General features: G+C 46.3%; 2 long non-coding RNA genes and 2 pseudogenes across 2 annotated transcripts in view; all 4 read left to right on the top strand.

Annotated features, from left to right (window-relative positions):
- Nucleotides 1-16,768: 16,768 nt before the first annotated feature.
- On the top strand, nt 16,769-44,479 carry LOC101443003 (factor in the germline alpha-like; annotated as a pseudogene).
- A 15,904-nt stretch (nt 44,480-60,383) lies between these two features.
- Nucleotides 60,384-133,250, top strand: LOC131273763 (factor in the germline alpha-like; annotated as a pseudogene).
- Nucleotides 88,117-101,675, top strand: LOC131274008 (uncharacterized). Its single transcript, XR_011646173.1, has 5 exons — nt 88,117-88,934; nt 93,141-98,060; nt 98,184-98,312; nt 100,163-100,280; nt 100,788-101,675. It is a non-coding gene; the product is annotated as an uncharacterized lncRNA (long non-coding RNA).
- An 8,941-nt stretch (nt 133,251-142,191) lies between the features above and the next one.
- Nucleotides 142,192-144,179, top strand: part of LOC131274007 (uncharacterized) — a 16,694-nt gene continuing 14,706 nt past the window's right edge. Inside the window, exon 1 of the long non-coding RNA XR_009181205.2 lies at nt 142,192-142,482. This is a non-coding gene — a long non-coding RNA (uncharacterized lncRNA). The remainder of the gene's footprint in view (nt 142,483-144,179) is intronic.

The raw sequence follows: 144,179 nt of genomic DNA, 5'->3' as shown, positions 1-144,179 counted from the left end.
TGGAACTCCACCACAAAGGGCCCCTTTACTGCCCCAAATGGTTTGTACTGGATTTGTGGGATGGTTGCTGGGTAGAACTTCTGCGAAACTGGTGTGGTAATTGTATGCTCAGTACAATAAAACCCTCCTTCACCCTTATTCCCTTAACAGAAGGGAAAGAGCTAAGCCAGCCAGTATATCAAAACATAAGAGAAAAAAGGGCTGTCATTACCTAGGGAAGTGAAGAACAGCCCCCTGAGCATATAATCCTATATTTGGGCAGAGAATGGCATGTGGGGTTATCGAAACCCTATCTATATGCTAAACCGAATCATCCACCTACAAACTGTGGCAGAGATAATAACTAATGAAACTGCCCATGCACTAAACTTACTAGCCCAACAGCAAACTAAATTCAGAAATGTTCTCTATCAAAACTGTCTTGCCCTAGACTATCTCTTGGCAGCTGAAGGGGGAGTTTGTGAAAAGTTCAATCTCCCTAATCGCTGCCTTGAATTAGATAGCACTGAAAAGGTTATTGATGAAATTACAAGCAAAATAGGAAAAATTGCTCATGTCCCAGTGCAAACCTGGAATGGTTGGAATTTAAATAATTCCTTTGGAAGCTGGCAGTCAATAGTAAACAATTTCAAGCTTCTACTGGGAATAATTGCCTTCCTCATAGGAGCATGCACCATCCTTCCTTGCCTCCTCCCTTTCATCGTAAACAGAATGTGCACCCTAAGAAATGGTATAGTAACAAGGCAAACAGCTGCCCATCTCATGGCTCTATATACATACCAGTCAGTCCGGAGGGACTCAGACAATAGTGATGCTGAAACTTAATAACTTAAGCTTGGCCTCAAAGGGGGGAATATAATATAGCCTGTGCATCAATTCAAAATTGTTTCCAAGTGTACCTAGTCTCTAGAAATCCAAATAAGTAATAAAGGCCCTACAGTTTTTGAATGCTCAGAAAGGATGTAAGACTGAAAATGGATTCAAGGTTGCATCCAGATGAAATGTGGAGGATATGCTCAATCCAAGCTGGCTTGGAATGTGGGGAATATGTGTTAAATCAAGCTTATCTGGAAGAAATAATCTAATACTCAGATAAAACACTTGAAGAAACTAACAAAAAGTCTTTTATACAGGCACCATTTGTCTCCCTACTCTTATTTCCTCTGTATAAAAGGGACCGAAAACTTTGATTTGGGGCTCAGTTTTTATTAGGACAGGAGTCTGCTGAGTCTGGGCAATCGAAATAGATCAACCTCCTTCTCAGAGTCCTTGTGTCCTGGCCTTCGATATTGCATACACCCAACTTCTCAACCACATAAACCCTACTTCTCTAAACATTTCAACCCCATTTTACAGATGGGAAGCTGAGGCCAAGAATTTGGATGACTTGCTCAAAGTGCATATGAACCCCGGTGCTGTAAACACTCTTTCCCCTCTGACCACGAAGGCGTCCACTCTCTGCCTGTAGCCCCCAGACCCTGCTTAAACGTCTGCTCTTCTGCTAGGCCATGCAGGTGCCAGGAATTGGCCAGGTAGCTTTCTGCATCCTGGCAGGGCTCGAGGCCTACTGGCTGCTCCAGCACAGGAAGGTCTTGACCTGAGGGTCTCTGTGGTGAACAGAGCTTTTCTCGGTTTCCTGGGATGATGGCCTATGGGAGCGCCTGCTTGTCTGCTGTTCTTCTCTGGTCTTTGCCTAGAGGCATGTTTGACCTCTGTTGACTCTACTAGTGTCACCAAGAGAATAACCCTGGCTCCTCCCATGGGGGCAGGGCAGGAGGGGCCCCAAGCAAAGTGAAATATGGAGCCTGGTAAGCAGGACCACCTGCAGGGCTGGGTGGACCAGGAATGTGTGACTGGGGGGCAGCTTTGGGGGGAGTCCCCTCATACCTCATGGGAAAAGAACTGCAGTGGAGTTGGCAGACCTGAGTTCTAGACATAGGTATTCTGGACAAAGTTTTTTTAAAAATTTATATAAATCTTGTTCCCTCATCATCTTTTGGTGTGTCACTTTGCTGCACAGGGGCCTGTGCCTCTTGGAAGGTCTGGGAAGCCTTTCTTTTTTTAACCAGGAGGTCCTGGGATCAAAGCCCAGTCCTCCCCATGGTAAACAGGAGCTCTACTGCTTGAGCCACAGCTGCTCCCCTTGATCCTTTCTTTACATCACTCTTTGCCTTCTCTTACTAAGTCTGCTTTGTGGAAACTCTTTCATGCCTTCCCTGATACGAGGAGAGAATCAGACCTGTGTCTGAGCCAAACCTGATCAGTGGGAGGGGTGGTGCCTGAGGGGGTTGGTCATCTCAGCTGGGTCCCAGGGCAACAGATGGAGGAAAGACACCTGAGGTGGATCCGCTGAAGCATGCGCAGGAGAGAGGGCAATTCTGCTGAGTCTCCAAGAGGAGAATGATGTGGCTTGGGCCACTTAGCCCCATCCAGCGTGTCTTTCTCCACTGCAGAGGCAGGAAGGCCCAGCTTCATTTCCCAGAATCCCTTGTGTCCAGGATTCCAGACACCAGTCAAGATGATGTAAGTAGAAGCAGTTGTGTGAGACTGAGGAGGCGGTGGAATGCAGGCAGGACTCATCTTTCTGCCTTTTTGTCTATTTTCTGTGGACCAGCAAGGTGGTGGAGATGTGAAGTTCGCCGTATCCACTCACTAGCTTTGTGGGTGTCAGGTGGCAGCTGTAGTGGCAGAAGCTTCCTGAACACGGAGCACAGCGTTGGTGGTATGTCCTTGAGCTCAGAGCTCCAGTAACAACATCACAGACAGGTGCTCCAGGGCAGGTCATTTGGCTGGTGTTGTGGGGCTGATCAGAGAGCCGGGTCTTGCAGGAGCCGGCGCCTCCACCCTCCCCATGACTGAGCACAGAAAGCCCTTGGAAAGCTCTTGGATTCTGCTTGGAACAGCCAGACTAGGTTCTGATCCTGCATCGACTCTCAGCTGGGATGAGTGGCTGAAGACTTTGCTGTTGGGTGGCAGGAGACCCTCTAGCGGGACAGCACCAGTTTTGGAAATGGTCCCCAATCACCGCATGGTCGTCTCAACCCCTTCCCAAAATGCTGGTGAGGTGGGGACACCCGGGGTAGGGGCTCCAGTTTGATGAAGGAGGTGGAGCCTGTTAAGGAGGCTCTGCCTGAAAGAAAACAAAACCCTGGGATAATCTCCCTCTGCTCGACATGGTCACCCATTCCTGGGATTCGGGATAGAGTCCATTGTCCCTTATGTACAAATAAAATAGCCTATAACTTTAAAAATTTATTTTTATGTAACTGTGAAAAATTACTCAGTTTACACAAGATAGCTGCAATAACAGTACATCCGGTTTAGTTAGTGGTTCCCCCATCAGGCCTTTTTGTTCATTACTCAGTCATTTTTTTTACTTAATTTTTAAAAAAGATTTATTTTTATTTCTCCCCTCAGCCCCCACCTGTTCCCCCCCCCATTGTCTACTCTGTGTGTCCATTTGCTGTGAGTTTTCTGCATCTGCTTGTTTTCTCATTAGGTGGCTTTGTGACCTTCCAGAGTGGGAGAGAGCTGCTTACTCTCTTGTGCCACCTCATGTCACTATTCTGCTTCATCTTCTTATTTTCTGTCCTCTTTGTCTCTTGTTGCATCATCTTGCTGCATCAGCTCTGCATGTTAGTTGGCACTCCTGTGTGGGGCCACAATCCCACGTGGGCCGGCACTCCACAGGGCCAGCTTTCCTTCACCAGGAGGCCCTGGGCATTGAACCCAGGACCTCCTATATGGTAGATGGGAGCCCAATTGGTTGAGGCACATATGTTTCTCCATTTCTCAGTCTTGAGGGATTTGGGATGATGTCCACTCTGACTGATTAGAGGCCACAGTTATTGAAAGCCTAAGGGAAACAGAAATACAAAACTAAATCACCAAAATCCAATTTCTCCAAATCCAGGTGTTCAGTTCCCCAATTGTTCAAAGCTTCTGCTACTCTGACCTGAGGGAAACCTCTACCCAGAGCACGAGTCCTCCTTCTGGGTAGAGAGTGGGGAGGTGTGAGGAGTGCCAGTTATTTGTTCCTGAGTAAGGGGAGCAGGCCTGACCTTCCTTTAGATGTCCACAGGCCCATCTGGCAGGAGAAATAATGGCAATGACAACATTTTTTAGTGCCTACGATGTGCCAAGTCCCAGTGCATCTCATCCCTGGAGAGGCTGGGTGTTACTTCTTGTTGCCTGCATAACTCTCCCTTTTTTAGCTTTAAGTGGAACAAAAAATGTCTCATGGAAAGTGCCTACTAGGGGCATTCTGTTTAAAATGGCACATGCTTTGAGGTCTTCTCATTTACCTCTCAGGTAGCTAGGAAGAGAGAGGAAAAGTCGAAGCTTGCAGCAGCAGTGGAAACTCACGCAGGAGTGACTCCATTGCTGGAGAAGTTCTACCCCTACCTACCATACCCCAGGAGCAGGCCTGAGAAGCATGATGTGGAACAAGTGGACACCCTGCTTTTTGAAACAGAGCAACTCTGTCCAATAAGGAAGAGATGAGAGGTGGAGGCCTCTTTGGGACATGGAGCTGCCCTGGATGGTGCTTCAGGGGCAATCACTGGACATTGTAAATCCTCACAGGGCCCACTGGATGGAATGGGGGAGAGTGTGGGCCATCGTGGGGACCGTTGACCATGGGTTGCGGGGGTGCCCAGAGATGTACTTGCCAAATGCAATGGATGTGTCATGATGATGGGAGGGAGTGTTGCTGGGGGGGGGTGGAGAGGTGGGGTGGGGGTGGTAGGGTTCAATGGGACCTCATATATATATATTTTTTTAATGTAATATTATTACAAAGTCAATAAAAATTAAAAAAAATAAAAAAAAAGAAATAGGTAAAAGTTTAGGCCACAGCTTCCCACCCTTGTCCCCTTCGCTCAGAGACCTGGCACCTGTGCCATCAGCCAACTAGGCAGCCCTTCCTTCTCTGCAACAGCACCATACACTGACTTAGCTGTGTGGTCCCGTCCTTATCCCAAGGACTGACTCTAGCAAGCTGGCATTTAACTGGACAGCAAGGAAGTTAGGACTCAGAGAATAAAATGGCAGTACTTGAGGATGGCATAAATGTGGATCCAAAAGGAAGGGCTGGAGGCAGGAGCAAACCTAGTGAAAGCAATGTATTCTGAGGTGCAGAGGTGCTCAGGTACGTCAGGCAGTCTGGAAAGGAGAAAAGCCTTGGTAGGCCAGTAGATCAGTGAGAGATGAGTGCAACTGGCATAGGAGCTGTGTACCTCAACCAAGTGATATCGTCAGTCTCAAAGAGGATACTTATCCACCAGTATTCTATAGGTATGTCTAATTCACTCATCTACATAATCACTCTTTCATTCATTTACTCAACAAATACATATTATGGGGGCAGGTATTTATGGCAAAAAAAAGTGAAAGATTTTGCCTGAGTAAGCAGGTTCTTGTTTCCACATATTTCACTGCAAGCACCATATATTCATGCTTTCTCGTTCATTGTCCCAGAAATTTCTGTGGAGTAGGTTATATTTTTCAGAAGAGGAAGTTGAGGCTCAGTGAGAGGATGTGACTTGCCCAAGGTCACATGGCTAGTGTCAGACTCCTGTGTCTGAGTTCTTACCCACCGTCGATTTTGAATGATACCTCTTTTTAATCACAAAGAATATCAGTCCCTTCTTTCCTTGTTCATGTCACTAGAAGCTTGCATCATATCAGAGGGTTATTATCAGTTAGAGAGTGGGCTCTCTCAGATGTCAAATCTTCAGGACTAAGTTAATAGTCCTTTATGTTCCAGGTGCTAACACAATGTCTGTCATATGAGTCATCAAGGAATATATTTGAGTGAATGAATATATTAGGAGTAACTATACTTCTTCTGCCTTAAACACAGGGCTATGAGGAACCAATGAGATTGACACAGATGAAAATTTATGTCAGCTAAATGCTATGTGGTGTCAAGGTATCAACACCAATCACTCTCAGGTTTAACATGTTAGCTCACATGGGTTTATGATTGCTTTCCTTCAGAACAGATGGCTAACACACAAGAGGCCAGACAGTTAGAGCTGAGGTTGCTTCAGGGGGAAGAAGGAATGAAGGGAAGGATGTGGCTCACGCAATTGGGCACCTGTCTACCATATAGGAGGTCCAGGGATTCATTCCTCGGGTCTCGTGCTGACGGCAAGCTGGTTCATGTGGTGAGCTGGCACGAGCAGAGTGCTGGCCCATGTAGGAGAGCAGGCCCACAAGGAGAGTTGATGCAAGCAAGATGATGCAAGAAAAAGAGACACAGAAGAGAGATAATAAAAGATGCAGCAGGACAGGGAGCTGAGGTGGTACAAGAGATTGCGCAACCCTCTCCCATTCTGGACAGTCCCAGCATTGGTTCCCGGTGTCGACTAAAGAGAAGACAAGCAGACACAGAAGAACACACACCCAATGGACACAGAAAGCATACAGTGAGTGCAAACACAATGGAGGATGGGAGAAATAAATACATAAATCTTAAAAACAGAAAAGAAGAAGGAATAAAGTCTGGGGTTCTCACACTGGACTCCTGATGTACACTTCTTGCCCACTCAAGAGTTTGGCAATAAAATAGAAAAATGATATTTATGCTGTTCTTAAGGAAACCTAAGTGAATAGGTGAACTATCTCCATTTTAAGCTTCATTCCTACACAAATGGTTCTTGCGGCCTTCTATCTGCCTACCAGAAGATAACATCAAATTTACTGAGGTTTAAAAACTAGTTTTTCTTAAAAAAATCCTTTTTTTCAAGAAAAGTGGCTGATGTTTACTGTGAAAAATGCAAACAATCTAAAAGATGGGATGCACAGATCATATCTCACTCCCAGACTCACTGCTCGGGAACCATGGTTTATAATTTGGTGTGTCCTCTTCTTTTTCCTTTGCCCTTTCCTTAGAGAGTGGCATGGCTGGGAGCTGGGGAGGAGGAGGGGCCAAGCAGATGGCAGGGAGCCAAATGAGTGGCTGGTGTGCTTAGGAAATTGGCTATGCACAGCGAGTGGGCAAATAAATCAATATATTGAGGATAATGGGGGTCAGGATTCCCTCTGTTGGAGAAGGGAATTAAAATTGAGGAAACGGGAAAGACTAGAGAGAAATCTGAGGTCTTGGATTGGAACTGGAAATATTAATGTGCATTCATGGCTTTCAAAATAAACACATGTATAAGATATGCACACACATCGATGTAGATAAGGTGTATATGTGTAAGCACACAAGCCTTCTGTAGGCTGAATCTGCCCAATGTTTCCTCATGTTGAGACTTAGTCAGGCCTTCTTGGCAGGGATCCCATAGAAACGGAGCTCAGCTCTTCTCCGTGTATCTCATCAGGAGCTGCATGATGTTACCTGTGCCCCCACTGCTGATGCTAACCTTGATCACCTGGTCAAAGGGGTGCCTGCCAGGTGGTTTCACCCTAAACTGACTAGTTTTCCTTTTGTCATTGAGAACTATTTCGTGAGGAGCAACTCCTTGGTGTCCATGGTTGACTCCCTGAAGGTGGCCAAATTGGTGGCATCTATAGTGAGAGAGCACTTTCCCTTCTCCAATTCGTATCAGTATGGGCCCATGAATTTCTGGAATCAGCATAGTTTCACAAAATGGGAATTTCTTCTTCTTCTTCCTTCCTCCCTCCCGGTTGGAACATCATTTCTGCAACTTAAATAGTCCCAAAAAGAATAATGAAAATGGGACAATTCATAGAAAAGGGTGATGGAGCAAATGTGATTAAATAGTAGAGAGAAGTGGAGGCAGGAGCTCTTTGTTATTATTCTTTCACCTTTTCTACAGCATTTATTTGAAAATGGATTTTTTAAAAGTTGCATGTGCAGTCAATTTGTGTCTATGCATATCTGCACGTGTATGTGAATTTATGCATATGTACAGGTGTCTTTTTGAATACACATGTAGAAATAGGGCTGGAATCGTCTACTATTGACTTGGTTCCCCGCGTCCCCCGCCCCCCTCCAGGTGCAGTCAAGTTCGGGAACCAGTGCCCTTAGTCAAGGCTCCTGGTAATCACTGGTGGAGCTAGTTAAAAGCCGATCCCTGCCTTTAACCCTGGAGGCCCAATTCTCCCTGAGCGCGGCCTCTCCTCTGCCCAGCAGGGCAGGGGCTGTGGGGGGCGGGCCCGGCCTCGCGCTCAGCCATGGACGCTGCGCCTGAGCCGTCAGGGCCCAGCCCGGCGCCGCCGCCTTCCTGGACGCCCCGGAGGCCGAGGTGCTGCAGGACGTGCTGCGGGAGCAGTTCGGGCCGCTGCCCAGCTGGCTGCCACCTGCCGGCTCAGGCGTCTGCCCTCGGCGACTACGCGGCGACCCAGGACGTGCAGTTGGCGCTGGAGCGGCGGCGCGGGGCCAAGGCCAAGGAGCGCGGGCGTCCAGGGCCGTCGCTGCTCGGCCGCCTCCGACCCCTTCCCGCGGGCGGGCTGGCCCTGCCCTCTCAGCCTCCCCGGGCGGCCTCGCTCCCCGCGGCTTCAGACCTCCTGAGGTCCCCCTCCTGCGCCTGGTTGGCGGGGCAGTGACGGTGGCTTTGGTGCCCTTACCATAGCCGGCTGCTTTTTGTGCGCCCCGCGTGTGGGCTCCTCACCGCCTGGGCTTTCGCGGGAACGGGGTCCCCGAGGAGGACAGCTGAGGCTCCCAACAGCTGCAAAAATGTCTCCACCGACAGGTGCTTTTAAAGAGCTCATTAGTGCATGTGCGTTGAGCCTCAGTTTCCCGGCCCTGTGGGCTGCTCCAGTACTCAGGTCGCAAAGGCCGCCCCCTTCCACCTTTTCCTCCACAATTCGGTCTCAAAGCAAATCCTAGGTGGTGTCCACAGGGAGCCAGTTCCTCTAGGGCCTGTGTCCTCCAGGGACAAGGTCATCAGAGTTCCAGGACTTTAGAGCTGGGAAAGAGGGTGGTGAGGTGTCACACTCCAGAGAAATGAGGTGCTGGTAGCCCAGGGCCTCTGGCCTCTCTGACAAAGAAAATGAGGCACCTCATGATACATTTCAAGTGTCATCAACTACAGATTCTTTGGCCAGTAAAACATTAGCTCAGCTAGAAAAGTTTGAAGGGTTGGTGGCACAGTGCCTGAGTAGACAAGGGTGTGTCCATTTTAGTCATCAGTACCATTTACTGATGACTTTTAAGTGTTGGATGCTTGGGGAGGTATTTTTACCTGTACATTACATTGTTCACCAGAAAAAGCTACAAGGTTGGTGTCCTCCACTTTGCAGATAAACAACCTGAGGCTGAGTGATTAAACACCCTACAGGCTTTATAAGGTAGTGAATGGGGGAGGGGGTTTTCCATCTGGGTGTAGCTGACTTCGAGTTTTTAACAAAGACTCCCTAGTGCTTCTCTACCACAGTGCAGTGGGTGCCCTCTCCAGTGGGTGGGGGACGGTCAAGGGACGATGTAGACGTACCCCCTGGTTCACCCACAGTGCTGAGTTTTGTGCTCCTTTTGCCCTGAAAGTCTCTGCCAGTGGTACTACTGCCCTTCAGAATATGCCTGCTTAGATTCGCCAGCCAGATAAAAGGGCTGTAGAAATGAGCTTCAAAGCCCGTTCCATGGTTTGGGGTGTCCCCAGCCTGCTGCCATTTCTCTGAGCCCCTCCCTGGCAGGCCAGAGCTTGGCTTGTTGCTCTTCTGGCCTGAAGAATAAACAGGGTGAGGCCGAGGACCCTGGAGCACACACCCAATCACCAGACCCATTCCCTTGGGGATGACTCCCTGGTTAGAGGAAGGGGGTGAACTGTATACTTGATGGACCTGGATTTATTGATTTATTTATTTATTTTAAAAATCAATATTTTTTTTATTAGATTCCACTCTGTGTTGTATCATTCTATGCATTTTTATTTTTATTTTTTTATTGACTTTGTAATAATATTACTTTAAGAATATATATATGAGGTCCCATTCAACCCCCCACCCCCACCCCACCTCTCCCCCCCCCCAGCAACACTCGTTCCCATCATCATGACACATCCATTGGATTTGGTAAGTACATCTTTGGGCACCTCTGCACCTCATGGTCAATGGTCCACATCATGGCCCATACTCTCCCCCATTCCATCCAGTGGGCCCTGTGAGGATTTACAATGTCCGGTGATTGCCCCTGAAGCACCATCCAGGGCAGCTCCATGTCCCAAAGACACCTCCATCTCTCATCTCTTCCTGCCTTTCCCCATACCCATCAGCCACCATGTCCACTTTTCCCAATCCAATGCCACCTCTTCTATGTGGACATTGGATTGGTTGTGTCCATTGCACCTCTACGTCAAGAGGAGGCTCAGATACCACATGGATGCTGGATGCGATCCTCCCACATTCAGTTGTAATCACTCTAGGCTCAGATTCCACATGGATGCTGGATGCCATCCTCCCACTTTCAGTTGTAATCACTCTAGGCTGCATGGTGTGGTGGTTGTCCTTCTTCAACTCCATCTTAGCTGAGTATGGTAAGTCCAATAAATCAGATTGTAGGTGCTGGAGTCTGTTGAGGCTCAGGACCTGACTATCACATTGTCAGTCCAGAGATTCAAATCCCTTAAATATATCTTAAACCCCAACATTAACTGCACCTCCAGCACATTAGCATGAAAGTCTTATGAAGAGAGATTCCATCTGAGTCCAGATTCATCACACATAAACACCATTTCCAAAGAGGGGCCATCTGACCTGGTAATTAACCCCATCAGCCATGACCATAACTCCCATGGGTCTCTTTAGCCCTCAAAGGAACCAGTATCTGGGGGTTGTATCTGCTTTATCTGTCTCTCTGACTCTGCTCAGTTGTGCATAAGCCTGTCCTCGTTTTTCAAGCCCACCGTACAGCTGGCAGGCAGGGTGATCCTTCTGGATGATTCTCTAACAACGGATATATGGGGTGCAGAAGTATTTTTGCTACAGTTCAGATCATCTGGGTCTTGTTTCTAGAAACCATATTTGGTATCAAACAGTATAATATGGCAGAGTTCGGCAATTTTTTTTATTGACTTTGTAATAATATTACATTAAAAAAAAGTATATATATATGAGGTCCCATTCAACCCCACCACCCCCACCCCATCTCTCCCCCCCCCAGCAACACTCATTCCCATCATCATGACACATCCATTGCATTTGGTAAGTACATCTTTGGGCACCTCTGCAACTCATGGTCAATGGTCCACATCATGGCCCATACTCTCCCCCATTCCATCCAGTGGGCCCTGTGAGGATTTACAATGTCCAGTGATTGCCCCTGAAGCACCATCCAGGGCAGCTCTATGTCCCAAAGACGCCTCCACCTCTCATCTCTTCCTGCCTTTCCCCATACCCATCAGCCACCATGTCCACTTTTCCCAATCCAATGCCACCTTTTCTATGTGGACATTGGATTGGTTGTGTCCATTGCACCTCTATGTCAAGAGGAGGCTCAGATACCACATGGATGCTGGATGCGATCCTCCCACATTCAGTTGTAATCACTCTAGGCTCCATGGTGTGGTGGTTGTCCTTCTTCAACCCCAACACTAACTGCACCTCCAGCACATTAGCATGAAAGTCTTATGAAGAGATATCCCATCTGAGTCCAGATTCATCACACATAAACACCATTTCCAATGAGGGGCCATCTGACCTGGTAGTTAACCCCATCGGCCATTACCATAACTCCCATGGGTCTCTTTAGCCCTCAAAGGAACCAATACCTGGGGGTTGTATCTGCTTTATCTGTCTCTCAGACTCTGCTCAGTTGTGCATAAGGGCAATCCCTCTGACAGCCACCAGGCTCTTTTTTAGAGACTCATAGCCATATAAACTCATTTCTCCTTTCCATTTCCCCCTTACATTAGGTCAAACAGCATTTTAAAGTCATGTTATTTTATGTAGACAGGGATATTCTGCTGATCCGCATTGAACCTTCCGTATAAGGTCATTTTCCAGTTGCATCATCAGTTGGTAGTTGATAGTGGTCCCTCGGTGCCAGGGAGGCTCATCCCCAGGTGTCATGTCCCACGCTGGGGGGAAGGCATTGCATTTACATGCTGAGTTTGGCTTTGAGACTGGCCACATTTGAGTAACATGAAGGCTGACAGGAGGAAATTCCCAGGCGCAATGTTGCTCTAGGCCTTGTTCTTATTTTAGGCTTATCAGCTCACAAGCATAGTCATTAGCGTCAGGGGCTCACTGTTGAACCCTCACTCCCTCCCGGTCCCTGCCGCTTCACCTGGGAGACTGTCGCTGCTCCCCTAGGGACCACGACAGAGCACCACTGGCCAGGAACCCAGTACCCCCTCTGCTGTGGTTTTTAATTGTTGCCACTATGAGTATATCCAAACATTACCATGCAGCTGCACACCTCAGGGTCCTGGGACTCACTCACTCTCCACCCTTAGCAGGTTCCCCTGAATACACTTCATTCTGAAGGTAGAGCTGCAGGCCCGGCCCATCTCACAACCCAGGGGGCATTGTGACCTCCAGCAGGGAGGCTCTAGGACTGACACTTTGAGGCAAAGGCTCTTTCTCAGGATCCAGGGGCCATATTCTGGTGTGTGGGGTTGGTGGCAGCCCCACAGGGTGTGAGCTTGCTGTGGGTAGGACCCGTGAAGCGACTTTGTTCCTGTTTGTTCGTTTGCTTCATCCTTCCTTCCGACATGCTTGCAGAACTCCTCTTCTGTGGGTTCCCCTTGCCCCCGCCATCCTCCTCCATTTCTGGGTGCTGTGGTCCCAGCTGGACTACCTGGCTGTGTGATGCCACAATGCCCCAGGTGCCCCTCTCATCTCAGGTGCTCCTCCTTCTTCTCCAGAATCCCTGTGTGATAAGCATGGCTGTTGCTCTCACCCACAGGACAGACAGGGAGACTGAGGGGGCAGGAGCACGGAGCACACGCTCGTCCTGGACACTGGCTTCTCCCACAGGGACGGGCCCCGCGGCGGTGGTTTCTGTGGCCCCAAGATGAGGAGGCGAGTTGAGGCCACGCTGGCGTTGGTGGTGGTGGCCGTGCTCTCCCCCCTCGTGGCTCTCCTTGTTGTGGGCAAGCTCCTCACGCATCTGAACCCCAATGGCTCTTCCTTCTCGTCCTGCACAAAGCCCTCTAGGGACCCCGAATGCACCCAGAGGGTCACTCCACCTCCAGCCCCAGGTCTGGGCCAGATGCTTCCTGGGACCAAACAGAGGCCACCATCCAAGGGGGGAGGCTCCTCTCGAGAATCAAAGCTCATGAGGGAAGACCCTGAGAGGGGCTTGCAGCCAACTTCCCCCTTCTGGAATCCAACCGCTAGGGTGTGTGTGCAAGCTGTCCCCAGGCCCCAGGTGAGAGGTGGTGTTGACCCAGGAGTGGGGTCTTTCAGTTCAACAACCTCGGGCAGATTCCTTATTCCAGGAGTTTCAGTTCCACCTGGGAGACAACACCTGGCCACCACCCGTGGAAACAGACAGTGAGTAGCCACAGTGGAGGGAGGGAGGACCGGAAGGGAGCCAGTGTCGGGAGGCCCAGAACCCAGGACAAGCCTCTCCCCTGCCATCCCCAGGCCCCTCAGTGGGTCTGGCCTCTTTAGAGGAGGGCATAATCCATTTTTTCTCAATGTAGGTATATTGAGTGTAATGAGCATCACAAAGTGCACATAAAGTGCACAACCTGTTTTGATATGTGTACACCCATGAAACCATCACCACAGTCAAGACGCTGAACACATTCACCACCTGCCCTACCCCCGCCAAAGTTTGTAACCCTTTGTAATCCCTCTACTCCATTTTCCATTCTCCCCAGGCAACTGCGGCTCTACTTTCTGTCTCTGTGGATTAGTTTGCATTTTCTCCTTATAGACATATAAGGGATCGACTGGACATACTCTTTTTTTTCTCCTCTGGCTTTTTCCACTCAGCATAATTATCCTGAGTTTCACCCATGCCGTGGCGTGCACAGTAGTTCATTCCTTTTTATTGCTGAGCAGTGTTCCATTTTATGGCTACGCCACGACTTACCCACTTAGCTGTTGACGGGATTTGGGTTGTTTCCAGTTTTTTATTTCAAATCTGCTCTGTCTAGTTAAAAAATGGGTTTGTCATCTTGTTGAATACTGAGAATTCTTTATGTATTCTAGATACAAGTCCTATATCAAATGTGTGCTTTGCAAATATCTTCTCTCAGTCTGCTTGCCTTACCCAAGTTCATGAAGATATTCTCCCATTTTCTTCCAGAAATTTTAAAGTTTAGGTCAATGATTCATTTTGAGTTATTGTTTGTGTAAAGGTGTGAGGTGTAAAGTTCACTTTTTTAAAAAAAGATTTATTTATTTTATTTATTTATTCCTTCCTTCCCCCCCCCCCCGTTGTCTGTTCTGTTTCCATTCACTGCATGTTCTTCTGAGACCACTTCTATCCTTATCAGCGGTACCGAGAATCTGTGTTTCTTTTTCTTGTGTCATCTTCTTGTGTCAGTTCTCCTTGTTGCAGTGCCACTCCAGGGCAGCCTGCACTTTCTTTCATGCTGGTTTGCTCTCCTTACAGGGCACACTCCTTGAGCTTGGTGCTCCTCTGCATGGCACGGCACTCCTTGCGCGCATGAGCACTGCGCATGTGCCAGCTCCACATGGGTCAAGGGGGCCCAGGGTTTGAACCACGGACCTCCTGTGTGGTAGGTTGCGGTCACCAGTCGGGCTGAAGTGTGGTTTGCTGGCCTGGCGGGGGAGCAGCCGCGGTAGGCCAAGCCGCTGCCCCCATAATAGGGTGGCTGGTCGGACTCACCGCCACCCCTGAAGGGAGCTCGGCATGGGCGCAGAGTGCCCTCGGGTCTCCCCTTCTCGGCAGCCATGCTTCCGCGGCCGCCCCTCCTCCCAGATGGCGCCACCCGATGCCTGTGGGGCAGCACCCTTCTTCTTCTTTCTCCCTGCACAGGCGCAGGGTGGAAAATTCCAGTCTGCCCTTTTCCCCTCCCCCGACAGCAGCAACAGCCAGGTGTGGGCGGAAAAATCCAGCCCGCCCTTTTCCCTTCCCCCGACAGCAGCAACAGCCAGGCGTGGGCGGGAAACTCAAGTCTGCCCTCCACCACAGCAACAGCAGTCACCAATCCCTAAACCCTGCCCCTTCCCCCAGCAACAGCGACAGCCAATCCCTAACCACCACCCCTCCCCCGTCCAGTACCGCCCACTGACCTTTTGCCGGCAACCAATCAGAACAGGGCGTGGCTTTGACCAATCAGCCTTCCCCAGCCCCTATAAAACTGTTGCCTCTCCCTCAATAAAGTGGACTTGCGTGTTTACCTTGTCTCCGCGGTAGTTCTTCTGCCGTGCGCCCTCCAGTCCTGAGAGCCCCCGACAAGGGCCTGGCCTCCCTTGTCCCCAGTTCGTCGCCTGCTTCTCCGGGCGACCCCTTCGTCGCCGGCTTCGCCGGGCGACCCCATCAGCCGAACCGCGCAACCCCTTGTGAGACCGATCCCTCGTCTGCTGCCGGACCGACCCCTCGTCCCAAGCGGGACCGACCCCTCGTCCCAAGCGGGACTGACCCCTCGTCCAGAGCTGGACCGACCCCTCATCTGCAGCCAGACCCCACCTCTACCGACCGAGCAAACCGTCGCAGTAGGTGGTCACCCTATCTGTTGGGCCAAGGGCACTTCCCTGAAGCTCATTTTTATTTGTTGGCTATTACTATTCAATTGTTCCAGGGCCATCTGTTGAAAGGATTATGCTTTCTCCACTGAATTGCCTTTGCTTCTTTGTTGAAGATCAACCTGGACTTCCTTTCTGTTCTTCTCATACCTGCAAAGGCCAGGTGGTCTCCCACTTCCCCTAGCCAGGGCTTGAGGAATAGGGCAAGGCTCCTGAGGGGAGGATGGAACCAGGTGGTGACCATGGATGTGTGAAATTGAGTCCTTGCTCATGAGGAGAGCCAAGGGTGATGGCAAGACTGGGGCAGTGGCAGGTTGGCTTGCTGGGAAAGACTCTGCAGAGGAAAGGGCTGCAGTTTCCTTGAATGGCCCTGGTGGCCAAGATCTCTCACTCAGGGCTCTCATATCCCCAAATTGCTCTGAAGGGACTCTTGTCCTCTGTTTTCTGTAGGGGTGCCCAGCCCTTTCAGAGGCAATTTCAGCTCAGAGGCCCTGTGTGACCTGAAGGTGTGGCACACCTGCATCATAGCACTGCGGATTGAACAGGGGCCTTCAGCCAGGAGCACCTATTTTGTTGCTATTGTGTTTCCCCCCCTGAATTTGTAATCAGAAAATTTGTTTGTGGTCTAATGGTTTTCAGGAGTAACAATGATAGGTCAAGAGGCTCAATGGTTGTTGTACAAATATAGCTCAGGACTAAACATGGGCTTTATTCACATCTTCTTTTTCTCTATGACTCTTCTAATGGTGAAATTTCTGTGGAATTAAACTTCAACAGCTCTAACTTATATAATGAGTTATTTTCAAGTTCAGTTACAACAGCAAAAGCATCCAAGTCTCACCAGCATGACTTTTGGTGTGTGTGGGGGTAACTAGTTTACAGTAAGCAACAATTTCAATGCTTTGGATCCATTAGTTCATGTGTGATGGCTAATTAGGTCTTTGGCTATTGCTTGGTCCAGAGTCAGGGAGATGACAGGCCACTGGGGGTGCTCTCAGGGCCGTGGTGTAGGCATCTCCCCATGGAAATCTTTAGAACACGCTGATTGATCCCTATGCTTCCCCATGAAATGGGCCTCTTTGCCCGACCTCTGCATTTCCTCCCCTGAAGATTCCCAACATTTTGGCCCAGTGGCCGAGATAAAGAAGCTCTCCAGCTGTTTAAAGAGCATTCTAGCACCTGGGCTGTAGCGATGCAGATGCCGAAGTACAAGGTGGACAATGTCTGTGCTCAGATCCAGATGCTTAGCAGCCACATGGAAAACACCAGTGCTGACATCCGGATGGTCAAAGGAGTTCTAGAGGATGCTGGCACCTGTCATATCCAGACCCAGATGTTAAGGAATTCCTTGGAGGGGGCTGATGCTGAGATACAGAGCCTAAAGAGAGCTCTGGAGAATGCAAACCCATTGAATTCCCAGACCCAAGATTTCTTACAAAGCAGTTCAGAAAACACCAGGGTTGTACGCCACATTTGAAGCCGAGGCCTAGAAAATGCCAACGCTGAAATTCAGGTGTTAAAGGCAGGTTTACACTTTGCAAATATGAGTTTACAGAATGCCAGTGTTCAGACCCACCTTTTGAAAGACAACCTGCACAAGGTCAGTGTTTTAAGGACCCAGCACCAGGTTTTAAGCAGCAGTTTGGAAGGGCCTAATGCTGAGATCTAGAGGCCCTGGGGAGGTCTGGGAAATGCAAGTGCTTTCAATTCCCAGACCCAGAACTTTATAAAAGGCAGTGTAGACAACAGCACTTTTGAGATCCAGTTATTAAGAGGTCGGTTGGACGGGGTTGGTGAAGTGATTCAGTTGTTAAAAAAGATTTGGAAACTGCCATTGCCCAGACCCAAATGACAAAGGGCAGGATGGAGCAGACAAAAGTTGATCTCCCAGGAATAAGAGCAGTATTGGAAAATGCCAGGGGAGTTAGAGACCCTAACACAAGGAATGAAGGGTGCTGCCTTAAATTCCCAGACCCACATGTGAGAAAACAGACTGCAGGAGGCACAGGCTGAGATCCAGAGGCTACAAGTTAATGTGAGTAATACCAACTCACTAAACATGAAAATACAGGAGCAGGTGAACAGCCTGGAGACCCTCCGCGCAGCCTGTGCTTCACAGGAGCAGCTACAAAGGACCCAAAGTAAGTGGTAGGGAGAGTCCACCATGCAGAGGGCGGAGTTGCTGGGATGTTTCTGCCCATTTAGCCTCAAGCATGTGTCCCCTCTGGGAAAGAGCAAGGGTGGTGGAGAGAGGACAAATCCAATAAACGCCGCAGCTCCTCTGTGCCCAAGCAGTAGCACAGAAGACATGAGAAACTATGTCCCTGCTCTCAGGTGGCTTATAATCTCTCCACAAAATTTCACCTTTTGCAAACCAGATCTTTGTGATGAAGGTGTGTGGTAATGGCAGAGTGTACTTGTAGGGCCAGACAACCTGTTTGTGACCTCCAGCTATCACAAACGGTGTGAACCTGAACAAGTTCCTTACCTTTGCTGAGCTTCACCTGCACAACGGGGGCAATAGGATTTGCTTCACAGGGAGGATTAAATGAATCAACATACGTAACGCACTTAACCTTGTAGCCAGCATTCGCGCATGTGTCTGACAAAACTTTCATGAACATCTACCATGTGTCAGGGGGTTAAAGATGAATAAGACATGATGCCTGCTCTTGAGAAGGTTACAAGATGCAAGATGGAGACAGACCTGTAAGCAAAGTCATATAGATTGGTAGAAGAGGTGTTAAGTTAGAAGCAAGTACTGGGAACTGAGAGGGGGGGGAGGCAAAAAGAAGGGGAGAAGGGACCTTTTGTGGAAGGGCGGAAAGAAATCTATTATCTTTCTATCTAATCATCTATGTAATCTATCTATGCAAGTTTCAAAAAGCAAAACCTTTCCTGCATGAACTCACTCTGACATTTTATATTCTATTCTTCAAAAAAAGAGCAAAGCTTGTCAAAACTGATAAACCAAATTTATGACCCACTAATGAGTTGGTGATTGCAATTTGAAAAACCCTGGGCTAGAGGGGTGGCCAGGGCTGGAGAGACACGGGCTAGATTGGAAGGCCTCTGAGTAAGCTTGGCTTTCATCCTCCAGAAAATGAGGAGCCACTGAAGGGTTTTAAGGAGAACCCTGAGGTTCTGACTTGGGTGACTGAACGGAGGGGTCCCCAACTGAGGAATAAAGGAGGAAGAGGAGCAGCAAGGTTTGGACATGCTGGCTGCGGTGCTTTGGGGGACATCCAAGTGGACATCGCCTGCAGGCTGTCTGGAGTTGAGGAGAGAGGCCAGGTCTGCAGGCATAGGCTTGGGTGCCCGGGTATGTTGGGTCTGGTTGCAGCAGTCGAAGTGGCGGTTTGCATGAGACAAAACACAGAAGAGGGCTTAGGGTGGGGTCAGGAATCAAGGTTCAGGGGTCAAGAAGGGAAAGACGTGTGTGTGAACCAACTGAGGACAAGGGATTTGGGAGATGTGCATGTGGGAAAGCCAAAAGAGGAGAGAATTTCCAGATGGGAGTGGTCAGTTCTGGCACATGCCAGAGAGGCCATGTAAAATAAGAACCGAAAAGCGTCCACCGAGGCTAGGCAATTAATAAGTCATTGGAATGAAATTTCGGTGGAAGCAGATCATGGTTGTTGGGCGTGAATCGATCAGGTGTATAAGTCTGTCAAGGAACATAGCTGAGAGGGAAGGTGAGAAGGGGGGAGGAGTAAAATTCAAATCATCTCTTCCTCCATTACAACATCTATCTGTTAATTATAGACAGTGTGGCAAATATTAAAAAATTGCAAGATGAGAAAACAAGCATCAGTATTGCCATGAAAATTTGCCTGCTTTCCATCAGAACCACTTGCTAATATTTTGGTGAACTTGAGAGTGAGTTTCTAGATTCAGATAGGCTTCACCTGAGTTCAAGGAAGGGGAACAGGAAAGAGGTGGAGGCTGAAGATAGGGAGGAGAGTCAAATGCATGTTGCATGACTGGCCTTGAAGGAGGTTGGGATGGTACTTGAATCTCTGAGGCTGGGAGGGGAGCAGGTGTGGAAGTTGGTGTCCATGTGCAGCTGTGGAACACAAGACTGCGAGAGCTAGTGTTAACCACATCTCTTTTGGGGTGGCATAGGAGGTCACTTGCTAAGGAGGAGGATGCCTGTAGGGAGCTGGGGGAGAGAAGGGATGGTTGGGAGAAACTGCTGGAGAGATGGGGGCTGACAAATGAGGACTTGGCAGGCAATGATGAGCCCCTGCTCTTTCCCCTGTTTCCAGTCGAGTCTAAGGAATCACTGGCCATGCGGACCAGTGCCTGGAAGTCTTTCCTCCTTCCTGCCTCTCCTCGAGCCCCACTGCTGCCCTCCTGCTTTAGTATGGACTGAGAGGTTCTCCTTCCTGGCTGTGCATTGGAGTCACCCAAGCACATGCCTGGGACTCATGTACAGAAATCTTATGGCTTTTGGTCTGGGATTTAGCCTGAGCACCACGAAGTTTTAAAACATGGGCAGTCAGGGTGCAGTATCATTACTTTAACTTTTCCTTAAAGGGCCAAATAGTAAAATTGAGACATGTGGGCCACAGTCTCTGTAATGGCTCCTCAGTGCTGTCCTCTTGCACTGCTGAAGCATCCAAAGAGAACATGTAAATGAATGGGTGTGGCTGCTCCAGTGACACTGTTTATAAAAAGAGGCTGCTGGTGGGCCCTAATTGGGTTGGGTTTGGATGGCTGGTTCTGAGGCCTCAGAGAGAATAAGAATCACATGCGGCCTTGTTAAAAACAGATGATTCAGAAACAATTTCAGAAAAAGCAGTTCTGCGCTGGGCCTGAGAAGGGGCATTTCTGCCACGTTCCCAGGAGGCGCGATGCTGCTCGTCCAGGGAACACACTTTGAGAATGCCTGGTCCACGCTGTCTGTCTCTTCCTGAGATCTTTGCATTTGGGTTCTGATGGATGTTTCTGGCCCAGATGGGATGGTCTTTTTTTCCTGTTGTGCCTTCACATTATACCACTTTGAAATATTTACAGTGCAAACCTGAGCCATTGGGTAAAACCCTTCAGGGCCTCCCATTGCTCACAGGGAAAAATCCAAATTCCTTGTTATGTGCATAAGATGTAGTGCTGGAAGCCTCTCCAGGCTCCTCTCCCACCCCTTGCATGGGGGCCATAGCCCAGGTTTGCACATGTCACCTCCAGCCATGTGGTTTCATGCCTGCCTGCCTTTGTACCTGCCACTTCCCCTGTCTGGAAGGCTTTTCTTGGACCTGATCACCTGGAAAATCTTCCTCAGTTTTTTTTTTATTTTTAAAAAGTGATTTTCTGATTAAAAATTTTAAATTTTAGAGTAGTTGTAGGTTTACAGGAAAATCCTGCAGAAAGTTCAGAGCTTTGCCCATGATTAACATTCTCCCTTAGTGGGTACATTTGTTACAATTGATGAACCAATATTATTGTAATCATATGATTAACTATAGTCCATAGTTTAGAGTAGGGTTCACTCTTTGTATTGTACAGTTCTTTGTTTTCTTAAAATTTTTTATTGTGGTAACATGTATATAACATAAAATCTCCCATTTTATCACTTTCTGTATATACATTCACCAATATTGTGCTACCATCGTCATCTTTTCTGCCTGGAAGCTTTCCTTGGCCCCAAATGGAAACTCTCTACCAATTAAGTATTAATTCCCCATTCCCCACCCCTTCAGTTTTTTTTTTTTTTTTATGACTCATCTCAAGGAACATCTCATCCTGGATTCCCTTCCTAAGCACCCCCCACAGCCCAGGTGACAGAGACGACACCCTCTTTCCTGCCTCTATTCTAACCTGCACGTGGTGTTTAATTAGTACATTTTCCATCTCCTTCTTACATCTTTCTCACTTCACAAGACTGTAAATTCCTCGAGGGCATGAATCTTGTCTTATTGGTCTTTTTATAACAGTCCCCGGCTCATAGAAGCTAAGGAATGTAGAACAATGAATGTATGAATGTTGAAGATATGAATGAAGAAATGAGTGTTGTGGCTCCATTTCAATACCTGCGGTAGAGATGATACTAAAGAGCAGGATGTGGTGAGAGGGATGGAGGAAAGAGCTGAGACTTGGGGCTCCTGGTGACAGGATGAGCTCTTAGTGTGTGACACCTGTGAGGGCAGGTAGAGCAGGTGATGAGGAAGTCCTGGGATAGTCCTGGGTGTGGGCAGCCAGAGTGGATGGAGATCAAGTCAAGGAAATAAAGGAGTCTCTGGATGGATGAACAAATTCCTAGACAGATGGTGGGAATTGAGATGGAGAGGACTGTACAGTGGCAGCAGTGAGATGGGAAATAAAGTGACATGATCACAAAACACATGTCTCAGCAGAGAGTTTTTCTGGGTAGCAGAGCTGAGTGTCCCATGAGTACTGAGCCAGGCGTCTTGAGCTGCAGCTCCCTGGGGAATTGGGTAGTTGGACGGAGGTGTCGTCTCAGCAGCACTTGCCCTTGGGGAATGGAGCCTCAAGGACACGGGCCTCAGTAGCCAGCCGCTGGCGGGTTCAGGAAGGCCAGCTCTGGGACATCCACCATCAGCCCCTGGTTACCTTTCCTCCCACCTCTGCTGCAGCTCAGCATCTCTGGTTACTCCTGCAAGGCTGGAAGTTCTTCAGGGGGAGCTTGCATTACTTTTTGGATGTCAAGAAGTCTTGGAGGAGGCTGAGCAGTTCTGTGCATCCCAAGGAGCTCACCTGGCATCGGTGTTCTCTGAGGAAGAGCAGGTCAGAGCTGGGGGCTTGGGGTGGTTCTGACAAGGTTGGTGTGTGACAAGGGCCTTTGGTGCTTTGACCTTCCTCCTCTAGGGGAGGGCACAGCCCATAACTTTCATGTCTCCTGTCAGGCAGGGAACAATATTGAATTCCTCTGAGCATCTTGCACTGGAGGCAGAAACCTGGACAACAAACCCCACTGTCCTCAATGAGTGGGGAGATTCCCAGAGGTGGACAGATGCCAGCAGCAGGGCAGGGCAGAGGCGGGTGGCAGGGCGGCACCCTGAGAGCGTGAGGGGGCATGCTTTTCCCTCAGCCCCTCAGGTCCCTTTGGGCTTCCTCTCCAGTCATCAGGCTTGATTTTTTTTATCCCCCCTCCCCCCTTGAGGCTTGCTTGCCATCTGCTCTCTGTGTCCATTTGCTGTGCATTCTTCTGTGTCTCTGTAATCATTCATTTTAAAATTTATCCCACTCCCCCCTTGAGGCTTCCTTGCCGTCTGCTCTCTGTGTCCATTTGCTGTGTGTACTTCTGGGTCTCTGTATTCATTTATTTTAAAGTTTATCCTGCCCAACCCCCTTGAGGCTTGCTTATGGTCTGCTCTCTGTGTCTATTTGCTGTGTGCTTTTCTGTGTTTCTACTTGCCTCCATTTTGCTGTGTCACCTTGCTGAGTCGGCTCTCCTTGGGCTTGCAGGCCAGCAGCTCTCTGTGAGGTACGGGCGAGCCTGCCTTCACAAACAGGCACCAGGACACGAACCCAGGGCCTCTCATATGGTAGATGGAAGCTCAACTGATTGAGCCACAGCCACTTCCACAATCTTGACTTTTTTAAATGAAAAAGTTGAATGTTTTATTAGTAGGATAATAAGCAATAGTTACAATATCATATAAGGCTTATGATAACAATGTTACCCTTGAATTACATAATTTTTAGAAGTAGTTTTTATTTTCAGGTCATTTTGTGAATTCTGACTATAATAACTATATTGTAGCCTAAGTCACAGGGCGCTGTGAAAAAAATACTGTATTATGTTTATGTGCAATTATTTCAAAGTTTATTTCAATAGTATAGCTGCAACATGTAGCTTTTCCATTGATCTTGAAAAAGTTGCCATTTTAAATCTCTATCTACCACAATTGAAAATAACTATTCTGGATTAAGTTGCTTCAGATTAGTTTATTTTCATTCCTAAATAGATTTTACATATTTCTCAAATGCTGCTTCAGTCCATCGTTGAACAAGTTCTGAAGGTTTACTCAGTGTCTTCTTGATCACCAACCACCTGGGTACCAAGATTTCTTGACAATTCCTGGATTTTCTGCAACAACTTCATAAAGTTCTGTTGATTCTCCTAATAGAGGAGAATAGAGTTTGCTAGTAGCTTTTGCACTTTCCGAAGCACCCAGCTCATGTCGTTTGTTCACTTTTGTCCCAACTTTGAGAAGACTAGAGAAAACAACGTGTCCCAGAGCTTCCTGTGCAAAACTGCTGAGTCCCGCATTCCAGCACTGTTTTCTGCTGTTATCTGCTCATGCTTGCCTGGGAATTTCTGCACTGAGAGCAGAGGGGGCCACTGCACAGCATCCGAGTGGCACCGGAGCCCCCCCTCCCCCACATGCCCCTGGTCCACAGGGTGCAGATCAATCTCAATTTTATTGTCCATCAATCCCATGGCTGTGGAGGGCACGTGAGCAGGAGACCCAGGCTTCCTGGGAAGGCCAAGCACTCACATTCGATTTGAGGAGCACCAAGACCGTCGAGGCCCAGGGTGGCCATCTGGTGGGGGTTGGCCTCAGGACGTGTCAAGGTTATTAACAAAAGACCTCACTAGCTCTGGTCATTTCAGTTGACATGACCGCCCAGCCCACAGGGCTCTCCTGTGACTGTTCTGTGGGTGTGAAAAACGCCGTGCTGCTTTGTGAAGCGTCCTGAAGCTCTGGCCAGCTGTTGTCCCAGGACAGCACACCTCGTATCCAGGGCTGGGACTAGGTAGGGACAGTCACGTGATGGGAAGCTGGGCCTCCCCAAGGGGCCCTGGCTGCTGCTTAGACCCTGGACACACCAGGGAAGGAGCAGCGAGGGTCCAGCTCTGCAGGGACATGGGCCTCATGACCCTGCGACTAGCTGGGGATGGCCTGGATCCTCTCCATACGTCTTGGAGAAGCTTCTCCTCACACCTAGAGTCAGACAACCAACTGCCTCCTCTCTACAGATGTTTCTGACCAAGTTCACGAGTGCCCCTCACCACGGGATTGGCCTCACTGACAGGGGCAGGAGGGCTCCTGGCGCTGGGTGGACAGGATGCCTTTCAATGCTGCCTGGAGCATAAGGTGAGTCCATCTGCTGGACACACACCTCAGGCCTGGCTGGAGTTGCATGTCTGTCCTTGCCCAGTAAGTGTTAGTGCTGTGTGTGTCACAGAGGCACGGATCCTTGCCTGGGCCCCTCCAGAGGACATCAGGATAGGACAGGGCCTGGGGCTGCAGAGGGTCCTCCTGTTCTCTCCTTTAATGCCCCCCCTTCCTACACCTGCTCAGGCCTTGTTGCAAGGGGCCCTATCTGAAAGGGATCTGAGTGCGAGTTCTGGGGTGGAAGGTGAAAGGTCCCTACCCTCTTCTTTCCCCAACTTGCCGCTTCACAGACACCCTCCCCATCCTTGGATCATCAGTGACTCAGGATGTCCTCAGCAGACCCAGGCCCACAGGGCATCACAGTTCTGTCCCTTTTCTGGGGCTGCAAGCGGATTGGGGAGCTGTGTCACTTTAGCTCCATGTGCCCCAGCAGGGACAAGGGCCACTGCCTGTGTCTAGCTGAATAACGTCCTTCTGTTTCCAGGTTTTTGAGCAGGGACCAGCTGGATAACTGGACAATGGGAATGGGCACACAGAGGACTGTATCCATACTCAGCAGATGTGCAATGACATATACTGTGATGCCACCTACAGTGGGTCTGCAAGAAATCCGTGGGCCACGATGTGGCCTGAGGGCAGAGCAGAGCCGAGGGGTCCCTCCCGGCGGCCAGCTCTGGGCGTCCTCCGTGCTGCCTGCGAGCCTCTGGCCTCTGCTTGCTCTCTGGGGCTTCCACTTGGCCTCCTGGGTGTCCTGCCTTGAACTGTTGTTTAACCCTTTGGAGGCAGGATAGAATAGGGACCTAAGGAGGAAGGGTAGAAAAACCTAATAAGCCTGGCAAGAGAAACTGAGGCATTGGCCTGCTGGCTAGCATGAATATGCTGAGCACATGGGCAAATTAGGAAGGGGCAGCTGACAAGCACACACTCTGCAGCAGCTTACAGCACACAGCGCACACCCAGCGGCTCTGTGATCAGGAGGCAACCTCATTACATGGCGGAAAGAGGGACAGGGCCAGAGGGGCAGCACCCCACCCCACCCACTTTCAGGTTACCTCACGCCTCGTGGACAGTGACCAGAGGCCGATCACCAGTGGTCAGCACAGCCTGCAGAGCTCGTGGACAGCAGCCAGAAACCAATCACCCCCCACCAGCACCACCTAACTCAGCCCCTAACCCGCTAAGGGAATCGGAACACCCAGTAGAGTTCCCCTGCTGTGTCTCAAGTATGCCAATCAGGGCACACCTGCAGTCCTGAGCCCCCATATATCAGGGAACCCCCGGGCAGAACTTTGCATTTCCCCCCTTGCTGCATCCCTGCAGGTGTACTTTCCTTCTCTTCCTTCACCCCAATAAACTGTTTGCTTGCCTGATTACTTTGTGGCTGAATTCTTTCTCAAGAAGAAGCTGAGAACCCCAGTACTGGCTCTGATCACACTTCAAGACGTTGGCCCCACGTAAGCAGGGGGACCAATGGTGTGCCCTAGTGTGCTCCTCAGTGTCCACCTCCACAACCAGCACAGACTGTCACACAGCAGGCCCTCAGTAAACACTTTATGAGTGAATGAAAGACCTTTGCATGTTTCTCTCTTCTAGCTCACCCCTTCCCCCACTCACCTGTCCTCAGGGTGCGTCTGTCCTGCAATAAGCACACTTTTATTTTTTATTTCAGGGATTTGCAGCTAGTTAGTGCATTGAAAAACAGTAGAGGTTTTTCAATAGGGACTTTGTAGGGGTTCCAAATCCCCAGGAAGTCCTAGGCATCGCTCTGGTTCCCTGGATTTCCTTTGTGTGCAAAGGGGGCTGGGGCTGGATTTAACTAGCTATTTTGCCAACTCCAAAAACCTTTTTTTTCTGTTCTTTGGACTTGCCTCATCTCTATCAGAGATTTATATTTGGCTTCAGCCTCTTCCCATGATCCCCATTCCCCCTTCTAGGGACTCTGCTGTCTGCCAGCTGGGCAAGACATACTACAAAGTCTGTGCATAAATTCATACTTATTTTATACCCAAATGTGTCTAGAAAGCCAGTTGAGAAGTGTAAACTCCGTAGGCTTTGGATACTCAGGGCGGATGCCAGCCTAATGTGTCAAGCCCACCTGGAACGTGGGGGATATTAGTTAACTCAAGCTGACCTGGAGGAAATAATCTAATACTCAGGTAAAACACTTAAAGAAAACTAAGAAACACTTAAAGAAACTAAGAAAGAGTCCTGTTGCATAGAAGCACCATTTGACTCCCCACTCTTAGAGTCTTCATAGAAGGGACCCAAAAATTCTATTCAGGGCTCCGTTTTTATCAGGACAAGAGTCCGCCGAGTCTGGCCAGTCGAAACAAATCATCTTCCTTCTCCGAATTATCACGTCCTGGCCTTCGATACTGCCTACACCCGACTTCTCTCTGCTACCACAATATAGTGAGGATTTCTAGAACATTCTGTGCATGCACAGGGAACCCTATGCAGATTTCTGGAGCTCTGCCTCTGCAAACTTCCTCCTCTGTATTCTCTGGCCCCAACTTCCACTGCTCTCAGTCTCCTGAAGCTCCCATCCCACTTGGCCCTTGCCTCTGCTGAGCGAGACTGTCATGCCCCATTTGGAAACCCCCTTCTCACAGGACCTCATCCAGAAAGAGCCTCCAGGAAGAAACACAGGGCATTGTACGGCTTCCTGGTCAGTTTTGCTTTCCATGCTTGATGTGGGCTGTGGGTGGGAGGCTGTTCATCTCTTCATAGATCACCTAAGCTGTGTGTCCTGACTTGTGGGTGTGGGACAGTGAGAAGCTGCAGCTTTGCCCTTGGTAACCATGGCAACAAATCCAGTCCGGGAGGTAATTTACCAATGCAAACTCTATATGCATACCAGTCAGTCCAGGGAGACTCTGATGGTGGTGATGCCAAAGCTTAAGGGGACTTGGACTTGGCCTCAAGTGGGAAATATAACATAGCCTCTGCATAAATTCAAAATTATCTAATTCTGTATCCAAGTGTGCCTAGTCTCTAGAAATCCATTTAAGTGATATCAACCCTATAGGCTGTGAATGTTCAGAAAGGATGTAAGGCTAAATGTGTTTTCAAAGTTGCATCCAGAGGGAATGTAGGAGAGATGCTAATTCAAGCTCACCTGAAATGTGGGAGATATGATAATTGAAAACTACCTGGTACTCAGGCAAACACTTAACTAACAAAGACGGTCATTTTCTTTCATAAAAGCACCATTTGACTCCCACCCTGTATAAATGGAACTTGAAAATCTTGTTCAGGGCTCTGGTTTGAAACAGAAATTTCCTGAGTCTGGCCAGCCTTCAATAAACCATTTTTCCTTCTCAAAATCATTCCTGAGTCCTGGCCTTTCTATACCCAAATAATTGAACCTCTCTTTACTCCTACAACAGGGGAAGAAGGGAAGTCAGAGAATGAGGAGGGTGGTGGTGGGGGTGATGTCCCAGGAATACATGGAGGAAGTGTAGGAGAGTCTGATCAGCTGGATCAAAGTCAAGGTTTTTGGGGGATTTGGGGGGCAGAAAGGAGGAAGAAGAAAGCTTTAGAAGACTTTTTTGGTGTAAAAGAAGAACAGGATACAAAGATGAGAGAAGGCCTGAGCATAAGGAATCTTGCATGTCTGCCACTGGTCTGGATAAAGTTCTTTACGTGTGGGAGAACTTGGGAATTAAAATGCATTGATTTTTATTGTCCAATTGGTATTGCTGTAGAAGTCAAGAGGGTCAAGTATTTGCATACAGAAAGATCAGGACTCAGGAATAATTTTTGGGAAGGAAAAATGACTTATTTACAACCACCCAGGCTCTGAGCTTCTCATTCCAAAATCCCAACAGGAACAAGATTTTTGAGTTCCTTTCATACAGAGGAAGGGCCAATGGTTCTTTGTCTCAGTGCTCAATAGGCTTGAATTAGCATATATATTTCACATCCTACATAAGCTTTTAGCATGGATGTTATACATTCTAGATAAGCTTTTAGCACATTTAGTTTGCATTTCCCCTGAATATTTAAAGTTTATAGAGTTAGCATTGCTAAACAGTTTCTCTGGGACTGGAGTTGTTGTCATAGTTATCAAGGGCAGGGCTGCAGTTCTTACTTTTCCAAAGGCACCGCTCAGAAAACATACCGCTCAGGTGATCTACGAAAATATGAACAGCCCCCACCCAGAGCCTACATCAGTATTGCGGCCACACAGAGGTCGAATAGAAAATGAGTTTTTTAGGTCTGATGTCTCCTTTCAGGTACAGAATTTTAAGTTTATGAAAGAGACAGCCCAGAGGTGTGGTTTGGGGGGGGATCGAACTTGAATTCCCCATTTTAGGTGGCCTGGGTGAGACTAGGGATCTCTAGAATGGGGGAGATTCTGAGAGAGACAGGCATCCCTGAGAATCAGTCAGATATCTACAAGGAAATGGGAAATGGATCTTGCAGCCAGACATCCCTGGAGCCAAGGGGTTTCTTCCCACAAGGATGCAGGCATACCACCTGGCGTGGCCCTTGGGGAATGGTGAGGATCCTGACCTCGTGCTAGGTTTTCCCAGTGGGTTGTCCTGGACAACCAGAAAGGAGAAAGAGAGAGACAGCAGGATCCTCCGGTGGAGAAATCCATAACTCACCCAGCCGAGATTCAGTGTCCAGTGTTGGATGGGCATTCAGCCGTGGAGGAGGGGAGACTGCTCACCAGTCAATCAGTTTCAACAGGACCCCAGTCCCGGGCTTTCGGCACCATATGCTGGAGAAAAATGGTGTTCACTGGGACACGGAGTGCGGTCACCCCTCGGGCTGAAGTGTGGTTTGCTGGCCTGGCGAGGGTAGCGGCCGTGGTAGGCCAAGCTGCTGCCCCCATAATAGGGTGGCTGGTCGGACTCACCGCCACCCCTGAAGGAAGCTCGGCATGGGCGCAGAGTGCCCTCGGGTCTCCCCTTCTCGGCAGCCATGCTTCCGCGGCCGCCCCTCCTCCCGGATGGCACCACACGATGCCTTGTGGGGTGGCACCCTTCTTCTTCTTTCTCCCTGGGCAGGCGCAGGGTGGAAAATTCCAGTCTGCCCTTTTCCCCTCCCCCGACAGCAGCAACAGCCAGGCGTGGGCGGAAAAGTCCAGTCTGCCCTCCACCCCAGCAACAGCAGCCACCAATCCCTAAACCCTGCCCCTTCCCCCAGCAACAGCGACAGCCAATCCCTAACCACCACCCCTCCCCCATCCAGTACCGCCCACTGACCTTTCGCCAGCAACCAATCAGAACAGGGCGTGGCTTTGACCAATCAGCCTTCCCCAGCCCCTATAAAACTGTTGCCTCTCCCTCAATAAAGTGGACTTGCGTGTTTACCTTGTCTCCGCGGTAGTTCTTCTGCCGTGCGCCCTCCAGTCCTGAGAGCCCCCGACAAGGGCCTGGCCTCCCTTGTCCCCAGTTCGTCGCCTGCCTCTCCGGGCGACCCCTTCGTCGCCGGCTTCACCGGGCGACCCCGTCAGCCGAACCGCGCAACCCCTTGTGAGACCGATCCCTCGTCTGCTGCCGGACCAACCCCTCGTCCCAAGTGGGACTGACCCCTCGTCCCAAGCGGGACCGACCCCTCATCCAGAGCTGGACTGACCCCTTGTCCGCAGCCAGACCCCATCTCTACTGACCGAGCAAGCCATCGCAATGGAGACTGACTGAGCATAAGCAAAGAATTTATTGAGATGCTCTCCCAACAGAGGGGGTCTGAAGAACAGACTTCAGTCCCCCCACCAGCATGGTGGGGTCTGAAGAGAGACCTCAGCCCCCTCGTGGAAGGTGCAGATGTGAATTTATACAGAACATCAGTAGGCAGGGAAATGTTGGTTCAGTGGGAGGGGGTTAGGGTCCGAGTACAGCCTTGGGTCAATAAAGGGCTGTAAGAGTGAGTTCTTGTGTATGGCTTGGCGTGGTGGGCTAGGAAGTAGGGTTTTCTTGGAATGTAGGAGAGTTTGGTGGCCTGGAAGGGAGGAAGGTCCTTCTCTGCTCCATTCTCACAGTGATATGGCTCATTCTTGGGGGGGAAACTGTCTTCCACACGTAGGCAGCTTGCTCAGTCAGTCGGAATGGAGCCACAGCCTGATGACCTGGTAATCATGGCAAATGTCTAACACCATGATTGTTCTTTTCTGGAATGTACACCTTTTACTTTGTTGTTGTTGTTGTATTGGTAAAGCTTCCAGAACAATGTTGCCTGGAAGCAGTGATAGCAGACATCCTTGCCTTGTTCCTTACTTTAATGTGACTATTTCTAGTTTTGCACTATTGCTTATTGCTTGTTGATTTGGGATAATTACCCTTTATAAAGTGAAGGAAATTCCCTTCAGTTCCAAGTCAACAAGAGGTATTTTTAAAATTACAATTGAATGTTGAATTTTACCAAATGGTTTTTCAATGTCTATCAAAATAATAATAACAATCTTTATCCTTTACTCTGTTAACATAGGGAATCACATTAAAAATTTCCTCATGATGAATTATCTTTTCATTTCTTGAATAGCAACCTATTTGTTTATGGTATATTATTTTCTTAGCATGTTGCTGGATTTGACTTCCTAATAGTTTATTCATTGTTTTCTTATTTTTTTTTTCATTTATACCTGTGAGATGTGTTTATTGATTTCTTGGCCCGTATTTCTTTTCTCTGTTTTAGGGTTTTCTTGCTTTGTGTCATTAGAAGCCAGTATTCAATAACATGTGCTACATTTTTGGAATTTACTGACATTTTCTTTGTGGTTAGTGCATGTTCATTTTCTAAAATTCCTACATAGGCTAAATATTTATTAGATTATGATTGTAATTTTTATTTTTCAAATAGTCTACAATAAAACTTACATTTTGTCTACTCAACCTGTTGATTTCTCTGATTTTTTTTAACTCTCCTAGTATGATGATCATTTTGCCACTTTTTCCTTCTATTTCTAATAGCTTTTGCTGTATATATTTCAGTGTTACTATTTAATATGTAGAGATTTATAACCACTAAATCTAAAGACTTCTTCATTTTTGTTAGGAGGTACCAGGGATTGAACCCAGGTCGTCGTACCTGGGAAGCATAGGCTCAACCACTGAGCTACATCTGCACTCAGGAATTCTACTTTTTAAGCAATATGCATTCATCAAAGGAATATTTATTGTACCCCTACTATGTAGCAAACACTCTTCTAGGTTTCAGGGATTCATCAGTGAACCAAACAGATAAAAAGCCCCACCCCAATGAAGCCCGTGTTTCATAAGGAGGCAAGGTAGTGAGCAGCTCAAGTCCCTCCTCAGAGCCGCAGGAAGGAGTCCTGTGGAGCTGGAAATCTGGGGGTGTGACAGTCTGGAGGAGCCGGCAGCTGTGCATCATTAATCCAGCCCCCCTTAGCCAGGGACTCTCCAAAGACACCAGGAGAGGTGGCCGGACAGAGGCAGGCCAGTGTGAGGGGACACCAGCCCCACCCCCAACCTGCTAACACCCAGGGCCACTTCTCAGGCCTGGACTGGCCCCTTCCCTCCTTCTGAAGAACGCTGAAAATTCCCCAAAAGAATGTCAGAAAGGCATAATTAAGTTCTCTGTAGCCTGACTGGAGCCTTCTGAGGAGGCAGTGACTGCTCAGCTGACCTGGAGGGAAGTCATCAGTTTGTGCTGTGGAATGCCTGCTCTGCCCTGCCTCCTCTGTGGGAAGCCTGCACAGCTGTCACCATTCATGACTATGGACTGCTGGATGGACACCCTCGTGTCCACAGCCTTTTCTCCCAGACCTATGTTTTTCAGTCTTTCTGGGAGTGATGACCCAGCCTGCAGGTTGGGGTCCTACACATTGTGATTTAGGGGAGAGCCCGACACTCACGTGGGGGAAGGAAGGCATAGACTTTATAGCTGGCAAGAAATGGCCTCTTGGGCCTGGTTTTCTAGGCCTGGGAAGCACTATGTAAGGAAAGAAAGTAAACACACTCTAGAGAAATATATAACAGCATTTTGAGGATGAGGAAAATCATTATCTTAGAGGAAAATCTGCACATGCTTATCGTCAGCCACTTTGAGTATCTTCTACCAACTAATGCCCCAGCTCTCCAGTGCTCTAAAATTCTTACAACACTTATACCCACCCCTGGACCTGAGTGAATTCCAGGCAGCCAAGGAAAAGTGGCACACCTATCCTTTTTGTAGGTCTTCGTATTGCTCTCACTTACAACAGCCAAGTGGCTCTGTCTCTACTGCCAGCAATTCTTGCTGCAGTTCAAAGCCAAGCAACCCCAGAGAACCTACTCCATGGCAAGTCCCAGTCCCCAGTGAGAATCACAGAAGCCTGAGAAGGCCTGGGATACTCTTGAGGCATGAGGGCCCATGTGATTTAGGACAGAGGAGGGTCCTGCCAGCTGGGTCTCACATGAGGCCATGCCAGCCTCCTTCTGCAGGACAAGGCCCCAAGCAGCAGCGTGTCCACAGCAAGGTTCTGTCTCTCAGTCCCCCCATCTTCCCCAAAGCAACCTGTATCCCACTAACTCGAATCTGCCCTCATAGCCCTGTTTTTGTTGCAATCTTGCCCTTTTTAGATCTGACAAGCATTTCCCAGTCCCAAGAGTGTAGGTTCCGGGGCTGGGATGCCAGGCCCTTTTCAAGGTGGCTCTATTTCTTCTATGCGGGTTATTGGAACTGAGCCCTGCACCTCAGTGTCCCCTTAACCAGCTCTGATGTCCTCTAGGATTTCTCAGTACAATAATTGAGTTTCTGGACTTTCTGTGTGGCTGATTAGCCATCATTACCATTGTGCCGTCACTTACAATATGGTGGGAATTCTGTGAGCAGGGAAGGTGGACGGTCATGGACCCAGGCTCCGTGGTTGGTCTGTTTGTGCCCAGTCCCAGCTTTGTCTCTTACTGGCTGGGAAAGCCAGTTATTCGACCTGCTTACCTCAGTTTTCTCTTCTGGGAAATGGGGATAATCATAGTTCCTCCCTCATGGGGCTGTTGCAAAGATTAAGAAAGTTAATTTATATGATGAGTTTGTAACAGAGCCTGGCACATGCATCTCCTTATTAAGTGTTAGCTGTTTTCATTCCAAGGCTTAATTGACTCTGCTATGGCTCTCTGAGGAAAGTTCTATTAGAACCCCATTTTACAGATGGGAAGCGGAATTGCCCTCTCTCCTGCGGATGCCTCAGCGGATCCACCTCCTGGGTCTTTCCTCCATCCTTTGCCCTGTGGCCCAGCTGGGAGGACCAATCCCCTCAGGGTTCTGCCACCCCCTCCCACTGATCAGGTTTGGCTCAGACACAGGTCTGTTTCTCTCCTCTTATCAGGGAAGGCTTGAAAGAGTTTCCACAAAGCAGACCTAGTAAGAGAAGGCAAAGAGTGATGTAAAGAAAGGATCGAGGGGAGCAGCTGTGGCTCAAGCAGTAGAGCTCCCGTTTACCATGGGGAGGACTGGGCTTTGATCCCAGGACTTCCCGGTTAAAAAAAGAAAGGCTTCCTAGACCTCTGCAGAGAGGCACAGGCACCTGTTCAGCAAAGTGACATACCAAAAAATGATGGGGCAACAATATTTTTATAAATTAAAAAAAAAAAAACACATTGTCCAGAATACTGATCTAGGTCTAGAACTCAGGTCTGTGCCTCCCTGTGGTTCTTTTCCCAGGAGGTGTAAGAGGCCTCCCCCCAAGACCACTTCCCCCAGCCACACATTCCTGGTCCACCCAGCCCTGCAGGCCGTCCTGCTTGCCAGGCTCCATATTTCACCTCCCTCTGGGCCCCTCCCACCCCACCCCCATGGGATGAGCCAGGGTTATTATCTTGGTGGCACCAGCAGAGTCAACCTGAGGTCAAACGTGCCTCTCAGCAAAGACCAGAGAAGAACAGCAGACTTGCAGGTGCTCCCATAGGCCATCATCCCAGGAAACCAAGGAAAGCTCAGTCCCCACAGAGACCCTCAGGTCAAGACCTTCCTATTGCTGCAGCAGCCAGTAGGCCTTGAGCCCTGCCAGGATGCAGAAAGCTACCTAACCACCCAAGAGTCTCCAAGAGGAGGAGGATGTGGCTCGGGCTCCTTAGCCCCCTCCAGGGTGTCTTTCTCCACTGCAGAGGCAGGAAGGCCCAGCTTCATTTCCCAGAATCCTTTGGATTCTGGACACCAGTCAAGATGATTTAAGTAGAAGCAGTTGTGTGAGACTGAGGAGGTGGTGGAATCCAGGCAGGACTCATCTTCCTGCCTTTTTGTCTATTTTCTGTGGACCAGCATGGTGGTGGAGATGTGAAGTGCCCCGTATCCACTCACCAGCTTTGTGGGTGTCAGGTGGAAGCTGCAGTGGCAGAAGCTTCCTGAACCCGGAGCCCAGCATTGGTGGTATGTCCTCGAGCTCAGAGCTCCAGTGACAACATCACAGACAGGTGCTCCATGGCAGGTCAGTTGGCTGGTGTTGTGGGGATCAGAGAGCCGGAACTTGCAGGAGCCAGCACCTCCACCCTCCCCATGAGTGAGCACCAAAAGCCCTTGGAAAGCTCTTGGAATCTGCTTGGAATAGCCAGACTAGGATCTGATCCTGCATCGACCCTCAGCTGGGATGAGTGGCTGAAGCCTTTGCTGTTGCGTGGCAGGAGGCCCTCTAGGGGGACAGCTCCAGGTTTAGAAATGGCCCCCAATCACCGCATGGTCATCTCAACCCCTTCTCCAAGTGCTGGGGAGGTGGGGACACCTGGGGTAGGGGCTCCAGGTGGGAAGAAGGTGGGGCCTGTTAAGGAGGCTCTGCCTGAAAGAAAACAAAACCCTGGGATAATCTCCCTCTGCTCGACATGGCCACCCCATTCCTGGGATTCGGGATAGAGTCCATTGTCCCTTATGTACAAATAAAATAGCCTATAATTTCTAAAAATTTATTTTTATGTAACTGTGACAAATTATTCAGTTTACACACGATAGCTGCAATAAGAGTACATCTGGTTTAATCAACATTTCCCCCTTTACCCCTTTTTTTGTCATTACTCAGTCATTTTTTTAAATTGATTTTTTGAAAAAGATTTTTATTTCTCCCCTCAGCCCCCACCTGTCCCCTCCCCCCCCAGTTGTCTACTCTGTGTGTCCATTTGCTGTGTGTTTTCTGTGTCTGCTGTATTCCCATTAGGTGGCCTTGGGACCTTCCGGAGTGGGAGAGAGGTGATTACTCTCTTGTGCCACCTCATCTCACTATTCTGCTTCATGTTATTTTCTCTCCTCTCTGTCTCTTGTTGCATCATCTTGCTGCATCAGCTCTCCATGTTAGCTGGCAGTCCTGCGTGGGGCTGCAGTCCCTCATGGGGTCACATTCCCATGTGGGCCGCACTCCACAGGGCCAGTTTTCCTTCACCAGGAGGTCCTGGGCATTGAAACCAGGACCTCCTATATGGTAGATGGGAGCCCAATTGGTTGAGTCACACCCATTCTCCATTACTCAGTCTTGACGGATTTGGCATGATGTCCACTCTGACTGATTATAGGCCACAGTTATTGAAAGCTGAAGAGAAACAGAAATACAAAACCAAATCACCAAAATCCAATTTCTCCAAATCCAGGTGTTCAGTTCCCCAATTGTTCAAAGCTTCTGCTTCTCTCACCTGATGGAAACCTCTACCCAGAGCACGAGTCCTCCTTCCAGGGTAGTGCCTGGGGAGGCATGAGAAATGCTGGTTATTTGTTCCTGAGTAAGGAGAGCAGCCCTGACCTTCCTCTAGATGTCCACAGGCCCATCTGGGAAGGGAAATACTGGCCATGACAACAACATTTTTTATTGCTTACCATGTGCCGAGTCCCAGCGCATCTCACCCCCAGAGAGGCAGGTGTTACTTCTTGCTGCCTGCCTAACTCTCCCTTTCTTAGCTTTAAATGAAAAAAAAATGTATCATGAAAAGGGCCTACTAGGGGCACTCTGTTTAAAATGGCACCTGTTTTGAGGTCTTCTCATTTCCCTCTCAAGTAGCTAGGAAGACAGAGGAAAAGACAAAGTTGACAGCCACAGTTGAAACTCAGACAGGAGAGACTCCATTGCTCGAGAAGTTCTACCCCTACCTACCATACCCCAGGAGCAGGCCTGAGAAGCATGATATGGAAAAAGTGGACACCCTGCTTTTTAAAACAGAGCAACTCTGTCCGATCAGAAACAGGCAAAATTTTGGCCTCAGCTTCCCACCCCTCTTCCCTTTGCTCAGAGACCCGGCACCTGTACCATCAGGCAACTAGGCAGCCCTTCCTTCTCTGCAGTGGCTGTACACTGTGTGCTCCCATCCTTATCCCAAGGACTGACTCTAGCAAGCTGGCATTTAAAAGGACAGCAAGGAATTTAGGTCTCAGGGACCAAAATGGCAGTACTTGAGGATGGCATTAGTTTGGACCCAAAAGAAAGGGCTGGAGGCAGGAGCAAACCCAGTGAAAGCAATGTATTCTGAGGTGCAGAGGTGCTCAGATACGTCAGGCAGTCTGGAAAGGAGAAAATCCTTGCTAGGCCATTAGATCAGTGCGAGATGAGTGCAACTGGCGTAGGAGCTGTGTACCTCAACCAATGATATCATCAGCCTGGAAGACGATACTTATCCCCCAGTATTCCATAGGTATGTCTAATTCACTCATCTACCTAGTCATTCATTCATTAATTCATTCACTCAACAAATACCTATTATGGGGACAGGGTAGTTGTGGCAAAAAAGTGAAAGTTTTTACCTGAACAAGCAGGTTCTTGTTTCCACATGTTTCACTGCAAGCATCATATGTGCATTTGCTTTCTCATTCATTGTCCCACAAATGCCTGTGGAGTAGGTTTTATTTTTTAGAAGAGACCAAGTTGAGGTTCAGTGAGAGTATGTGACTTGCCCAAGGTCACATGGCTAGTGTCAGACTCCTGTGTCTGATTTCTTATCCACCACAGATTTTGAATGATACCTTTTGTTATTCAGAAAGGATATCAGGCCCTTCTTTCCTTGTTCATGTCACTAGAAGCCTGCATCATATCAGAGGGTTATTATCAGTTAGAGAGTGGGCTCTCTCACATCTCAAACTCTTCACGAGTAAGTTAAGAGTCCTTTCTGTCCCAGGTGTTAACACAATGTCTGTCATATGAGTCATCAGTTTGAGTGAATGAATATATTAGTAGTAACTATACTTTTTCTGCCTTTAACACAGGGTTTTGAAGAACCAATGAGATTTACACAGATGAATATTTGTGTCAACTAAATGCTGTGTGGTGTCAAGGTATCAACACCAATCTCTCTCAGGTTTAACATGTTAGCTCACATGGGTTTATGATTGCTTTCCTTCAGAACAGATGGCTAACACACAAGAGGCCAAAAGTTAGAGCTGAGGTTGGTGCAGGAAGAAGAAGGAATAACAGGAAGGATGTGGCTCATGCGACTGGGCTTCCATCTACCATATAGGAGGTCCAGGGATCCATTCCTGGGGTCTCTTGCTGAAGGCAAGCTGGTTTGTGAGGTGAGCTGGCGTGAGCGGAATGCCGGCCCAAGTAGGAGAGCAGGCCCACATGGAGAGCTGATGCCAGAAAAAGAGACACAGAGGAGAGACAGTAAAAGATGCAGCAGAACAGGGAGCTGAGGTGGTACAAGAGATTGAGCAACCCTCTCCCATTCTGGATGGTCCCAGGATTGGTTCCAGGTGCTGCCTAAAGAGAAGACAAGCAGACACAGAAGAACACACACTCAATGGACATGAAAACAGATAGTGAATGCAAACACAATGGGGGAGGGGAGAAATAAATACATAAATCTTACAAAAAGAAAAGAAGAAGGAGTAAAGTCTGGGGTTCTCACACTGGACTCCTGATGTACACCAGCTTGCCCACTCAAGGGTTTGGCAATAAAATAGAATAATGATATTTTTGCTGTTCTCAAGGAAAACTAAGTGAATAGGTGAACTATCTCGATTCTAAGCTTCATTCCTACATAAATGGTTCTTGCTGCCTACCAGAAGATAACATCAAATGTACCTAGGCCAAACAAACTTGTTTTTCTTAAAAAAAAAAAAATTTTTTTTTTTTTTTTTTTTTTACAAAAGTGGCTGATGTTTACTGTGAAAAATGCAAACAATGTAAAAGATGTGACCCACAGATCATACCTCACTCCCAGACTCACTGCTCAGGAACCATGGTTTACAATTTGGTGTGTCCTCTTCTTTTTCCTTTGCCCTTCCCTTAGAGAGGGGCACGACTGGGAGCTGGGGAGGAGGGAGCCAAGGGAGTGGCTGGTGTGCTTAGAAAATTGGCTCTGCACAGGGCAAATAAATCAATATATTGAGGATAATGGGGGTCAGGATTCTCACTGTTGGAGAAGGAAATTAAAAATAAGGAAGGGGGAAGCTAGAGAGAAATCTGAGGTGTTGAGTTGGAACTGGAAATATTAATGTGCAGTCATGGCTTTAAAAATAAACACATGCATAAGATGTGCACACACATAGATGTAGATATATGTGTATACGTGTAAGCACACAAGCCTTCTGTAGGCTGAATCTGCCTAGTGTTTCCTCATGTTGAGACTTAGTCAGGCCTTCTTGGCAGGGATCCCATAGAAACCGAGCTCGGCTGTTCTCCGTGCATCTCATCAGGAGCTGCATGATGTCACCTGTGCCCCCACTGCTGATGCTAACCTTGATCACCTGGTAAAATGGGCGCCTGCCAGGTGGTTTCACCCTAAACTGACTAGTTTTTCTTTTGTCATTGAGAACTATTTCATGAGGAGCAACTCCTTGGTGTCCATGGTTGACTCCCTGATGGTGGCCAAATTGGTGGCATCTATTGTGAGAGAGCAGTTTCCCTTCTCCAATTCGTATCAGCATGGGCCCATGTATTTCTGGAATCAGCATAGCCCAGACACAGTGAGAATTTCTTCTTCCTCTTCCTTCCTCCCTCCCTGTTGGAACATCATTTCTGCAACTTAAATAGTCCAGAAAAAGAATAATGAAAATGGGACTATTCATAGACAAGGGTGATGGAGCAAATGTGATTAAATAGTAGAGAGAAGTGGAGGCAAGAGCTCTTTGTTATTATTCTTTCACCTTTTCTACAACATTTATGTGAAAATGGATTTCTAAAAACTTGCATTGCAGTCAATTTGTGTCTATGCTTACGTGCACACGTATGTGAATTTATGCATATGTACAGCTGTCTTTTTGAATACACATGTAGGAATAGAGCTGGAATCGTCTATTATGGACTTGCTTCCCTCCGGTCCCTGCCCCCCGCCGGGGGATGGCAGGTGCAGTCAAGTTCGGGAACCAGTGCCCTTAGTCAAGGCTCATGGTAATCACCGGTGTAGCTAGTTAAAAACCGATCCCTGCCCTTAACCCTGGCGGCCCAATTCTCCCTGAGCGCGGCCTCTCCTCTGCCCCAGCAGGGCAGGGGCTGTGGGGGGCGGGCCCGGCCTCGCGCTCAGCCATGGACGCTGCGCCTGAGCCGTCAGGGCCCAGCCCGGCGCCGCCGCCTTCCTGGACGCCCCGGAGGCCGAGGTGCTGCAGGACGTGCTGCGGGAGCAGTTCGGGCCGCTGCCCAGCTGGCTGCCACCTGCCGGCTCAGGCGTCTGCCCTCGGCGACTACTCGGCGACCCGGGACGTGCAGTTGGCGCTGGAGCAGCGGCGCGGGGCCAAGGCCAAGGAGGGGGGGCGTCCAGGGCCGTCGCTGCTAGGCCGCCTCCGACCCCTTCCCGCGGGCGGGCGGGCCCTGCCCTCTCAGCCTCCCTGGGCGGCCTCCCTCCCCGCGGCTTTGGACCTCCTGAGGTCCCCCTCGTGCGCCTGGTTGGCAGGGGAGTGACGGTGGCTTTGGTGCCCCTACCATAGCCGGCTGCTTTTTGCCCACCGCGCGGGTGGCCTCCTCACCGCCTGGCCTTGGGCGGGAACCGGGTCCCGGAGGGGGACAGCGGAGGCTCGCGACAGCTGCAAAAATGTCTCCAGGGACAGGTGCTTTTAAAGAGCTCATTAGTGCACGTACTTTGAGCCTCATTTTCCGACCGTCTGGGCAGGTCCAGTGCTCAGGTCCTAAAGGACGCCCCCTTTCACCTTTTCCTCCACATTTCTGTCTCAAAGCAAATCCTGGCTGGTGTCCAGGGGGAGCCAGTTCCTCTAGGGCTGTGCCCTCCAGGGGCAAGGTCATCAGAGTTCCAGGACTTTAGAGCTGGACAGAGGGGGACGAGGTGTCACACTCCAGAGAAATGAGGTTCTGGTAGCCCAGGGCCTCCGGCCTGTCTGACAAAAAAAATGAGGCACCTCACGCTCCATTTCAAGTGTCATCAACTACAGATTCTTTGGCCTCTATAACATTAGCTGAGCTAGAATATTGGAAGGGTTGGTGGCACAGTGCCTGAGTAGACAAGTGTGTGTCCATTTTAGTCATCATACCATTTACTGATGACTTTTAAGTGTGTGATGCTTGGTGAGGTGTTTTTACGTGTCCATTACATTGTACACCACAAAAAGCTACAGGGTTGGTATTCTCCACTTTTCAGATAAACAACCTGAGGCTGAGTGATTAAATACCCTACAGGCTTTATAAGGTAGTGAGTGGGGGAGGGGGTTTTCTGTCTGGGTATAGTTGACTTGGAGTTTTTAACAAAGACTTCCTAGTGCTTCTCTACTACAGTGCAGTGGGTACCCTCTCCAGTGGGTGGGGGACGGTCAAGGGACGATGTAGATGTACCCCCTGGCTCAGTCACAGTGCGGAGTTTTGCTGCTCCTTTTGCCCTGAAAGTCTCTGCCAGTGGAACTACTGCTCTTCAGAATATGCCTGCTTAGATTCCCCAGCCAGATAAAAGGGCTGTAGACATGAGCTTCACAAGCCCTTTCCATGGGTTGGGGAGGTATATGTACAAATTAGCTTCTCTGTGTCGCTGTACCTTTTTGTTTTCTAGATAAAAATCTCAATCGTGGTTTTGCCAAACTGAAGACACTTGTGCCATTCCTTCCGCAAAGCAGGAAGCCTAGCAAAGTTGATGTCCTTAAAGGGGCAACTGAATACATCCAAATTCTCAGTGATGTGTTGGAAGGAGCCAAAGATGCTGAGGTAAAGCCTTAAGAATTCAAAATGTCACTAGCTATCATCTAATGAGCCTTTTCTGTGTGCCTGGTACTTGATGTATACTTCCAGTTGGTGTCTGACAATTCTGTTGGCTAGTTCCAATCCCTGTTTTATAGAAGGAGCAACTAAAATTAAGCCCACAGAGCTAAGAAATATCAAGGCTGTGATTTGAATCCAGGTTTACATGAGCCTTGGTCACATTCCTAACCATCTATATACTTAGTTCTTGTCACTGTCTAGGGCACCTGGATCCTAACTGCTAAATATTTAACTGAATCTTGGCATGTAGAGAGCCTGCTTTGCAAAATGAAACCCCGGGTATCACCGCCGTTATCAGGGTGGCATCCTCAGAAGTGTCCAATAAGGCATTGGAAGGCTGGGTCTCGTTTTATGGGCTTATTCCACAGAAGGTGTGAAAATGGATCAATAAAAGGAAGAAGAGAGACCTTAGAAGTGAGCCCCAGGGAACACCTGTTGGCTAGAGGAAGGAGGAGCCATCAGAAAGAAGGTAGAGGAGCCAATGTGGGGTCAAAAGATCAAGGGGGAGAGAGTTTTGGCCACCATGGGAAGCTGTGAGAAGCTACAGGGGTGCTGAGGAAGCAACTAGATTCAGCATTTGTTAGTAGAGGAGTGGGCTGGGAGTCAACCGGTAGGGAGAGGGTTGAGGGAATATAATTGGTAAAGATTTGGAATCAAACAGAGAGCAGTGGCAGAGTTCAAGTTCCAGTCAACCTGCAAGTCTGTTAGAAGAGGGATCAAAAGAATGGAAGCAAGAGAAAAGCCATTAGATCAAGTGAAGGTCATATGTTTGTATTTAAAGACAGATGAGGAGAGAGAGAAAAGAGAAGAGAAATATTTTGTCAAGTTAGGGCAGAAACAGCCAGGTGTACAATGTATTGCTGAATTGGTTCTTTCCTTCTGCTTGTCCCCCAGTACTGGTCAGGTGGTGCTGGGAAGACACATCCTGCAATGGGGATGGATTGTCTATTGGCCAAAGCGAATGGTTGGGTTGTGGTGTGGTCACAGTGTTTAGACTTGTGCAGGTGGCTGCCTTAGGTTTTCCTTGTGTTTTGTGCAACAGAAATGATTTTTTTTCTGCTTAAAGGCAGAGCAGTTAAGACTTTCCTATGCCGTAATATTTAGTTGCCCAGTACAGATCTTAAGGTTATAGAATAACACAATTAGTTGACTGGGTAATACTTTTTTCTCCATACCTTCAACATTGCCCTTACTGCTTAAATGAAACTTGGTCAGTTAAACCTCTGGAATATATTGATTTAAATAGCCAAACTCTGCCATATTATACTGTTTGATACCAAATATAGTTTCTAGAAACAAGACCCAGATGATCTGAACTATAGCAAAAATAGTTCTGCACCCCATAAATCCGTGATTAGAGAATCATCCAGAAGCATCACCCTGCCTGCCAGCTGTACAGGGGCTCTGGGCAGAGGGTGGCAGTGGTGACTCAGCATACACTTGTCACCAGAGCATGCTGTCTACAACTGGAGTTATCTCCCCTATCAGGAGACTGGTAAAGTCTTCCTTCTTAAAGTCATCTAGGTGTCAATGTCTATAACTTGAATTTGAAGTGTGGCTATTTCCATGCTAAAACATTACAACAATTTTGTGAAAACTTACCATGCTATTCACACCTCGTACTCGTGTGATCCATTTAAAATAGATGAAAGCATACTTAAATAATTGTTCTACTTGCTGTAGTCCATGATTTAACTTGGGGTTCACTGTGTTCCTTGGATTTTAAAAAATTCTTATTCTAGTAACATGCATACAACCTAAAATGTCTTCTTTTAAAAAATTTTTATTCTTTAATTTTTAAGTTTCCTATTAATTACATTCAAGTATGTAGTTATGTCCACAATGTTGTGCTCTAATCACTACAATCACCACCATCCATTACCAAAACTTTTCGTGATCCCAAGGAGAAAATGAGTACATCTTGAGCAGTAACTCCTAGTATTACCTACCCCCACCCCTTCCCCTGGTATACGATAGTCTAGATTGACTGAGTTTTATTTTAATTATTTCATATCCATGAGATCATACATATTCTTTTGTGTCTGGCTTATTCACTCAACATGATGTCTTCAGAGGCCATCTGTGTTGTGGCATGTATCACTGCGGTCACCCCTCGGGCTGAAGTGTGCTTTGCTGGCCTGGCAGGGGAGCAGCCGCGGTAGGCCTAATTCCACTGCCCCCATAATAGGGTGGTTGGTCGGGCCCACCGCCACCCCTGAAGGAAGCTCGGCATGGGTGCAGAGTGCCCTCGGGTCTCCCCTTCTCGGCAGCCATGCTTCCGCGGCCGCCCCTCCTCCCAGATGGCGCCACCCGATGCCTTGTGGGGCGGCACCCTTCTTCTTCCTTCTCCCTGCGCAGGCGCAGGGCGGAAAAGTCCGGTCTGCCCTTTTCCCTCCCCACGACAGCAGCAACTGCCAGGCGTGGGCGGGAAACTCCAGTCTGCCCTCCACCCCAGCAACAGCAGCCACCAATCCCTAAACCCTGCCCCTTCCCTCAGCAACAGCGACAGCCAATCCCTAACCACCACCCCTCCCCCGTCCAGTACCGCCCACTGACCTTTCACCGGCAACCAATCAGAACAGGGCGTGGCTTCAACCAATCAGCCTTCCCCAGCCCCTATAAAACTGTTGCCTCTCCCTCAATAAAGTGGACTTGCGGGTTTACCTTGTCTCCGCAGTAGTTCTTCTGCCGTGCGCCCTCCAGTCCTGAGAGCCCCCGACAAGGGCCTGGCCTCCCTTGTCCCCAGTTCATCGCCTGCTTCTCCGGGTGACCACCTCGTCGCCCGCTTCGCCGGGCGACACCGTCAGCCGAACCGCGCAACCCCTGTGAGACCAACCCCTCGTCTGCTGCCGGACCGACCCCTCGTCCCAAGTGGGACCGACCCCTCGTCCCAAGCTGGACCGACCCCTCGTCCGCAGCCAGACCCCACCTCTACCGACCGAGCAAGCCGTCGCACTCCTAGGCTCTTCTTTGGGAGATGCTTACTGATCTGATTTCTTTACTAGTTATTGGTTCACTGCTATCTATTTCTTCTTGAGTCAGTGTAGGTAGTTTGTGTTTCTAGGACTTTGCTCATTTCATCTAGGTTTTCCTATTCATTCCCGTGGGCTAGTGGTATTCTTTTTTCATTTCAGATTTTCTTCCTCTCTCTCCCTCTTTCCACCCCTTTCTGCCCCCTTACCCTCCCCCTTCTAGATAAATGATTTTTTTTGTTTTTTTTTTTTCAGAGAACCAACTTCTGGATGATTTCTATTTAATTCTCATTTAGTCCACTCTAATGTCTATTTCCTTCCTTCTGCTTGTTTTGAGATTAGTTGTTTTTCTAGATCTCGAGTTTTGAGGTAAGGTCTCTGATTTAAGATCTTTCTTCATATTTAAGCATTTAGAGCTACACATTTCCCTCAGCCCTGACTTTGCATCCCTTAAATTTTTTTTTTAAGATTTATTTTTTATTTATTTCTCTCCCCTTGCCCCCTCCCCGCCATTGTCTGTTCTCTGTGTCTATCGCCTGTGTGTTCTTCTTTGTCCACCTCTGTTGTTGCCAGCAGCACAGGAATCTGTGTTTCTTTTTGTTGAGTCATCTTGTTGTGTCAGCTCTCCATGTGTGTGACACCATTCCTGGGCAGGCTGTACTTTCTTCCACGCTGGGCGGCTCTTCTTTCGGGGTGCACTCCTTGCGCATGGGGCTCCCCTATGTGGGGGACACACCTGCGTGGCGCGGCACTCCTTGCGCGCATCAGCACTGCACATGGGCCAGCTCCACACGGGTCAAGGAGGCCCAGGGTTTGAACCGCGGACCTCCCATGTGGTAGACGGACGCCCTAACCACTGGGCCAAGTCCGTTTCCCGACTTTAAGTTTTGATTGTGTTTTTGTTTTAAGAGGTAGTGGGTATTGAACCTGGGGCCTCCCATGTGGGAAGCAAGTGGTCAACCACTTGAACCACGTACATTTCCCTCCCTCCCCCCTTTTTTATATTATTGCTTGCATGGCATATTTTTTTCCTCTGTCACTTTACTTTCAACCTACTTATGCCTTTTGAATTTAAGATGAGTCTTTTGTAGACAGCATATAATTAGGTAATACTTTATCCACTTCTGCCAATCTCTGCCTTTTGACTGGGGAGTTTAATCTACTTACATTTAAAGTAACTGCTGATAATGCAGTACTTTCTTTTGCCATTTTCCTATTTTGAATTTGCAAGTTATATGTGTATATATATATATTTGACCCTCAATTCTTTTAATGCCTACTCTCATATTTGGCTTTTGGTACTACGCCATTTTGAAAAACATTTCTTTGAAGATATTTTTATGTGTTTACTTGGTGATTACCTGTGGAGCTGAAATTTAACATCTTAACCCTAACAGTCATTTAATTTGGTACCTACTTCAATACCATCCACATATACCGTTTCTGTATCTATCTTCTAGATCTCTGTCCTTTTTTTTTCTTTATAAATGTATTTATTTATTTATTTCTGTCCCCTTCCCCCTCACCCCCCCAACCTAGCTGTCTGTTCTCTGTGTCTATTTGCAGCATCATCTTCTTTGTCCGCTTCTGTTGTCAGTGGCACAGGAATCTGTGTTTTTGTTGACTCATCTTGTTGTATCAGCTCTCCGTGTGGGTTTTGCCATTCTGAGGCAGGCTGCATTTTCTGTCCTAATGGGCATCTCTTCTTATTGGGCGCATGCCTTGCACCTCCGGCTCCCCTATGCAGGGGACACCCCTGCGTGGCACAGCACTCCCTGCGTGCATTAGCACTGCTCATGGGCTAGCTCCACATGGGTCAAGTAGGCCCGGGGTTTGAACCGTGGTCCTCGCATATGGTAGGCGGGTGCCCTAACTACTGTGCCAAATCTGTTTCTCACTTTGTCTTTATTAATTTGCATTTTAGCTGCCGCAGTAAGAATTAGAATTGCATACCATAAAACACGACAGCACTGGAGTAACTACTCCTATGGTTACCTCTACCAGGAGTCTCTGTTTCTCTGTGTGTTTGAACCACTGTCTACTGTCCTTCCCTTTTACTCTAAATAGCTCCCTTTAGCATTGCCTGTAGGACAGGTCTAGTGGGGGTGAATTCCCTCAGCTTTTGTTTATCTGGAAATGTCTTATTTTCTCCCTCATTTTTGAAAGGAAGTCACACTGGATTTAAAATTCTTGGTTGGCATTTGTCATCTTGCAGCAAGCTAAGTATTTCAACATACTGCCTCCTTGCCTCCACAGTTTCTTGTGAGCTGTGCACTTAATCTAATTGGGACTCCATTGCACATAACATTGCTTTCCTCAGGCAGCTTCAGAATATTTTCCTTGTCCTTTGCTTTCCCCAGTTTGATCAGGATGTGACAGGGTGTATTTCTTCAACTTTATCCTGCTTGGTGTTCTCTGAGCTTGTTGGATGTTCATAGTAACGTCTCTTGCTGAGTCTAGGAAGTTGTTGTTTCCTTGAACATTCCTTGTCCCCTCTTCTTCTGGGACACCCAGAATGCAAATATTGGTATGCCTGATGGTATCCCAAAGGTCTCTTGGACTATTTTTGCTTTTTTGAATTCTTCTCCACCTGACTCTCTTGTCTTGTGTTTAGGTTCAGTGGTTCATTCTTCAGCCAGCTCTGATCTGCTGTTGAAAGCCTCCTGGGAATCTTTCATATTCATTATTGTGGTCGTCAGCAGTTCTGTTTGGTTCCTTTTGAAAACGTCTGGCTCTTTGAGATTCCCACATTCATTTTTTTTTTAAATCCCCAAAAGCCTTTTATTCCTCCCCCTAACCCCCAACTTCATCTCCTTGAGCAATTTGAAGATCACTTTAAGTCTGTCTAGTACATCCACAGTCAGGTCATCTTCACTGTTCTCTGGATTTGTATCTCTTTTCTTTGAATGGACCATTGTTTCCAGTTTCTTTGATTTCTCATAGCGTACTATTCATAATCATATATCACTGTTAGCGCACACTTATTCCTTGACCTGTTTCTTGAGTTTGTATCCAGCTCATGATAGAACAGGTTTTCTTGTGTGTCAGGAGCTAAGAAAACCAAATAAACCTTAGCAGAAACCCTTTCAGCAGTTTGCAAACTGGATATGCATTGTCTGGACTCTCTGCAGGGGTGAGCCTTCTTATCAGGGAGATCAGCCCGTGGTGAATGCAAAGTGCAGGGGCCTCCCTGTCTCTTCTGGCCTGTGTCTTGTGCTGGGCTTGTGCTTGCTAGTGGTGTTAGGAGTTCCCTGTTTATGGAGTTTGAAAGCTCCCTGTCCTCTACCTCTCAGGCCACAGACATACTCCCTCTCCCTGGTGTTCCCCTGCAGGGGGTAAAGCAGGCCAGCCTTGGCAGCCTTTGCCCCAGCCACTGGCCTCCATTGTTTCTCTCACTGCCTTTGCAGTCTCCAGTTGCTTTTCCCTGGGGGGCAGATTCTGGGAAGAGGCAGGGGGTACACCAGAGAGGAATTTCCTAAGTTGGTCTTTCCCAGTTGGAGCAAGGCATGGGCCACACAAAGGGAGCACTGGCTTACTCCAAACTGCCCTGAGACGGCTGCCAGGCTGGGTGCCTAGAGCTGCTTCTATGGCTCCCCAAAGCTGTGCTTTCTTGACTTGGCATTTGCCTACCAAATGCATCCCATCCATTGTCCTCCCGCAGCTCTGAAGAAGTATGTCATCTTTTAAGTCTCTTCTACTGCTTCTGTCCAGCGTGGGTTAGAACAATTGGCAGCTCTCAGCGCTAGGTGCCTAGCGGATTGAAGTAGCTTATCCAAAGGAGCAATCAGACCATTCTCTTCTTCCCACCCCCTGGATCTTGGAACTAGCTTTTGTCCCCTTCTAGCATCAGCAAATTATGCCAAGGGCTGGACCCCACTGCTGCCTGCCACGAGATTGGGGGTTGGGTGGTTGTAACAGCTATGCGGCATGTGTGATTCACTGGCATTTATTGCCATGTACCAGAATTTTCTCCCCATTGTTCCCTGAATGCTGTACGGTATTCTACTGGACTCCAGAGTTGTGAAATAGTTGATTCAGACAGTTACTGTCTAATAGTTCCCGGAGCTTCCTGCTTTGCCGTCTTCCCACAATTCTCTGGCTGGCCTTTATTTGACTACAGGTTCCTGGCTGTAGTGAGAGTTCTGTCCAGCTTATCCAAAGTGGGTGACTATGTAAGGTTTTCACGATCCTGGTCAGTTACCCTAACTGGAGACCCGGTGCCAGCTGATATGACACATTGGACTGAATGCTGGTGTGCAGAAGGGCCTAAGATTTGGGAGACAGTTTGCAGAGTAGATTATCTGGGAAGTAGAATCCTGGTGCTGGCAAGGACAGGCATTTATTGTGGGAGGCTGGGGGTAAAAACAGGTAGTACAAAATCAACGTTCCTGGAAGGCAAAGTCCTTAAAGTATATAAGAATTTGCTGATGGCAGGGATGGAGATTGACTTGTGTGGCCAGAGCAGGTTCACTTGGGGACTGAATTAGCAAGGATGTATGCTGGCAGAGGGACTAGAGCTGTGTGTAGTCACAGCATGTGGTTTTGCTAGAGACGGGGATTAAAAAAGTCCAGGAGAGGCTCATGTAGAACTGGTGGAGTTTCAGGATGGAGGCTTTTGCCATGTAGGGGTTGGGTATTGCTGTGTGTTAAAGGTGTTTGTTGCCTCACTTCATTTATTCTTTGTCACCCATGGCTATGACATGGGTATTTCTTGTCATTCAAGAGTGTGAATTTTGTTCAGAATTGTCTGTGATGTTGTTGAGGCTGTGTTTATGGAAAAGGGCCACTCGGGACGTGGATGTGGCCCAGGCGACTGAGCTCCCGCCTACCACATGGGAGGTCTGTAGTTCACTGTAGAAGACCAGGAATTGGTGTGATGGATAGGCGGGGCAGGCTGACACAACAAGATGATGCAAAAAAGAGATACAAGAAGAAAAAAACATACTAAGAGACAAAACAAAATCTTAGAGCAGAGGTTCCCAGGGCCTCCTAAAGAAAATGAGCAAGATAACAAGATGACGTGACTGGCAGGCACAGCAAGCTGATGCAATGAGATGATGCAACAAGATACACAAGAAGAAAAAACATTAAGAGAGACAAAGCAGGGAACGGAGTTGGCTCAAGCGAGTAGGCACTGCCTTCCCATACCGGAGGTCCCAGGTCCAGTTCCTGTGTGCCTCCTAAAGACACAGCACACAGCAAGTGCAAACAGTGTGGGGGTGGGGAGAAATAAATCTTAAAAAAAATAAATAAAGCCATTCAGTTTTGGAGTGAGATGCCATGAGAGCTGGGGGGCACATATGGATGAAGACCATGTGTGGGGCCTGGATATGGCAGAGTCAAAGATTCAAGTGTTGGCATGTCACAGGAGCTTCCTTGGAAAGCTGCTGAGAGAAGGCTGCTCTGGGGGTGCTGGAGTCCCACTAACCCCCTCCTCAGGTTGTGATCATCGATGCATAAAACTGATCACTGGGGAAACTTCCTTGAACAGTTTAAGCTCTGAAATGAGATGGCCTAGATAGTTGGGATAAACTTATTAGCACCCTGGAAACACCCCAAAGCCTCCTTGTCTCTCATTTTCCCCAGGTAGGAGCTACTTGTGACAGGAAAATTTCCCCACTGAAGCTGCCCTAGGCTTCTGCTTGGGGAGCGGCTCATCTGCTCCAGCATTCCCTGAAGGCAGGGCTTCTTAACATGGGGCCCGAAGGCCCTGAGCCCCAACAGACTTCAGCTCCTACAATCTGATTTATTGGACTCACCACACTCAGCTAAGATGGAGTTGAAGAAGGACAACCACCACACCATGGAGTCTAGAGGGCCTACAACTGAAAGCAATAGGATTGCATCCAGTATCCATGTGGAATCTGAGCCTCCTCTTGACATAGAGGTGCAATGAACACAACCAATCCAAGGTCCACAGAGAAAAGGTGGCATTGGAGTGGGAAAAGCGGACATGGTGGCTGATGGGTATGTGGAATGGCAGGAAGAGATGAGAGGTAGAGGCACCTTTGGGACTTAGAGTTGCCCTGGATGGTGCTTCAGGGGCAATCACCAGACATTGTAAATCCTCCCACGACCCACTGGATGGAATGTGGGAGAGTATGGGCCATGATGTAGACCATTGACCATGGGGTGCAGAGATGCCCAGAGATGTACTTGCCAGGTGCAATGGATGAGTCATAATGATGGGAGTGAAGGTTGCTGTGCGGGGAGTGGTGGGGTGGGGGTGGTAGGGTTGAATGGGACCTCATATTTTTAAAGTAATAATTTTTACAAAATCAATTTAAAAAAAACACACACAAGGGGCCCAAGAACTTGAAACTCAGACATTCATGTGGGGATATGATAGTGTGGGTGTGATATATTTATTAAATAGTATACAGAATAGTGTGGACTTCGTTTGGCGTCTGTGGTTTTCACCTGACTAGCAAAGGGGTCCATGGAACAGGAAAAGGTAAGAATCTCTGACCATGGGAGGCTCACAGGGCATATTCTGAGGAGTTTGGCTAGAAGAGTATTCCAAACTGAACTTTGTTTAGATGGAGATGTTCTCTGGCTTGTCAGAGTCCCCACCCACCCCTTATTGTATCTCACTAGCCCATTCTACTTGTTCAGATGTCTAACTTGGTAGCCCTGGACTAAGGACGTTAGGGCTCAGAGGGAAGGCTATTCCAGTGGTTCACTGGGCTCTGAGACTTGACTGTTTCTCAATCCTTGGGGGTGGTTTAAGGGCAGGTGCTGGGGTGGTATGTGCTCTGGAAGTTGTCTGGCAGTTTGAAAAGGTGAGGGATCCAGAGCAGGTAAATGGAATGGAAGTAACCTTGGAGTGATGCCCCTTCCAGTGGTGGATTCTCCAGGCTGGGGCCACTGAGCAAGTGATGAAACCAGACACCCAAGGAAGACTCTTAAGGCTGAATCTGACTGAGATAAGAAAATGTCAGAGGCTTCTATCTCTTGAACCTAAGAGGGAGATTCCCTTTGTTGGAACTCATTTTTCTATGGGGAAAAATTGAAATAATTGTGGAATCTCTTTATGGTATGAATTCTGGCACAACATCTGGACAAGAACTCTCACTGGTGTGTGCTGCCCAAGCTTGTCAGTGAGCTGAGCACAATTTGATAGAGCCAAAAATTCTATTTCTGACGTCCTGGGCCTGGTGGTTAAGTTGACTGAAGTTAGTCCTCATCCGTCCTAGTGGCTTCTAGAGGAAATGTTTCTAGGAGACGCTAGGAGAGGCTTTATAAAAGGCATGTCTCATTTGGTATAGCTGTGGTGTCCAGAACAGATCAGGGACAAAAGGGCTCCAAGGACCATGTTAATGGCAGATCTTTTAATGGGAGGAGAAGGGGTTTATAAAAAGTAGATTCTTTTAGGGACTCTTTTGGTCCTCTTTGTATCACTTCCTTTCTCTTTGGAAAGATTTTTCCCTTTTTTTATTTAATAAAAGGTTTATTTATTTTATTTTATTTCTCTCCCCCTACCCTGTTGTCTGCTCTCTGTATCCATTCACTATGTGTTCTTCTGTGTCCACTTGTGTTCTTGTCAGCGGCACCGGGAACCTCTGTCCTTCTTTGTTGTGTCATCTTGCTGCGTCAGATCTCCATGTGTGCAGCACCACACCTGGGCAAGCTGTGCTTTCTTTGCATAGGGCAGCTCTCTTTATGGGGCACACTCCTTGTGGGCATCAGCACTGCACATGGGGCAGCTCACCACAAGGTCAGGAGGCCCTGGGTTTGAACCTTGGACTGCCTATGTGGAAGGTGGACACTCTATCCTTTGAGCCAAATATTCTTCCCACTCTTCCCTTTTGGAATGTGTCCTTCAGGCAAATCAGGTGTGGAAGACAGGCCTGGGGCACCTGCTTTGTTGGGGAGACTTGGGGGGAGAGGAACAAAGTGGCAGAGTCCCCCAGCATTGTGAGATCTGGACCGGGACCTCAGGAAGAGACTAAGGCTCTATCAGGCTTGGTGGCCAAACCTCTACTTGTTATGAGGGGTTTGGGTTAGTATCATTTGCGTGAATTTCCCTCTGGATGTGTGAAGGCCTGGCTGTGGCCACAATGCCTGGTTCTGGTCTCTGGTACCTGCTGGACTTTCATGCACCCAAAGCAGGATTGTCAGTTATGAACATGACTTAGATGGGAAGAAATGTAACTTTACTTTCTGTAGCATCCTCAGCTTGTCAATGAGTTCCCTAATAAACCCTCATAATTCAGATGATAGGAACCTCTATCTTGCCCCTTTAAGGCCCATCATCTTTGAGTAAATAAAGTCAATTAGCTTTTGACTGTAATCAGTGAGTTTCTTCATGGTTTCAATACCTGAACTGCCTGATTATGATTTGAGTGACTATCTTTTTAACTGTGGATTCAGTTTTCAAGTTGAAATTTCAGAAAATTGAGAAGACTCAGTGATCTTACCACCCTGGTAGAACCAATGACGGAAATACTCTAAATGTTGGTTTTTCCCCTATAGAACAGATTTAAATTTTCTTAGGGTACATAACATTGTGTCCTGTTTTCTTTTACCATTGGCATGTCCAGAGGCTACTTATGTAATCTCGCTAACAAATTTTAGTAGTCCACCAAATAGACAGTTCACTGCTATTTAAATTGTCTTGTTTTCTTCTCAAACATGGCAAATAACTTGACATGGTTAGCCCTTTCCCCATGTGTACTTTGTTTTTCAGGACAGATCCTGAGAAGTGGAGCTCCTGAGTCGTGGGTGTAGGTACTCCCTATGACTTGATGTACGATACCACCTTCTAATACCAAAACGCTCCTGACCTCCTCACATCCTAGCCAGCAGTGGGATATATTAAAGTGATGGGACTTTAATGGGTACAGAATGTTATCTTTAAATGGAAGCATCTATTAGTGAAGCTAAATGTTCTACATTTTGTTTAGTTACATTTCTTCTGTCTGCTTTTATCCTTTAGCCATTTACAATAGGTTTTCTTCTGTTTCAGCCTTCCCCAAGTATGAAAGTAAAAAGGTGCAGGGCTACTGTCTAGAGAAAAATAAGTGCAGTCTTGAAAGTTTTGGAGACTCTGAAATGTTTCGTGATAACTCATTTAACAACTACCCTTTAAATGACCTTGCCGGTCACAAACTTACTGAACTCTATTTTTATCTTAACTTTCTAACTTGGAGAAATAAGCTTCAGGGCCTATAGCCCTTGCAGTGTCCCCCAGCTCCCCTCCCACTCTTTGGGGCTCTCTATCTTCTCTAGGACTTACACCTAATATCTTACTCTATTTTCATCATTTAGGAATAAGGGACTGTTACCTGTCTGGGGAAACTAGCCTTTAACAAGAATAAAAACATAAGCTATAGTGTGTGGAGTTGTACACTTTGACCAATGGGAGTGAGAATTTAGGGCTCTCTAAATAAATATGCAGCAGGGCTATGTGGCACAATTGTGCAAGTTAGACACCCAAGGGCCTTGACCATGAAGACAGTCTTCACTTTATACAATAACTAACAACGATGCAGGACTTAATGTCCACTCGGTTTTGTTCACCATGCTTTGTACATGCTAATTTGTTCTCACTACAATCCTATGAAGTAGGTACCACTATCCCTGTCTTACACATGAAGAAACTGGAACAGAAATGCTGAAAGACTTGCACAAGGCCACATATAAAGTGGCAATTCCTTTGATAATAGCTACCCCATTTAAAATTCCAAATGCATCATCTGTGGCAATACCTACAGTTGCCTTAAATTTAACATCCCTCCAGCCTTACCTGTAATGCGGGATTTTTGGTTTTCTATCTATTGGATTTGGGACCTTTGTCTTCATTGGGGTCAGTGAATAGAAACAGAAAAGAATGGAAGAAGGATTGGGGAGAGCCAACTTTCTTCATTAGAGAAGAAATGGTGCTGCCCACGGAAGAAAGGAAGGCAGAAGGAAGGCTAGGGGTTCCTGATGGTATAAGACTAAGTTGGATGAAGACTTGCAAAACTTCTCAATGTGTTGGAAGTGGGAGTTCTTTTGACCATGGGACTGTGTGTCACTGAGTCTCAGGGCAAGGACAAAGAGGCCCCTACTGACGTCATATGCCCTAAGCGGGATCTGTGGAATGAGACCAGTCTGCTGGTTCTAGGCTACTGAGAGGCACTGGGGAACTAAGAGAACCAGAGTCCTGGGAACAAAATGCTCTGGCCTTTTGTTCGGAGGCATTAGCCCTAAGGCTCAACCCTGACTCCAAGAGTAACAACTCTGGAATATAGTAAGTCCTGCCAGGCAAGTCATCACTGGAAAAGGTTCTGAAATCTTCCTGTACCTTCCACGGGACTGGGATGGAGGAACTAATATTGACTTAGCCTGGATCCCACTCCCATGCCATGAGAGACTTTTGTATCATAAAGGCTGAATACAGTTCTAGCTGTAGCCCTTGACATTTAGAGCTTCCATGAGGGTGACAATTGGAATCTGGGGGTCCTCTCTCCCGCTCCTCTGTCCCTGAGCCTCTTGGTTTTTCTCTGATATGCTGGAGTTATAGTTGCTCATTGCCTTACTTTAATCAGTAATTGGACCATAAGAACTTGGTGTACCACTTTATTTGCATGAGAATGCTGGGGAGCAGGATAGGAGGAGGGCATGCACTGTTACCCCTTTCTCCTTATGCCATAAAGTCTCTGGGACTGAGTCTGGAGCTTCAAGCTCTGGACTTTCTGTTCTTTCCACAGGCCTCACCACAGAGTTGGTTGAATGTTCATTTATCTGGAGGGTGGCGTCTCTAGGACATCTAGACTTAGAATTAGCCACTGTCTGGTTTGAAAGCACTGTCTTGCCTCTTATTAGAGAAGTTGTAGGCTTACATCCTGCTGAAGAGTTCCCATATACTACCCCCCATTAATATTTCTATCCTTCTTAACCTTCAGTTGAGTTCCCTCAAATGCAGATTCTGAGACAGAGCTTTAAGCAGTAGTTATTACGTGAAGCACCACCAGGGCAGAGGGAGGAAAAGCCCGTCAAAGATGTATACCTGAGCAGGCTACTGCTGTGGGCAACTCTGGGAGGCACTGTGGAACGTGCCCCAGCGTTGTCCCCTCAGCACTCAGGGATGAGGAAGCCAGGTGTATACTAAGCCCGACCATCATTGAAGCAGGCGATGAACTGGGGACAAGGGAGGCCAGGCCCTTGTCGGGGGCTCTCAGGACTGGAGGGCGCATGGCAGAAGAACTACCGCGGAGACAAGGTAAACACGCAAGTCCACTTTATTGAGGGAGACGCAACAGTTTTATAGGGGCTGGGGAAGGCTGATTGGTCGAAGCCACGCCCTGTTCTGATTGGTTGCCGGCGAAAGGTCAGTGGGCGGTACTGGACGGGGGAGGGGTGGTGGTTAGGGATTGGCTGTCGCTGTTGCTGGGGGAAGGGGCAGGGTTTAGGGATTGGTGGCTGCTGTTGCTGGGGTGGAGGGCAGACTTGAGTTTCCCGCCCACGCCTAGCTGTTGCTGCTGTCGGGGGAAGGGAAAAGGGCAGACTGGATTTTTCCGCCCACGCCTGGCTGTTGCTGCTGTCGGGGGAGGGGAAAAGGGCAGACTGGAATTTTCCGCCCTGCACCTGCGCAGGGAGAAAGAAGAAGAAGGGTGCCGCCCCACAGGCATCGTGTGGCGCCATCCAGGAGGAGGGGTGGCCACGGAAGCATGGCTGCCGAGAAGGGGAGACCTGAGGGCACTCTGTGCCCATGCCGAGCTCCCTTCAGGGGTGGCGGTGAGTCCGACCAGCCACCCTATTATGGGGGCAGCAGCTTGGCCTGCCGCAGCTGCTCCCCCGCCAGGTCAGCAAACCACACTTCAGCCCGAGGGGTGACCGCATTTCCCCTTCTTTTCAAATAAGGGCCAGGATGGCAGCAGCAACAAGTAGCCAAGGCCCAAGAGGCAGTAAGCAATGAGGGAAGCGGGGCTGAAGAGGGAGGTGAGTATGACGGGGATATAAATGTACAATTTAGGGGGCGATATCTTGCCGTTGCAAGCAAGGGTGGCCAATGTCCAATTCTTGTTGATCTCGGCGGCTATAAGGTCTATCTGCTGTTAAAAGTCCAGGGTGACAGCGCGTTACAGGTAGTTGATCTCTTCTTGGCGGCAAAGAGCAGCAGAGGCAGACTGTGTGATGGTCTGGAGGATCGCAGCTGTGAGGACAAGTCACGCCAGGGCACCAGCGGCGGTGGTGGCGGCAGCATCGGGAGTGGTGGAGACGTAGGCGAGGACAGCAAGAAGGCCAAAGTCTCCACAGGCGCGAGAGAGGCCGATGTTAACGGTGCGGGCTGACATGGGGCGGCCCAATCTGCAACGCAATGGGGGTTCAAACAAAAAAGGAGGGGGGCGGGACGAGAAAGGATGCTTTGGATGGCTGAGAAGAGGAGTGAGGTCGAGACAGGAGGAAGCTCCGCAGAAGTATGGGGAGGCAAAAGCAGAAACGTTATTAGATGCTAGAAAGCAGGCCGCGGGCCGGGGAAAGCGGGTTGCGGGCCGTTTAGCGGGGCTGGAGCTGCTTGAGAGTGATGGCGGCATGGGGGGCCGCAGTTACAGAAGACTTGGGGCTGTTTCAAAGAGATCTTACACCGGTGAGTGTCTAGGAGACCGGCGAGGACCCGAACTTGTGGGGCTTGCTTAGCAGATAGGATGTTACCCATTGCTAATGGCCTTTTGGAGCCGATAAGAAAAGGGGCCCTTACCTTGAGAGCGCGGCGGTGGGAGCCGAGGTGCGCGGTGAGACGAGGGGTCAGAGCCAGTGGGGCTCCGACGGTGGTCGCGGGCCAAGAGAAGGCCCCGACGAGGGGAGGGTGGGACGACGAGCAGTGGAGCAAGGCAAAGGGGAGCAAGTGCGGAGGGGAGGAGGCAGAGGTGAAGGCAGGAGAGAAGATGCTCAGGCACGCGCTCCTGAGAGTTTTATTGGCACCTCTTAATCATAGCGGGTCGGTATAAGCCCCCGACATGGAAGGAGAAAGCCATCCAGCGATTCTCCCAGACCGCCGTGGATCGTATGAGGTCGCCAAGGTTCAGGAGCAGCAATGCAGAGCGAAAAGATAGGGGTGAGAAGAGAGGAGGGTGTAGGGCTGTGGTAGGGTTACTTCAGATGTGCAAGCGCGTGCTCCCGAGAAATCCAAGGCTCCTCTTAATCATAGCGGGTCGGTATAAGCCCCCGACATGGAAGGAGAAAGCCATCCAGCGATTCTCCCAGACCGCCATGGATCATATGAGGTAGCCAAGGCTCAGGTAGCAGCAATGTTGCATGAGAGAAGTCCCACGGTGAGAAGAATGGAGGGGGGAGCCGCCAGGTTATGGAGTGAGGCTGTAGTGGGGTTGCCTTGCCCCACGTTGGGCGCCAGCTGCGGCGGCTTGCTCGGTTGGTAGAGGTGGGGTCTGGCTGCGGACGAGGGGTCGGTCCAGCTCTGGATGAGGGGTCGGTCCCGCTTGGGACGAGGGTTCGGTCCCACTTGGGACGAGGGGTCGGTCCGGCAGCAGACGAGAGATCGGTCTCACAAGGGGTTGCGCGGTTCGGCTGACGGGGTCGCCCGGCGAAGCCAGCGACGAACTGGGGACAAGGGAGGCCAGGCCCTTGTCGGGGGCTCTCAGGACTGGAGGGCGCATGGCAGAAGAACTACCGCGGAGACAAGGTAAACACGCAAGTCCACTTTACTGAGGGAGAGGCAACAGTTTTATAGGGGCTGGGGAAGGATGATTGGTCGAAGCCATGCCCTGTTCTGATTGGTTGCCAGCGAAAGGTCAGTGGGCGGTACTGGACGGGGGAGGGGTGGTGGTTAGGGATTGGCTGTCGCTGTTGCTGGGGGAAGGGGCAGGGTTTAGGGATTGGTGGCTGCTGTTGCTGGGGTGGAGGGCAGACTTGAGTTTCCCGCCCACGCCTGACTGTTGCTGCTGTTGGGGGAAGGGAAAAGGGCAGACTGGATTTTTCCGCCCACGCCTGGCTGTTGCTGCTGTCGGGGGAGGGGAAAAGGGCAGACTGGAATTTTCCGCCCTGCGCCTGCGCAGGGAGAAAGAAGAAGGGTGCCGCCCTACAGGCATCGTGTGGCGCCATCCGGGAGGAGGGGCGGCCGCGGAAGCATGGCTGCCGAGAAGGGGAGACCTGAGGGCAGTCTGCGCCCATGTCGAGCTCCCTTCAGGGGTGGTGGTGAGTCCGACCAGCCACCCTATTATGGGGGCAGCGGCTTGGCCTGCCGCGGCTGCTCCCCCGCCAGGCCAGCAAACCACACTTCAGCCCGAGGGGTGACCGCAGAGCCACATTGGCCTCACCGGATGCACTTTTTTTAAGACCCAGTTCTGTTAGAGGACAGTCACTCCCTCCCCCACCCACCCCCTTTTTTTTTTCTTATTTTCCTTTTCAGAAAAGTACAGTGTGGCCAGTGTGTTATATTAGTTGCTTTTAAAAAAAAATCACATTTAATAAAATCGTAGGGTAGCAACCTTAAATCTGAAACACAATAGCATGTAGCATTGGGATAACCTAGAGCAGCTTTGCTCTTGTCTCTGGGAGGCCATGCCATGGAATGCTCTGGAACCAGGGCCCCTGAGTGGAATCCTGGCTGGGCCACCCACTAGTATGACCTTGGGCGAGTTACCAAACCTCTGTCCACAGATTCTTCACCTGAAAAATGGGAATAATAGTACCCTCCTCAGAGCTGTTGTGTGGGTTAAATGAGTAGAAATGCAAGGAAAGCCTCAGAATAACACCAGGAGCCACCAGCGGCTTGTGACTTGAGACCTGCATGCACCAGGGAGGGCATCTGAAGATGTGTGGCCATGCAGTCTCAGACCTGGTATTTCTGGACTAAATGAACTGCTCATTTAGGGGCTCATTTATTTTTTTTGCTTTTCACTTACCAGTGATGCCAGGGCCCTGCCTTCCCCCTGCTGTTGCTCGCTGGCACTAACAGTGCCACAGCCCCCCAAAGTGTCTCAGACACATCACCTCGTAGCTTTGCACAGATGGGCTCTTCGCGGGGGGAAGCTGAGTTTGTCCTGACTCTTCTAGCAGGTTTTGACAGCAGAATAGGCAACGGCTAGTGGACTTGGTGCTTCTGGAGAAGGAATGGGAATGAGTGGGAAGCCCTGGGTGGGGGGAGAAGGTGCAGGAGTGGACGTGAGGACGTTAGAGCAGGAAGGAGCTTTCCCCTGGCACTGGCCAGGGACCGCCTGCTGGTGGTTCTGGGGCCCTTGTGGTGGGTTCACTTGGTCAGTGTGCAAAGGGGTCACGTGGGCTGCTTGTTTCCAAACTTCAGTTCCTGGGCTCACCTCCAGAGACTGAGCACAGGCAGGCCCCATGGTGGGGTCTGAGGGCTGTGGTGGTTCAGATCCTTGGGGGGCGACGATCTGGGGGCCGTGACGGGGGCTTGCCCTGCAGACACAGCCTTCCAGCCACTTAGAGAAATGCTGACTGAGGGGAATATGAGGAGCTGGTAGATAGCCTGGGGGTCTAACATCCAAGGTACCCACTGATGTCCCGCTCCTCGAGGGCACTCTTGAGAAACACTGCCAGCAAGTATTAGACCCCGAAGCTGCCTTTTTAGGTACACTGTCATTTTCCGGGTGAAGATGAGACCCAGAGAGGTCCTGGCTTTATCAAGGTCACACAGCGAATTAATGGCAGGACTCAGACTGCAACCAGGCGTCCTGGCTCCGCATTCAGTTTCCTCCTCACTCACACCTTTTCCTGAGGAGTGGGAGGTCAGCGAGGATGAAGAGGTGAGGCGAGTTAGTAACTAGAATTTAGGGAGCTGGACAAGTCCCATAACCCCAGCGGGCTCAGCAAGACAAAGATTTTTGTCCTAGTTGGAAATGGAATCAGAATTAGTTTAGGGGTAATCTTGGCTTTGAACTTAAACGGTCCAACAGTTCCTGTTAAAATCACTAACAGCGTTACTTCTCAGGGCACGATGTACCTACTTCCTGGACAAAAACATTCTAAGTGAGGCTTCATTTTTCACCCAGGGAGGATTCAGATTTCCCCCTGGTAAGTTAATGCTATTAGCTCTCGGCTGCTGTGAGGGGCTCCCCAGTGGGTGAAGGTGGGCGTGAGAGCAGGGGAGCTGCCCGCGGGGGCCCGGGACTGAGGCAGCGCGGGGCGGGCACTGCAGCCCCCGCCCTCCCGGCGCCCGCCCCGCGGCCGCTAGAGGGGGCTGTGCGGGCGCCGGGGCGCGGGCTTTTGTCAGCGCGCACGGGGAGGAGTGCGTATCCTCGCAGCCCCCGGCGGGAGATGGATTTAGTTCTGATGGCAGCGCTGTAAGGGAGGCGCTGGAAGGAAAACTTTGTCAAGGAGCAGCAGCCTCTGTTGTCTGTGATCCCCACTGACCCGAAGAAGCAGCGAATGGCTGGGGGATTTCAGGCAGATGTGGGTAGAGAAACCCTTTCGGCCGCTCTGACCAGCGCGGGACTGCAGGAGGGGTAGGAAATATTGTCCTGCAGGTTAGCTGGGTGGATTTATTCAGCTGACTTAGAGGAGAATCCTACAGGGAAGACCAGAGATGGATGCGATGCCGCGCAGGAGGTAAGACCCTTAGGCTTGCCTTGGTTTTGTTAATTTTCATGGAATTCCCGAGCGTTCCGGCATCCCTCCCCTTCCCAGAGCTGCTGGGTGCAGATGGAGGAGTGCCTTGTCTGATTTTGTTGGCATCTGCGCTGCAGCCCTTCCTAGTGGCAGGGTATGTATTTCACACCTACCGATTTCTGTTGGTGTAACATTGGAGGCTTTTTCGGAAATCAGGGCTGCCAGGCGCTGGTCTGCGCATGGGGGGCTGTGGGCCGGTTTGTCAGGAGAACGACGTCTGCCTGGTGGGGCTTTCCTCTGGGTTCCCTGCCTTCCCGCTTGGCCGCCGCCCTGGGCGCGCTCCCTTGGGGCCGGGTGGGCGTCCGCAGCGTGGTTGCAGCTGTTGGTGAGCAGGTGTGAGGTCTGCAGCCGCCAGCATTTTGTTAAAGGGAGCTGGCAGGTGACCTGGCCCGGGTGGGTTTGAATTTTTGTGCAACTCAACCACTTTGGAGGGAAGCAAAAAACCCCACGGTCCGTGAGGAGGTCTTGACAGTCTGTTCATCTCAGCTTCCATCTCCTTTCCTCGGTTTCCCTGCCTCCCTCCCCTCCTCCATCCAGGGAGGCAGCGGGGAGTCCAGGTCCACGTCTGCTGGTTTTGATATCCAGAAGGCAGAGTACCTGGTGTTGGGGGTGGGGGCAGGAGGGGGATGGGAAGGGCAGGCAGCTTTAGGGTGCTCAGCAGGCGCTCTGGTCTGGCCTACTGTCTTGCCTTTTTTCTTCTCGCCCCTAATCTCCATCCCCTAAAAATGGAAAAAGCTCCAGCCCACATCCTATCCAATTCTTCCAAAAACTCTCATTTATCTACGACATGACTATTACCCATCTGTTTCTTTACACCTACTCCTCCCTCTTCTTGCAGTTTGTCGTCTAAGATTTAACTGATTCAAATGAGTCTAATAAATAAGAGAAACCAAATTTCAGTTTCATAAATGGACATTCTGTGTCTTCTGACTAACCCCTAAGGAGGGCTGGTCTGGCCTCCCGACAGAAGCAAATGCACTGGGGGTGCACTCAGCTCTTCTCAGGTTGGAGGATATGAAATGTTTAACTTGTGCAGCGTGAGGTGTTCCCATTATGGGATTTTGAAATTGTTTTAAGGGAAAGTATTTGGTCGACATTTGAATTGATATAGATAAAGAAACTAATTGTGGAATTTCAGACTTGGAAGTATCTCTTCCCACTAGCATATAAATAATGAATACTAGAGATTTTTTAAAGGGGTGTAAGTTATTCGTTAATAGTTTTACTTTATGATGCCTTGCCTTCGTTTTTGTAATGTGAGCAGACTCTTCTCAATGCCTGACCAGGATCTTGCCCAGCCCTCCTCACTGCCCCCAGTCTCCATTCCCCCTCCAAATAGGGCACAAGTAAAAGCAAAGTGTCTATTAGGATGTCTACATCTCTGGTCCAAAATCCATAAATCTACATTGGTTCTTAGATACTAGGTTGCCTAGCTCTCTCAGAAAGGGCTTGTCACATACACAATACACACAAATGACTGAAATGACATACCACATGTAGTTTCTAGGCTTGGAGCAAATTTGCTGTAAGAGGGTGGCGGACTTGGCCCAGTGGTTAGGGCGTCCATCTACCACATGGGAGGTCCGCTGTTCAAACCCCAGGGCCTCCTTGACCCGTGTGGAGCTGGCCCATGCGCAGTGCTGAAGCGGGCAAAGAGTGCCCTGCCACGCAGGGGTGTCCCCCACGTAGGAGAGTCCCACGTGCAAGGAGTGCACCCCGGAAGGAGAGCCACCCAGCACGGAAGAAAGTACAGCCTGCCCAGGAATGGCGCCCCACACATGGAGAGCTGACACAACAAAAAGAAACACAGAAGCGAACAAAGAAGACGCAGCAAATAGACACAGAGAACACACAATGGGGGGAGGGGGAAATAAATATATCTTTTAAGAAAAATTTGCTGTAAGAATTACTGTAGTACTGGAACTAGCAAACCTCAAGTATTCTTTTTTTTTTTGTAAAGATTTTATTTTTTATTTCTTTCTCTCCCCTTCCCCCCACCTCCCCCGAGTTGTCTGCTTTCTGTGTACATTCCCTGTGTGTTCTTCTGTGACCACTTCTATCGTTACCATCGCCACCGCGAGTTTGTGTTCCTTTTTGTAGTGTCATCCTGCTGTGTCAGCTCTCCATGTGTGCGGCGCCATTCTTGGGCAGGCTGTGCTTTGTTTTGCACTGGGCGGCTCTCCTTACGGGGTGCACTCCGTGTGCATGGGGGTCCCCTACGCGAAGGGCATCCCTGTGTGGCACGGCACTCCTGTGGGCATCAGCACTGCGTGTGTGCCAGCTCACCACACGGGTCAGGAGGCCTGGGTTTGAACCTTGGACCTCCTGTGTGGTAGTTGGATGCCCTATCCATTGGGCCAAATCCACTTCCCCTTCTCGACTCCTAGACCCAGGTTTTTTGTTTTTGTTTTTTTTTAAGCAGTATATGCTTTTGCTTTCCAGAATTATTTTTGATATATTTATGTTTCATAACCATATTATCAGCTACTATTTAGACTGAGTTTTATATGGGCTACAGCATTCAATTCATATCCGATGCTTAATCTTATTATTATTTTTTTTTTTACCAATTCCTTGATTAATTGCATTTTTTTTTTCAGGAGAAGCCGGACATTTTCTTAGTTCTTGCATGTGTAAAAACTTTATATTATTCTCACACAGTAATACCATTATCTTGAGACATATAATTCTTCATCTAAACCTTTGCATCTGCAATTTTTTTTTTCCTCTTCTGGCATTTTGTATTACAGAGAAGAAGTTTGTTGGCAATATCTGTAAAATCAGTATACAAAAGTCCACAAAAGATTTTTCCCTTCTAATGCCTATTTTCTTTTAAAAATTTAAAAATGTATAGCATAATATACATAGAAAAATGCACAAAACATGTATAGCTCAGAGTATTACAAGGTGAAACACTAGACTACATTTTTGTCTTTTTTTGTGGTAACATGTAATATAAATTTTGCCATTTTAAGGCCATTTTTACTGCATTAAGTACATCATACATTTTTAGGTGTATAATTCAGTGGCATTAATTATATTTACAGTATCATACCCCCATATCTACCAACATTTCCAAAACCTTTTCATCAGCCCAAACAAATTCTTTACCCATTAAGTAGTAATTCCCATTGCCCCTTCCCCTCAGCTCCTGGTAACCTTTAATTAACTTTGTCTCTATGCATTCGCTTATTCCAGATATTTCATTTAAATGGAACCATGCAATATCTGTCCTTTTGTGCCTGGCCTATTTCAGTGAGCGTAATGATTTCAAGGTTCATTCACGTTGTGGCATGTGGCAGCGCCACTACTTCTTATGGTTGAATAATAGCTTGTAGGGCTGGAGCTCGGGTCTCTGTTCATCTTTGGACACTGGCTCCCCCTGTTGGCTGTGGTGAATAATGCCGCTGTGAACATGGGCGTGCATGTAACTGAGTTCCTGTTTTCAAGCCTCCACCTGCCTGCCTTTTATGGTCATCATTTTCTCGCTTTTATAGTTTTGTGCTCTGTAGATCAGACTTGTTTCTTTGAAACTTCATGAAATTGGAATTGTAGTTTGTCTTGCTCAGGGTTATGACTTTAACTGCTCCATGATGACTACTTTTATGAAATTCATCATAAGCATCCCGAGCCCTTTGCTATTTCCCTCAGCTCAGCTGGTCTGACTGTGGCTGATGCAACAGCACAGCTGAGGGAAAGAGGTTGTGCAAGACAGTGGCCAGTTTTAGACAAGCTTGAGGCGGGGATGGCTGATAGAGAGCAGCTCCAGAGCAGACCAGTTCTCCTGCCTGCTTCTAGCCTGACCTCCCTCCCTCCAGAGTGGTCTTCCTGAAAAAAAATCTAATCTGTCCCTCCACTCCCCTACGGATAAAACTCCAGCTCCTCACCCACCTCTCCTGCGTTACTTCTTCCTTCATGCTCTGTCCTGGGCACAGACTGAGGATCATTGTCCTTCCTGACGGTGTACAGCCAGCCTCCGGCCTACCTTGGGTTCCTTCCGCTGTCTCACGTGCTTTCTCCCCACTTTTTGTCCTCCAAATTGCTTCTTTTGGAAAACCAATAAAATAGAGAAACTTCTGGCAAACGTGTTTAAGACAAAAAAGAAAAAATCAATATTGGAAATGGCATGCAGAGTGAAGGGGAGCAGAGACTTGAAACTGTAACACCATGCATTATCATATCCTAGCATGTGTGAAAAGCTTGACAAAATGGCCAGTGTTCACTGAAAATATAAAGTGCCAATATTTACTCAAGAAATAGAATACTTTCCTGGGTGGGAAAATCCAATGTTGCAGTTGTCAATTCTCACAGTTTCTCTCACGTGGATGCTGCCCTCCTGATAACAAGAAGTGAGGCAAGTTTATTCCTACCTCTATATTCCTTTGGCAATTTTCTGTGGAATTTTGGAAGGGGTAGTTAAATGCTTGTGCTCAAATGCGAATCATCTTAAGGAAAAGTCAATAGAATTACATTTGTCACCGAAGTATTTTTCTTGAACAAGTGAGCTTATTAAACATTTTAAAAAACATTAATTTATTTAATGGGTATTTTTTTGTCTTTATTTATTTTTTTAATACTACATTAAAAAAATATGAGGTCCCCATATACCCCCACTGCCCTCACCCCACTCCTTCCCCCATAACAACAACCTCCTCCATCATCATGAGACATTCATTGCACTTGGTGAGTACATCTCTGAGCACCGCTGCACCTCATGGTCAATGGTCCACACCATAGCCCATTAAACTTTGAAATGCATGGCGACTTTATGAAGATAGAACTTCATTGAACAGCAGGCACAGTTTTCTGCCCATGTTACTTTATCGAGTATGAGTTCTGTCATGTTTGCTTTCTCTACACGGCAAGGAGCTCACATAACAATCTCTTGACCTTTACTCTTCAAAATCCATGGTGAAAAGACACAGGAAAAGTGAAGGCGGGTTCAGTTCTTTCTTCCTTTCCTTGTGTTAGATGGCAGAGCATCTGTACTGATTGTCCCAGTATTCCTTTATTTAGAATTTATTTTCCTTCCCTCTTACCACCACCTTTCTCTTAGATCCTTCCAACACCCTCATTTGTGTCCTAAATTAGCTCCATTTGTTACCACAAAAATGCAGTGTCCAGCTTAACCTGTTTCATGCTGTCCCTACTGTACTGTGAGTTTTCCTTTCTCTTATTGCTTAAAAGATGGCATTTTCTTCTCCTGTCCCCCAATTTTTATTTTTAAGTTGATGCATGTGCACAGTTCATCAATAGGACTGAACAATTCTAATGACAAATAACAATCACTGCCCCACCGCAATCCCTTATTTTTTTTTAAAGATTTATTTTTATTTATTTAATTCCCCTCCCCTCCCCCGCTTGTCTGTTTTCTGTGTCTTTTTGCTGCGACTTGTTTCTTTGTCCACTTCTGTTGTCGTCAGCGGCACGGGAAGTGTGGGCGGCGCCATTCCTGGGCAGGCTGCACTTTCTTTCTCGCTGGGCGGCTCTCCTTACGGGGCGCACTCCTTGCACGTGGGGCTCCCCCACGCAGGGGACACCCCTGTGTGGGGCGGCACTCCTTGCGCACATCAGCACTGCGCATGGGCCAGCTCCACACGGGTCAAGGAGGCCCGGGGTTTGAACCATGGACCTCCCATATGGTAGACGGATGCCCTAACCACTGGGCCAAGTCCGTTTCCCCCAATCCCTTATTTACAGGCATCCTATTTTTGCTATGTTTTTCATTCTGCTATAGTTACCTCCATATCTCAAAATAATATGCAAATACTGCAGTTTCTGAGTTTAACTTTGATCCATCTCCTTGCCTGCTTGCTCCTTCCTGCTAGCTGTACATTTATTTCTTTTCCATCATCAGAGTTGAGAAGGTGTTCACTCTGTTTCATAAGCAAGGCTGAGTTTCTGTGCTTTGTCTGTGGGTGATTCTAAAAGCTGAAAACAGTTCATTATCTGACTGGGTTGATACTGTTCACTGCCTGATAAATAACGCGCTTGCTAGGATTTCATATCCTTCTCGGGGACTCCAGTCTCTCATTCCTTCAGTCACTAAGTGGAAAGCTTTACGGGGTGAAGTTCAAATGGGTTTTAGACGCGGGTGCCCTGAGTGACTGGCTAGAAGGGCTGTAGGCTGGGGCACCATCGTCAACCGAGCTGCTCTGGTTCTCCCCCTGCAGTGTGTGCTGCTTCTCTAGAGAAGACCACTCAGCCAGTGCCTAACTGTAGGCCCCTGGAGTGGGAGGGGGTGTGACGGGGGACTGGTCTGTTTCCTAGGAGACCTGAAGTTCCAGACATCTTCAGGGCTCTGCCAGACAGATCAACTGCCTCCTTGGCTCAGCATCCTTTGTCTGAAATCTAGACTGACGCTGCTCAAACATTGGTCACCAGCCTACCATCTGCTTTTCACCCTCCAGAAACATCTCCGTTAGTGATGATCCAATTCTTCATTGTTATCGCAGGATTATATATTTCTATTTCCTTATGACCAGTTTTGTGGGGTCTAGGGTCAGAAGACGTAAGGGATTGGTGGAATAGGCCTGCCATCTTGAATTGGAAGCCTGGGGCATTAATTTTTAATCGAGCCATGCGTAGCAATAAAACAGACCTTTGGCATGGCCATGATTTAAATTCAAGGCCTAGCAGAAGTTGACTTTTCTTTGTTATGAATGTCTTCCAACCACAGCAGTACCTGTCAAGTCAGCTCCAGCACGTTCTCTGATCTGGAATAGTCTAGACACTTGACATACCTTCTTCAACCTTCCACTCAAAGGTTAATGACATTTGATTACATAAAACTCTTAAGAAGTTCAATTATTTCTCTTCAGAGACTCCAGCAAAGTAGAAGGGGGCAAAGTAAAAATAAGTTTGGCTAGTCCTCTAAGAGGGAATAGGGTAAAAATGAGCAATGAGAAACTGAGAACTTTTCCTGGGAGCCTGGAAGGTAGCTGTTGCCCGAGTGCTATGGAAGATATTGGTCAGGGTTGCCAACACTTGATTTAGACCAGGAGACTAAGGAATTGTCTCAGTGAACTCACAAATGATGGGGAGCGGAAGCTGCCTGTTTTCACCTGGACTAGAAGGGATGTGTGTTCAGAAAGTAAGTCTGGAGTTTCTATGCATGAGAAACTTCGGTTGTCTCTGTTTCCATCTAAGTTGCCAAATTTTTCAACTTTAGCAATGATCACTAAGACCAGAGATGGACTTTGGGATCCTGATATATTTATATATATATTTAAAACTCTGTTTAAGTTATAGACTGTCAAACTGTTGTTTTGAAGCTTGAATTTATACTTGGTTCTGAATTGAAGACATCAAGATGAAGGATGTCAAAGAATTAAAATCCTTTTAAAAAGTATTTATAGATGAAAATGAAATGTCTAGGATTTGTTTCAAAAAAATATTTTTTGGGGGAGTAATGAATTAGAGATGAATTATCATCTAAACTGGCACACTCCAACCAATCTGAAACTGGATGATTGGTACTTGGGGATTCATTATAGTATTCTCTCTAATTTTTCATAGGTTCAAAATTTTCCATAATTAAAAATTTTCCATAATTAAAGAAAATCCATGGAGCTGAAAAAAGTCAGTTTTGCATTGTCTGTGTCTTATTGAAATGGGAGACTTTCATCCTGAACCATGATGTTAAAAATTAACTTAAAACACAAAATGAAAATACCTAGAGAATATTGCTGAAGGACAAATCTATTTAGTCAGTTTATAATGGGACAAAAATCTATGGATCCTGCAAGTTCGACATGCAGGAAGTAGTAATTAACTTGACAATGTTATGAACCAGATCTTTAGCTCCAGTTTATGCAAAAGAGCTTTTTCTTTAGTGTTGCAAATTGGGTTCATATTTTGTTTATTTGAAAGATTTATTTCTTTCTCCCCGCTCCCTCCATTGTCTGCTCTCTGGGTCCATTCACTGTGGTTCTTCTGTGTCTGTTTGTATTCTCATTAGGTGGCTCCAGGAACCGATCGTGGAGCCTTCTGGAGTGGGAGAGAGGCGATTATTCTCTTGCACCACCTCAGCTCCCTGGTCTACTAAGTCTCTTAGTGTCTTTCCTCTGTGTCTCTCTTTGTTGCGTCATGTTGCTGCGTCAGCTTTCCACCTTGGCTGGCACTCCTGCACAGGCCAGCTCTCCACATGGGCCAGCTCACCACAAGGGCCAGCTTGCCTTCACTAGGAGGCCCTGGGTATCAAACCCTGGACCTCCTATATGGTAGATGGGAGCCCAATTGCGTGAGCCACTTCTGCGTCACATAGAGATTTATGCACAGGTGGATGTAAGCCCAGAAAAAGCATGTTATCGTTTTGTTCGTTCCTGGGGCAAAAAAATCCAGACTGCTTTTCTATTTGCTTACTTATGTAAGGCAAGCTTATTGAGATATATATACAGCACAATCCACTTTTTTTTAGATGTACAGTCTTATTGATTTTGACAAACACAGTCATATGACCTCCACCAGTGTTAAGACATAGAACAGTTCCCCTGTGCCCCTTTGTTGTGGATCCTCTCCCTCCACCCCCAGCCCCTGGCAACCACCAGTCCCTATAGTTTCCTCTTCTCCAGAAAGGCATATAATGGAATCATACAGTGTTTGCTTTTGTGTCTGTCTGCTTTCACTGAGGACAATGCTTGAGATTCATCCAGATTACTATGGATGTTCTAAAATAACTATTGGATATACTACATATATACAATGGATCCATATGTATGGATTACGTATGGATACACTACAGTTTATTTAACCACTCATCACTGAAGGACATTTGGAGTTGTTTCCAGTGGTTGACAATTATCAATAGAGCCGCAGTATAAATTGGCATAAAGACTTGTGTGTGAGATTCCAGTTCCCTTGGATAAATACCTAGGAATGGGATTGCAGTGTGGTGTCTTTTGTGTATGTGTAACTTCACAAGGCACTGCCAAACTCTTTCCAGAATGTACCATTTTGTGTCACCATCAGCAATGTATGAGAATTCTAGTTGTTATTGTCTTTTAAAAATTAAATCACATTGGTGTGGAGCAGTATGTCATTTTTAATTTGCATTTCCCTATGCCAAATGATGCTGAGCATCTTTTCATGGGCTTCATTCCACAATATCTCTTCTTTAGTTGTCTGTTAGTGTTTTAAGTGGCAGCAGACAGGGGAAGGGTGTTTGTTTCCTTAGTCTGAGAATAGGAACAGGTGCAGCCCTGGAGGCCATCATGGGGGCGTGGAGGAGAGAGGCCAAAGGAAAGGCGATGTTCAGGGGATGAAGGTGGGAGCTGGGGGATCTGAGTCCTGCTCAGGCTGCTTCTGGGGTTCTTCTCTGGAGGATTCTGTAGTTTGAATAATGAGGGGGCTATTTCCTCAGGGAGAGAGGGAAGAGGGAGAGATGGAGGAAGGAAGGGAAATGAGCTATAATATTGATTCCTTTTTTTTTGCTTATTCTGATTTGTGAACTTTATACCTTTAGTTCAGTAAATTTTGTGCTGTTTTTTTTTTTTTTTCCTGTAAATTTTGGGCCAGGGATTGGACCTCAGACCACACATGTGGGAAGCTGGTGGTCATCCACTGAGCCACATTGTCTCCCCCGAGTTGTTTTTTTTTTCATTTGTGATGCTTGTTGTTTGTTTTTGTATCTTACAGGAGGCACTGGGAGCCCTAGGACCTCCCATGTGAGAGGCAGGGGCTCAAGGGCCTGAGCCACATCTGCTCCCACTGTAAATTTTTTTTCTTTTGAGGGATGGTTTTATTTATATATTTTTAAAAAATATTTTTATTGTCTTTTTTTAAATGGAGAAATAGATCACACAAAATGTTACATTAAAAAGCATGAGGTTCCCATATATCCCACTCCCCACCCCACACTCCTGCTCCCCCCACGTCAACATCCCCCTTCATCAGTGAGGCACATTCATTGCATTTGGTGAACACACCCTGGAGTGCTGCCACAGCTCATGGACCATAGTTTACATTGTAGTTCACACTCTCCCCCAGTTCATCCAGTGGGTCATGGCAGGATAAACAGTGTCCTGCATCTTTCCCTGCAATATCATTCAGAACAACTTCAAGTCCCAAAAATGCCCCATATCACACTTCTTCCTGCCTCTCCCTGCCCTCAGCAACTCCCGTGGCCACCGTCTCCACATCAATGATACAATTTCTTCCATTGCTAGCATCACTACAGTTCTATAGTAGAATACCTGCAAGTCCACTCTAATCCGATTCTTCCATCTTGTGGACACTGGGATGGTGATGTCCATTCCACCTCCAAATCGAGAGGAGACTTAGATCCCACATGGCTGATGGATGTGATTCTCCTCCTTGCAGTTGTAGACACTCTCAGTTTCCTGGTGTTGTGGTTGACCATTCTCACCTCCCCATCAGCTGACCTAGGTGCATCCAATGAACTGGAGAGTAGCTGTTGCAACTCTGCTGAGGCTCAGGGCCCAGCTGGCACATGGACATTTCAGAGATTCAAGTCTCCTGCATATACATAAACCCCAGCACCAGTCACAGGTTCAGTAAAAGTGACAAATGAGGCGTGTGTAGAGAGGACACATCTGAGTCGAACTCCATCACAATCAGGAGCACAAATTGCAGAGTAGGACCCACTGGCAAGGCAGTGAACTCTATAGAGTCATTTGTTATAACATAGAACCTGTGTGTTTCATAGCTCTCAGGAGCACCACTACCTGGGGTTGTATCTTCATTGACTGTCTCTGGGATCCTGCTCAGATGTGCATAAGCGTGACCCCTCTGATGACCTCCTGACTAATTTTGAAGTCTCTTAGCCATATAAACTCATTTCTCTTTACAATTTCCCCCTTTTAGTCAAGGTCTTTCTCTAGTTGGATCACCAGCTGGTGATGGTAGTAATCCCTTGGTGCCAGGGAGGCTCATCCCCAGGAGTCCTGTCCCAACTTGGGGGAGGGTCATGCCTTTACATACTGAGTTTGGCTTAGAGAGTGGCCACATCTGAGCAACATGGAGGCTCTCAGGAGGTAACTCTTAGGCACCCTGCAGCTCTAGGCCTAGTTGAAATTTCAAGCACACAGGCTCATAAGCATAGTTATCAGTATCAAGGGCCCATCACTGGACCATTCTTCTTCATTGTCTTTGTCCTTGCACTTGGGGGATTGTTGCTCTTCCACAGGGGAATACAACAGAGCTCCCCAGGATGGAAACTCAGCAGTCCCTTGTTGTCATGTGTAACTCTATCCACTATGAGAAGACCCAGTGAACATCTGAACATATCTAAACCCTATATACATGCCCTGAAGAACTCCCTCCCACCCATGCATCCCCCATCAATGACAACCCACTTCAGCGCTCCTCCTGTGCCACAGTTGAACCCCTCTGTAATCAAAAACTTCCTAAAAATGAAGCCTAATATTTCCAGATTCAATTACCAGGAAAATGAAATAGTATTGACAGGTTTAATTTAGAAATAGAATACATAATAATTTAGAAAAACAAAGTAAAAAATAAGTTGGGGTATTTAAAAATGAAAAATATCATAAAATCATTGCTGGGGAAGTGGGAAAAAGGTTTGATGTTTGGTATACGGGTGTTCCTATATTGTATATGTGACTTTACTGTGATCTAAAACTTATTAGAAATCAAATTTAGAAAAAAAGGATGTAGACACTGAGGAAGGAATGGACGAGATTGCCTTGCTACTGTACATGCAGGGTAACACCTATTAATGTGCTGAAAAGCAAAATGTCAAAAACAAAGTTTTATTTTAAATGTTTCTTAAACAAAAATAAACTTGGCCCAGATAGAAGCCCTACAGTTAATTCTCCTGGGAAGGGTAAAGAAAGATCCCATAAAACATATCCATGAAAACTTTTAAAAATTGAGATATACTAGCAACAATGAGTAAAGTATCATGTATAGCAGGCACTTCTGTATGGTTTAAGCAGACATCTTCCTAAACATCCCCTATGTGCAGTTACTATTCCCAGTGGTGGGGGGGAGGGGGGCAGTGTTGGATGCCAGGAGTAGGGAGGCAGATGCTACTTGTGCAAACAAAGCAACATGCTAACCACTGACCCCTGTTAAAAAGAAATATTCAGGTAACATGAAGGAGTGATTACAGGAGGGTGCTTTAGCAGTGGCCAGGATGGCCAGGGAAGGCCTCTCTGGGGAAGTAGCATTGAGTTGACTCAGGTGGGTTGGTGGGATTGGGTCAGAGGATTAGGTAGTGTGGCCAACTGCAGCCATTTTCATGATGTGATTTGAGATGACATCATGGGCTGAGTGGGGATAAGGAGGGTGATGAGATTTGAGGAGGAGGTGAGAAGGTGGAAAATTGTCCCCCTGAAGCGTCTATACCAGGGAAGGGCAGATTGTCTGGCAATGCTAAATCCTCTGAAATGGATAAAGGTAATTTTGAAGTGAGTCAGTCAGCACAGTTGTATGCAAGTGCCAACTGCTCAGATGCAGACGGGGAGCAAGTTGATGTTGGATTTAAGCAAGCTGAGGACTCTGTGGGGTGGGAAGAGTGGAGGGAGAGAGGAGTAGAGGAATTAGAGGTGTTTTACAAGGACTGCTTGATTTAAGTTAGATGAGGAGGGATGCAAAGAGTAGAGGTTGTAGGGAGAGAAGGGAAAGAGTAGGAAGTCTCTCAGGCATGGGAGACTTGCTGGAGTGGAGCAGCCAGAGTACATGGGCTGGAAGGGGTTGGTCAGGGAAAGTAGGATGTCAAAATCCAGACTTTGGAAGTGGTGATCTTCTTGGTGATGGCGAGATCTAGGAAATATGACCACGGGGAGGCGTGGCTGAGGCTGCTGTGGAAGAAGGAGGGGTGATGGGAGTTCAAGTTTGAGGATGGGTGCTTCCAAGATGATGGGGGTTTTTGAAGGAGAAGAGGATGGAGGTGGCTGTAAGGCCCAAGGAGGTTATGTACCCTTTTCCCGGTCCTAGGGCATGTGGGATGTGGGAGTTGAGCCAGCTGCCACAGGACAGTGCTTGTAGGGAAAAGGTGCCGTGGTGAGCCTGGCTTGAGAGGCTTGAATTTTGGATCATGTAAATGGGCTTTACATAGCTGGATTAGGGGGTGCTGCACAGCATTACATGATTGTTCAATGAGATTGGTTTCCAAGCAGAAATGAAGGTACCCAAGGAGGCATTATTGAGTTTGGGATCATTCAAAACTCTATTAAAAGCAATTAACAGTATCTGGTATTGTTTCCGAAGTATCAGTCTCATGAAGGACCACCTAGCAGTTCTTGTGAACTGTAAGAAGAGGAGAAAAACTCCCTTTCTTCAGGCATCTCTTCTCATGTCACTAATTCGTGTATCCTTCCAGCCTCAGCCATAAATCTCATGGTGATGACAGAAGGCATCTATCCTTTCTCATCATCATCTTGCTGTGGCTCCAAGATGACTCCCTTGTCCAGCTCTGTTCTCACGGTGACCTTTAATGTAATAAAATAATTATAGGATTAATGAGGATTGATGGGAAGATGCTGTATTTTCTAGTGATTTGTGGATGTATGCCTTGGAACAGAACACTTCCTGAGGAATGAAACATGATAGAGGATAAGATGGATTGAAAAATAATATCCATGGCCCAGAATCTGAATACCCCACACTACCTGGCTTTTCTGAGGTTGTTCACTTTCACACTCCTAAAGGACTAATCCCTCTTCTCCAAATCTCTTTCCCTTCCCATTTCCTCTCTCCCTGCTGATGTTCTTGCCTTTGACATGATTAAGAAATATTACAGCAATGAGCCAGGTGCTCCCTTATCTTCTTACTGCTAAATCTACCAGCCTCCCTGCATCTGTACCTGCTTTCCCACCTCTAGCTTTGGCTCAGGTGGACTGCCTTCTATCAGGGGCCATTGTTCCTCCTGGGCTCTGGGCCCCTTCCTTTCACCTTCTCAAACACTACTCTAGGACTTGGTCCTGCTCCTTCCTGCATCAGTTCCATTCTCTCTTGTCCTCCCTCATCCCATCCCTCTCTCTCGTAATTTTCCCATTGGCATTCAGCCATATTCTAATATTGCTTACCTAAATAATTCCAGCTACGGTCCCATTTCTCTATCTTCCCAACACAACTCCTTGAAAGAGTTGCCCTTGTTCACTGTCTGAATTGCTCTTCCTGCTGTCTGCTTTTGGGCTTCTATCCCCTGCTCTTGTTAAGGTCATTGATGACCCCTACATTGCCATGTCTTATGACCTTTTCTGTTTTTTCCTTACGCCATCAGCAGCATTTAACATAATTGACCACTTCTTGAAACATTCAGGTCTCTTGCCTTCTGGGGTACCTCATTCTCCTGGTTTTCCCTTGGCCTCACTGGCTGTTGATCATCTTTGTGGTTCCCTTCTCTTTCTCTAGACCTGTAGGTGTGGGAAGGCCAATGACTCTGCCCAGGGTCACTTACTTTCACTCCAGCCTCTGTCTGGGAGAGCTCATTTAATCTGGCATTAGACTCCCTTTGTATGCTAATAGTCCACGATCTATCTCCCAAGAACTCTAGTCCATGGGCTGTCAAGTTTTAATAGGGAATTTTAATGTGGGGGGAATGGAAAATTTGCTGGTTTGGGACAGGGCTTGAAATTCTGCATTTCTAAGAAGCTCCCAGTTGCTGCTGCTGATCCTTAGATCCTCCTTTGAGTTTGTGAGGCTGCAGACTTTTATATCCAACTGTCTCCTTTACATATTCACATGGATGTCTTGTCGGCATCTCAGAACCAGATGAACAAGGCCCAGTTAGAGCTCCTGGCTTCTTTCTTCATAGCTCCTTCTTCTGCATTTTCCTTACCTCAGCATCCCAGACACTTAAGCCAAAATCTTGGTGTTGTCCTTGGTTTCTCTCTTTCCTTCACTCTACCATCCAATCCATCAGTAAGTTTTGTTGTCTCAGTGACCCAAACATACCCCTGGTGTTTCCACTTGCTCCATAATCACAGCAGTAGCAGACATTGATTACTTCCTGTATGTTCACCTGTTTGCTAATGATAGATTTTTAAAATTTATATACATTTAAAGTCTAATAATAAAAACCCCATGAACTAGATGCTATTATTAATCTCTTTTGTGTGAGAAACATGGACACACAGGCAATAAATATTTGTGGGTTCTATAAAGAATAAATTTTAACTTATAACTAGATAACACCTATCTATGGTTTATGACTTAACCCCAATTCATTCTTTTGGTTTCTTTTTCTCCGTTGTTAAAAATAAAATAGTCACTAGTGTTATTGATATACTTTGAGATTAGGGAACCAGTATCATATTTTAAGTCATCTGTGTCCTTGCTAAATGCAAATTACATTGAAAATACCCATAGGCAAATATCCAAAGTGTGTGCCTGTTAGAATTTATACTCACTGTGGCTTCCTCAAACCATTTTTTGACAAGGTCTGTATGCATTTAAGACATTAAAAATATTTATGTCTAATTACAGTATTGTAATGCACCCTCTTAAGACACTGTCTACTTGCAAAAAGCAGTGATTCTTTTATTTCTCATTACATCACTGCATATTCTGTAACTTGTGGGATATACTGAGAAATGACATTCAAGCTCCAATATTGTTTTCCTCTTCTATCATAATTTTCTTTTGTGTTCAGCCATTCTGAGACTATTGTGATCTTTGTAAGTCATCATGCTTGTAAAGGAGATGAGAAATGCCAGGGGTTCGGGAATAAGCATCCTAAATGGTCAAGCAGGTAGAAACTAGTTCGTATGAAGAAAGTTTAAAGAAACTTGGGTTTAGGTTGGAGAAGAGCAGGTTAAGGAAATACTTGATGTTATTTACTTCAAAGGAAATCTTTAGTAAATTTGTTCTTAAAGACATCTTTTATAATGTGAATAATTTACCTGATTCTATATGTAAGTTTCTCTTAAGGGTAAGAGAGAGTTACATTCATTTTTGTCTTAGTAATTTCTAACACGGCACTATCTAAAGAATCAGTCCTCTCAGTTAGAACTCTCCGTGCACCAAGGCCCAGGGCTCTGACCCCAGGCCAGGCAGGTAACTAATGCCAAATGCAGGGTTCCTGAAAAGTGCCTCTTCAGGGCTTTTCTTTTTAATGTCAACTTCTCCCTTGTTAAATGTCAGAATTCAAGATGTTATTTGCTTTCAAGGTAAAGAGAAAGAAAGAATAAGATATGGCAGAGGAGATGGGTGGGGAAGAGACAGGTTCTCTGGGCAACCAGACCTTGGTGCTGACCCAAGTTCTCATCCCTGGGATGGAAAAAGTTAAAATGATTTTAAGAGTCTGCGATCAAGTTTTACATTAAAACTCTTACTAAGAACTTATGTTTATGTCCTACAAAGACATGTTGTTTCACTGGGCCCAGGAGAGAGAGCTGGACAAAGCACTCAAAACACTGTTCCCCAAAATATATTTGGTAGGACACTGGTCCCAAGAAAGGTAATGTGAAATAAAAGCTTCCATAGTCAAAAGAAATTGGGCAACACTGTACCCTTCTCTTGGACTGTAACTGAGCATCTCAGATAAAAAGGCTTGCAGAGGTCCTCTAATGAAGATTTGTTTTTACCCCATTAATTGCCAAACATATTGAACAGGGTAATTTTTGTCTAACACTCTATGTTGGTTAAAGATTGCATCCAGCTACCTGAAGCAGAAACCCAACCACAGTGACTTAGCCAAAGGGGGGTTTATTTCCCTCAACCACAGTGACTTAGCCACACCCTCATTGTCTGCTCTCTTTGTCCACTGGCTGTGTGTTTTTCTGCGTGTGCTTGCATTATCCTCTGGCACTGGGAAACTGTGTCTCTTTTTGTTGCATCATCTTGTTGCATCAGCTCTCTGTGTGTATGGTGCCACTCCTGGGTAGGCTGCACTATTTTCGCGTGGGTCAGCTCTCCTTGAGAGGTGCACTCCTTTGCATGGGACTCCCCTACGCGGGGGACATCCCTGTGTGGCACGGCACTCCTTGCACACATCAGCACTGCATGTGAGCCAGCTGACCACATGGGTCAGAGGCCCTGGGTTTGAACCCTGGACCTCCCATATGGGAGGCAGATGCTCTATCAGTTTAATCAAATCTGCTTCTCAGGGTGTTACTTCTTGCTGCCTGCTTAATTCTCCCTTTCTTAGCTTTAAATGAAAAAAAAAAGTATAATTTAAAGTCCCTCCTGGGGGAACTCTGTTTAAAATGACACCTGCCTCAAGGTCTTCTCATTTCCCTCTCAAGCAGCTAGGAAGACATAGAAAGAGGCAAAGCTGGGAAGCGGCTGTGGCTCAACTAGTTGGGCTCCTGCCTACCATATGGGAGGCCTCGGGTTCATGTCCATCAGGGCCTCCGTGTGAGGGTGAGCTGGCCTGTGCGCCGGAGAGCTGCCTGCCTGGGGGTGGCAGAGAGCTGGGGCAGGAAGAGGAGCAGCAGAGGGAGACAAGCAGATACAGAAAAAACAAAAGAGGCGCAGTGAATGGCCACAGAGTGGAGACAGCAAAAGAATGGAACAAGCTGCAGGGGGTGGGGGGTAATAAATAAATAAATAAATAAATAAATAAATAAATAAATAAATAAATAAATAAATAAATAAATAAATAACTTAAAAAACAAAAACAAAATCACGGATTTCTGCTCTTAACCCAAGCTGCCCAATTTTCCCTGAGCGCGGCCTCTCCTCTGCCCAGCAGGGCAGGGGCTGTGGGGGGCGGGCCCGGCCTCGCGCTCAGCCATGGACGCTGCGCCTGAGCCGTCAGGGCCCAGCCCGGCGCCGCCGCCTTCCTGGACGCCCCGGAGGCCGAGGTGCTGCAGGACGTGCTGCGGGAGCAGTTCGGGCCGCTGCCCAGCTGGCTGCCACCTGCCGGCTCAGGCGTCTGCCCTCGGGCGACTCCTTGGCGACCAGGGACCTGCAGTTGGCGCTGGAGCGGCGGCGCGGGGCCAAGGCCAAGGAGCGCGGGCGTCCAGGGCCGTCGCTGCTCCGCCGCCTCCGACCCCTTCCCGCGGGCGGGCTGGCCCTGCCCTCTCAGCCTACCCGGGCGGCCGCGCTCCCCGCGGCTTCAGACCTCCTGAGGTCCCCCTCCTGCGCCTGGTTGGCGGGGGAGTGACGGTGGCTTTGGAGCCCCTACCGTCCCCGGGCTGGTTTTGCGCGCCACGCGGGTGGCCTCCTCACCACCTGGGCTTGCTCGGGAACCGGTTCCAGGATGAGGACAGCTGAGGCTCGCGACAGCTGCAAAATTATCTCCCGCCGAAAGGTGCTTTTAAAGAGATTAGTGCAGGTACGCGGAGCCTCAGTTTCCCGGCCGTGTGTGCTGGCCCAGTGCTCAGGTGGCAAAGGACGCCCCCTTCCACCTTTCTCCGCATCTCGGTCTCAAAGCAAATCCCAGTGGGAGGAGAGCCGCGGGCGGTTCCTTTGAGTAAGGAGGGCACGCCCCTGCGTGCACCAGGCTCCCCTCCACCACCTGTGGGTGCTCGCGGTCATTGACTGAACGCAGTGCTCCATGGGCTGCTGTTGAGCGGCATCTACTGGTAGCTTTTAATGTCGTGTCTTGCCCTGGAGCACCAACTGGGTTTGACACTTGCAGGCAGGTCAAATCTGGTCTCATTCCCACCTCTGCAGTCTTTGGGTTTGGTGCTGCAGGGGCGCATCCCGTGGCCCAGGGAGGGGTGCGTGGCTTTGGGGCCGGGCTTGGAGAAGTTCTGCTGGGAGCTGTTCCTGAAGACCCCAGGCCCGTTAGAAACGTGGCCTGGGAGCGAACCAGGAGCTTGCCTTTGGGAAAAGGTGTGAGGAGAAAGGCTTGTGGAAACAGGAGCAGACTTGAGGGGAAGTGGAGAAAATTGCAAGGCTGGGGCCGCCTGCTTTGACCAGGCACTAGACCCTTGATGAAAAGAATCCTGTTATCTGACCTGGTACCTCTAAAAGGAGATTCAGATCTAATATTTTGTTTTAAGTGGGCCTTATCACTCTGAAGAAATTTTCTTCAGAAACCTGCCCTGGTTTTAGCCATGGCTTTTAAATTAGTGACATTTATTCTTTATAACAAAATTAAATCACCTGGAAAATATGGACATGACTAAAGAGGGACTTGAGACACATAACCCAGATGGAGTTACCCAAACATTTCTGTGTATCCTTCTAGTCTTTTTTTCCCTCTAGTTGTGTGTAAAAGTGTAATATCCCATACATCTTTCACTTTTTTTCACATAAGATTATTGAGAGCATTTCTTCATTCTTAAGGTTTTCCTTCAAAGAACAGCTTTTGATTGCATAGTCTGTCGTATAGATGGACTGTAACTTATCCAGTACCTTGTTGGGCATATGTGTCACCTGCAGCTCTTTACTGGAACATCCACCTGTGCATGTTAGATTGCTGCCTTAGAATAAAATGCTAGAAGTGAAAAATTACTGGGACATGGAACATGTACACTCATCTGATTTTTTTTTTTTTTTTGGATACAAGTTGCCAATTGCTTTCTAGAAAGACATAACAATTGATATACCCTCTTATAGGAAGAAGACTGTTCCCTTTTCATTCTCTCCCCAATGTTGGGTATGATTTTTAAAATGTTGCCAGCTTGGTAGATACAAAATGGCATCTAGTTTCTATTTTAGTTTGTAGTACTTTGATTAAAATTAAATATTTTCGTATATCCTTGTGCGGTCCTTGTGTTCTGTTAGTTGACTATGCCCACTGCCCACTTTACCACTCTGGGGTGGAAGGGGATCAGTATAAATAAGGATCTTGGCTGCATGGTTCCCAGGGGGAGCCAGTTCTTCTAGGGCCTGTATCCTCCAGGGGCAAGGTCATCAGAGTTCCAGGCCTTTAGAGCTGGGAAAGAGGGGGGCGAGGTGTCACACTCCAGAGAAATGAGGTGCTGGTAGCCCAGGGCCTCTGGCCTGTCTGACAAAAAAATGATTCACCTCACTCTAGTTTCAAGTGTCATCAACTACAGATTCTTTGGCCACTATAACATTAGCTCAGCTGGAAAAGTTTGAAGGGTTGGTGGCACAGTGCTTGAGTAGACAAATGTGTGTCCATTTTAGTCATCAGTGCCATTTATTGATTACTTTCTAAGTGTGCCACGCTTGGTGAGGTATTTCTACGTGTCCATTACGTTGTTCACCAGAAAAAACTACAGGGTTGGTGTCCTCCACTTTGCAGATAAACAACTGTCAGAGTCTTGTTCAGTGACCCGAGGTATCGGGAATGAAAGACAAAGAAAGATTGAGTTCAGGGGATCTGAGAGCATTGATCTCTCAAGCTCATCAGACAACTTTATTGAGTCAAGGGGCTAGTATATATACCCCTAACATACGTGACATTCAGCACACAATCAAGTTACCTATTACCCTTACCTCATACTATATTAACTAGTGATTGATGAAAACCCAACAAACTTTACTGGAACTATTATGGAAAATCAGTAACTATACTCAAATCCTGTTACCCAGGTGGTTCTGTTCTAGGTATTGTTCTGCCTGCAGGTGTGCTGACCCAGCCAAGATTGTGCTCCGCACCGATAATCATAAGGGACAGCTTGACTCAGTGGTCAAAGAAGTAACTTCTTCCATGGAAACAACATGCCTTTGTATCCCACAAACAACCTGAGGCTGAGTGATTTAAATACCCTACAGGCTTTATAAGGTAGTTAATGGGGAGGGGGTTTTCCATCTGGGTGTAGCTGACTTGGAGTTTTTAACAAAGACTTCCTAGTGCTTCTCTACTACAGTGCACTGGGTGCCCTCTCCAGTGGGTGGGGGATGGTCAAGGGACGATGTAGACGTACCCCCTGGCTCACCCACAGAGCTGAGATTTGCTGCTCCTTTTGCCCTGAAAGTCTCTGCCAGTGGAAGGAACTACTGCTCTTCATAATATGCCTGCTTAGATTCGCCAGCCAGATAAAAGGGCTGTGGACATGAGCTTCACAAGCCCGTTCCATGGTTTGGGGTGTCCCCAGCCTGCTGCCATTTCTCTGAGCCCCTCCCTGGCAGGCCAGAGCTCAGCTTGTTGCTCTTCTGGCCTGAAGAATAAACAGGGTCAGGCCGAGGACCCTGGAGCACACATCCCAGTCCCCAGAGCCTTTCCCTTGGGGATGACACCCTGGTAAGAGGAAGGGGGTGAACATAAACTTGATGGGCCTGGTTTTAAATCACAGCTGCTCACCTCAGGGTCCTGGGACTCGCTCACTCTCCACCCTTAGCGGGTTTCCCTGAACGCGCTTTATTCTGAAGCTAGAGCTGCAGGCCCGGCCCATCTCACAACCCAGGCGGCATTGTGACCTCCAGCAGGGAGGCTCTAGGGCTGACACTCTGAGGCAGAGGCTCTTTCTCAGGATCCAGGGACCCCGTGCCGGGGTGTGGGGTGGTGGCAGCCCCACAGGGTGTGAGCTTGCTGTGGGCAGGACCCGTGAAGCAGCTTTGCTCCTGTTTGTTCGTTTGCTCCATCCTTCCTTCCGACAGGCTTGCAGAACTCCTCTTCTGTGGGTCCCCCCGCCCCCACCATCCTCCTCCATTTCTGGGTGCTGTGCTCCCAGCTGGACTACCTGGATGTGTGATGCTACAGTGCCCCAGGTGCCCCTCTCATCTCATGGGCTCCTTTTTCTTCTCCAGAATCCCTGTGTGATCAGCATGGCTGTTGTTCTCACCCACAGGACAGACAAGGAGACTGAGGGGGCAGGAGCATGGAGCACACGCTCGTCCTGGACACTGGCTTCTCGCACAGGGATGGGCCCCGCGGCAGTGGTTTCTGTGGCCCCCAAGATGAGGAGGCGAGTTGAGGCCACGCTGGTGTTGGCGGTGGTGGCCGTGCTCTCCCCCCTCGTGGCTCTCCTTGTTGTGGGTGAGCCCCTCGCGCATCTGAACCCCAATGGCTCTTCCTCCTCGTCCTGCACAAAGCCCTCTAGGGGACCCCGAATGCACCCAGAGGGTCACTCCACCACCAGCCCCAGGTCTGGGCCAGATGCTTCCTGGGTCCAGACAGAGGCCACCATCCAAGGGGGGAGGGTCCTCTCCAGAACCAAAGCTTATGAGGGAAGACCCTGAGAGGGGCTTGGAGCCAACTCCCCCCTTCTGGAATCCAACGCTAGGGGGTGTGTGCACCCTGTCCCCAGGCCCCAGGTGAGAGGTGGTGTTGACCCAGGAGTGGGGTCTTTCAATTCTACAACCTCGGGCAGATTCCTTATTCCAGGAGTTTCAGTTCCACCTGGGAGACAACACCTGGCCACCACCTGTGGAACCAGACAGTGAGTAGCCACAGTGGAGGGAGGGAGGGCCGGAAGGGAGCCGGTGTCGGGAGGCCCAGAACCCAGGACAAGCCTCTCCCCTGCCATCCCCAGGCCCCTCAGTGGGTCTGACCTCTTTAGAGGAGGGCATAATCTTTTTCTTTTTAATGTAGCTATAAGTATAATGTGCATCTCAAAGTGCACATAAAGTGCACAACCTGTTTTGATACATGTACACCCATGAAACCATCACCACAGTAAGATGCTGAACACATTCACCACTTGCCTACCCCCCACCAAAGTTTTTAACCCTTTGTAATCCCTCTACTCCATTTTCCATCCTCCCCAGGCAACTGCAGCTCTATTTTCTGTCTCCGTGCATTAGTTTGCATTTTCTCCTTATAGGCATATAAGGGATGGACTGGACATACTCTTTTTTTTCTCCTCTGGCTTCTTCCATTCAACATAATTATCCTGAGTTTCACCCTTGCCGTGGCTTGCACAGTAGTTCATTCCTTTTTATTGCTGAGCTGGGTTCCATTTTATGGCTACGCCACGACTTACCCACTCTGCTGTTGACGGGATTTGGGTTGTTTCCAGTTTTTGATTTCAAATCTGCTCTGTCTAGTTAAAAATGGGTTTGTCATCTCGTTGAATATTGAGAATTCTTCATGTATTCTAGATACAAGTCCTTTATCAAATGTGTGATTTGCAAATACCTTCTCTCAGTCTGCTTACCTTGCCCAAAGTCATGAAGATATTCTCCCATTTTCTTCCAGAAATTTTAAAGTTTAGGTCAATGATTCATTTGGAGTTAGTGTTTGCGTAAAGGTGTGAGGTGTGAAGTGAAGTTCACTTTTTTAAAAAAAGATTTATTTATTTTATTTACTTTGTCCTACCTCCTCCTCCCCCCCCCCCCAGTTATCTGCTCTCTCTGTCCATTCACTGCATGTTCTTCTGTGACCACTTCTATCCTTATCAGCGGTACCGAGAATCTGTCTTTCTTTTTCTTGTGTCATCTTCTTGTGTCAACTCTCTGAGTTGCAGTGCTACTCCGGGGCAGGCTGCACTTTCTCTCTTGCTCAGTGGCTCTCCTTACAGGACACACTTCTTGTGCATGGGGCTCCCCTACATGGCACGGCACTCCTCGTGCACATGAGCACTGTGCATGTGCCAGCTCCACGTGGGTTAAGGCGGCCCCGGGTTTGAACCATGGAACTCCCATGTGGCAGGTGGACACCCTATCTATTGGGCCAAGTCTGCTTCCCTGAAGTTCATTTTCATTTGTTTGGATATTACTATTCAATTGTTCCAGGGCCATCTGTTGAAAGGATTATCCTTTCTCTACGGAATTGCCTTTGCTTCTTTGTTGAATATCAACCTGGACTTCCTTTCTGTTCTTCTCACACCTGCAAAGGCCAGGTGGTCTCCCACTTCCCCTAGCCAGGGCTTGAGGAATAGGGCAGGGGTCCTGAGGGGAGGAAGGAACCAGGCAGTGACCATGGATGTGTGAAATTGAGTCCTTGCTCATGAGGAGAGCCAAGGCTGATGGCAAGACCAGGGGCAGTGGCAGGTGGGCTTGCTGGGAAGGAACCTGCAGAGGAAAGGGCTGCAGTTTCCTTGAACGGCCCTGGTGGCCAAGATCTCTCACTCAGGGCTCTCATATCCCCAAATTGCTCTGAAGGGACTCTTGTCCCTTCTGCTTTCTGTAGGGGTGCCCAGCCCTTTCAGAGGCAATTTCAGCTCAGAGGCCCCAGGTGACCTGAAGGTGTGGCACACCTGCATCATAGCACTGCGGATTGAACAGGGACCTTCTGCCAGGGGCACCTATTTTGCTCCTATTGTTCCCCCCCCCCCCGAATTTGTAATCAGAAAATTTGTTTCTGGTTTACATGGTTTTCAGGAGTAACAATAATAGGTCAAGAAGGTCAATGGTTGTTGTACAAATATAGCTCAGGACTAAAAATGGGGGCCTTATTCACATCTTCTTTTTCTCTATGAAACTTCTAATGGTGAAATTTCTGTGGAATTAAACTTCAACAGCTCTAAGTTACATAATGAGTTATTTTCAAGTTCAGTTACAATGGCAAAAGAATCCAAGTCTCACCAGCGTGACTTCTGGTGTGTGTGTGGGTAACTAGTTTACAGTAAGCAAGATTTTCAATCCTTTGGATCTGTTAGTTCATGTGTGATGGCTAATTAGATCTTTGGCTATTGCTTGGTCCAGGGTCAGGGAGGCGACAGGCCACTGGGGGTGCTCTCAGGGCCGTGGTGTAGGCATCTCCCCATGGAAATCTTTAGAACGTGCTGGTTGATCTCTATGCTTCCCCATGAAATGGACCTCTTTGCTGGACCTCTGCATTTCCCCCCTGAAGATTCCCACCATTTTGGCATGGTGGCCGAGATAAGGAAGCTCTGCAGCTGTTTAAAGAGCATTCTAGCACCTGGGCTGTGGAGATGCAGATGCTGAAGTTCAAGGTGGACAATGTCTGTTCTCAGATCCAGATGCTCAGCAGCCACATGGAAAACACCAGTGCTGACATCCGGATGGCCAAAGGAGTTCTAGAAGATGCTGGCACCTGCCATATCCAGACCGAGATGTTAAGGAATTCCTTGGAGGGGGCTGATGCTGAGATCCAGGGCCTAAAGAGAGCTCTGGAAAAGGCAAACACGTTGAATTCCCAGACCCATGATTTCTTACAAAGCAGTTCAGAAAACACCAGGGTTGCACCCCACATGTGAAGCCGAGACCTAGAAAATGCCAATGCTGAAATTCAGGTGTTAAAGTTCGGTTTACACTTGTCAAATATGAGTTTACAGAAGGCCAGTGTTCAGACCCAACTTTTGAATGGCCATCTGGAGAGGGTCAGTGTTTTAAGGACCCAGCACCAGGTGTTAAGCAGCAGTTTGGAAGGGCCCAGTGCTGAGATCCAGAGGCTCTGGGGAGCTCTGGGAATTGCAAGTGCTTTCAATTCCCAGACCCAGCCCTTTATAAAAGGCAGTGTAGACAACAGCACTTTTGAGATCCAGTTATTAAGAGGTCAGTTGGACAGGGCTGGTGAAGTGATTCAGTAGTTAAAAAGATATTTGGAAACTGCCATTGCCCAGACCCAAATGGCAAAGGGCAGGATGGAGCAGACAAAAGCTGAGCTCCCAGGAATAAGAGCAGTATTGGAAAATGCCAGGGGAGTTAGAGACCCTAACACAAGGAATGAAGGGTGCTGCCGTAAATTCCCAGACCCACATGTGAGAAAACAGAGTGTAGGAGGCACAGGTTGAGATCCAGAGGCTACAAGTTAATGTGAGTAATACCAACTCACTAAGCATGAAAATCCAGGAGCAGCAGAGCAGCCTGGAGACCCTCCGTGCAGCCTGTGCTTCACAGGAGCAGCTACAAAGGACCCAAAGTAAGTGGTAGGGAGGGTCCACCCTGTGGAGGGCAGAGTTGCTGGGATGTTTCTGCCCATTTAGCCTCAAGCATGTGTCCCCTCTGGGAAAGAGCAAGGGTGGTAGAGAGAGGACAAATCGAATAAACACAGCTCTTTTGTGCCCAGGCGGTAGCGCAGAAGACATGAGAAACTATGGCCCTGCTCTCAGGTGGCTTATAATCTCTCCACAAAATATCTCCATTTGCAAACCAGATCTTTGTGATGAAGGCATGTGGTAATGGCAAAGTGTACTTGTAGGGCCAGACAACATGTTTGTGACTTCCAGCTATCACAAACTGTGTGAACCTGAACAAGTTGTTTCCCTTTTCTGAGTATCACTTGCAAAATGGGGGCAATAGGATTTGCTTCACAGGGAGGATCAAATGAATCAACATATGTAATGCACTTAAGCTAGTAGGCTGGATTCAAGCATGTGTCTGACACTTTCATGAACATCTACCATGTGTCAGGGGGTTAAAAATGAATAAGAAATAATGCCTGCTCTTGAGAAGGTTACAAGATGCAAGATGGAGACAGACCTGTAAGCAAAGTCATATAGATTGGTGAAGGAGGTGTTAAGTTAGAAGGAAGTACTGGGAACTGAGTGGGGGGAGGCAAAAAGAAGGGGGAGAAGGAACCTTTTGTGGAAGGGGGGAAGAAAATCTATTTATCTAATCATCTATGTAATCTATCTATGCAAGTTTCAAAAAGGAAAACCTTTCCTGCATGAATTCACTCTGACATTTTATATTTATTCTTTAAAAAAAGAGCAAAGCTTGTCAAAATTGGAAAACCAAATTTATGACCCACTAATGGGTTGGTGGTTGCAATTTGAAAAACACTGGGCTAGAGAAGTGGGCAGGGCTGGAGAGACACGGGCTAGATTAGAAGGCCTCTGAGTGAGCTTGGCTTTCATCATCCAGAAAGTGAGGAGCCACTGAAGGGTTTTAAGGAGAACCCTGAGGTTCTCACTTGGGTGGCTGAACAGAGGGGTCCCCAACTGAGGAATAAAGGAGGAAGAGGAGCAGCAAGATTTGGACATGCTGGATGCGGTGCTTTGGGGGACATCCAAGTGGATGTCACCTGCAGGCTGTCTGGAGTTGAGGAGAGAGGCCAGGGCTGCAGACATAGGCTTGGGTGGCCCCAGGTATGTTGGTTCTGGTTGCAGCAATCGAAGTGGGGGTTTGCATGAGACAAAACACAGAAGAGGGCCGAGGGTGGGGACAGGAATCAACCTTCAGGAGGCAAGAAGGGAAAGACGTGTGTGTGAACCAACTGAGGACAGGGGAATTGGGAAATGTGCATTTGGGAAAGCCAAAAGAGGAGAGAATTTCAAGATGGGAGTGGTCAGTTCTGGCACATGCCAGAGAGGCCATGTAAAATAAGAACTGAGAAGCATCCACTGAGGCTGGGCAATTAATAACTCATTGGAATGAAATTTCGGTGGAAGCAGATCACGGTTGTTGGGCGTGAATCGATCAGGTGTATCAGTCTGTCAAGGAGCATAGCTGAGAGGGAAGGTGAGAAGGTGTGGGAAACAAAGGCATGTTGTTTCCATGGAAGCAAGTTACTTTCTGACCACTGGGTCATGCTGTCCCTGGAGATGTATGTGCAGGTGACTAATCTCTCTGGGAAACATAACATTCCAGCAGAACCCAGACTTCATATCTCAAGTAACCTGGACAACAAGATTAATGAGTATATTTGTTTCAATAATATAATAGAACACTATGAGTTTTAGTAACTGTCTTATCCACTGTGCACTGTGTTATTTAGAATGAGGTAATGGGAATAGTTAGCTAGAATAGTTGCTGGTTCTCACAATTGCTTGGGGTATATAAAGAAGCCCCTTGAGATTAATAAATTTGTCTGATGAGCTTGAGAAATCAATGCTCTCAGAACCCCTGATCCCAATCTCTCTTTGTCTTTCATTCCCGATACCCTTCGGGTCCATCACTCCGACATTTGGTGCCCACCGTGGGGCCCAAAGTAGTGACTGCAGCAGAGATTCTTCCAAACCAGTAAAGGGAACGCGGAACTGAAAACCTTCCAGAAAGGTTGAGGCATCCATCAAAAGGTGACTCGAGTCTGACCACACAGTGGTAAGAATTTTAATTAATCCTGTTTTCCGCTAGCATCAGGGTATGGGTAATCAACCAGGATGGATGGAAGAATATTCACAGGTACTAAAATCTCTTTTAAATACTGTCAGAGTTTCAGTAAAAAAGGCTGATTTACTTGAGCTTTTTGCCTTAGTTCAGAAACATTGTTACTGGTTTCAGCCTCAGGGGTGTAATGTTTTAAATTTGAAACAGTGGAAATGTGTAATGAAAGCTTTAGGAAGAGTATATCAAAGAGGGGAATCCATTCCTTTATCTGTGTGGGCTTTGTGCCAGCAAATTGTTGCCGCCTTAGATCCTTTACAGTCTGAAGAAGGAGAGAAAGATGAAATTACTATATTTTCTAAGCCCATAAGTAAATTTAAAATGAAAGGAAGTAAATTGGAACAAAAACAGGAAGTTGAGGTGAATGGGGAACCATCATGTTTTTTCCCCTCATCCTGATATTAACCCTTTCATCAATAAAAGCTCAGTGAAGTGTCTTAATGAAATATCTTCTGTGTAGCCAGTACAACTCTCTGCACCTACTGAATTGCCTTCTGTTACTAAGCCTAAATTAGAAATGTTTTCAGATGTTGCCGATGCTTTGCCTTATGTTAAACAATTATTATCTGCTTTCCCCGTAACATTACATGCGATACCACCAGATACAAATAATTTGCAAGGGGGTGTCAAGTTTCATCCTGAGCCAAAAACTTTTAAACTATTGAAAGATTCAAAATGGGCAAAGATACTAAATAATGTCCTTGTTAGTGAAATCAGGCTTGTAAGAAAACTCTCTGTTAAAGTGTTAACTAAGATAAGGAAATTGTTCTGGCAGCAACTCTGCAACCCCCCTGCTGTCTACATGACAATGTAGCTGTGGGCTAGTGGGGGTTAATAGAGTTAAGCCACTGGAAAAAGAGAAAAACATGGCAACATTGGTGTTCTGTTTTATTTCCATGCTAATTCTAATTGGGCTTATTTAACCATGATATTAAAATTAGTACAAAAATTTTATCAAGGTTTAAAAAGGAATTTTCAGTTTTAAATCAATAGTTTACTCCTGAACTTCAAGTCTCAGTATAGTCTTACAGAGTAATAATCCAAAACTGTGTGTTAATGGTCTGTCTCAAGTTATCTTAACTGATTGTTGATAACTAATAAAAATGTTTCCAAGCACAAGCTTGCATGTTACAGGCAACATGGATTCCAGAGGAAATCTTAATAAGAACTTAAAAGCAGGTATACCAAGAAAGTAAGAATTATGAGTTAATTGTAAACTGTATGTTTCTGTTACTGTGTTGTGATTATTCTGTGTTTGTCTGTTCGTTCAATGTCAGTGTATATTTTGATACCTCCGGATGGTAATATAAATTAATAAAAATTTATAAAAGAGCTCTATTCAAATGGCCAAAAATTAAATAAGTGCTTATATTAATACATAAGTTTAAATAAGATCTCTACAATGATAAAAATTGTAAGTCTTGATTAACAAAATTACTATGTCTTTTTATAAAAAGTTGTTCTTGCCTAGATTGAAATGAATAACTTATTTTTCTTCACAGGATAAGATGAAGATGTAAAACTTAAATGAATATTAAAGATTAAAAGTTTGTGGAAATGCTGACTGACATTTAATAAGTTTTTTCTAAAAAGTGTGTTTTGTCCTAAAGTAGGATGCCTAATTTTCATAAACTCTTGGAACTTAAATGCATGTGGAAAGTTGTAGAAAGTATTGTGGTAACTTTAAGTAAAGAAATGTGTTCTGTAAAAGTAAAATTAGTCTTCAAATAATATAATTATAGTCTATATGGTTATAAATAATTATAAAAAGTCTTATGAAGCATTGTTTAAATTAAAATGTTTAAGTGGCTAATTCCAAAAGGTCATTATTAAACAAACCTGAATTAATAATAATAATAATAATAAAAGGTAATTTTATAACAGAAAAGCTTGGCTGCAGTCAGCCTCCCTTGACAACTTGCTTTTAGGAAACTGTTTCTGATATTGCATGCTATTAAGTATTTAAAGTAAAGAAAAGTTCATTATTTTAACAAGCTTGTTTAGTGTTAATGGTATTATAAGAAGTTTGCTTGATAACTTTGTATGTAGGCTATATGGAATGTGTTTTTATTATTAAGGAAACAGGAGATGATTTTGTCCTAAGATAAAATGATTGGTTATTAAGAAAGAGTAAAATATGGAATATAATCTGAGTGAATACTGAAAGTGCAGAAGTTTCATGGAAAAGGAATTTTTATGGTTAAAGTTGAATAAGATTTGATGGGTCTATCTATAAAATTTTAAAAGCTTTAATATCAAGTAGTATACTAACGCAAAGTTAAAAATTTTGTTCTCTCTCAAGGCCTCTCAAATCAATCTGTTTTGGTAAAAGTTTTTATCCTCAGTAATCGGTATAAAAAGAAAGTCTGTTTTATCAAAACAGCTTCTTGTGCTCATAATTTCCTCGGTGTTCCAAGAAAGGAAAGTTTTATCTCTTTTAAAGGAACATAATGTTCAAAATTGCTTTCTCAAAATCAAATCCTGAAAAGTAGCCTTTTATTCCAAACTAATTATAAGAGATTTGTTCTTTTACCTTGAAAGAAAAATTAAAGTAATAATTAAGTTCATTTAATATGTTATAAGTTGAATAAAAGGTGTTTTAAAGTGTTATAAAATTAACAAGTTTTTTCTTTCCTTTAACCCTCTGTTAATTAAAGTTGTATAAGTAAAAGGTTTCTATAAATGCTTAAAAGTGTGTAAAGTTACCAATATTTCAGCATAATATTAAAAAGAAAATTACAATGTGGTTAATTATGGTTTTAATTATTATAAAAGAGTGTGTGTCACAGAAACAACCTCTTATCATAGATTAAAGTAACAACACTGTAGTATGCAGCAATCCCAAACACTGCTAATATGTTGCATAAAATTAATGTCCAACTGTATTGCTATCACTTTGTTTTAAAACTTGCTAAGACTTTCTTCAGTGTCTTCTTAGACAAATCAAGCCAGCTGCATTCCTCTATCTGTAAAAAACCCAACAGTAAATGTTTGCAGTGCTTTTCAGGGCTATGTGCATAGCCCAACCATCTTGTACAGTATTTACTGATAGTAATAGTAATAAAAAAGCAGCATACATTATTTCTCAAAAAGAACAGGTTTGGCAAACTCCTTATTCATCTGCTCAATGCACAGAGCTTTCAGCCATCATTAAGGTTTTATAAATGTTTGAGAGCCCTTGAACATTGTCTCTGACTCTGAATATGTATGTCTTACTGTCAAGCATATTGAAACAGCTCATATCTTTGCTACTAATGAGTTATCTCAACTTTTTGCTGACTTGCAACATCTCATCAGGTTAAGACAGCATCATATTTACATTACTCATATACGCTTTCATACCTCTTTGCCTGGTCCTATGACAGCAAATAATGCTTGAGCTGATTTATTAGTAGGGTGTTTACAAAGTGCTCATGATTACCATGTTTTAACTCACATTAATGCTAAAGGCCTGCGAAATAAATATCAAAAGTTAACAAGACTACAGGCACAAGAAATTATTCGCACTTGTCCTACTTGTGGACCACTAACAGTGGTGCCTCTTCAGGCTGGAACTAATCCCAGAGGCCTGACTCCTAATCAATTATGGCAGATGGATGTTACTCACATACCATCCTTTGGTAAACTACAGTATGTTCATGTTTATATTGACACTTATTCTCATTTTATGTGGGCTACTGCTCAAAGTGGGGAACGGTTTCATCATGTTCACTCACACCTCTGGTATGCTTTTGCTGTAATGGGATGCCCTCTGAAAATTAAAACTGATAATAAATCTTCTTACATTAGTAAATCCTTTGAATCTTTCTGTTTAAAATATGGTATTGAACATGTTACCAGCATTCCTTATAATCATAAAGGTCAAGCCATAGTTGAACACAGCCATCATACCCTAAAAACTACGCTTTTAAAACAAAAAGGGGGAGATGATGGTATTATAACACCAAAAGATCAATTGGTAAAAGCTTTATTTACTTTAAATTTTCTTATGTTTATAATTCATTGACACCTGCGCAATGTCACTTTGGAAAATGTCAGATATCTACAGTGGACGCAGGAAATGAAGATCAACCAATATAAGCAATGAATGGAAAAAAGGCAGGATTAAAGTAAGGGGGCAAGGCTATGCTCTTATCATTTCAGAAAATGGAGAACAAATTTGGCTACCTGTAAAGAGGATTAAACCCCAGAATGAAGAGATGGGGTCTCCTGCAACTTCTGATAATGGTGATCGTAAGTAATGAAGAAGCTGCCAGTAATTACACTTATTGGGCTTATATACCTAACCCCCCATTACTTAAAGTGTTAACCTGGAAAGATCCATTCTTTCATATATATATCTGAATAAAACCCATATATTCCCTGGACCAATTGATGATTCATTGCCAATTAAACTCTATGAAGAAGGACAAAGAATCAATAATCTCGTATTACCATTTGATTATTGACCCTTATGCATTGGTAACCATCCTTCCTGTATATATGTTAAAAATTGGGCCATAACTATCTTCAAAAATAATAATACTCAGTTTATTGTGACTTTATTTCCCTCTTCCAATTTATTCATGACCAAAAATCCTACTTATGATTGTCCACTAAAAGACAGTAGGGATAAAGAAGGATGGCAAGAGTGCCATATAGGAAGAGGATCTGTCATTTTTAATGATTCCTATGGAATAGTGTGGGAAAGTGCTTCTATGGGGAGTTCCATTGAATATAATGACAGATTTATTTGGCATGGTCTAAATAGTAAAGGACAACAAAAAATATTTTTTACTAAAAATAATAGTGTTTGGAAACAGAAAGGGAAATTAATCCCTTCTCCATGGTGTAATATTACATCTATACACAAGCAGAAGCATCTGTGGAAAGTTTTTCTAGGAATAGCTCCTACTATAGAATGGATTGGGAATAATAGTAAGAATGGTCAATATCTGCATTTAAATCAAATTCATCATCTTCAGGCATGTGTAAGAGATCCTTATGTGTTTGTGGTTGGAAAATTAACTATAACCAAGAATGCTCTATTTTATAAAAGTAGGGCCTTGCATACTTATTTGTCTGAGAACATTTTACAGAATGGAGATTTCATTACAATGACTCGAAGGTGGCGGGGAATGTGGATCCCAGTGCGACTGAACCAAATTTGGCAATCGTCACCTGAGAGTCAACTGCTGTTCCATATGGCTCGAGAAAACCTGAAGCGCTCAAAGCAATTTGTGGGACTGATAATAGCTGGCATCTTAGGAATGATTGGTGTCATTGCAGCTGCCACTATAGCTATCATGGCCTTGCATGAGACGGTGCAGACTCAACAATACATGCATGAATGGCATAAGAATGCTAGTGACTTATGGCATAGTCAAGAATATATTGATGGAGAATTAAACAGTAGAGTTAATAATTTAGAATCAGCTGTTTTGCATATTGGAGATCAATTGTATAATTTAAACTTAAGGGGATTGAAATGTGATTAGAATGAAAGTAAATTTTGTATTACTCCACTTGCTTATAATAATTCTATATTTGATTAGGAAAAGATTAAAAATCATTTAATAGGTCATAAAGGTAATATGTCCTAAGAAATAGAAGAATTACAGAAAAAGATATTAGAAATGTCTCATAATGAGATTTATGTAGCTGAAGATAAGGATATCTTTAATGATTTAATTTCTCATATTAATAAGTTTAATCCAGTAGATTGGTGGAAGTCTCAGCATTTTTTATGAGCATTAGGAATAGGACTTTGTGTATTAATCTTGTTGCTTATTGTGGTTGCTTGTCTGGGACGAGAAATATGCCAAAGACGGCACCATGTCAACGCGATGGGACAAGCTAATAATTTGGTACTTGCTAAAACCCTGATATAATTCCCCATGGTCAGAGCGCTTGGCTGGTAGTCAGTGACGGGTAAGACTCTCAGAGGAGGGCAACCTAAGACAGGCACAGTCACCCTGACTAAAACAAAAAGGGGGATATGTGGGAAACAAAGGCATGTTGTTTCCATGGAAGCAAGTTACTTTCTGACCACTAGGTCATGCTGTCCCTGGAGAGTTACATGCAGGTGGCTAATCTCTCTGGGAAACATAACATTCCAGCAGAACCCAGACTTGATATCTCAAGTAACCTGGACAACAAGATTAATGAGTATATTTGTTTCAATAATATAATAGAACATTATGAGTTTTAGTAACTATCTTATCCACTGTGCACTGTGTTATTTAGAATGAAGTAATGGGAATAATTAGTTAGAATAGTTGCTGGTTCTCACAATTGCTTGGGGTATATAAAGAAGCCCCCGAGATTAATAAACTATCTGATGACCTTGAGAAATCAATGCTCTCAGAACCCCTGATCCCAATCTCTTTGTCTTTCATTCCCGATACCCTTTGGGTCCGTCACTCCGACAAGAAGGGGGGAGGAGTGAAAAACAAATCATCTATTCCTCCATTACAACATCTATCTGTTAATTAAAGACAGTGTGGCAAATATTAAAAAATTGCAAGATGAGAAAGCAAGCATCAGTATTGCCATGAAAATTTGCCTACTTTCCATCAGAACCACTTGCTAATATTTTGGTGAACTTGAGAGTGAGTTTCTAGATTCAGATAGGCTTCACCTGAGGTTTAAGGAAGGGGAACAGCAAAGAGGTGGAGGTTGAAGATAGGGAAGGAGAGAGGGAGGAGAGTCAAATGCATTTTGCATGACTGGCCTTGAAGAAGGTTGGGATGGTACTTGAATCTCTGAGGCTGGGAGGGGAGCAGGTGTGGAAGTTGGTGTCCACCCTACTGTGCAGATGTGGGAACATGAAACTGTGAGAGCTGGTATTAACCACATCTGTTTCTGGATTGCATAGGAGGTCACTTGCTAAGGAGGAGGATGCCTGTAGGGAACGGGGGGAGAGAAGGAATGGTTGGGAGAAGCTGCTGGAGAGATGGGGGCTGACAAATGAGGGACTTGGCAGGCAGTGCCAAGCCCCTGTTCTTTACCCTGTCTCCAGTTGAGTCTAAGGAATCACTGGCCATGCAGACCAGTGCCTGGAAGTCTTTCCTCCTTCCTGCTTCTCCTCGAGCCCCACTGCTGCCCTCCTGCTTTAGTATGGACTGAGAGGTGCTCCATCCTGGCTGTGCATTGGAGTCACCCAAGCACATGCCTGGTACTCATGTAAAGAAATCTTATGGATTTTGGTTTGCAATGTAGCATGAGCACCAGGAAGTTTGAAACATGGGTCGGGTTTGGATGACTGGTTCTGATGGATGTCTCTGGCCCAAACGGGATGGTCTTTTTTTCCTGTTGTGCCTTCACATTACATCACTTTGAAATATTTACAATGCAAACCTGAGCCATTGGGTAAAACCCTTCAGGGCCTCCCATTGCTCACAGGGAAAAATCCAAATTCCTTGTCATGGGCATAAGATGTAGTGCTGGAAGACTCTCCAGGCTCCTCTCCCACCCCTTGCATGGGGGCCATAGCCCAGGTTTTGCAGAGATCAGCTCGAGCCTTGCTGTTTCCTGCCTGCCTGCATCTGTACCTGCCAATTCCCCTGTCTGGAAGGCTTTTCTTGGACCCGATCACTTGGCAAATCTTCCTCAGTTTTTTTTTTTACTTTTTAAAAGTGATTTTCTGATTATAAATTTTAAATTTTAGAGCAGTTGTAGGTTTACAGGAAAATCCTGCAGAAAGTACAGAGCTTTGCCCATGATTAACGTTTTCCCTTAGTGGGTACATTTGTTACAATTGATGAACCAATATTATAATCATATGATTAACTATAGTCCATAGTTTAGAGTAGGGTTCACTCTTTGTATTGTACAGCTCTTCATTTTCTTAAAATTTTTTTATTGTGGTAACATATCTATAACATAAAATCTCCCATTTTTACTCTTTCTGTATAGACATTCACCAACATTGTGCAACCATCGTCATCGTTTCTGGCTGGAAGCTTTCCTTGGCTCCAAACGGAAACTCTCTACCAATTAAATATAAATTTCCCATTCCCTACACCTTCAGTTTTGTTTTTTTTTATGACTCATCTCAAGGAACATCTCATCCCAGATTCCCTTGCTAACTGCCCCCCCCAGCCCAGGTGACATAGACGACACCCTCTTTCATGCCTCTATTCTAACCCGTGCATGGCATTTAATTGGTGCATCTTCCATCCCCTTATTACCTTATTACATCTGTCTCATTTCACAAGACTGTAAATTCCTCAAGGACATGAATCTTGTCTTATTGGTCTTTTTATAGCAGTCCCCAGCTCATAGAAGCTAAGGAATGTGGAACAATGAATGTATGAATGTTGAACATACGGATGAAGAAATGAGTGTTGTGGCACCATTTTAAATAGATGCAGTAGAGATGATGTTACAGAGCAGGGTGTGGTGACAAGGAGGGAGGAAAGAGCTGAGACTTGGGGCTCCTGGTGACAGGATGAGCTCTTAGTGTGTGACACCTGTGAGGACAGGCAGAGCAGGTGATGAGGAAGTCCTGGGATAGTAATGGGTGTGGGTAGCCAAAGTGCATGGAGATCAAGTCAAGGAAGTAAGGGAGACTCTGGATGGATGGACAACTTCCTAGACAGATGGTGGGAATTGAGGTGGAGAGTACTGTACAGTGGCAGCAGTGAGATGGGAAATAAAGTGACATGGTCACAAAAAAAATGTCTCAGCAGAGAGTTTTTCTGGGTAGCAGAGCCGAGTGTCCCAGGAGTACTGAGCCAGGAGTCTTGAGCTGCAGCTCTCTGGGGAATTGGGTAGTGGGATAGGGGCGTGGTCTCAGCAGCACTTGCCCTTGGGGAACCGAGCCTCAAGGACGTGGGCCTCAGTGGCCAGCTGCTGGCGGGTTCAGGAAGGCCAGCTCTGGGACATGCACCATCATCCCCCTGTTCCCTCTCCTCCCACCTCTGCTGCAGCTCAGCTTCTCTGGCTGCTCCTGCAAGGCTGGAAGTTCTTCAGGGGGAACTTGTATTACTTTTCTGATGTCAAGAAGTCTTGGAGGAGGCTGAGCAGTTCTGTGTGTCCCAAGGAGCTCACCTGGCATCGGTGACATCCGAGGAAGAGCAGGTCAGAGCTGGGGGCTTGGGGTGGTTCTGACAGGGTTGGTGTGTGACAAGGGACTTTGGTGCTTTGATCTTCCTCCTCTAGGGGAGGGCACAGCCCATAACCTTCATGTCTCCTGTCAAGCAGGGAACAAATGTTGAATTCCTCTGAGCATCTTGCACTGGAGGTGGAAACCTGGACAACAAACCCCACTGTCCTCAATGAGTGGGGAGATTCCCGGAGGTGGACAGATGCCAGCAGCACAGCAGGGCAGAGGTGGGTGGTGGGGTGGGCACCCTGAGAGCGTGAGGGAGCATGCTTTTCCCTCAGCCCCTCAATTCCTTTGGGCTTCCTCTCCAGTCATCAGTCTTGATTTTTTAAATTTTTTTATACCCCCCTACTTGAGGCTTGCTTGCCGTCTGCTGTGTCCATTTGCTGTGCATTCTTCTGTGTCTCTGCATTCATTCACTTTAAAATTATCCCATGCCTCCCTTGAGGCTTGCTTGTGGTCTGCTCTCTGTGTCTATTTGCTGCTTGCTTTTCTCTGTTTCTACTTGTCTCCCTTTTTGCTGTGTCCCCTTGCTGAGTCAGCTCTCCTTAGGCCTTGCAGGCCAGCAGCTCTCTGTGAGGTACGGGCGAGCCTGCCTTCAGAAAGAGGCCCCAGGACATGAACCCAGGGCCTCCCATATGGTAGATGGAAGCTCATCTGATTGAGCCACAGCCACTTCCACAATCTTGACTTTTTCAAATGAAAAAGTTGAATGTTTTATTAGTAGGATAATAACCAATAATTACAATATCATATAAGGCTTATGATAACAATGTTACCCTTGATTACACAATTTTTAGAAGTAGTTTTTATTTTCAGGTCATTTTCTGAATTCTGAATATAATAACTAGATTGTAGCCTAAGTCACAGGGTGCTGTGAAAAAAATACCCTGTATTATGTTTATGTGCAATTATTTCAAAGTTTATTTCAATAGTATACCTGCAACATGTAGCTTTTCCATTGATCTTGCAAAAAGTTGCCATTTTAAATCTCTATCTACCACAATTGAAAATAACTATTCTGGATTAAGTTGCTTCAGGTTGGTTTATTTTCATTCCTAAATAGATTTTACATATTTCTCAAATGCTGCTTCACTCCATTGTTGAACAAGTTCTGAAGGTTTGCTCAGTGTCTTCTTGATCACCAACCACCTGCATAACAAGATTTGTTGATAAGTCCAGGATTTTCTGCAACAACTTCATAAAGTTCTGTTGCTTCTCCTGATAGAGAACAATAGAGTTTGCTAGTAGCTTTTGGGCTTTCCGAAGCACCCTGCTCATCTCGTTTGTTCAGTTTTGTCCCAACTTTGAGAAGACTAGAGGAAACAACATGTCCCAAAGCTTCCTGTGCAAAACTGCTGAGTCCCACGTTCCAGCACTGTTTTCTGCTGTTATCTGTTCAGGCTTGCCTGTGAATTTCTGCACTGAGAGCAGAGCCGACCGGTGCGCAGCATCCAATTGGCACCGGTGCCCACCCCCATGCCCCTGGCCCACAGGGTGCAGATCAATCTCTATTTTAATGTCAGTCAATCCCATGGCCGTGGAGGGCACGTGAGCAGGAGACCCAGGCTTCCTGGGAAGGCCAAGCACTCACATTCGATTTGGGGAGCACCAATGCCATCGAGGCCCAGGGTGGCCATCTGGTGGGGTCAGTGTCAGGATGTGTCAAGGTTATTAACAAAAGACCTCACTAGCTCTGGTCATTTCAGTTGACGTGACCGCCCAGCCCACAGGGTGCTCCTGACACTGTTCTGTGGGTGTGAAAAAGGCTGTGCTGCACGTGAAGTGTCCTGAGAAACTCTGGCCACATGTTGTCCCAGGACAGCACACCTCGTATCCAGGGCTGGGACTAGGTAGGGACAGTCACGTGATGGGAAGCTGGGTTTCCCCGAGGGGCCCTGGCTGCTGATTAGACACTGGACACACCAGGGAAGGACAGGGAGGGGTCCAGCTCTGCAGGATCATGGGTTTCATGGCCCTGCGACCGGGAGGGGATGGCCCGGACTCCTCTCCATATGTCTTGGAGAAGCTGCTCCTCACACCCAGAGTCAGACAACCCACTGCCTCCTCTCTACAGGTGTTTCTGACCAAGTTCACGAGTGCCCCTCACCATGGGATTGGCCTCACTCACAGCGGCAGGTGGGCTCCTGGCGCTGGGTGGACGGGACGCCTTTCAATGCTGCCTTGAGCCAAAGGTGAGTCCATCCATTGGACACACACGTCCAGGCCTGGCTGGAGTTGCGTGTGTGTCCTTGCCCAGTAAGTGTTAGTGCGTGTGTGTCACAGAGGCACGGAGCCTCGCCTGGACCCCTCCACAGAGGACATCAGGACAGGACAGGGCCTGGGGCTGCAGAGGGTCCTCCTGTTCTCTTCTTTGACTGCTCCCCTTCTTACACCTGCTCAGGCCTTGTTGCAAGGGGCCCTATCTGAAAGGGATCTGAGTGTGAGCTCTGGGGTGGAAACTGAAAGGTCCCTACCCTCTCCTTTCCCCAACTTGCTGCTTCACAGACACCCTCCCCATCCTTGGATCATCAGTGACTCAGGATGTCCTCAGCCGACCCAGGTCCGCAGGGCAATGCAGCTCTGTCCCTGTTCTGGGGCTGCAAGGGGACTGGGGAGCTGTGTCACTTTAGCTCCATGTGCCCCAGCAGGGACAAGGGCCACTGCCTGTGTCTAGCTGAATAACATCCCTCTGTTTCCAGGTTTTTGAGCAGGGACCAGCTGGACAACTGGACAATGGGAATGGGCACACAGAGGACTGTGTCCATACTCAGCAGATGTGCAATGACATATACTGTGATGCCACCTACCAGTGGGTCTGCAAGAAATCCGTGGGCCACGATGTGGCCTGAGTGCAGAGCAGAGCCGAGGGGACCCTCCTGGCGGCCAGCTCTGGGCCTCCTCCATGCTGCCTGCGAGCCTCTGGCCTCTGCTTGCTCTTTGGGGCTTCCACTTGGCCTCCTGGGTGTCCTGCCTTGAACTGTTGTTTAACACTTTGGAGGCAGGATAGATAGGGACCTAAGGAGGAAGGGGCAGAAAAACCTAACAAGCCTGGCAAGAGAAACTGAGGCATTGGCCTGCTGGCTAGCATGAATGTGCTGAGCACAGGGGCAAATTAGGAAGGGGCAGCTAACAAGCACACACCGTGCAGCTTACAGCACATAGCGCACACCCAGCGGCTCTGTGATCAGGAGGCAACCTCGTTACATGGCGGAAAAGAGGGACAGAGCAAGGGAGGCAGCACCCCCACCCCCACCCACTTTCAGGTTACCTCACGCCTCATTGACAGTGACCAGAGGCTGATCACCGGTGGTCAGCACAGCCTGCAGAGTTCGTGGACAGCAGCCAGAAGCCAACCACCCCCCACCAGCTTCCCCTAACCCAGCCCCTAACCTGCTAAGGGAATTGGATCTCCCAGTAGAGTTCCCCTGCTGTGTCTCAAGTATGCCAATCAGGGCACCCCTGGAGTCCTGAACCCCCACATATCAGGGGACCTCAGGGGAGAACTTTGCATTTCCTCCCTTGTGTGCATCCCTGCAGGTACACTTCCCTTCTCTTGCTTCACCCCAATAAATTGTTTGCCTGATTAATTTGTGGCTAGTCCTTGAATTCTTTCTCAAGAAGAAGCTGAGAACCTCAGTACTGGCTCTGATCACACTTCAAGATGTTGGCCCCATGTAAGCAGGGGGACCAATGGTGTGCCCTGGTGTGCTCCTCAGTGTCCACCTCCACAACCAGCACAGGCTGTCACACAGCAGGTCCTCAGTCAACACTTGATGAATGAATGAAAGCCCTTTGGGTGTTTTTCTCTTACAGCCCCCCGCCCCCACACTCACCTGCCCTCAGGGTGTGTCTGTCCTGCAATAAGCACACTTTTATTTTTTATTTCAGGGTTTGCAGCTAGTTAGTGCATTGAAAAACAGTAGAGGTTTTTCAATAGGGACTTTGTAAGTGTTCCAATACCCAGGAAGTCCTAGGCATCACTCTGGTTCCCTGGATTTCCTTTGTGTGCATAGGGGACTGGGGCTGGATTTTACTAGCAATTTGCCAACTCCAAAAACCTTTTTTTTCTATTCTTTGGACTTGCCTCATCTCTATCAGAGATTTATATTTGGCTTCAGCCTCTTCCTGAGATCCCCATTCCCCCTTCTAGGGACTCTGCTGTCTGCCAGCTGGGCAAGACATACTACATAGCCTGTGCATAACTTCAAACTTATTTTATACCCAAATGTGTCTAGAAAGCCAGTTGAGAAGTATAAACTCTGTAGGCTTTGGGTACTCAGGGAGGATGCCAGCCAAATGTGTCAAGCCCACCTGGAAGGTGGGGGATATTTAACTCAAGCTCACCTGGAGGAAATAATCTAATACTCAGATAAGACACTTAAACTAAGAAAGAGTCCTGTTGCATACAAGCACTGTTTGACTCCCCACTCATAGCCTCTGAATAAAAGGGACCTAAAAATTCTATTCAGGGCTCTGTATTTATCAGGACAAGAGTCCACCGAGTCTGGCCAGTCAAAACAAATCATCTTCCTTCTCAGAATTCTCATGTCCTGGCCATGGATACCGCCTACACCCGACTGCTCTTTGCTACCACAATACAATGAGGATTTCTAGAATATTCTTTGCTGGGTCTGAGGTCTACCATTCTGTGCATGCACAGGGAACCCTATGCAGATTTCTGGAGCTCTGCCTCTGCAAAGTTCCTCCTCTGTATCCTCTGGCCCCAACTTCCACTGCTCTCAGTCTCCTGAAGCTTCCATCCCACTTGGCCCTTGCCTCAGCTGAGCGAGACTGTCATGCCCCATTTGGAAACCCCTTCTCACAGGACCTGATCCGGAAAGACCCTCCAGGAAGAAACACAGGGGGTTGTAGGGCTTCCTGGTCACAGTTTTGCTTTCCCTGCTTGATGTGGGCTATGGGTGGGAGGCTGTTCATCTCTTCGTAGATCACCTAAGCTGTGTGTGTCCTGACTTGTGGGTGTGGGACAGTGAGAAGCTGCAGCCTTGCCCTTGGTAACCATGGCAACGACTCCTGTTGGGGAGGTAATTTACCATTGCAAACTCTATATGCATACCAGTCAGTCCAAGGAGACTCTGATGGTGGTGATGCCGAAGCTTAAGGGGACTTGGATTTGGCCTCAAGTGGGAAATATAACATAGCCTCTGCATAAATTCAAAATTATCTAATTCTGTATCCAAGTGTGCCTAGTCTCTAGAAATCCAGTTAAGTAATATAGACCCTATAGGCTGTGAATGTTCAGAAAGGATGTAAGGGTAAATGCCATTTCAAAGTTGCATCTAGAGGGAATGTAGTCGAGATGCTAATTTAAGCTCACCTGAAATGTGGGAGATATGTTAATTCAAACCTACCTGGTACTCAGGCAAACACTTAACTAACAAAGAAGGTCGTTTTCTTTCATAAAAGCACCATTTGACTCCCACCCTGTATAAATGGAACTTGAAAATCTTGTTCAGGGCTCTGGTTTGAAACAGAAATTTCCTGAGTCTGGCCGGCCTTCAATAAACCATTTTTCCTTCTCAAAATCATTCCTGAGTCCTGGCCTTTCTGTACCCAAATAATTGAACCTCTCTTGACTTCTACAACAGGGGAAGAAGGGAAGTCAGAGAATAAGGAGGGTGGAGGTGGGGTGCTGTCCTAGGAATACATGGAGGCAGTGCAGGGGAGTCTGATCAGCTGGATCAAAATCAAGGTTTTGAGGGGATTTGGGGGGCAGAAAGGAGGAAGAAGAAAGCTTTTGAAGAGTTTTTTGGTGTAAAAGAAGAACAGGATACAAGATGAGAGAAGGCCTGAGCGTAAGGAATCTTGCATGTCTGCCACTGGTCTGGATAAAGTTCTTTAAGTTTTGGAGAACTTGGGAATTAAAATGCATTGATTTTTATTGTCCAATTGGTATTGCTGTAGAAGTCAAGAGGGTCAAGTATTTGCATACAGAAAGATCAGGACTCAGGAATAATTTTTGGGAAGGAAAAATGACTTATTTACAACCACCCAGGCTCTGAGCTTCTCATTCCAAAATCCCAACAGGAACAAGATTTTTGAGTTCCTTTCATACAGAGGAAGGGCCAATGGTTCTTTGTCTCAGTGCTCAATAGGCTTGAATTAGCATATATCTTTCACATCCTAGGTAAGGTTTTAGCATGGATGTTTTACATTCTAGATAAGCTTTTAGCACATTTAGTTTGCATTTCCCCTGAATATTTAAAGTTTATAGAGTTAGCATTGCTAAACAGTTTCTCTGGGACTGGAGTTGTTGTCAGAGTTATCAAGGGCAGGGCTGCAGTTCTTACTGTTCCAAAGGCACCGTTCAGAAAACATACCGCTCAGGTGATCTACGAAAATATGAACAGCCCCCACCCAGAGCCTACATCAGTGTTGCGGCCACAAAGAGGTCGAATAGAAAATGAGTTTTTTAGGTCTGATGTCTCCTTTCAGGTACAGAATTTTAAGTTTATGAAGGAAACAGCCAAGAGGTGTGGTTTGGGGGGAGGCGAACTTGAATTCCCCATTTTAGGTGGCCTGGGCAAAACTAGGGATCTCTAGAACGGGCAAGATTCTGAGAGAGACAGGTGTCCCCAAGAATCAGTCAGATATCTACAAGGAAATGGGAAACGGCTCTTGCAGCCAGACATCCCTGGAGCCAAGTGGTTTCTTCCCACAAGGACGCAGGCATACCGCCTGGCGTGGCCCTTGGGGAATGATGGGGATCCTGACCTCACGCTAGGTTTTCCCAGTGGGTTGTCCTGGACAACGAGAAAGGAGAGAGAGAGAGACAGCAGGATCATCTGGTGGAGAAATCCGTAACTCAACCAGCCGAGATCCGATGTCCATTGTTGGATGGGCATTCAGCCCTGGAGGAGGGGAGACCCCTCACCAGTCAATCAGTTTCAACAGGACCCCAGTCCCGGGCTTTCGGCACCATATGCTGGAGAAAAATGGTGTTCACTGGGACACGGAGACTGACTGAGCATAAGCAAAGAATTTATTGAGCAGCTCTCCCAACAGAGAGGGTCTGAAGAACAGACTTCAGTCCCCCCACCAGCATGGTGGGGTCTGAAGAGAGACCTCAGCCCCCTCGTGGAAGGTGCAGATGTGAATTTATACAGCACAGCAGTAGGCGGGGAAATGTTGGTTCAGGGGGAGGGGGTTAGGGTCCAAGTACAGCCTTGGGTCAATAAAGGGCTGTAAGAGTGAGTTCTTGTGTATGGCTTGGGGTGGTGGGCTAGGAAGTAGGGTTTTCTTGGAATGCAGGAGAGTTTGATGGCCTGGAAGGGATGAAGGTCCTTCTCTGCTCCATTCTCACAGTGATATGGCTCATGCTTGGGGGGAGAGACGCTGTCTTCCACACGTAGGCAGCTTGCTCAGTCAGTCGGAATGGAGCCACAGCCTGATGACCTGGTAATCATGGCAAATGTCTAACACCATGATTGTTCTTTTCTGGAATTTACTCCTCTTACATTTTTGTTGTTGTTGTATTGGTAAAGCTTCCAGAACAATGTTGCCTGGAAGCAGTGATAGCAGACATCCTTGTCTTGTTCCTTACATTAATGTGACTATTTCTAGTTTTGCGCTATTGCTTATTGCTTGTTGATTTGGGATAATTACTCTTTATAAAGTAAAGGAAATTCCCTTCAGTTCCAAATCAAAAAGAGGTATTTTTAAAATTACAATTGAATGTTGAATTTTACCGAATGGTTTTTCAATGTCTATCAAAATAATAATAATAATCTTTATCCTTTACTCTGTTAACATATTGAATCACATGAAAAATTTCCTCATGACGAATGACCTTTGCATGTCTTGAATAGCAACCTATTTGGTTATAGTGTATGATTTTCTTAGTATGTTGCTGGAATTTGACTTCCTGATAGTTTATTCATTGTTTTCTTATTTTGTGTCATTTATAACTGTAAGTGAGATGCGTTTATTGATTTCTTGGCCTGTATTTCTTTTCTTTGTTTGAGGGTTTTCTTGCTTTGTGTCATTAGAAGCCAGTATTCAATAATATGTCCTACGTTTTTGGAATTTACTGAGATTTTCTTATTGGTTAGTACATGTTCATTTTCTAAAATTGATCCATAGGCTAAACATTTATTAGATTAGGATTGTAACTTTTAGTATTCAAAGAGACTACAATAAAACATATGTTTTGTCTACTCAACCTGCCAATTTCTCTGATGATTTTTTTTAACTCTTCTAATATGATGATCATTCTGCCACTTTCTCCTTCTATTTCTGATAGCTTTTGCTGTATATATTTCGGTGTTATTATTTAATATGTGAAGATTGATAACCACTAAATCTAAAGACTTCATTATATTTTTTAGGAGATACCAGGGATTGAACCCAGGACCTCGTATCTGAGAGCCATGACCTCAACCACTAAGCTAAATCTGCACTCAGGAATTTTACTTTTTAAGCAATATGCATTCATTCAAGGAGTATTTATTGTACCCCTACTATGTAGCAAACACTCTTCTAGGTTTCAGGGATTCATCAGTGAAGCAAACAGATAAAAAGCCCCACCCCAATGAAGCCCATGTTTCATAAGGAGGCGAGGTAGTGAGCAGCTCAAGTCCCTCCTCAGAGCTGCAGGAAGGAGTCCCGTGGAGCTGGAAATTGGGGGTGTGACAGTCTGGAGGAGCAGGCAGCTGTGCATCATTAATCCAGCCCACCTTAGCCTGGGGCTCTCCAAAGATACAGGGAGAGGTGGTGGACAGAGGCAGGCCAGTGAGAGGGGATTCCAACCCCACCCCCAAACTGCTAACACCCAGGGCCACTTCTCAGGCCTGGACTGGCCCCTTCTCTCCTTCTGAAGGATGCTGAAAATCCCCCAAAAGAATGTCAGAAAGGCATAATTAAGTTCTCTGTAGCCTGACTAGAGCCATCTGAGGGGACAGTGACTACTCAGCTGACTGGAGGGAAGTTTTCAGTTTGTCCTGTGGAATGCCTGCTCCGCCCTGCCTGCTCTGTGTGAAACCTGCACAGCTGTCCCCTCCGTGACTCTGGATTCCAGGGATGGACAATGGCCACCGCAACTCACCCCCGGAGAGGCAGGGTGTTACTTCTCGCTGCCTGTCTAACTCTCCCTTTCTTAGCTTTAAATGGAAAAAAAAAAATGTATTATGGAAATTGCCTACTAGGGGCACTCTGTTTAAAATGGCACCTGTTTTGAGGTCTTCTCATTTCCCTCTCAAGTAGCTAGGAAGACAGAGGAAAAGACAAAACTGGCAGCAGCAGTGGAAACTCACACAGGAGTGACTCCATTGCTGGAGAAGTTGTACCCCTACCTACCATACCCCAGGAGCAGGCCTGAGAAGCATAATATGGAAAAAGTGGACACCCTGCTTTTAAAAAACAGAGCAACTCTGTCCAATCAGAAACAGGCAAAATTTTGGCCTCAGCTTCCCACCCCTCTCCCCTTTGCTCAGAGACCCGGCATCTGCACCATCAGGTAACTAGGCAGCCCTTCCTTTTCTGCAGCGGCACTGTACACTGTGTGCTCCCATCCTTATCCCAAGGACTGACTCCAGCAAGCTGGCATTTAAAAGGACAGCAAGGAATTTAGGGCTCAGGGACCAAAATGGCAGTACTTGAGGATGGCATTAGTTTGGACCCAAAAGAAAGGGCTGGAGGCAGGAGCAAACCCAGTGAAAGCAATGTATTCTGAGGTGCAGAGGTGCTCAGATACGTCAGGCAGTCTGGAAAGCAGAAAATCCTTGCTAGGCCATTAGATCAGTGCGAGATGAGTGCAACTGTCATAGGAGCTGTGTACCTCAACCAATGATATCATCAGCCTGGAAGACGATACTTATCCCCTAGTATTCCATAGGAATGTCTAATTCACTCATCTACCTAATCATTCATTCATTCATTCACTCATCAAATACGTATTATGTGGGCAGGATAGTTGTGGCAAAAAAGTGAAAGACTTTGCCTGAACAAGCAGGTTCTTGTTTCCACATGTTTCACTGCAAGCATCATATGTGCATTTGCTTTCTCATTCATTGTCCCACAAATGCCTGTGGAGTAGGTTTTATTTTTCAGAAGAGGAAGTTGAGGCTCAGTGAGAGTATGTGACTTGCCCAAGGTCACATGGCTAGTGTCAGACTCCTGTGTCTGAGTTCTTACCCACAACAGATTTTGAATGTTGCCTTTTTTTATTCAGAAAGGATATCAGGCCCTTCTTTCCTTGTTCATGTCACTAGAAGCTTGCATCATATCAGAGGGTTATTATCAGTCAGAGAGTGGGCTCTCTCAGATGTCAAACTCTTCAGGAGTAAGTTAATAGTCCTTTCTGTCCCAGGTCCTAAGACAATGTCTGTCATAGGAGTCATCAATGAATATATTTGAGTGAATGAATACATTAGGAGTAACTATACTTCTTCTGCCTTTAACACAGGGTTATGAGGAACCAATGAGATTTACACAGATGAAAATTTGTGTCAACTAAATGCTATGTGGTGTCAAGGTATCAACACCAGTCACTCTCATGTTTAACATGTTAGCTCACATGAGTTTATGATTGCTTTCCTTCAGAACAGATGGCTAACACACAAGAGGCCAGAAAGTTAGAGCTGGGGTTGCTTCAGGAGGAAGAAGGAATAAAGGGAAGGATGGGGCTCATGTGACTGGGTGCCCGTCTACCATATAGGAGGTCCAGGGATCCATTCCTGGGGTCTCTTGCTGAAGGCAAGCTGGTTCGTGAGGTGAGCTGGCGTGAGCGGAGTGCTGGCCCAAGTAGGAGAGCAGGCCCACGTGGAGAACTGATGCAAGAAAAAGAGACACAGAGGAGAGACAGTAAAAGATGCAGCAGAACAGGGAGCTGAGGTGGTACAAGAGATTGAGCAACCCTCTCCCATTCTGGACGGTCCCAGGATTGGTTCCCAGTGCCAACTAAAGAGAAGACAAGCAGACATAGAAGAACACAGACCCAATGGACACAGAAAGCAGATAGTGAATGCAAACACAATGGGGGAGGGGAGAAATAAATACATAAATCTTAAAAAAAGAAAATAAGGAGTAAAGTCTGGGGTTCTCAAACTGGACTCCTGATGTACACCAGCTTGCCTACTCAAGGGTTTGGCAATAAAATAGAATAATGATATTTTTGCTGTTCTCAAGGAAAACTAAGTGGCTAGGTGAACTATCTCCATTCTAAGCTTCATTCCTACACAAATGGTTCTGGCTGCCTTCTGTCTGCATACCAGAAGATAATATCAAATGTACCTAGGCCAAACAAACTTGTTTTTCATAAAAAAAAAATCCTTTTTTTTTTTTTTTTTTTTACAAAAGTGGCCGATGTTCACTGTGAAAAATGCGAGCAATGTAAAAGAGGTGATGAACAGATCATATCTCAGTCCCAGACTCGCTGCTTAGGAACCATGGTTTACAATTTGGTGTGTCCTCTTCTTTTTCCTTTGCCCTTCCCTTAGAGAGGGGCATGGCTGGGAGCTGGGGAGGAGGAGGGAGCCAAGGGAGTGGCTGTTGTGCTTAGGAAATTGGCTCTGCACAGCAACTGGGCAAATAAATCACTATATTGAGGATAATGGGGGTCAGGATTCTCACTCTTGGAGAAGGAAATTAAAAATAAGGAAAGGGGGAAGACTAGAGAGAAATCTGAGGTGTTGGGTTGGAATTGGAAATATTAATGTGCACTCATGGCTTTAAAAATAAACACATGCATAAGATACACACACACATAGATGTAGATTTAGGTGTATATGTGTAAGCACACAAGCATTCTGTAGGCTGAATCTGCCCAATGTTTCCTCATGTTGAGACTTAGGTCAGGCCTTCTTGGCAGGGATCCCATAGAAACGGAGCTCGGCTTTTCTCCGTGCATCTCATCAGGAGGTGCATGATGTTACTTGTGCCCCCACTGCTGATGCTAACCTTGATCACCTGGTCAAAGGGGTGCCTGCCAGGTGGTTTCACCCTAAACTGACTAGTTTTCCTTTTGTCATTGAGAACTATTTCGTGAGGAACAACTCCTTGGTGTCCACTGTTGACTCCCTGATGGTGGCCAAATTGGTGGCATCTATAGTGAGAGAGCACTTTCCCTTCTCCAATTCGTATCAGTATGGGCCCAGGAATTTCTGGAATCAGCATAGCCCAGACACAATGAGGATTTCTTCTTCCTCTTCCTTCTTCCCTCCCTGTTGGAACATCATTTCTGCAGCTTAAATAGTTCAGAAAAAGAATAATGAAAATGGGACAATTCATAGAAAAGGGTGATGGAGCAAATGTGATTAAATAGTAGAAGTGGAGGCAGGAGCTCTCTGTTATTATTCTTTCACCTTTTTCTACAACATTTATGTGAAAATGGATTTCTAAAACCTTGCATTGCAGTCAATTTGTGTCTATGCATACGTGTACGTGCATGTGAATTTATGCATATATACAGATGTCTTTTTGAATACACATGTAGGAATAGGGCTGGAATCGTCTATTATGGACTTGCTTCCCTCCCGCCCCCGGCCCCGCCCGGGGATGGCAGGTGCAGTCAATTTCAGGAACCAGTGCGGTTCGTCAAGGCTCATGGTAATCACTGGTGGAGCTAGTTAAAAGCCGATCCCTGCCTTTAACCCTGGAGGCCCAATTTTCCCCGATCCCGGCCTCTCCTCTGCCCCAGCAGGGCAGGGGCTGTGGGGGGCGGGCCCGGCCTCGCGCTCAGCCATGGACGCTGCGCCTGAGCCGTCAGGGCCCAGCCCGGCGCCGCCGCCTTCCTGGACGCCCCGGAGGCCGAGGTGCTGCAGGACGTGCTGCGGGAGCAGTTCGGGCCGCTGCCCAGCTGGCTGCCACCTGCCGGCTCAGGCGTCTGCCCTCGGCGACTCCTCGGCGACCCGGCCGTCGCTGCTCCGCCGCCCCCACCCCTTCCCGCGGGCGGGCTGGCCCTGCCCTCTCAGCCTCCCCGGGCAGCCTCGCTCCCCGCGGCTTTGGACCTCCTGAGGTCCCCCTCGTGCGCCTGGTTGGCGGGGGAGTGACGGTGGTTTTGGTGCCCCTACCATAGCCGGCTGCTTTTTGAGCGCCTCTCGTGTGGCCTCCTCACCGCCTGGCCTTGGGCGGGAACCGGGTCCCGGAGGGGGACAGCTGAGGCTCCTGACAGCTGCAAAAATGTCTCCACTGACAGGTGCTTTTAAAGAGCTCATTAGTACAGGTACGTTGAGCCTCAGTTTCCCGATCGTGTGAGCTGGTCCAGTGCTCAGGTCGCAAAGGATGCCCCCTTCCACATTTTCCTCCACAATTTGGTCTCAAAGTAAATCCTTGGTGGTGTCCAGGGGGAGCCAGTTCCTCTAGGGCCTGTGTCCTCCAGGGACAAGGTCATCAGAGTTCCAGGACTTGAGAGCTGGAAAAGAGGGTGGTGAAGTGTCACACTCCAGTAAAATGAGGTGCTGGTAGCCCAGGGCCTCTGGCCTCTCTGACAAAAAAAAAGAGTCACCTCAAGCTACGTTTCAAGTGTCGTCAACTACAGATTCTTTGGCCACTATAACATTAGCTCAGCTAGAAAAGTTTGAAGTGTTGGTGGCACAGTGCCTGAGTAGACAAGTGTGTGTCCATTTTAGTCATCAGTACCATTTACTGATGACTTTCTAAGCCTGCGATGCTTGGTGAGGTATTTTTACCTGTCAGTACATTATTCACCACAAAAAGCTGCAAGGTTGGTGTTCTCCACTTTGCAGCTAAACAACCCGAGGCTGAGTGATTTAAATACCCTACAGGCTTTATAAAGGTAGTGAATGGGGGAGGGGGTTTTCCATCCTGGTGTAGTTGACTTGGAGTTTTTAACAAAGACTTCCTAGTGCTTCTCTACTACAGTGCATTGGGTGCCCTCTCCAGTGGGTGGGGGACGGTCAAGGGACGATGTAGACGTACCCCCTGGCTCAGCCACAGTGCTGAGTTTTGCTGCTCCTTTTGCCCTGAAAGTCTCTGCCAGTGGAAGGAACTACTGCTCTTCAGAATATGCCGCTTAGATTCGCCAGCCAGCTAAAAGGGCTGTAGACATGAGCTGCACAGCCCCGTTCCATGGGTTCGGGAGGTATATGTACAAATTAGCTTCTCTGTGTCACTGTACCTTTTTGTTTTCTAGATAAAAATCTCAGTCGTGTTTTCGTCAAACTGAAGGCACTTGTGCCATTCCTTCCACAAAGCAGGAAGCCTAGCAAAGTTGATGTCATTAAAGGGGCAACTGAATACATACAAATTCTCAGTGATGTGTTGGAAGGAGCCAAAGATGCTGAGGTAAAGCCTTAGGAGTTCAGAATGTCACTAGCTATCATCTAATGAGCCTTTTCTGTGTGCCTGATACTTGATGTATACTTCCAGTTCGTGTCTGACAATTCTGTCAGCTAGTTCCAATCCCTGTTTTATAGAAGGAGCAACTAAAATTAAGACCACAGAGCTAAGAAATGTCAAGGCTGAGATTTGAATCCAGGTTTACATGAGCTTTGGTCACATTCCTAACCATCTATACACTTAGCTCTTGCCACTGTCCAGGGCACCTGGATGATAAATGCTAAGTACTTAACTGAACCTTGGCATGTCGAGAGCCTGTTTTACAAAATGAAACCCCGGGTATCACCGCCGTTATCAGAGTGGCATAGCTCAGAAGTGTCCAAAAGGCATTGGAAGGCTGGGCTGGTTTTATGGGCTTGTTCTACAGAAGGTGTGAAAATGAATCAATAAAGGGAAGAAGAGAGACCTTAGAAGTGAGCCCCAGGGAACACCTGTTGGCTAGAGGAAGGAGGAGCCATGAGAAAGAAGGTAGGTGACCCAAGGTGGGGTCAAAAGATCCAGGAGGAGAGAGTTTTGGCCACCATGGGAAGCTGTGAGAAGCTACAGGGGTGCTGAGGTAGCAACCAGATTCAGCATTTGTTAGTAGAGGAGTGGGCTGGAAGTCAACTTGTACAGAGAGGGTTGAGGGAATATTATTGGTAAAGATTTGGTGTCCAAGCAGAGAAAAGTCACAAAGTTCAAGTTCCAGTCAACCTGCAAGTCTGATAGAAGAGGGATGAAAAGAATGGAAGCAAGAGAAAAGCCGTCAGATCAAGTGAAGGTCATAGGTTTGTATTTAAAGACAGATGAGGAGAGAGAAAAGAGAAGAGAAATATTTTGCCAAGTTTGGGCAGAAACAGCCAGGTGTACAATGTGTTGCTGAATTGGTTCTTTCCTTCTGCTTGTCCCCCAGTACTGGTCAGGTGGTGCTAGGAGGACACATCCTGCAATGGGGATCGATTGTCTATTGGCCAAAGCGAATGGTTGGGTTGTGGTGTGGTCACAGTGTTTAGACTTGTGCAGGTGGCTGCCATAGGTTTTCCTTGTGTTTTGTACAACAAAAATGATTTTTTTTTCTGCTTAAAGGCAGAGCAGTTAAGATTTTCCTATGCTGTAATATTTAGTTTCCCAGTACAGAAGATCTTAAGGTTATAGAATAATAGAATTAGTCGACTGGGTAAAACTTTTCTCTTCATACCTTCAATATTGCCCTTACTGCTTAAATGAAACTTGGTCAGTTAAACCTCTGGAATATATTGATTTAAATTGCCAAACTCAGAGGAGGAGGCAAGATGGTCGCTGAGTGAACTTGCCTTAGCAGTCTGTCCCGGGAAGAGACGGCTGGGCGCGGCTGCAGGTTCTCCAAGGCGGGGCTTTTTCAGGATTTTTGCAGGGCAGAAGTGCCTGGACATCGATTGGGTGGAAAGGTAACGGAGAGGATTTGTCTAGTAGATATAATTTGGGTTCTATTGCCCGCAGGTGAGACCCACGCACAGGCTCCTCCCTATTGGGGGTGAGGGGAAACGCGGTCCTGCCCGGCGGCTCAGCTTTTAGATGGGTCTGAGGTGCTAAGGAGTTCGCGAGTTCTGGGCGAGCTGTTGGTGGGTTGATGCGACGGGTCGCCTTTGTGGATCGATTTGGGAAGATAGACGGTGTTTTGTTGTGAAGCGGGAGAAACTTTTGATTGCGAACACAAACAATAGCGCTTTCGCCTGAAGCCCCGCCCCCAAAAGCCCGGCAGCCGATCTCCAACCCAAATAGGCTGTAGGCAATAAAGAGACGTAAATGGAAAATTGTTTTAGGCTGCGGTAAGGGAGGGGGACACGTCTGGAAGCCGATTAGGGAATATTCTGCGAAGCTTGGGAATTCCGGTTTTGGAATCTGTTTTCGGTGTCACAGGCCAGGCTTAGGATCTTTACTAGTAAAGTGGCTGCGGTGTAGAGGCGCCCTCTAGTGGCAGTGGTTTGGAATCACAGGACGGGAGCTGTCCAAAAGCTGAAGTGAGATATACCAATACTAATGAGCCCAGATAAGTAAGTGAATTGCAGAGTTCAGTCATAATATAGAGTTTGCGGATCTGACTTCCCCCATAGGGCTGGCACCCAGCTGTGGGGATCCCTGAGGGCTGTGTTACACTGTGGGGCTCCCAGGCTTCCTGTTGACCAGATTGGAGGTTGCCAGGCCTGAATTCCCTAAACTCTGGTGGCCCACACCACAGAGACTCACACCTCTTGAGTCCTCAATATCTCAGACTTTCCATCCCTGAATCCATCACGCACTGAGGTCCATCTGAGGTCCTTAAATGCCCTAGCCTTCAATGTTGACGTTTTTTTCTTTATTGTTTCATTTTGTTTTGTTTTTATTTTCATTTTGACTTATTCTTTACTTTTTTCAATTCCCTGATTGCTAACACCGCATTATCCCCTAGTCTTCTCTCACAGCGTATCCCCCAAAGTCTTTTTTTACTCAGTTATTTAAGGTTTTTTTTTTTGTGTGTGGTAGGTGCTGTGTAGTGGGTGTTTTAATTCTGGTTCGTGTATATCTGTTTTTTTTTTTTTTCTTTCCCCTACCTGTTCCCCACCCTGTGCCCACCCTCTTTTCCTTTCTTCCTCTCGTCCCTTCCCCCCCCTTTTTTTTCCTTTTTTCTTTTTTTCTGTTGTCTCTCTCCCTCTTGTCCCTCATATTCTACTTAGTTTATTTTAACTCAGTTATACAATAGGTGCGGCAGGAAACACCTCACATTCGCTGGGTTTTCTCATCCTCCACTGCCTCATTTCTGTGTGAACTGATTTAGGCTACCTACACTATCCTCTTTCCCCTACATCTTGATATCTGCCACCATCTACTGTCTCTCCTATATTCCACCTCCCACCTCCCTTTCTTCGATCCACGAAGGGTCTAAGTCTTAATTCCTAATACCTTTGTTTTGTTTTCTGTCTGTTATCCACTCTTGAAACTATTACCTTTCTTTGCTCTTTCCCTCTCTCATGAAAACAATAGCTTTTTAGCTCATACCATATCCCTCCCATATTCAATCATCTACCTCATAATAAGTACTCTACCTACTGCTATAACTCTACACAATTTACATGAATCTAACCTCCATCCTCCCAGAACTCATATTCTTGCTTTGTTAACATATATCACCAATACTACTTTACACTTTTCCCTTGCTTACACAATTGCCTTTCCCCAACACTAATACTTACCTTTAAAGTGAACTTAACCAACAACAAGAAATTAGAATAAGAAGAAAAAAGTGACAAAGAGAAGATATAACACCTATGCAAAAATAACAGCTAATTAACCTCCAAGAGTAGACAAAGAAGCTAAGGAACTGATTAAATCCGTCAAGATAAAGAGATGACCAGAAAGCAACAAAAATCTACAAACCAAACCAGTAATCAGGAAAACATGGCTGAATCCATTCAACAAACCAAAAATCATGAAGGGGAGCAAAACTTTGCACAAGCAATGAAAGATCTCAGAACATTTACAACCGACAAATTTGACAAAGTAATGAAAGAGGTTAACAACATGAAGACATCACTTGGAGGGGAAATTGCAGACATACACAAAAACATAACAGATATGATGGGAATGAACACCACAGTTCAAGAAATCAAAAATACACTTGCAGCAAATATCAGCAGACTAGAAGAGACAGAGCAGAGAATTAGTGATGTGGAGGATAGTACATCAGAAATCAAACAGATAGTAGAAGGGGTCAATAAGAAGATAGAAAAAATCCAGGTAGGACTTAGGGACCTGAATGACAATGCAAAATGCTCAAACATATGTATTATAGGCATTCCAGAAGGTGAAGAGAAGGGAAAGGGGTCAGAAGGAGTGTTGCAGGAAATAATGGCTGAAAACTTCCCAAATCTACTGAAAGAGACAGATGTGCATATCCAAGAAGCACAGCGCACTCCACTAGTCATAAACCCCAACAGGCCCACCGCAAGACATATACTTGTCAAATTATCCAATGCTCAAGACAAAGAGAAAATCCTAAAAGCAGCAAGAGAAAAGAAAACCATCACATACAAGGGAAGCTCAATTAGATTAAGTGCTGATTTCTCATCTGAAACCATGGAGGCAAGAAGGCAGTGGTATGATATAGTCAAGGTACTAAAGGAAAAAAATTTCTAACCAAGAATACTCTATCCAGCTAAACTAGCATTCAAGCATGATGGAGAGTTCAAAATATTCGCAGACAAACAGAAACTGAAAGAGTATACCAGCAAGAAACCTTCCCTTCAAGAAACGCTAAAGGGAGTCCTGCAGGAAGAAAGGAAAAAACAGGAAAGGCAGAGTTGGAGGAGAGTATAAGAACAACAACAACAACAAAAAAGACAAAAAAAATACAAACAAAATATGACAAACACAAATCCAATCAAAATATGGCTAACACAAATAATTCCTTGAAAGTAATAACACTGAATGTCAACGGATTAAACTCACCTATCAAAAGATTCAGAGTGGGACATTGGATAAGGAAATATGACCCATCCGTATGCTGTCTACAAGAGACACATCTTAGACCCAGAGATGCATGGAGATTGAAGGTGAATGGCTGGAAAACAATCATACAAGCTAACAATAACCAAAAAAAGGCAGGAGTAGCTATATTAATATCAGACAAAATAGACTTTAAATGTGAAACAATTGTGAGAGACAAAGAAGAATACTACATTTTAGTGAAAGGGAAAATCTGTCAAGAAGATCGAACAATCATAAATATTTATGCCCCTAACAAGGGTGCCTCTAAATACGTGAGGCAAACGCTGGAAAAACTAAGTGAAAGAATAGATACATCTACAATTATAGTGGGGGATTTTAATACACCACTATCAACTCTGGACAGAACATCTCAAAAGAGAATCACCAAAGAAACAAAACATCTGAACAGTATATTAGAGGAGCTGGATCTAATAGACATATATAGATCGCTACACCCAAACACAGCAGGATATACATTTTTCTCAAGCGCACATGGATCATTCTCCAAGATAGATCATATGCTAGGCCACAAAGAAAGGCTGAATGAATTCAGAAAGATTGAAATCATACAAAACAATATCTCTGACCACAGTGGAGTCAAGCTGGAAATTTGCAAGGGACAGAAGCCCAGATTTCACACCACGTTTTGGAAATTAAACAGCACACTCTTAGAAAAACAGTGGGTCAAAGAGGAAATCTCAAAAGAAATCAATGACTACCTTGAATCAAATGATAATGATAACACAACATACCAAAATTTATGGGATGCAGCAAAAGCAGTACTGAGAGGAAAATTTATAGCCATAAATTCATATATCAAAAAAGAAGAAAGAGCAAAAATTGAAGAACTAACTGCACATTTGAAGGAATTAGAAAAACAACAACAAAGTAACCTAACAGGAAGAAGAAGGAAGGAAATAACAAAGATAAGAGCAGAACTAAATGAAATAGAAAATAACAAAGCACTTGAAAAGATAAACAAGACCAAGAGCTGGTTTTTTGAGAAGATCAACAAAATTGACAAACCTTTAGCGAGACTAACAAAGAAAAAAAGAGAGAAGATGCAAATACACAAAATAAGAAATGAGAAAGGCAATATCACCACTGACCCCACAGAAATAAAGACTATCATAAGAGGATACTTTGAAAAACTATATTCCAACAAAAATGACAATCTAGAGGAAATGGACAAATTCCTAGAAACACATAAGCAGCCCATATTGACAAAAGAAAAAATTGATGATCTTAACAAACCAATCACAAGCAGAGAGATAGAATCAGTTATTAAAAATCTCCCAACTAAGAAGAGCCCAGGGCCAGATGGCTTCACAGGTGAATTCTAAAAAACATTCCGGAAAGAACTGACACCAATCCTGCTGAAACTATTCCAAAAAATCTAAACAGAAAGAACATTACCCAACTCCTTCTATGATGCCAACATTACCCTAGTACCAAAGCCAAACAAAGACATCACAAGAAAAGAAAATTACAGACCAAATTCTCTAATGAACCTAGACGCAAAAATACTTGCTAATCGTATTCAACAACACATTAAACGAATTATACACCACGACCAAGTGGGATTTATCCCAGGTATGCAAGGATGGTTCAACATAAGAAAATCAATCAACGTAATACACCATATAAACAGATTGAAGGAAAAAAATCACATGATTATATCTATTGATGCAGAAAAAGCATTTGACAAAATACAGCACCCTTTCTTGATAAAAACACTCCAAAAGATTGGAATACAAGGAAATTTTTTGAACATGATAAAAAGTATATATGAAAAACCTAAAGCCAATATTGTTTACAATGGAGAAATCCTAGACACCTTCCCTCTAAACTCAGGAACAAGACAAGGATGCCCACTGTCTCCGCTCCTATTTAACATTGTCTTGGAAGTACTTGCTCGAGCACTGAGGCAAGAACCAGAAATAAAAGGCATTCAAATTGGAAAGGAAGAAGTAAAAATTCCATTATTTACAGATGACATGATCCTATACATAGAAAACCCTGAGAGATCTACAACAAAGATTCTAGAACTCATAAATGAGTTTAGTATAGTCACAGGTTATAAGATCAATGCGCAAAAATCAGTAGCATTTCTGTACACCAATAATGAGCAAGATCAGGAGGAAATCAAGAAACAAATACCATTCACAATAGTAAATAAAAAAATCAAATACTTAGGAATAAATTTAACTAAAGAGGTAAAGAACTTATACACCGAGAACTATACAAGATTGTTCAAGGAAATCAAAGAAGACCTAAATAAATGGAAGACTATTCCTTGTTCATGGATAGGAAGACTGAACATTATTAAGATGTCTATCCTACCAAAACTGATCTACACATTCAATGCAATCCCAATAAAAATCAACACAGCCTTCTTTAAGGAACTAGAAAAACTATGAAATATATTTGGAAAGGAAAGAGACCCCGAATAGCCAAAGACATACTGAAAAAGAAAAACGAAATTGGAGGAATCACACTACCTGACTTCAAAACATACTACAAAGCTATGGTGGTGAAAACAGCATGGTACTGGCATAAGGAGAGACACATAGACCAATGGAATCGAATTGAAAGCTCTGATATAGAACCTCACATATACAGCCACATAATATTCGATAAAGCCACCAAACCCTCTCAACTGGGAGAGAGTGGCCTATTCAACAAATGGTGTCTGGAGAACTGGATAGCCATATGTAGAAGAATGAAAGAGGATTACCATATTACACCTTATACAAAGATCAACTCAAGATGGATCAAAGACCTAAATATAAGAGCCAAGACCATAAAAACCTTAGAAAGCAGTGTAGGGAAACATCTACAGGACCTTGTAATAGGAAATGGATTTATGAATATCTCACCAAAAGCACGAGCAGCAAAAGAACTAATAGATAAATGGGACTTCCTCAAAATTAAAGCCTTCTGCACCTCAAAGGAGTTTGTCAAGAAAGTAAAAAGGGAGCCCACACAGTGGGAGAAAATATTTGGCAACCATATATCTGATAAGAAACTTATAACTTGCATATATAAAGAACTACTATATCTTGAAAATAAAAAGATAAACAACCCATTTAAAAAATGGGAAAAAGACTTAAACAGACACTTCTCCAAAGAAGAAATACAAATGGCAAAAAAGCACATGAAAAAATGTTCAAAATCTCTAGCTATCAGGGAAATGCAAATCAAAACCACAATGAGATACCATCTTACACCCATAAGATTGGCAGCTATGAAAAAAACAGAAGAATAAAAGTTCTGGAGAGGATGTGAAGAAAGGGGAACACTCATCCACTGCTGGTGGGAATGCAGAAGCATCCAACCATTCTGGAGGACAGTATGGCGGTTTCTCAAAAAACTAGCCATAGATTTGCCATATGACCCAGCAATACCACTGCTGGGTATATACCCAGCAGAACTGAAAACAAGGACACAAACCAATATATGTACACCTATGTTCATAGCAGCATTGTTCACTATCGCCAAAAGTTGGAATCAACCCAAATGCCCATCAACCGATGAGTGGATCAATAAAATGTGGTATATACACACAATGGAATACTACTCGGCTGTAAGAACAAACACACTACAAACACATGTGATAACATAGATGAATCTTGAGAACCTTATGTTGAGTGAAGCAACCCAGACATTAAAGGACAAATACTACATGACCTCAATGATATGAAATAACCAAGCTGCCCTAGACAGCAAGAGACTGATCGATAGGCTTACAGGAAATTGGAGGGTGGAGGAAGGATGTGAGCCGATGTCTGCAGGGGTGGAATTTAAGATGAGATGGTGGTAAGTATGAACACAAAGAAGAGATAAAAGGGGGGCAAGGGGTTGCCTTTGGTTGGGGCTTTGTGGGTTTGAGGGTGGCTGGGGAGGGGTGGATGGGTAACATTGCCCAAAAGTGGGGGGAGGGAGGGGTAGCATACGAACACAGGAGAGGGTCAGGTGTTGGTGGAGAGTAAAATGCCGAGAAAATCATATCAAAATATAATAAAGAGGGTTACCTGTTTAGAATGCTCGGAGGGGAGGGTCTGTTGCAGGACAGGATCCTGGGGAATGTCTAAATGCTCATTCTGCCAGAGTGGGTGACACCATGGGGTAGAAACCCAAGTAGTGAGAGTGGGGGTGGACCCACATCCTGGGGAGGACTAATGCCATCAAATAGAGGGAACTGTATCTCTCGAGACAAAGGGTGGCTCCCAGAGCATTGGGGCAGTTGAGCAAGTTAGGCCCTGAACACTATTCCATCTATCTCTGGAAGTGGCTCCTCGGGAAACAGAGGTTGGTTGTCACTGTGGGCACCAAGGTGGAAGGGAAAATGGACGTTAAATGTGTGGAACCAAGGTAAATGGGGGGTAAGAGAGGAGTTTCGTGAGAGTACACAAGGATGGATATAAAACATGTAATATTACACCATAACATATAGGAGATGACAGACTGATAATGTAAACCATAATGCAAAACATAGGATAACTAAGAATGTAAAAAACTGTGTATCTTAAAGTATGCACCACAATGTAAGCACAGATGTCACCTTGTTAGAAAGCTATTGTCTCAGACTCTGTACATCACGTTAAGTAAATATGATGTGAATAGGGTGTAAGAGTATCAATGTGGAAGGGAAAAGGTTTTGTGGTGGATGTATGGGAGTGCTGTATATTATATATATGCATTGCTGTGGTCTAGGACTCCTGTGAAGAGAAGCTCAATAATTAGGGGGGAAAAAAAAAAAAAAGAAAAAGATAGGATGTAGAATTTTTTCCAAGTCAACACGTATTCTTTATCTAACCTTTAAACCCATCGCTATATGACATTTCCTAGTAAGGGACCCTGACATTATATTGGGCTTCAAATTTCAGGGAGTTCTGGATCACAGAGTGGTTCAACAATGGCAATGGAGGGATACTGGTATGGGATACCATTGACAGGTGATATATGGCTGACAGGGAGCTATACAGAACATATGTCCAGGGTGCATGGTAATGTTTGGATATACTCATAGTGGCAACAATTAAAAACCACAGCAGGGGGTGTACTGGGTTCCTGGCCAGTGGTGCTCTGTCGTGGTCCCTAGGGGAGCAGTGACAGTCTCTCAGGTGCAGCGGCGGGGACTGGGAGGGAGTGAGGGTTCAACAGTGAGCCCCTGACGCTAATGACTATGCTTGTGAGCTGATAAGCCTAAAATAAGAACAAGGCCTACAGCAGCATTGTGCCTGGGAATTTCCTCCTGTCAGCCTTCATGTTACTCAAATGTGGCCAGTCTCAAAGCCAAACTCAGCATGTAAATGCAATGCCTTCCCCCTAGCGTGGGACATGACACCCGGGGATGAGCCTCCCTGGCACCGAGGGACCACTATCAACTACCAACTGATGATGCAACTGGAAAATGACCTTATACAGAAGGTTCAATGCAGATCAGCAGAATATCCCTGTCTACATAAAATAACATGACTTTAAAATGCTGTTTGACCTAATGTAAGGGGGAAATGGAAAGGAGAAATGAGTTTATATGGCTATGAGTCTCTAAAAAAGAGCCTGGTGGCTGTCAGAGGGATTGCCCTTATGCACAACTGAGCAGAGTCTGAGAGACAGATAAAGCAGATACAACCCCCAGGTATTGGTTCCTTTGAGGGCTAAAGAGACCCATGGGAGTTATGGTAATGGCCGATGGGGTTAACTACCAGGTCAGATGGCCCCTCATTGGAAATGGTGTTTATGTGTGATGAATCTGGACTCAGATGGGATATCTCTTCATAAGACTTTCATGCTAATGTGCTGGAGGTGCAGTTAGTGTTGGGGTTTAAGATATATTTAGGGGATTTGAATCTCTGGACTGACAATGTGATAGCCAGGTCCTGAGCCTCAACAGACTCCAGCACCTACAATCTGATTCGTTGGACTCACCACACTCAGCTAAGATGGAGTTGAAGAAGGACAACCACCACACCATGGAGCCTAGAGTGATTACAACTGAATGTGGGAGGATCGCATCCAGCATCCATGTGGTATCTGAGCCTCCTCTTGACATAGAGGTGCAATGGACACAACCAATCCAATGTCCACATAGAAAAGGTGGCATTGGATTGGGAAAAGTGGACATGGTGGCTGATGGGTATGGGGAAAGGCAGGAAGAGATGAGAGGTGGAGGCGTCTTTGGGACATAGAGCTGCCCTGGATGGTGCTTCAGGGGCAATCACTGGACATTGTAAATCCTCACAGGGCCCACTGGATGGAATGGGGGAGAGTATGGGCCATGATGTGGACCATTGACCATGAGTTGCAGAGGTGCCCAAAGATGTACTTAGCAAATGCAATGGATGTGTCATGATGATGGGAATGAGTGTTGCTGGGGGGGGGGAGAGATGGGGTGGGGGTGGTGGGGTTGAATGGGACCTCATATATATATACTTTTTTTTAATGTAATATTTTTACAAAGTCAATAAAAAAAATTGCCGAACTCTGCCATATTATACTGTTTGATACCAAATATGGTTTCTAGAAACAAGACCCAGATGATCTGAACTGTAGCAAAAATACTTCTGCACCCCATATATCCGTTGTTAGAGAATCATCCAGAAGGATCACCCTGCCTGCCAGCTGTACGGTGGGCTTGAAAAACGAGGACAGGCTCTGGGCAGAGGGTGGCAGTGGCGACTCAGCATACATTTGTTACCAGAGCATGCTGTCTACACCTGGAGTTATCTCCCCCATCAGGAGACTGGTAAAGTGTTCCTTCTTAAAGTCATCTAGGTGTCAACGTCTATAACTTGAAGTATGGCTATTTCCATGCTAAAACATTACAACAATTTTGTGAAAACTTACCATGCTATTCACACTTCACATTGGTGTGATCCATTTAAAATAGATGAAATCACACTTACATAATTGTTCTACTTGCTGTAGTCCATGATTTAACTTGGGGTTCACTGTGTTCCTTGGATTTAAAACAATTCTTATTCTAGTAACATGCATACAACCTAAAATGTCTCCTTTTAAAAAATTTTTATTTTTTAATTTTTGAATTTCCTTTTAATTACATTCAAGTAGGTAGTTAAGTCCACAACGTTGTTCTCTAATCACTACAGTCACCACCATTCATTACCAAAACTTTTCATGATCCCAACAAGAAAATGAGTACATCTTGAGCATTAACTCCTAGTATTACCTACCCCCACCCAATCCCCTGGTAAATGATATTCTAGATTGACTGAGTTTTATTCTAATTATTTCATATCCATGAGATCATACAATATTCTTTTGTGTCTGGCTTAGTCACTCAAAATGATGTCTTCAGGGGCCATCCGTGTGTGGCATGATTCAGAATTTCCTTTTTATGGCTGAATAATCCATTGTTTATATACCACTCTTTTCTTCAATTTTGGATGGATACGTGGGTTGCTTCCATCTTTGGGCAAGTGTAAATAATGCCACTATGAACACAGGTATGAGTCCCTGCTTTCATTTCTTTTGGTTATGGAACTAGAAGTGAGCTTGCTGGGTCATATGGTAGCTCTGTAATTTGAGGAACTGCCAGTGCCTTCCACAGTGGCTGCACCATTTTACATTCCCACCAGCAATGAATTAATTTGTTCCTGTTTCCACTCATCAATACTTTTAGTTTTCCTTTTTTCTAATAGTAGCTATTCTAATAGGTATGAAATGGTATATCGTTATGCTTTTGATTTGCGTTTTCCTAATGGCTGATGTTAAATATCATGTGCTTTTTTTTTTAAGTTTTTCTTTGTTTTTTTTTTAAGATTTATTTATTTCTCTCCCTCTCCTCACCCCTACCCTGGTTGTCTGTTCTCTGTGTCTGTTCTCTGTGTCTGTTTGCTGTGTCTTCTTTGTCTGCTTTTGTTGTTGTCAGCGACACAGGGACATCTGCTTCTTTTTGTTGTGTCATCTTGTTGTGTCAGCTCTCCGTGTGTGTGGCACCATTCCTGGGCAGGCTGCACTTTCTTTCGCACTGGGTGGCTCTCCTTATGGGGTGTGCTCCTTGCACGTGGGTCTCCCCTACTCGGGGGACACCTCTGCATGGCAAGGCACTCCTTGTGAGCATCAGCACTGTGCATGGGCCAGCTGCACACGGGTCAAGGAGGCCCAGGGATTGAACCGCAGACCTCCCATGTGGTAGGCGGATGTCCTAAGCACTGGGCCAATTCCGCCGCCCCTCATGTGCTTTTCGATCACTTGTATATTTTCTTGGAGAAATGTCCATTCAAGTATTTGCCAATTTTAAAAACTGTCTTTTCTGATTTGTAGGATTTCTTTATATATTCTAGATATTAAATACTTGTTGAATATGTGGATTCTAAATATTTTATCCGCTTGATTAGTTTATATTTTTACTTTTATGATAAAGTCCTTTGTACAAAAACTGATTTTGATGAAGTCCCATTTATCTTTTATTACTTGTGCTTTGGGTGTAAAGTCTAACAAACTTTCGTCTAACACAAAGTCCTGAAGATGCTTCCTTATGTTTCCTTCTAGGGGTTCTGTAGTTCTGGCTCTTATATTAGGTCTGTGGTCCATTTTGAGTTTTTTTGTATATGATATGAGGTATAGGGGTGAACTTTCATTCTCTTGCACATGGACATCCTGGTTTCCCAGAATCATTTGTTGAAGAGGCTCTTCTTTCCTCATTGACAGGATTTGGCAACCTTGTCAAATTAGTTGATCATAGATGTGAGGGTTAATTTCTGAACTGGGTTAGATTCCATAGTCTTTGTTCTTGTAAGTACCATGCTGCTTTGATGACTGTAGCTTTGTAATAAGTTTTAAAATTGGGAACTGTGAGTCCTCCAACTTGGTGGTTCTTCTTCAAGATGTTTTGGCTATTCAGGGGCCTTTACCCTTGTATATAAATTTGGCAATTGGCTTTTCCATATCTACAAAGAAGTCTGTTGAAATTGCCTGGGGTTGCCTTGAATCTGTAAATTTCTTTGTGTAAAATTGACATATTAATGACATTTAGTCTTCTAATGCATGAACACAGAATGCCCTTTCATTGGCCATCTTGGATTTTTTAGCAATGTCTTATAGTTTTCTTAGAAGTCCTTTACATCCTTGGTTAGATGTTTTTTGCCTTTCCCATAGACATTTGATTTTTGTGGCTGCTATTGAATGATTGTTCATTACTAGTGCATATAATCACTACTGCCTTTTGCATATTGATCTTGCACCCTACTACTTTGCTGAATTCATTTATTAGTTCCAGTAGCTCTATGGTTCTTCCCTCCCCTGTTCCCCCATTTTTTTTTTATATAGATAATGCAATCTACAAATCAGGAAAGTTAATGTTTCCTTCTCAACTTAGATGGCTTTTTCTTTCTAAGGCCTAATTGCTCGAGCTAAAATTTCCAGTACAATGTTGAATTAACAGGGGGGGAAAGTGGACATCCTTGTCTTGTTCCTGATCTTAGAGGGGAGAAAGCTTTCAGTCTTTCACCATTAATTATATTAGCTGTGTGTTTTTCATAGATGCCTCCTTTCGTGTCGAAGTTTCCTTTTGTTCCTAATTCTGAGTGTGCTTATGAAGGAGGAGTGCTGGATTATACCAATGCCTTTTCTGCATCAATTAAGATGATGACTTAGCTTTTCCCCCTTCATTCTGTTAATGTGGTATAGTCAATTAATTTTCTTACATTGACCCACCCTTGTATCCCTGATAGGAATCCCACTTGGTCATTGTGTATGATTGTTTTAACATGCTGTTGGATTCAGCTTGCTAGTTTTTTGAGGATAATAAGGGATATTGGTCTATAGTTTTCTCTTACAGTATCTTTATCTGGCTTTGGTATGAGGATGATACTGGCTTCCAATGTGTTAGGGAGTGTTCCTTCCTCTTCAGGTTTTTTGGGGGAGTGGGGATGAGTTTGAGCAGGATTGCTGTTCATTGTTCTGGAACACTGGTAAAATTCCCCTGAAGCCACCTCCTCCTAGGCTCTTCTTTGTGAGATGCTTACTGATCTGATTTCTTTACTAGTTATTGGTTCACTGCTATCTATTTCTTCCTGAGTCAGTGTTGGTAGTTTGTGTTTCTAGGACTTTGTTCATTTCATCTAGGTTTTCCTATTCATTTCTGTGGGCTAGTGGTATTTTTTCATTTCAGATTTTCTTCCCCTCTTTCCCTCTTTCCACCCCTTTCTGCCCCCTTACCCTCCCCCTTATAGATAAATGGTTTTGTTGTTGTTGTTTTTTTTTTTTCAGATAACCAACTTCTGGATGATTTCTATTTAATTCTCATATACTCCACTCTAATGTCTATTTCCTTCCTTCTTGTTTTGCGATTGGTTGTTATTCTAGATCTCGAGTTTTGAGGTAAGGTCTCTTTTTTAAGACCTTTCTTCATATTTAAGCATTTAGAGCTAAAGATTTCCCTCAGCCCTACCTTTGCATCCCTTAAGTTTTTGTATGTTGTGTGTTCTCTTCCATTCACATCAAAATACTTCCTAACTTGCCTTGTGACTTCTTCTTTAACCCATTGGTTGTTTAATTTCCACATTTGTGAATTTTCCATTTCTCCCTCAGATATTTCTAGTTTCATTCCATTTTGTTTAGAGAATATACCTTGTATGACTTCAATATTTTTGAATGAGACTTCTTTTATGACCTAAGATATGGCCTGCCCTGGAGAATAATCCATTTGTATTTGAGAAGAATGTATATTCTGATGTTGGATGAAGTGTTCTGTATATGTGTGTTCGGTCTAGTTGGTTGAGAGTATAGTTCAATTCTTCTCTTTCCTTATTGGTCTTCCGTCTAGATGTTCTAGACATTATTGAAAGTGGTATATTGAAATTTCCTAATGTAGAACTGTTTATTTTGTTTATTTCTCCCTTCAAATCTGTCAATATTTGCTGAATATATTTTAGGACTCTGCTGCTAAGTGTATGTGTATATTTATAACTGTCTAGTTGCGTTGATCCCTTTACCAGTATCAATGACCATATTTGTCCCTCGTAGCTGCTTTTGACTTAGGTCTACTTTTTGTTATTAGTATAGCTATACCTGCTCTGTTTTTTGTTGTTGTTTTTTTTTTTTTAGGTATCAGAGCTTGAACCTAGGACCTTGTATGTGGGAAGCCGATGTTCAACCACTGAGCTTCATTGGCTGTCCTGAGTTGACTTTCTGTTTTGCTTGTGTTGTTGTTTGTTTTAAGAGGTACTGGGGACTGAACCTGGGGCCTCCCATGTGGGAAGCAGGCGGTCAACCACTTGAACCACATACATTTCCCTTCCTCCCCCTTTTTTTATATTACTACTTGCATGGCATATTTTTTTCCTCTGTCACTTTACTTTCAACCTACTTATGACTTTTGAATTTAAGATGAGTCTTTTCTAGACAGCATATAATTAGGTAATACTTTATCCACTTTTGCCAATCTCTGCCTTTTGACTGGGGAGTTTAATCTATTACATTTAAAGTAACTGCTGATAATGCAGTACTTTCTTTTGCCATTTTCCTATTTTGAGTTTGCAAGTTTTCTCTCTATATATTTGACCCTCAATTCTTTTAATTCCTACTCTCATATTTGGCTTTTGGTACTACGCCATTTTGAAAAACATTTCTTTGAAGATATTTTTCATGTGTTTACTTGGTGATTACCCGTGGAGCTGAAACTTAACATCTTAACCCTAACAGTCATTTAATTTGGTACCTACTTAAATAGCATCCACATATACCATTCCTGTATCTATCTTCTAGATCTCTGTCCTTTTTTTTCTTTTTAACAATGTATTTATTTATTTATTTCTGTCCCCTTCCCCCTCATCCCCCCACCCTGGCTGTCTGTTCTCTGTGTCTATTTGCTGCATCATCTTCTTTGTCCAGTTCTGTTGTCAGTGGCATGGGAATCTGTGTTTTTGTTGATTCATCTTGTTGTATCAGCTCTCCATGTGGGCGGCGCCATTCTGAGGCAGGCTGCATTTTCTTTCCTAATGGGCATCTCTTCTTATGGGGCACACGACTTGCATGTCAGGCTCCCCTATGTGGGTGACAACACTGCGTGGCACAGCACTCCCTGTGCACGTTAGCACTGCTCATGAGGTAGCTCCACATGGGTCAAGTAGGCCCGGGGTTTGAACCGTGGTCCTCGCATGTGGTAGGCGGATGCCCTAACTACTGTGCCAAACTACTGGGTCAAATCTGATTCCCACTCTGTCCTTATTAATTTGCATTTTAGCTGCCGCGGTAAGAATTAGAATTGCGTACCATAAAATACGACAGTACTGGAGTAACTACCCCTATGGTTACCTCTACCAGGAGTCTCTGTTTCTCTGTGTGTTTGAACCACTGAATACTGTCCTTCCCTTTTACTCTAAATAGCTCCCTTTAGCATCGCCTGTAGGGCAGGTCTAGTGGGGGTGAATTCCCTCAGCTTTTGTTTATCTGGAAATGTCTTATTTTCTCCCTCATTGTTAAAAGGAAGTCTCACTGGATATAAAATTCTTGGTTGGCATTTGTCGTTTTGCAGCACGCAAAGTATTTCAACATACTGCCTCCTTGCCTCCACCATTTCTGGTGAGCTGCGCACTTAATCTAATTGGGACTCCATTGCACATAACATTGCTTTCCTCAGGCAGCTTCAGAACATTCTCCTTGTCCTTTGCTTTCCCAAGTTTGATCAGGATGTGACAGGGTGTATTTCTTCAACTTTATCCTGTTTGGTGTTCTCTGGGCTTCTTGGATGTTCATATTAACATCTCATGCTGAGTTTAGGAAATTGTTGTTGCTTTGAACATTCCTTGTCCCCTCTTCTTCTCGGAGCCCCAGAATGCAAATATTAGTATGCCTGGTGGTATCCCAGAGGTCTCTTGGACTATTTTTGCTTTTTTGAATTCTTCTCCACCTGACTCATTTGTCTTGTGTTTAGGTTCAGTGATTCATTCTTCAACCAGCTCTGATCTGCTATTTAAAGCCTCCTGGGAATTTTTCATATTCATTATTGTGGTCTTCAGCAGTTCTGTTTGGTTCCTTTATAAAACTTCTAGCTCTTTGAGACTCCCACATTCGTTTTTTTTTTTAATCCCCAAAAGTGTTTCATTCCTCCCCTCCCCCCCCCCAACTTCATCTCCTTGAGTAATTTGAAGATCACTTTAAGTCTGTCTAGTACATCCACAGTCAGGTCATCTTCACTGTCCTCTGGATTTGTGTCTCTTTACTTTGAATGGACCATTGTTTCCAGTTTCTTTGATTTCTCATAGCATACTATACATAACCATATATCAATGTTAGCTCAGACTTATTCCTTGACCTGTTTCTTGAGTTTGTATCCAGCTCGTGATATGACAGGTTTTCTTGTGTGTCAGGAGCTAAGAAAACCAAATAAACCTTAGCAGAAACCCCTTCAGCAGTTTGCAAACTGGATATGCATTGGCTGGACTCTCTGCAGGGGTGAGCCTTCTTATCAGGGAAGTCAGCCCGTGGTGAATGCAAAGTGCAGGGGCCTCCCTGTCTCTTCTGGCCTGTGTCTTGTGCTGGGCTTGTGCTTCCTAGTGGTGTTAGGGGTTCCCTGTTTATGGAGTGTGAAAGCCCCCTGTCCTCTACTTCTCAGGCCACAGACCTTCTCCCTCTCCCTGGTGATCCCCTGCAGGGGGTAAAGCAGGCCAGCCTTGGCAGCCTTTGCCTCGGCCACTGGCCTCCATGGTTTCTCTCACTGCCTTTGTAGTCTCCAGTTGCTTTTCCCTGGGGGGCACATTCTAGGAAGAGGTTGGGGAACACCAGAGAGGAATTTCCTAATTTGGTCTTTCCCAGCTGGAGCAAGGCCAGGGCCCCTCAAAGGGAGCACTGGCTGGCTCCAATCTGCCCTGAGGGGACAGCCAGGTTGGGTGCCTAGAGCTGCTTCTATGGCTCCCCAAAGCTGTGCTTTCCTGACTTGGCATTTGCCTACCAAATGCGTCCCCTCCACTGTCCTCCCGCAGCTCTGAAGAAGTATGTCGTCTTTTAAGTCTCTTCTACTGCTTCTGTCCAATGTGGGTTAGAACATTGGCAGCTCTCAGCGCTGGATGCCCAGCAGTTTGAAGTAGCTAATCCAAAGGAGCATTTCTTTTTTGTTTTTAAAGATTTATTTATTTATTTCTCTCCCCTTCCCCTTCCCCGACCCCAGTTGCCTGTTCTCCTTATCTGTTTGCTGCATCTTCTTTGTCTGCTTCTGTTGTCAGCAGCAAGGAAATCTGTGTTTCTTTTTCTTGCATCATCTTGTGTGTTCTCCGTGTGTGTGGCAGCATTCCTGGGCAGGCTGCACTTTCTTTCGCACTGGGCAGCTCTCCTTACAGGGCGCACTCCTTGCACATGAGGCTCCCCTATGCAGGGGAGACTCGGTGTGGCAGGGCACTCCTTAGGCGCATCAGCACTGTGCATGGGCCAGCTCCACACGGGTCAAGGAGGCCTGGGTTTAAACCGCAGACCTCCCATGTGGTAGATGGACGCCCTAAACACTGGGCCAAGTCCCCGCCCTCCAAAGGAGCATTTGGTCCATTCTCTTCCTCCCATCCCCTGGATCTTGGAACTAGTTTTTGTTCTCTTCTGGCACCAACAAATTATGCCAAGGGCTGGACCCCGCTGTTGCCTGCCATGAGATTGGGGGTTGGGTAGTTGTAACAGCTGTGCTGTAAGTGTGATTCTCTGGCATTTATTTCCATGTACCAGAATTTTCTCCCCATTGTTCCCTAGATGCTGTATGGTATTCTACTGGACTCCAGAGTTTTGAAATAGTTGATTGAGACAGTTACTGTCTAATAGTTCCCGGAGCTTCCTGCTTTGCCATCTTCCCACAATTCTCTGGCTGCCCTTTATATGACTAAAGGTTCCTGGCTCTGGTTAGAGTCCTGTCCAGCTTATCCAAAGGGGATGGCTATGTAAGGTTTTCAGGATCCTGGTCACATACCCTAACTGGAGACCCGGTGCCAGCTGATATGCCACATTGGACTGAATGCTGGTGTGCAGAAGGGCCTAAGATTTGGGAAGCAGTTTGCAGAGTAGTTTCCTCTTCCTGCCGTTGGAGAGGAACTGGGAAGTAGAATCCTGGTGCTGGCAAGGATGGGCATTTATTTTGGGAGGCTGGGGGTAAAAACAGGTAGTACAAAATCAACATCCCTGGAACGCAAAGTCCTTAAAGTATATAAGAATTTACTGATGGCAGGGATGGAGATTGACTTGTGTGGCCAGAACAGGTTCACTTGGCGATTGAATTGGCAAGGATGTGTGCTGACAGAGGGACTAGAGCTGTGTGTAGCCACAGCATGTGGTTTTGGTAGAGATGGGGATTAAAAAAAAGTCCAGGAGAGGCTCATGTAGAACTGGTGGAGTTTCAGGATGGAGGCTTTTACTGTGTAGGGGTTGGGTATTGCTGGGTGGTAAAGGTGTTTGCTGCCTCACTTTGTTTTTCTTTGTCATGCACGGCTATGACATGGGTATTTCTCATCATTCAAGAGTGTGAATCTTTTGTTCAGAATTGTCTGTGATATTGTTGAGGCTGTGACTCTGGAAAAGGGACACATGGGAAGTGGATGTGGCCCAGGTGACTGAGCTCCCGCCTACCACATGAGAGGTCTGTAGTTCACTGTGGAATATCAGGAATTGGTGTGATGGATAGGCGGGGCAAGCTGACATAACAAGATGATGCAACAAGAGATATAAGAAGAAAAAACATAACAAAAGACACAACAAAATCTTGGAGCAGAGGTTCCCTTTGCCTCCTAAAGAAAATGAGCAAGATAACAAGATGATGTGACTGGCGGGCACAGCAAGCTGATGCAACGAGATGATGCAACAAGATACACAAGAAGAAAAAACATTAAGAGAGACAAAGCAGGGAATGGAGGTGGCTCAAGTGAGTAGGCACTGCCTTCCCATACCAGAGGTCCCAGGTCCAGTTCCTCTGTGCCTCCTAAAGGCACAGCACACAGCAAATGCAAACAGTGTGGGGGTGGGGAGAAATAAATCTAAAAAAAAAAATAAATAAATAAAACCTATCAGTTTTGGAGTGAGATGCCATGAGAGCTGGGGGACACATATGGATGAAGACCATGTGTGGGGCCTGGATAAGGCAGAGTCAAAGATTCAAGTGTTGCCATGTCACAGGAGATTCCTTGGAAAGCTGCTGAGAGAAGGCTGCTCTGTGGGTGCTGGAGTCCCACTAACCCCCTCCTCAGGTTGTGATCATCGGTGCATAAAACTGATCACTTGGGAAACTTCCTTTAACATTTTAAGCTCTGAAATGAGATGGCCTAGATAGTTGGGATAAACTTATTAGCACCCTGGAAACACCCCGAAGCCTTCTTGTCTCTCCTTTTCCCCAGGTAGGAGCTACTTGTGACAGGAAAATTTCCCCCTGAAGCTGCCCTAGGCTTCTGTTTGGGGAGTGGCTCATCTGCTCCAGCGTTCCCTCAGGGCAGGGCTTCCTAACAAGGGGCCTGACTACTTGAAACTCAGACATTCCTGTGGGGATATGTCAGTGTGGGTGTGATATATTTATTAAATAGTACACAGTATAGTGTGGACTTAGTAAGTGGTCTCTGGTTTTCACCTGACTAGCAAAGGGGTCCATGGAATAGGAAAAGGTAAGAATCTCTGACCATGGGAGGCTCACAGGGCATATTCTGAGGAGTTTGGCTAGAAGAGTATTCCAAACTGAACTTTGCTTTGAAGGAGATGTTCTCTGGCTTGTCAGAGTCCCCACCCACCCCTTATTGTATCTCACTAGCCCATTCGACTTGTTCAGATGTCTAACTTGGTAGCCCTGGACTAAGGACGTTAGCGCTCAGAGGGAAGGCTGTTCCAGTGGTTCACTGGGCTCTGAGACTTGACTGTTTCTCAATCCTTGGGGGTGGTTTAAGGGCTGGTGCTGGGGTGGTATGTGCTCTGGAAGTTGTCTGGCAGTTTGAAAAGGTGAGGGATCCAGAGCAGGTAGATGGGATGGAAGTAACCTTGGAGTGATGCCCCTTCCAGTGGTGGATCTCCAGGCTGGGGCCACTGAACAAGCGATGAAACCAGACACCCAAGGAAGACTCTTAAGGCTGAATCTGACTGAGATAAGAAAATGTCAGAGGGAACACAGGCTTCTATCTCTTGAACATGAGAGGGAGATTCCCTTTGTGGGAACTCATTTTTCTATGGGGTAGAATTGAAATAATCATGGAAGTAGGTTTATGGTATGAAGTTTAGCATGTTGGACAAAAAATCTCACTGGTGTGTGCTGCCCAAGCTTGTCAGTGAGCTGAGCATAATTCAAAAGAGCCAAAAATTCTATTTCTGACGTCCTGGGCCTGGTGGTTAAGTTGACTGAAGTTAGTCCTCATCCATCCTAGTGGACTTCTAGAAGAAATGTTTCTAGGAGACGCTATGAGAGGCTTTATAAAAGGCATGTCTCATTTGGTATAGCTGTGGTGTCCAGAACAGATCAGGGACAAAATGGCTTCAAGGACCATGTTAATGGCAGATCTTTTAATGGGAGGAGAAGGGGTTTATAAAAAGTAGGTTATTTTAGGGACTCTTCTGGTCTTCTTTGTATCACTTCCTTTCTCTTTGGAAAGATTTTCCTTTTTTTTTTAATAAAAGGTTTATTTATTTTATTTTATTTCTCTCCCCCTATCCTGTTGTCTGCTCTCTGTATCCATTTGCTATGTGTTCTTCTGTGTCCACTTGTGTTCTTGTCTGCAGCATCGGGAACCTCTGTCTCTTTGTTGTGTCATCTTGCTGCGTCAGCTCTCCATGTGTGCAGGGCCACACCTGGGCGGGCTGCGCTTTCTTTGCGTAGGGCAGCTCTCTTTATGGGGCGCACTCCTTGTGGGCATCAGCACTGCACATGGGCCAGTTCACCACAAGGTCAGGAGGCCTGGCGTTTGAACCTTGCACTGCCTATGTGGTAGGTGGACACTCTATCCTTTGAGCCAAATATTCTTCGATTTTTCCCTTTTGGAATGTGTCCTTCAGGCAAATCAGGTGTGGAAGACGGGCCTGGGGCACCTGCTTTGTTGGGGAGACTTGGGGGAAGAGGAACCAAGTGGCAGAGTCCCCCAGCATTGTGAGATCTGGACCGGGACCTCAGGAAGAGACTGAGGCGCTATCAGGCTTGGTGGCTAAACCTCTACTTGTTATGAGGGGTTTGGGGAAGGATCGTTTGTGGGACTTTCCCTCTGGATGTGCGAAGGCCTGGCTGTGGCCACAATGCCTGGTTCTGGTCTCTGGTTCCTGCTGGACTTTCATGCACCCAAAGCAGGATTGTCAGTTATGAACATGACTTAGATGGGAAGAAATGTGACTTTACTTTCTTACCATCCTCAGCTTGTCAATGAGTTCCCTAATAAACCCTCATAATTCAGATGATAGGAACCTCTATCTTGCCCCTTTAAGGCCCATCATCTTTGAGTAAATAAAGAACCATGTTCAGGATTTAAAGTCAATGTCTGAATCCTTGTGGGGGTTCTTTGCCTCTTAAGCATCCTCTGTCTTTCCTCACTCCAGATGAGTATTTGTACATGGAGGCTGAAATGAGAGTCAGTGATGTGTTGGGTAGAGGATGTGGTGATAATGTTACACCCTTGAGCCACTTTATTCTGCCAAACTACCCTCAGTGTAAACTAGTGGACTAGAAAATTTGAGTTAAAGCATTTGACTGTTATCAGTGAGTTTCTTCATGGTTTCAATATCTGAACTGCCTGATTATGATTTGAGTGACTGTCCTTTTAGTCATGGATTCACTTTTCAAGTTGAAATTTCAGAAAATTGAGAATACTCAGTGATCTTACCACCCTGGTAGAACCACTGATAGAAATATACTAAATGTTGGTTTTTTTCCCTATACAACAGAATTAAGTTTTCTTAGGGTACATAACATTGTGTCTTGTTTTCTTTTATCATTGGCATGTTCAGAGGCTACTTATGTAATCTCATTAACAAATTTTAGAAGTCCACCAAATAGACAGTTCTCTGCCATTCAAACTGGCTTGATTTATTCTCAAACATGGCAAATAACTTGACATGTTTAGCCCTTTCTCCGTGTGTACTTTTGTGTTTTAGGATAGATCCTGAGAAGTGGAACTCCTGAGTCGTGGGGTGTAGGTACGCCCTATGACTTGATGTACGATACCACCTTCTAATACCAAAAGGCTCCTGACCTCCTCACATCTTAGCCAGCAGCGGGATATATTAAAGTGATGGGACTTTAATGGGTACAAAATGGTAACATTAAATTGAAGAATCTATCAGTGAAACTAAATGTTCTACATTTTGGTTAGTTACATTTCTTCTGTCTGCTGTTATCCTTCAGCTGTTTACAATAGGTTTTCTTCTGTTTCAGCCTTCCACAAGTATGAAAATTGAAAAGGCCCAGAGCTACTTTCTAGAGAAAAATAAGTGCAGTCTTGAAAGTTTTGGAGATTCTGAAATTTTTCGTGGTAACTCATTTAACATCTACCCTTTAAATGACCTTGCCTGTGACAAACTTACTGAACTCTATTTTTATCTTAACTTTATAACTTGAAGAAATAAGCTTCAGGGCCTATAGCACTTGCAGTGTCCCCCCGCTCCCCTCCCACTCTTTGGGGTTCTCTATCTTCTCTAGGACTTACACCTAATATCTTACTCTATTTTCATCATTTAGGAATAAGGGACTGTTACCTGTCTGGGGAAACTAGCCTTTAACAAGAATAAAAACATAAGCTATAGTGTGTGGAGTTGTACACTTTGACCAATGGGAGTGAGAATTTAGGGCTCTCTAAATAAATACACAGCCAGGGCTATATGGCACAATTGTGCAAGTTAGACACCCAAGGGCCTTGACCATGAAGACAGTCTTCACTTTTTACAATAACTAACAAAGATGCAGGACTTAATGTACACTGGGTTTTGTTCACCATGCTTTGTACATGCTAATTTGTTCTCACAACAATCCTATGAAGGAGGTACCACTATCCCTGTCTTACACATCAAGAAACTGGAACAGAAAGGCTGAAAGACTTGCACAAGGTCACATATAAAGTGGCAATTCCTTTGATAACAGCTACCCCCTGTTTAAAATTCCAAATGCCTCATCTGTGGCAATACCTACAGTTGCCTTAAATTTAACATTCCCTCCAGCCTTACCTCTAAAGCGGGATTTTTGGTTTTCTATCTATTGGATTTGGGGACTTTGTCTTCATTGGGGTCAGTGAATAGAAACAGAAAAGAATGGAAGAAGGATTGGTGAGAGGCCAATTTTCTTCATTAGAGAAGAAATGGTGCTGTCCACGGAAGAAAGGAAGGGAGGAGGAAGGCTAAGGGTTCCTGATGGTGTAAGACTAAGTTGGATAAAGACTTGCAAAACTTCCCAAGGTGTTGAAAGTGGGAGTTCTTTTGATCATGGGACTGTGTGTCACTGGGTCTCAGGGCAAGGACAAGGAGGCCCCTACTGACGTCATACGCCCTAAGTGGGATCTGTGGAATGAGACCAGTCTGCTGGTTCTAGGCTCCTGAGGGGCACTGGGGAACTAAGACAACCAGAGTCCTGGGAACAAAATGCTCTGGTCTTTTGTTCAGAGGCATTAGCCCTAAGGCTCAACACTGACTCCAAGAGTAACAACTCTGGTATGTAGTAAGTCCTGCTGGGCAAGTCATCACTTGAAAAGTCTCCTTTCTGAAACCTTCCTGTAGCTTCCAAAGGACTGGGAAGGAGGAACTAATAATGACTTAGCCTAGATCCCACTCCCAATGCCATGAGAGACTTTTGTATCATGAAGGCTGAATACAGTTCTAACTATAGCCCTTGACATTTAGAGCTTCCATGAGGGTGACAATTGGAATCTGGGGGTCCTTACTCCCGCTCCCCTGTCCCTGAGCCTATTGGTTTTTCTCCGATATGGCTGGAGTTATAGTTGCTGGAGTTATAGATGTCTCACTTTAATTAGTAATTAAACCATAAGAACTTGGTGTACCAGTTTATTGGCATGACAATGCTGGGGAGTAGGATAGGAGGAGGGCAGGCACTGTTACCCCTTTCTCCTTATGCCATAAAGTCACTGGGACTGAGTCTGGGGCTCCAGGCTCTGGACTTTCTGTTCTTTCCACAGGCCTCACCACAGAGTTGGTTGAATGTTCATTTATCTGGAGGGTGGTGTCTCTAGGACATCTAGACTTAGAATTAGCCCCTGACTGGTTTGAAAGCACTGTCTTGCCTCTTATTAGAGAAATTGTAGGCTTACATCCTGCTGAAGAGTTCCCATATACTACCCCCCATTAACACTTCTATCCTTCTTAAACTTCAATTGAGTTCCCTCAAATGCAGACTCTCAGACAGAGCTTTAAGTAGTAGTTATTACGTGAAGCTCCAACAGGGCAGAGGGAGGAAAAGCCCGTCAAAGATGTATACCTGAGCAGGCTACTGCTGTGGGCAACTCTGGGAGGCACTGTGGAACGTGCCCCAGCGTTGTCCCCTCAGCACTCAGGGATGAGGAAGCCAGGTGTATACTAAGCCTGACCATCATTGAACTTGGCCAGATCCCAGGGCATGTGGCTTCCTCCAGCACTTCCGGCCTGCCCTAGGGGAAGGCCAGCCAGAGTAGTGCCTTGTCACCCTCAGATCTAGGCAAGATTAGCTACTACTGTGAAACCAATCTCGATCTTAGCAACTTAAAACAATGTGCTTTATCTCAACTGCTGTGGGTTAGGAGTCCATTTGAGCAGTCTATCTACATCCTCTGTTCTGAGGTCTTTAACAAGGCAAAATTCAAGGTGTCAGTCATAGCTGGGGTCTCATCTAAAGGCTTGACTGGAGTTGTTACTGGGAAAACTCAATTCCTCTGGGACTCTTTGGCTGAGGGCCTCTGATTCCAGCTGTCTGATGGATGGAAATCACCCTCTGTTCCTTGCCACATCGGCCTTTCCAATATGACCACTGGACTAACCAAAGCATACAAGCCAACGGGCTCTAGAGTGTGACAGGATGATGAATTTTATGTAACCTACACAGAAGTGACATTCCATTCCCTCTGCTATGTTCTATGGGTTAGAAGCAAGTCACAGGTCCTGCTGGCATCTCGGGAGGGATTCTGTAAGGATGTGAAGGCCAGGAGGTGGGGGCGACTGAGCCACCTTAGAAACCACCTAGCATTCATGCTGCTTGAGTTTCCCATACTTCCACCTGCTCTCCAGAAGTGACTGCTGGCTAGAAGCACTTGTCAGAAAGACTTGGAGGTTTAAAATCTTGCAAATCAGTCAAATGTAACACTAAAATCCTGACCTGGCCCTTGGTGGCTAGCCAAATGTGAGTTTTGGGGTCTGACATTGAGTCTCCTGTGCTTTGCTGTCCCTTGTTGAAGGCCAGGCATCTCACACTTTCTGCTGTAGGAGCTGTGAATCTTCATGGTCTCACAGGGATAGACTGTGGGGCCAAATAGTTAATGGTTCTCATTGAATTTCAAGGTGAGTTTGGATTTGGGTGTGTGGGTGGAAGGGTATGAGACCTTCAGGAAGAATTTCTGACAGGTTATTCATGTGGAAACTAACATAAAGAAGAAAGAAGTCTTGTTTCTTGACTGACACTTGAAAAACTCCTAAGGACACGGACTTGTGCCACTTTCTCAGCACCTGTAATCAGGTGGTGTCTGGGAGGAGCTGGACACTTTAAAACTTTGTGCCATTTCATATAACACTTCCCATCTGAACCACGTCTACGTGTATAACTCGCAGGTAGTAACTACACAGTGTGCTGCTGCCACCACCATCCATTGCCAAAACTTCCCTCCCCCTAACCAGCAGCTGTGTGCTAGGGATTAGCAACCCATTCCCCACTCCTGCCTCTGGTAGCCTGTCATTGTTCCATGTGAATGTGTAGTCTAGTTATTTTGGGAGTGACTGTACAGTATGTCCTCTAGTGTCTGGCTTGTTTTACTCAACATGTCTTTGGTGTTCACCCATTTTATGGTAGGTATCAGAGCTTCATTTGGATGTACTTTTTTTTTTTTTTTTAAGACTTTTCCCCACCCCTCCCTGGTGTTTCTGCTGTCTGTTTTTACTTGCTGTGTGATTTTCTATATCCATTTCTCTTTGTTCTCTTCTCATCTTTCTCTAGGATTCAGAAGGATTTGATCTTGGGGACCTGTGCTGTGGAGAGAGGTTCCCTGTCAATTGTGCCACCTCAGTACCTGGTCTCTGCTGTGCTTTACTTTGATACTCCCTTTGATCTTTTTCTTGTTGCATCATCTTGCTGCGAGACCCAGTAGCATGTGCACTCAGCTGACCACAGGCACACTTTCTCTTTTCACCAGGAGGTCCCAGAGGGTGAACCTGGGTCCTCCCCTATGGTAGGCAGGGGTCTTATCACTTGAGCCACATTGGCCTCACTGGATGCACGTTTTTTAGACCCAGTTCTCTTAGAGGACAGTCACTCCCTCCCCCACCTCTCTTTTTTTTTTTTTTTTCCTTATTTTCCTTTTCAGAAAAGTACAGTGTGGACAGTGTGTTATATTAGTTGCTTTTTTAAAAAAATCACATTTAATAAAATTTTAGGGTAGCAACCTTAAATCTGAAACACAACAGCATGTAGCAATGGGATAACCTAGAGCAGCTTTGCTCTTGTCTCTGGGAGGCCATGCCATGGAATGCTCTGGAACCAGGGCCCCTGAGTGGAATCCTGGCTGGGCCACCCACTAGTGTGACCTTGGGCGAGTTACCAAACCTCTGTCCACAGATTCTTCACCTGAAAAATGGGAATATAGTACCACCCTCAGAGCTCTTGTGTGGGTTAAATGAGTAGAAGTGCAGGGAAAGCCTCAGAATAATGCCAGGAGCCACCAGCGGCTTGTGACTTGAGACCTGCATGCACCAGGGAGGGCATCTGAAGGCGTGTGGCCATGCAGTCTCAGACCTGGTATTTCTGGACTAAATGAAAGCTCCTCATTCTAGGATCTCGTTTTGTGATTGGTCTTCACTTACCTGTGATGCCAGGGCCCTGCCTTCCCCCTGTTTTTGCTCGCTGGACCTAACAGTGTCACAGCTCCCCAAAGTGTCTCAGACACGTCACCTCATAGCTTTGCACAGACGGGCTCCTCAAGGGGGAGCCGAGTTTGTCCTGACTCTTCTAGCAGGTTTTGACAGGAGAATGGGCAAGGGCTTGTGGACTCGGTACTTCTGGAGAAGGAATGGGAATGAGTGGGAAGCCCTGGGTGGGGGGAGAAGGTGCAGGAGTGGACGTGAGGACGCTAGAGCAGGAAGGAGCTTTCCCTGGCACTGGCCAGGGACCGCCTGCTGGTGGTTCTAGGGCCCTTGTGGTGGGTTCTCTTGGTCAGTGTGCAAAGGGGTCACGTGGGCTGCTTGTTTCCAAACTTCAGTTCTTGGTCTCACCTCCAGAGACTGAGCTCGGGCAGGCCCCATGGTGGGGTCTGAGGGCTGTGGTGGTTCAGGTCCTTGGGGGAGCAATGATCTGGGGGGCCGTGACGGGGGCTTGCCCTGCAGACACAGCCTTCCAACCCCTTAGAGGGAGTGTTGACTGAGGGGAATTTTGGGTGCTGGTAGCGGGCCTGGGGGTCTAACATCCAAGGTACCCTTTGATATGCTGCTCCTCGAGGGCACTCTTGAGAAACACTGCCAGCAAGTGTTAGACCCCGAAGCTGCCTTTTTAGGTACACTGTCATTTTCCGTTTGAAGATGAGACCCAGAGAGGTCCTGACTTTATCAAGGTCACACAGCGAATTAATGGCAGGACTCAGACTGCAACCAGGTGTCCTGGCTCCGCATCCAGTTTCCTCCTCACACCTTTTCTTGAGGAGTGGGAGGTCACCGAGGATGAAGGGGTGAGGCGAGTTAGTAACTAGAATTTAGGGAGCTGGACAAGTCCCATAACCCCAGCGGGCTCAGCAAGACAAAGATTTTTGTCCTAGTTGGAAATGGAATCAGAATTAGTATAGGGGTAATCTTGGCTTTGAACTTAAATTGTCCAATAGTTCCTATAAAAATCACTAACAGCGTTATTTCTAAGCCCAGGATGTACCTACTTCCTGGACAAAAACCTTCTAAGTGAGGCTTCATTTTTCACCCAGGGAGGATTCAGATTTCCCCCTGGTAAGTTACTGCTATTAGCTCTGGGCTGCTGTGAGGGGCTCCCTAGTGGGTGAAGGTGGGCGTGAGAGCAGGGGAGCTGCCCGCGGGGGCCCGGGACTGCGGCAGCGCGGGGCGGGCACTGCAGCCCCCGCCCTCCCGGCGCCCGCCCCGCGGCCCGCTAGAGGGGGCTGTGCGGGCGCCGGGGCGCGGGCTGTCGTCAGCGCGCACGGGGAGGAGCGCGTTTCCTCGCAGCCCGGGGTGGGAGATGGATTAGTTCTGATGGCAGCACTGTAAGGGAGGCGCTGGAAGGAAAACTTCGTCAAGGAGCAGCAGCCTCTGTTGTCTGTCATCCCCACTGACCCGAAGAAGCAGCGAATGGCTGGGGGATTTCAGGCAGATGTGGGTAGAGAAACCCTTTCGGCCGCTCTGACCAGCGCGGGACTACAGGAGGGGTAGGAAATATTGTCCTGCAGGTTAGCTGGGTGGATTTATTCAGCTGACTTAGAGGAGAATCCTACAGCGAAGACCAGAGATGGATGCGATGCCGCGCAGGAGGTAAGACCCTTAGGCTTGCCTTGGTTTTGTTAATTTTCATGGAATTCTCGAGCCTTCCGGCATCCCTCCCCTTCCCAGAGCTGCTGGGTCCAGACAGAGGAGTGCCCTCTCTGATTTTGTTCGCATCCGCGCTGCATTTCTTCCCAGCGAAAGGGTATGTATTTCACACCTACTGATTTCTGCTCATGTAACATTGGAGGCTTTTCAGAAATCAGGGCTGCCAGGCGCTGGTCTGCGCATGGGGGGCTGTGGGCCGGTTTGTCTGGAGAACGACTTCTGCCTGGGGCTTTCCTCTGGGTTCCCTGCCTTCCTGCTTGGCCTCCGCCTGCGGCGCCCGCAGCGCGGTTGCAGCTGCAGGTGAGCAGGTGCCAGGTCTGCAGCCACTAGCACTTTGATAAAGGGAGCTGGAAGGTGACCAGTCCCCAGTGGATTTGGATTTTTGTGCAACTCAACCACTTTGGAGGGAAACAAAAAACCCCCAAGGTCCCTGAGGAGGTCTTGACAGTCTGTTGATCTTACCTTCCGTCTCCTTTCCTTGGTTTCCCTGCCTCCCTCCCCTCCTCCATCCAGGGAGGCAGCGGGGAGTCCGGGACCAAGTCTGCTGGTTTTGATAGCCAGACCGCAGAGTACCTGGTGTTGGGGGTGGGGGCAGGAGGGGGATGGGAAGGGCAGGCAGCTTTAGGGTGCTGAGCAGGCGCTCTGGTCTGGCCTATTGTCTTGCCTTTTTTCTTCTCGATCCTAATCTCCATTCCCTAAAAATGAAAAAACTCCAGCCCACACCCTATCCAATTCTTCCAGAAACTCTCATTTATCTACAACATATGACTATTGGTCATGTGTTTCTTTACACCCACTCCTTCCTCCTCTTCCAGTTTGTCGGTCTAAGATTTAACTGACTCAAATGAGCCTAATAATAGAAACCAAATTTCAGTTTCATAAATGGACATTCTGTGTCTTCTGACTAACCCCTAAGGAGGGCTGGTCTGGCCTCCCGACAGAAGCAAATGCACTGGGGGTGCACTCAGCTCTTCTCAGGTTGGAGGATATGAAATGTTTAACTTCTGCAGGGTGAGGTGTTCTCATTATGGGATTTTGAAATTGTTTTAAGGGAAAGTACTTGGTCAAGATATGAAGTGATATGGCTAAAGAAAGTAATTGTAGAATTTCAGACTTGAAAGTAAATCCTCCCACTAGCACGTAAATAATTTATAGTAGAGATTTTTAAAAGGGGTTTAAGTTATTTGTTAATAGTTTTACTTCATGATGCCCTGCCTTCTTTTTTGTAATGTGAGCAGACTCTTCTCAAGGCCAGACCAGGATCTTGCCCAGCCTGCCTCACTGCCCCCAGTCTCCATTCCCCCTCCAAATAGGGCACAAGTGAAAGCAAACTGTCTATTAGGATGTCCATATATTCGGGAATCCTCTAAAGCGAGATTCTTTTTGGTCCAAAATCCATAACTCTATGTTGGTTCTTAGATACTAGGTTGCCTAGATCTCCTAGAAAAGGGCTTGTCACATACACAATACACACAAGTGACTGAAATGACCACATTGTAGTTTCTAGGCTTGGAGCAAATTTGCTCTAAGAGTTAGCATAGTGCTGGACCTACCAAACCTCAACTATTCTTTTTTTTTTTTTTAAGATTTTTTCATTTCTTTTTTCCCCCTTCTCCCCTCCCCTGCCCCCAGTTTTCTAC

The sequence above is a fragment of the Dasypus novemcinctus genome, chromosome 17 (genome assembly GCF_030445035.2).
Source record: "Dasypus novemcinctus isolate mDasNov1 chromosome 17, mDasNov1.1.hap2, whole genome shotgun sequence".
NCBI lineage: Eukaryota > Metazoa > Chordata > Mammalia > Cingulata > Dasypodidae > Dasypus > Dasypus novemcinctus.
The sequence above is the reverse complement of the archived record's forward strand: the minus strand, read 5'-3'. Positions and strand labels throughout refer to the sequence as shown.